Consider the following 144,179-nt stretch of genomic DNA (forward strand, 5'->3'; position numbering starts at 1 on the left):
TATTTCCTCTCCTTACCTTCTCCACCAGTGTTTGCTCCCAAGGGACATATAGACTACAGGGCAATGTGAGAAAAGGAACTGGCGATCACGATGGTGTTACTACAAAGTATAGGAGGGACACGTAAGCCCAACTTGGAGGGGCTCAAAGGTTTCCTGGAGGAAACGGTTGCTGTCTTAAGATACACGTCTCTCTGCGACTACGCGCGTGTTAGCCTACGGTAAGGAACTGGCTCGTGCAGCTGTGGAAGCGGAGCAGTGCCAGGGCCTGAGTCAGCGAGCTGCAGACCTGGGGAGCGGACGCTGTGGGCTCCGGTCCTAGGCCAAAGGCGGGAGAAGGTCAGTACCCAACAGGTAGGCAGAGAGAGCAAACTCTGTCTGGCTGCACCTTTTTTTTAAATAAAAAATCACATTTTTCTCCATTATTTTGTTAACTGGTGATTGTATCAAATGGATTTTGAACCAACTTGTGTCTCTGATATGCAACATGTGTCTTTTTTATTTGTTTGTTTGCTTTTATCAATTGGTGGCGCCATGCGGCCTGTGGGATCTCAGTTCCCCAACCAGGGATTGAACCTGTGCCCCCTGCAGTGCGAGCGCGGAGTCTTAGCCACTGGACCCCGGGGAAGTCCCTGGCGGGGAAGTCCCTGGCTGTACCTTTTTGTTCTATTCAGCTCTTTAATGGGTTGGATGAGGCCCATCCACATTGGGGAGGGCAATCTTCTTTACTCAGTCTACTGATTCAAACGTAATTTCATCTGAAACACCTTCACAAGCACACCCAGAATAATGTTTAACCAAAGATCTTGGCATCCTGTGCTGCAGTCAAGTTGATACATAAAATCAACCACCACAGCCACTGAGGTGTGACCTGAAGTGTCAGTTTGTAAAGCATCATCACTCCGCCTAGTCTGATGAATATAATGTGAAACGTTTTTCAGTCATCAGGAAGAACAAAGCAGGTTCTGACTGGGAACCTCCCTAAGGTATACCAGTGAACAAGGCAATTCTCAGAAAAATTACGTACTGTATCACCTCATTTTTGTAGAAAAGAAAAAGATATATTTGTAAATGTGCATATGTGCATTCAAAGCACAGAAAAGAGAGTAGAAAATGCACAACAATTGACAGTGATAGTTTCTGAGAAGAGGAGGAGGGATGGGTCTGGGGAATGTCCACAGTCTGTATACACCGTCATCATGGGAGTCTTTTATAGAGTGCATCCATGTGAAACTTAAGTGACAAAAAAAGACAAAATCTAAGGAGGTAATGCACAAATAATTATATATAATATCATTAAATGAAAGAAGCAATTGAAAATATGGCTTGAACTATAGCCTGCCATATGCCTACCCCAAGTTAATGAGCATAGAGCTGATTATTACCTGCTGGCATGGAAGGGGTGGGAAAGGAGGAGAAGGAAAGGGAAAGACACAGGAGAAGAAATTTAAAGGGACTGTTTCAAAATATTATCCAGTGTATGTGTATGCATAGAAAAAGGACACGGCAGGCAACTCACAAAAGTAGTGAGAGAAGAGTTTTTGAGTACATGGAATCTTTATGGGAAGCTTTATGTTCTTTTGGCTTCTCTGCATTTTCTTTCTTTCCTAGGATTTTATATTGATAAAGGTTGTATCTACTTTTAAAAGGCAATACAGTACATGGTCTGAAAGTCAAAAAGCTCAAAGACATACCTAGGGAAAAGTCTCTCCCACGTCCACCATCATTTAACTTCCAGCACTTCTCCCAGAAGGCATTGCACTGTTGCCAATGGCCTAATTTGTCCTCCCAGGGATAGTTTAATGATCTTTCTACCCATTCTTTAGTTAGTTTTCTATTTTACCCAAACGATCACATATGATAAACACTTCCCTATCCCATGTTTCTTCCCTCTTAATATATCCTGGAGGTTTTTCCATATCCACACGTAGAATTGCCTTGTTCTTTTAAACAGCTGCATGGTATTCCACTACGTGAGTATGCTGTGACTTCCTTAATCAGTTTCCTACCTGATGGGTTGTTAAATTGTCCCTAATTTTTTGCTTTTGCAGACAATGTTGTAATGACTATCCATATGGGACAGGTCACTCTGCACACATGCAATATGCATCTCTATAAGAGGCTTCCCAGAATTGGAAGTGTTAGGGCAGAGTATATACATGTTTAGTTTTGGAAGACATGACAATTTGTTCACCATAGAGAGTATATCAACATCACTCACAAAGACAATATATGAGGAGGCCTGTTTCCCCTACTCTTGCCAACAAATTGTCGCCAAACTTTTTGATCTTTGCTGCTGTACGTAAAGTGATACCTCACTATTTTAATTTTTCTTATTATGAGTGAAGTTGAGCTTTCTTTCATATGTTTAGAATTCTCTTGCATTTCTTTTCCTATGAACTGTAGTTTCATGTCATTTACCCATTTTTTTCTCTTGAGCCATCAGTCTCTTTATTTTGGCTTATCACATCCAAAGGAAATTAGCATCTTATGGTAGATTTCAAATTTCTCCCTAGCTTGTCTTTTGACTTCATTTGCTGTTTGTCTGTCTACATTAAATTGGTTTTAGGTAATGAGAACGCATTGCCTTTATTTTAAAAGTTGAACTTCATTATGGGGAAGGAAAGGTTCAGCTTATGTCATCTCCACTTCAGTTGCTTCCATGTCACTTGATTTCTCACTTGGGTAGTACTGACTGTTCCCTGTTAGTCCCTCCACTCCTTCCTGAGTCTTGCATCTTTGCACTTTGCACTTACATATCTACACATGTTTCCTTCTACTAGACTGAACATTTTACACGTGCAGAGACTGCTCTCAGGTAGTGTGCATAACTTTTTCATCTTTGCACAGCTAACTGCTGGCACCATGTTGTGCAGATTAAGTCAAGTGAAACATATTTGTCAAATGATGTTTCTTTCTGCGTTCAACTTATCAGAAAAAGGAGTTTTTAACAGCTTTATTGAGATATATTTCATATACCATAAAGTTTAAAGTGTAGAGTTCGTGGCTTTTAGTTTATTCACGGAGCTACGCAGCAATCATTACAATCCATTTTAGACCATTGTCATAACCCTGAAAGAAGCCCCAGACCTTTTAGCGGTCACTTGTCATCCGCCCAACCCCATCCCTCACTCCAGCCCCTGACAACTACTACTCAACTACCTATCTATATTGATTTGCCTATTCTGGATAGTTCATTTAAATGGTGTTAAAGAAAAAAAATATTCAAATGACATTTGTTAAAGCACTGTAAGATGTTACTCAAAGGTGGAGAACTACCAACACAGGTATAGGGACCATTGAGATGGAAATCTGCAGCGAGGGAGAGATTGGGGTCAACTCAGAACGCCGCACAGGCACGTGGGAATGCATAGCCAAGGAGCCGGGTGGGGGCCCACCAGTAGGAAGTGGCTAAGAGGAAGCATCAGGGGTTAGGATTCTCCCTGAAGGCGGGCCAGGGTGATCAGATATCACCTGGGAGACTGTAGTGGATGAGGAAGGTACAGGGTGGGGGATTCTGGCTAAACTGACTTATCAGAATTCTTGCAAAAATTGGACAATGCAGAAGGGAACGTGGAAGTCCAAAAGCCAGGCCTAGCTGAAAAAAGTTCGGGGAGCCTGGGCAGACTTTGGTCAATGAGAGACTCTGTCAACGGAATCATACAACTTGAGGTCCTTTGCGGTTGGCCTCTCTCACTCAGCATAAGGTTCATACATGTGTCAACAGCTCATTCACTGTTGCTGCTGAATAATATTCCACTGTATGGATCCAGGGTTTTAATAGCCCCGCTTTTCCAGTTCTTACTCGTTTTTGATCAGAGGTTCCTCTACCTGAGGTTGAGGAATGAGCCTCTGGGCTTTGCCAAAGGACAATCTGAAAGGGACACTTGGCCATGGCGACCACAGGCAGAACTTCTACATCACGTGCCGGGACGGCGTGTGCGCCCACCGGTCCGCACAACCAGCCTCTGAGGTGGTTACCGCCGTTTTCACACGGGAAACACGAGTCACACTCGGAACCACGGAACCCGCGGGGCCGTAGCTGCCAAACTCCCGACTCCGAACGAGCTACTTAGCGAACCGCGCTCGGACACGTCATTGGCTGCGCGTCCGCGGCGGCCAGAGTCGCAGAGGAAAGGCGTCTGCGGCCGCACGAGAGCCCCGGCCACCCAAGGGCCAGGAGAGAGCCTCGGCTCTAACGGCGCGAAGCCCGTTTCCGTCGCCAGGGGAGACGCGGTGGCGGAGCACTTCCGGGGCGGGGCCGGGCCGGGAGCGGAAGTTTCCGGGCAGCGCGCGCGGTCCGCTGGGGTCGGTCCCGGGCCTGGGGCGCGGGGCGGTGGCGGCGCGGGGGCCGGGTCTGCCCGGCGGGCGGCAGGAGGGCGGGCGCGCGCCGGACCCCGGCCACGCAGCCATGAACCTGGAGCGGCTGCGGAAGCGCGTCCGGCAGTACCTGGACCAGGTGGGCGGCCCGATCCGGGGAGCGCGGGCCGGGGCTCGGGAGGCAGCAGGGGCGGCTGCTGTCGGGGTCTTGGCGGCGCGCGGTCCTAAGGGCCTGGGCTTTGGTTCGGGGTAAAGCCCCCGAAGGGAGGGGTCGAGCCCCCCGCCCTCTGCAGCCGGGAGGCTGAGGAACGCTGAGCGTGAAGCCACTAATGCGCGCGGCGAGCCTTACACGTGTTCAGCCCCGCTCCGCAGCCGGCCCACCCCGGCCACAGAGGTGCTCAGTACATGCTTCGTGCTAAGTGGAAGTTGAAGGATTATCTTAGGAGGAAAGTTGCGGGGTGGCCTTTGAATTTAGCTAGCTGATAGAAAATTTTTGAGAACTTTAGGTGTCATTCTTATTTGGCCGAATTTAACTGAATAAAGATAAAAACAAATCTGTAGTCTCAAAATCAGTACTTTAAAAAGTTCCTGTTAACTACACTTTCATTCCCTGCACTCCTCTTGAATGAACAGCAAACAGTGTTTAAGGGAAAGAAATGTTTCCAGAATCAGCAGCATCAGTTTAATCTGCGATGTCACTTAGTTTTTGTAAAATGTATGCTCTCCCAATAAATTGGAAACCAAGAAGGGGAGAGAAAAGGGTGTTCGCTGTGAACTCTTCGATGTGAAATGTAGCAGCTGAATGTTTGCAGCACGCTGAAGGGCTGTATTTTGGTTTGCCATAAGTCAGCTGACTTGAATAAATGCTTCCTGCGCACTTTTTCTCTGGCTCTGGGGATGCAGTGAGGAAGGAGACAGGCCTGGTTCCACCCTCCAGGCACTAACATTGAGCCGATTTGTAACCGTCCCAGAAGCATTCCTCCTCCCAAATTGACTGGCGACAGAGTTGCTGGTTTGCATCCAGGAGGACTGAGGCAAAGACTGAGAACCTTACTAATGGCTGGATGTTGCAAAATGATCACTTAAGTTATCTACTTCTTTAGATACCTGCTGATATAATTTTGCAATGTATAAGTTTAAAAAAACTACCTTCTTCAACTGTATATACCAAAGGTCTTCCAATAATATTTTTATTGCACCATTGAACTAAAACTCACCTACCTGAGATATAAGATAGAGATATGATTGATAGACCTTTTACTACACGTAAAAAATTATTGTCCTGAGATGTTGATTTATTATATAGCATTCTAATAATATTATCTGTCTGTGTAAAACTATTGAAGTAACAGGGCAATTACCGCTTTTTTTCTGTTTTTGGATACAGCAACAGTATCAGAGTGCTCTGTTTTGGGCGGATAAAGTAGCCTCACTCTCTCATGGTAAGTGACAGGTTCTAATTTTTTTTTCTGATTTCTCTATCCTTAAAAATCTTTCTGCTTTACCTTGCACCTCTGACCATTTATGTAATTTTCCCTCCAGAGGAACCCCAGGACATTTACTGGTTGGCTCAGTGTCTTTACCTGACAGCCCAATATCATAGAGCAGCTCATGCACTTCGGTCACGAAAACTGGACAAAGTAAGTGATTGTATGAACCTTAAAGCTTTTTAAAAATGTTATTAGATTAATATTTTAGGTATATGTTCTTTTTATGTCAAAATATTTTTAAGGATTCAATTTTTCATATTAAATGTAAAGAGAAAATTTCTTGTGTACGCTTTTTTTGTTGTTTGGCTGCACCGCGCGGCATGAGGGATCTTAGTTCCCTGACCAGGGATCGAACCTGCGCCCCTTGCATTAGAAGCGCAGAGTCTTAACCACTGGACCGCCAGGGAAGTCCAAGAGAAAATTTCTTATTCCTAGTCTCGGTCACTTTGTTTTTTCCTCCCCCCACCCCCCTATCTAATCACTAAGTTTTGAAAATTCTGTTTCCTAAATAGCTCTGAAAGTATGGATAGACCTTTCTATCTCATTACCATTCACACACGTCAGGCCTGTAATTTGTCTGTTTTGTTGTTTTAGCCTCTCTCCTTTCTCTTTTCTCCAGTAACATCTTTCCCACACCCCACCTTCCTTGTCTCCAGTTCATCTTTTAAACTGTCAAAGGGTGGTCTTCCTAAAACAGGTCTGATCACATCACTCACAGTGTAACTCAGTGATTTCCTATTGCCTACAGGATAAAGTCAGATGCATTCATAGGCACCCCAGGTGCTTCTTGATTTCTCTCCAGTCTGTGTCTGACCCACCACCACCATCAGTGCATGGAATGTGTATCCAGTCATGCTGACTGCTTGCAGTTCCTTAGATGTGTGACAGTTATTCAGACTCAGTGCTGGAATGCTGACCAACTCCTAAGTTACCCTCTCCCCTGGAGATGTTTTCTTATTCAACTGGTTAGTATTTTTTATGCGATTCTTTCATAGTTTATGAAAGAAACTATGTGCTGTGTTTATGTCTCCCCTGCCACAACCTCCTTGAGGGCAGGTCCCTATTCCTTTTTGAATCCTCGGTGACTGGTAAACAGTAGGTTCATGATGAATATGGGTTAAAAAGACTTTTTTTTCTCTGCGAGAGTAAAAGAGGAATTATGAAAATGGCTTTCTTCACTTCGTGGTTATGGTTTTCTTTTTGATTGAAGATGCATATTATCTTGATCACTTTTTTAATAGATTAATTTCTTTCCTAGTTGTATGAAGCGTGTCGCTACCTTGCAGCTAGATGCCATGTAAGTGTGCCCTCAGTTTGTTTTATTTGATAAAGGTTTAATGAAGTGAATGTTACACATCCCTCCCATGAGTGTGAGAATTCAAAATACTGACTCCATTTACTAAAAGCTCATATGCATGAAGAAAATTCTACTTTAGACATTTTAAATTTAAGTAATGAGTGGGTATAATATTTATTACCCTTTTAAAATCTACTGCGATTGTGTATCTAGCATCAGAAGTCATGGTTGACAAACGCTGTTTCTGTTTTCTACACAGTTTGCTGCAAAAGAACATCAGCAGGCTCTTGATATTCTTGATATGGAGGAGCCGATCAACAAAAGACTGTTTGAGAAATGCTTGAAGGATGAAAGTAGCTTGAAAGACCCCTCCAGTGACTGGGAAATGTCACAGTCCTCAGTAAGTAATACTGCAATAACCATGCTTCCGTAACATCAGTAAGAATTGCCCATATGATAGGGCAAATGTAAGTTGCCTTCTTTTACTTGCGTACAATCATGTTAAAATAGTTTGATTGCCAACTTACTTAATTTTCCCAACCCAAGAAGATTCTGAGACATTTCTGGGCCATCAGTTAGAAGTTGTAATTGTGTCCTCAGATGCTTGAATCTGAAATAGGCAGACTTAAGCTCTTTCTTCTTACATTTGATACCTTAAACTCCTCCCCACAGGTGGAATAATATTTTCCCTTCTTACTGTATTTCAACAGTGTTTTGTACTTACCCCCAAGAAACCTTGATTACCTTAGACTGTTTCTTTCCAGGGGGTGCTGTGGTGTTAAGGTGTATGTTATTCTGTGTATTTCAGTTTGTATACTTCCTACCTGCATAAAATTGCAAACTCCTTGCTGGCAGAGATTACACTGATACAATGTAACATGATCAATAACATCAGCAGATTGCTAATCTGGACTGTTACTCTTTTTTTTTTTTTTTAACAGCTTTCTTGAGATGTAATTCACATAGCATGCAACTCATGCATTTGAAGTGCCTAGTACCTCGGTTTTTAATATATTCGTTGAGCTGTACAACCCTTACCACAGTCAGTTTGAGAACATTTTTTTTTTACTTCAGTGAGAAACCCTGTACCCTATAGCTGTTACCCACCAATCCCCCATTTCCCAGTTGTTCTTTATAACATGTCTATGAAGGAACTTGGTTACACTACTGTTCATCTCAAGAAGGTGGGAATACTATACATTCTTAGGTTTTTTTCTTTTTAAGAAGCACATTTTTTTGTGAAGAAATACGTTTATGAGGGAGTTGAGGATTATCATTATTCTTGGACCTCTTATCCATTAACTGCTAAGAAATGCATGATTTATTTGTAATGCATTATTTATTTTATGAGTTTACTTTTTTTAATAACTCATAGGATACTGCATAGGTCTAAGATTCTCTCATAATGTCCTCTACTATTTTTGAATTGTGATTTTATGATGAATCCCATTACCAATTTTATTTATTTATTTTTTTAGTGGTTTGAGAGACGGCAATTTTTATTTATTTGTTTGTTTGTTTATTTATTTTTGGCTGCATTGGGTCTTCGTTGCTGCACACAGGCTTTCTCTAGTTGCGGCGAGCGGGGGCTACACTTGGTTGCGGTGCGTGGGCTTCTCTTGTTGCGGAGCACGGGCTCTAGGCGCGAGGGCTTCAGTAGTTGTGGCTCTCGGGCTTAGTTTGCTCCGTGGCATGTGGGATCTTCCCGGGCCAGGGCTCGAACCCGTGTCCCCTGCAATGGCAGGCAGATTCTTAACCACTGTGCCACCAGGGAAGTCCCCATTACCAATTTTAGCTGCACCTCTGGACCATCTTTAAGCTCACTTATTTGTTTTTTGAGGTACAGAATCTGGAACATAAATCAGATTTCTACATCCTCCTGTTAATGGTAGTAGTGAAGTGGCTGCTGTGTGAGCAGCTTACCATGTGCTGCCTACAGATGGTACCACCTCTGATCCTTACAGAGCCTGTGAGTTAGATGAGGGGAGGAAACTGAGTCACGAGAGGTTAGAGCATTGTCCAGGGTCACTCGTAAGTGTCACAGCTGGGATTTGAGCTCAGGTCTGTCCAGTTCCCAAAGGCCATGCTCCTAACCCCTGTGCTGCATTGCTGCCGTTTTTCTAATATTTACTAAGGTTCGTTCATTGAGATCTACCTGTCAGACGGTGTTCGTGTTTGATTTAATATACGTGTGCTCTGTATGCTGTCTCTAAATCATTACCCTATTTGAGACAGAACAAGTAATGAACAAAGTAGCAGTAAGGTGTAAGCGAGTTATAAAGGTTTGTTGAAGTGAGGAGAGCCTAAGGAAGATAGATGAGAGAAGTTTTACTTTGCTTTTATGTTCCTATTAATTTATATTGTGTCTGACATTGGATGGAGCACATCCTTTTAGATGTAAAAAAAAAAAAAGAGTCTTAGCCTTCAGACAATATATGATTTTTGATAAGAAATTAATTTCAGTAGTGCTGACTTAGTATGTCACTCATCATTTTTCCAACAGATAAAGAGTTCTATTTGTCTCTTACGAGGAAAAATCTATGATGCTCTAGATAACCGAACCCTCGCTACTTACAGCTATAAAGAAGCTTTGAAGCTTGACGTCTACTGCTTTGAAGCATTTGATCTTTTAACATCACACCACATGTTGACAGCCCAAGAAGGTTTGGAAACCCAGGTGTTTTTATGTTTAGCACAATTAATACTGTTTGGATTTTTTTTTTTTTTCTGAAATCTGTAGAATCAAGTGCAGGCTCTTATGTACAGGTTTAAATAAACCTATTAACTTCCTTCACATCTTCAAACATGAAGCACATGGCAAAGTACAGTATTGTGCAGTGCTTCTTGCAGTCAGAATCTTCAGGGATTGTGATGGGATGAGCGATTTAAAGTTGTAAAGAATTCAGGATCTGATTCAGTGATTTCCAACATGGCTGCACTGTAAACCCCCAGGAGGTTTAAAAACATCATTGTGCCGGTCCTAACTCCAGACCAGTCGAATCAGAATCTGGTGGTGGGGCCCTGGCATCAGATGGTTTACAGCTCCCAGATGATCCTAAGGTCCATCAGGGGCTGAGAACAATTGACCTAGTATGTTGCCAATGGTGTGAGGTGGATAAACAAGAGAAACAGAGACAGTGGAGATGTTGTATTCATGGCATTCAGACATTTTAGCCTAATGCGTGGTTCTCAACCAGGGTGATTTTGCCCCCTAGAGGACATTTGGCGGTATCTGGGGAGAGTTTCATTGTCACAACTTGCCGGTGGGTAGGGCATGGGAGGTTGCTGCTGGCATCTAGTGGGTAGAGGCCAGATGTCCTGCGAACGTCCTGCAGTGCGTAGGACAGCCAGCACGGCAGAGAATTGTCCCCACGGTGTCCGTAGTGCTGAGGCTGGGAAAGTGGCTTGGTGGTTCTCAAGTCTGGTGATGACTAGTATTGCCCGGCAGGTTCATGCAGAGCCCGCAAGGTGATTCTTATTACCTGGGTCTGGAACCACTGTCTTAGTTTTCTCCAGTTCATTCTATCTTGTTATTTTCTCTTTTGAGCTCAATTTACTTAAACCAAGAACTATAGAAGAATATTTTTCATTGCTGATTTTTTTTCCCCATAAATACTGTGAGGACGTTCCTTTTTTCTCAACATTTTTTAGAAAAAGAACTTCTTGAATCACTACCTCTTAGCAAGCTCTGTACTGAAGAACAGGAATTGCTACGTTTTCTATTTGAGAACAAATTGAAAAAGGTAAGTAAAAACACAAAGTTAGTATTTGCTTTGTATAAGCATCTTATTTCATTAAATTGGGCCTCTATTCTTTCACAGGTTAAGAATTTAGAAATTAATTTTTATTAGTTTAGCACATTTGCAAGAACAGATTTAGATTATTTAAAATATATGATGTGATTCCTGAAAAAGCTTCCCAAAATATCTGTCTTCCTCCCGGGAACAACTCATACTTTTAAAAGATTGAACTATCAGATAATCAATGATGTGTGAAAATGAGGATTTTTTCCTCATGCTTCCTGAACTACTATTTTGTAAAATACTTTCTACCATGGAATTCTGTGATAAAATTGAGAAGAGAATTAGACTTGCTGAGAGGAGTACTGATGATGCTTGAAGTTAGAAAAGTTTCGAGCATCTCACAGGTGTCGTTGTGTTAAACCTTGAAACACTCGGGCCAAGTTGAGTCTGCCTTTTGATTCGGTGCTGCACACTGAGTCATGTTTGCATTTCTCTGTTTCAGTATAATAAACCTAGTGAAACTGTCATCCCCGAGTCTGTAGATGGTTTGCAGGAGAATCTGGATGTGGTCGTGTCTTTAGCTGAAAGACATTATTATAACTGTGATTTTAAAATGTGCTACAAGCTGACTTCTGTGTAAGTACATCCACTTATTTTTGTGCAGGAATGTAGAGTTTAGTCCATTTTACATGAGAAATGTGTGGGACCTGCTTTCTGAATAATGTCAAACTGATGGATGATCATTTAAGCTGCCTTTTCCATTTGCAGAGTATGGGGTGGGGGAGGGTGGGTGTCATCTCAAAAGAGCGATTTACTGACACAGGTATATGCACATTTGTTGCTTTATTCTATTAACTCGGGAGTATCCGTGTCCCTCCCAGGAGATAATTTGCAAGTTTGAGAATACTGTCTGGCGCATAGTTTTATAAAGTCCGTTCCTTGTTAAAGCAGAGGCTAATAAAACCCTCTAGGTACTGGGTGTCAGGCTCACTGACTGGCCGCGCCTCCTCCCCCAGCACCGGTCTCTCCACGTGCGTAGTTCACGCTTATCCTTTACATGGACTGTTTTTAATGGATCTTTGGGGTTGCTTAAAATCCTTGAATTCACAAAAATTTTAATTGACAGATAGTTAGGATTCATTTAATATTTCATATTATTTTTGATCCTTCTAAATAATTAGACCACTTATTTTATGTGGTACAGTTCTGTTAGTTTAAAGTAAATGTATGTGGTGATGTTTATTTTTATTGCTTCTGAATAAATCAGGATTCTCCCTTTCATTTAAAACCTAATCATTGCCTTAACTGAACAAGTCTGAAGATAATGGAGTTAAGAAAGTAAAAATGTATTATAGCCCACAGTATTGTATGTAATGTGGTAATGACTGTTTGAATAAGCATAGCTAATTGCAATGAGTGTGGTTACATACTGTTTGTACGTATGTACATAGTGTGTTTCTTTAACTTTCAGAGTAATGGAAAAAGATCCTTTCCATGCAAATTGTTTACCTGTACATATAGGGACACTTGTGGAGCTGAATAAAGCAAATGGTAAGAATTTTTTTTAATTAAAATAATAATTTTTAAGACAAAAAATATTCTGTAACTCTGGAAATTTTGTCTCACAAATCCTGGATAATTCAGATTTCAGGTTAATAACTGGGGGAAGAAATGCTTATCAAAGTAACCAGCAGTCTCTTCTGTTATCTCAGCAGAACACACTGTTTCTATATCCCTAATTCCTGCTTCCTTTTCTCAAATGTAATTTGTGCTCCAAGGTATGTTAGCTTTAGAGCATTGGGTGGCAGTTTTGCCTTTTTTCTTTTTCTTGTAAAATCCGTTAAGAAAGCTGGTATGGCAAGAGTCAGTAACTGTTTAGAAATTGGAAGGGGGCAGATTTTTTACTCACGTTTTCCATATTCTAGAAACATTTAGAGGGTTTGGACTGTATTTGCCCTTAAATCTTCTGAACTGACTCGTCAGCTCAGTCAGGAGGAAAGCTAGCCAGGCAGCCCAGCTCTGGGGCCCCTGCTGCTCCAGGTGTGGTCTGTGGACCAGCGGCATCACGTCTCCTGGAAGTTTGCTGGAGGTGCCGGCTCTCTAGCCGCCCTGGCCTGTTGAGCCCTAGGAGACGTCGTTGTGACATGCCGGGGCTTTGTGTTACTCGGGAGCAAATCATCTTGCTGATTCGATAAACGGGAGACTTTGGTCAACCAGATTGGCTGTGGGTGGTTGACACGGTCTGTAATAGGCCCGTGGAGTAAGAAACCTGGGCTTTAAGACAGGCGAGGCCCTGTGAAATAGCCTCTTCAGCACGTGGGGGGCTTTGTATGTGCCTCCCATCCAGGCCGCTAGTCACTCGACACGCGCTCAGCGCCCACTTAGTGCCTGGAGTGGGGTGAGGGATTGGAGGTGGGGGTACGTGAAACAGCCGTAGTATCTGCTCCGTGGAGTTTCTATATGGCATTAGGCAAATGGATTTTGTATCCAGGAAGAAAGAAAAGTATGAAATCATTGCTGCGAGAACAAGATTTATATGATCGCAAAGAGCTGTAACTGGGGAAACTCGTATCTTAAAGTTCATTTGCTGTGAATAATTTTATTCTTTTTTTTCTTTTTCTCTAATGTAGAACTTTTCTATCTTTCTCATAAATTGGTGGATTTATATCCTAGTAATCCTGTAAGTAAATATAAACTTTTTTTTCCCTTATAGTGTCTTTTTTCTTACCTGAACTTTAAGAAAATACTTAACAGGTGTTTAGACAGAGGCTAAATTTAAATTCAAGCAAATAATGTTTTATTTTAAGGTGTTGGAGCAGAATCTCCTAGTGCGTATGATAATTAGAAGCAACATTCACTTTTTCAATTCTTGAGAGTATATTTTTTTAGTATAAAACTTAATCTTTATTTTTTATGATTACAGAAATTATATATGCTCATTATTTTGAAATAGCTAACATACAGAAAAATTAAATATTGAAAGTGAAAGTCATACTCATACCTCTCATAAGCAATGCTAATAACTGCTTGGTAGCTTTCTCACATTACATGTATGATAACTTACTGAATTATGCACTGAATTGAATCATTGTGTCTTCCAAACTGCCATGGATCAGAATGAAGACCTAGAAATTGAAAATGGAATCAGGAACCATGTCCTTAAAGACAAAAGTCAGGGGTCAGGGTTTAAGTCTCAGACAAGAATCTGCACCCCAGACCAGTGTGAAAACAATTTATAAAGAGGCGAAAGCAGTGCAAGAGAAGTCAGCTAGAGAGGTGGAATCTGTAGAACCAGGGTGGGGTGGGGAAGACACAGTGCAGGTGGGAGGCTGGCCCTCAGGCTGGCGTTGCAATAGGAGGAGATTCAGGTGCTGCAGGGGTGCAGTGGGAAGCACCTGGAGCTGTGGAGGATCTGGTCTCTTTGCACCCAGGGCCCTCAGTAGACAGCCTGTCTCAGAGAAGTTTCTGACTTGAGCTGGAATATATGCTGGGACCTCTGACTCGTTACAGATTCCCGGTTCAAGGTTAAGCGTCTTTGGTCATGGTATGTTTTCAACTTTTTAGGTGTCTTGGTTTGCAGTGGGATGCTATTATCTCATGGTCGGTCATAAAAATGAACATGCCAGAAGATATCTCAGGTATGAACTTATTGTCTTCCTCCCTCTGTAGTGAACCTATAGGAAGTAATGTCTTGGTCATCTGCTTTAATGCAGTAATTAGTAGTACTTTAAAAGCAGTATGAAAGAATAAATGTTTTCTTCAGATTCCATTCAGTTGCATCCATTATTTACCCTGCTCTTTATAAGATGCCATGAGGGGAGATAAAAGTAGTCAGTGGTATAGACCTTGTCCTCAAGGAGCTTATGATGTATTTAAACTTTTATTTATAAATGAGAATAAATATGAAAAAATAGGGAATAATACAAAGTATTTACTATTAACCTCTTACTCTTAGGACTTCTTTTGTTAATAGTTGTGAAATTACATGACACTTTATGTGAGGTTAGGGTCACTAAATGTGACTATAAAACAGAATTCTTGGCATAGTAAACTGGTTTATGTAAGGAACTGCTGTGGTTTTAGCTTGAGGAACTCCATGCAGCCCAATCAAGCTGCTTAACTAGTGTTATTCAATTACACAAGTACAGAAAAATATCTAATGATACCTGTGATTTCCTCCATGTGAACAAAATAGAAAATGGATCTGTGGTGAAGTTCATAAACTTTGGACACAGACTTGAATTCTAATCCAGATTCTGCCACTTATTAGCTATAATTCCTTGGGAGAGTTCATTTCTCCGACCTTCCCTTTCTTCTGTAAAAATGGGAATGATGTAGTTGTATGTCAGGATTGTTAGGAAAATTGATAAGATGACAGGAGAGGATCTTGCACTAGGAAAAAATTAGGGCGAGCTCTCTGATTAGTTGACTGTTGCATTTTAGAAAAGGGATGCTTGTGTTTTTTTCGGGAGCAGGATGATTCACGTTATAATAGCTCCTTTGAACTATGCTTCTTTGACTTAGTGTGCTTATTCAGTGATGAATTCTGCATGAAAGAGGGAACATTTGGGTAAAAGAAAACTTAGAAAATAAAATGCTAAGACGTGGGAATCTCACCTTCTGTATTTTCTATGTTTTGTGATGTGTTCTCTTTATTCCTTATTGTGGGTCACCTAGTTGAAGACTGTTTAAGACTATGTAAATAGTCCAGTCCATGGAACCAGCATGAATCTCTTAATCATCTGTAGGACGTCACTTAATCTTTCCAGCCTCAGTATACTTACCATTAAAATATAAATAGTAATTTATCTTGAAGGTTATGAGAATTAGGTGATGCATATAAGGCACAAAATAGGCCTTCATTAAGTGGTTGCTGCTACCACCGTTTATCTACTAGGTTTTGAAATGAAACTCCTGGATTAAGTAATATTTGTAAATTCTATACAGAAAGCTGATGGGTTCCACTATAGTACCTAAGAAGTTGTGGACCTCTCCTAAAATTACTTAAAAATTTGCTTGTACTATTAAACATTTTATTTCAAGTGAATTAACATAAATGTCACATTAGTGTTTAATATGTTGACAACTCATTCATTAATTCTGATGTCCTTGAAACCGTGAACTTAACATAAAATTAACCTAACAATTTAAGAATGAATATTACACACTCGAATGAAATCTCTTGTTTTAGCAAAGCTACAACGCTGGAGAAGACCTACGGGCCGGCATGGATCGCATACGGGCATTCTTTCGCAGTTGAGAGTGAACATGACCAAGCGATGGCTGCTTACTTCACGGCAGCGCAGCTGATGAAAGGGTGCGCAGAGCGGGTTGATTAAGCAAAGCGAAATTTTATTATTACTATCTCTGCCATTTGGTTGATAAACTGAACAAAAGAATAATGTATCATGTTAGTAGCTTATGATTGTGAAATAACTATGGAAGTGAGAGGGAAAGAAGCTGGTGTAGTGATTTTGCCTAGCAGTTTATCTTAACCAGTACAAAAGGGGACTAGCAAGTTAGGCTAAGGAAACAGAATAGGGTGGAAGCTGTTTTCCACATGCTCATGTAGGAAGGAAAGTATTCGTGAGCAAAGTTATTATTTACATCCTACTTATGTCCAGAAGGTATTTATGTGGCTTAATTCATCATTCAGATTGAGGACTGAGTTTGCCAGTGTTGTAGATTTATATCAGTGTTAAATGTGTTGGTATTAACTGGTGTGCCCTAAGAGCATGTTACTTTGGGGAGCAGAGTATTGCTGTTATTCCTGTTGACTTTTTGGATTTGCCGTCGGTTTTACTTTGCCTCGTTCTCTTGTGCAGGCTGCTTCTGCTGTCTGCCGCCCCACCTCTGTGTGGAGAGGTGGTGGGAGTGCCGGGGTGCACTGGGGTGCAGAGGGCTGGTCTGGAGCCAGACTGCCTGGTGATCTTGGCGAGCTATGTACCTCTTGAAAAATAGGAATAATAGCAACACTTAACACCTAGGCTTACTGTGAGGAATAATTGAGGTAATTCCAGTTAAAGACTTTGATCAGTTTCCGACACATAGAAAGCACTCAGTAAAAGTTAGCTGCCTTAACTTGTTTGCTTGAATTTCGTCTTGTTAGGTTTGGTTTACCTTTCCAGACTATCAGACTCATTTTGGCACCCAGTTCTGCATCTATATTATTTATGGCCCCAGCTTTTTTAGTTGTGTTAAATTTGATATGTATGACTTTGATATCTAACTAGCTGTCCATGAAAATATTGTAAAAGACATAGCTCCCTAACTGCGTTAGTCTGCTCCAGCTGCCATAACAAAACGCCATACCCTGGGTGGTTTAAACAGCAGCCGTTTATTTTCTCCCGGTTCTAAGGCTGGCTGGCCGGCTGGCTGATTGGGTTCCTGGGAGGGGGGTGGGTTCTTCCCGGCTGCCTTCTCACTGTGTCCTCACAGGACAGAGAGCTAGGTCTAGTGTCTCGTATAAGGGCACCAGCCCCGCCGTATTAGGGCCTCACCTTCATGCCCTCACATAACCTTTATTATTTCCTCACAGGCCCTCTCTCCGAATATAGTCACTGGGGGTTAGGGCATAACATACGAATTTGGGGGCAGACACACATTCAGTCCGTAAGTCCATGATACTAACATATTACTAGAGTAATCCTCCAGATTAAAGTTGTTCGGCCAGTGACTGATCCACCTAAATGGTCCTCATACCCCGTCCATCCTATTCACCAAGACATGCGAGACCCTTTCCAGTGCCCTGCTGAAGCTGGGCTCCCGTGTCTGCCCATACCCCTAATCCATCAATCTGCTAAACCGGCAGCAAATAGTAACTTACTGTGGGTTGTTTCTTATGAGGAAATGCTAGAGTCTGCTAATTTTATTTTGCTATTCTGGGTGCTCACAAACCCAGAACAGGTATTACTAGTTATTAGTTAGTTACTAGCTAAGAGTCAAAACCAATGATAATTAATGACATGATTAATACTTTTAATGTTTCCCAGTCTGACACTTTTCTAATTAAATTTTCAAATCAGCTCATCAGGATAGACATTTTTCTCTCAGTTTCACTTTTTCATCAGAACAGCTTTTATCCAATCTAGTTTGGATTAATACTGACTGGGGCACTTTCCAACACTAACAACCAGTTCTCTGCTTCTCCAGACACCAGCTGGGTCCTACAAGTCCATTCAGTTCTGAAACTAACTACCCAGTGTTAGTGCAGACCTCACAGGTTAAGGGCCCAGTCCCACAAGACTGCCCCTCCCCATTCCAGATGCCAATCGCAAGTCCTGGGTCACTTGTACTTCTGACTGTCTGGCCACAAACCAGGGACTCCTGCAACCCCCTCCTAAGGTTTGATCATTTGCCAAAACGACTCACAGAATTCAGGAAAGCATTTTGCTTATTATAAATGATACAACTCAGGAAGAGCCAAATGGAAGAGATACGTAGGGCAGGGTACGTGAGTGGGAGTGCGTGGAGCCTCCATTCCTTCTCTGGGCACCACGCTCCCAGCACCTCAGTATGTTCACCAACCCGGAAGTCTTCTGAAGCTAACTGTTCAAGAGTTCGTATAGAGCTCAGGCTCCAGCCTCCCTCCCAGGAGGTCCGTGCGTGGGCCTGAAAGTTCCGGTGCTCTCATCACTCGCTCTTCCTGGTAACCAGCCCCACTGTGAGTCACGCCAGTGGCATAAATTGGGTGCGATCAGAAGGGGCTCATTAACAAAAGACACTCCTCTCACTCAGGAAATCCCAGGGCTTTTAGGAGCCCTGTGCCAGCAACCAGAGACAAAAACCAAATGTATTTCTTACTTTACGGCACCAACTCAATTTCAATAGAGCAAGTAGAGAAGGGTTGCAGACAAAAATACATTTGTACTGTCTTATCCTAACTTATGTGGTTACTTCGCCTAAACTCTATTTGTTCCTGTGGATTTGAGTTACTATCTTGTGTCCTTTGAGGACTCCTACTAGTATTTCTTGTTGGGTAGGTCTGCTACCAACAAATTCTCTGTTATACGTTGTTATGATTATTTCCGCGTGTAATGTTATTTTTCAAAGAAGCTGTGAGAAGAAAGGTGAGCAGGTGTATATTTATGTCGTTTGTTATGTTGACCTTTTTTACCATTTCAAGTTCTCTTCATTTGTCCTTGTGGATTTGAGATACTGTCTGGTGTCGCTTCCTTACCCCAGTACAACTTTGCTCCTGCCACTTCCTTTGTGCCGTTAGTGGTAAACATTACATTTCTACATACGTTAGGCCTAATCATACTGTTTCATACAATTGCTTTCTAAGTCAGTCAAGAGAAGAAAGATGAAATGTAATCACTTCTACTGGTACTGTGTTTTTCATGTGGATTTGAATTACTGTCTGGGGTCACTTCTTTCACCCTTAAGAACTTCCTTCAGTATTTCTTGTAAGGTGAGTCTGCAACAAAATTTCTCAGTTTTTTTGTCCTTGAGAATGTCTTAATTTCACCTTCATATTCAAGGGATAGTTTTACTGGATATAAAATTCTTGGTTGTCCTTTTTCTTTCAGTACTTTGAGTGTCATCCATTGCCTTCTTGGCCTCCAGGTATTTGGTTAGAAGTCAGGTGATCAGGGATCTCGTGTGTTATATTTTGTTACTGCTTTAAAGATTTTTATTTACATATTTATTTAGTGTTTTTCAGTGGTTTGACTATGGTTTGTCTAGGTGGGGATTATTTGGGAGTTTTTTGAGCTTTGGGGTGTGTTTGGCCTAAATATTCTTTGGTTTCAAATATTTTCTTTACCCCTTACTTTCTCCCTTCGCCTACAGGGCTCTCTTTATGCACACGTTGGGATGCTTGGTGGCGTCTCACAACTCTGTGCAACTGTTGTTTTCCGTCATTCTTTTATCTTTCTGTTCCTCAGACTGGGTAATCTCATTTGACCTTACTCATGTTCGATGGTTTCCTCTGCCTGTTCAAACTGCTGATGAACCCTTCTAGTGAATTTTTTATTTAGTTATTTTGTTTTTCAACTCCAGGTTTTCTGATCGTTTGTTACAATTTTTATCTTTTGTTGTTCTGTTTGGTGAGGCATTGTTCTCATAGTTTTGTAGACATAATTTCCTTTAGTTCTTTGCATATTTAAAATAGCTTATTTAAAGTGTTTTTCTAGTAAACCCAGTGTATGGTCTTCCTCCAGGGTAGTTTCTATTGCCTGCTTTTATCCCCTTATATATTGCCATACTTTCTTGTTTCTTTCCATGTCTCTTTATTTTTTGTTGAAACTGGACATTTATAGTAATATAATGTGGCAATTCTGGAAATCACATTTACCCTACGCCACCCCAGGGTTTGTTGTTGTTGCTATTTGTTGTGGCTGTTTGTTTGGTGACTTTGCTGGGCTTTTAAAAATTTTGTAAAGTCTGTGTCCTTTGTCATCTGAGGCCACTGAAGCCTCTGCTCAGTTAGCTCAGGGCTTCTTTTCATATCTTGAGCTGAGCTTTCCCCCCTTTTCTGAAGCACCCTGTACGTGTATAGGGGCACGTATGTCTGCAGTGTTCCCATGGCTGGCAGTTCGGCCTTAGCCCTCGTCAACTCCTGCTCGCACTGAGCCTCAGAGGCGTCCAGAGATGAGAGGTGAGGGCCTTCTCCAGCCCTTCCTGTGCGTGCATGTGGTCCTGTGTGTGGCCTTCTGGTGTAGCTGCCTCAGGTTAGCGTTAAACAGTTACCACTGATTGTTTTCAACAACTGCCTTGGGGGTAGACATTTCTCTGCGTGAGCTCTGAGCCAGGTCAAATAAGACAGCTGTGAATGGGGCTTTTCCAGGGAGCTGCCAGATGTGTCAAATAGTGACAGGTCTCTGTGGGGTATTTCAGAAGCTCCAAACTAATTTTTGTCCCCTCCAGTGGCTGTCAGACCGCTGATTTTCTAGGCTAATGTGAGCTGGGGAAAGGGAGATGGGAATCAGACAAGTTAAATGTCATAGAGTTTGCTGTTCTTACTGAGACTCAGCTGTTTTTCTAGAATAAATACCACTCAGATTGTTGTAAGCCTTTGGTTAACTTGCAAAGTTCTGGAAAAGTTTATTTTGACAATTTTTGGCAGTGTTCTTGTTGCTTCTATGGAGGAATAGATTTTTGGAGCTCCTTCCTGTGCATTTCTTATTTCCTCCAGGTACATCCATAAAGGTTCTTCATGACCCTTCTGTAGATACTACAGTTGTAACTTCAGTCGTGATTCTAGATTAGAGCCCGGGCACCTCCCAGCCAGGCAGTCAGTATTCACTGACGTTGTCAGATCCATCTTTGGGGAAAGATTATCTTACTGTGATCGCTGGTCTGACAGGATGAAGAGATGGAAATTCAATTAAAACTAGTTACTCTGCCTACAACTGTTTTCAGAGGGTATGAGAGTAGAATACACATGACATAATTCAGAGCTCTGCAGCATAGAACTGATAATAACCGATAGTGGAGACCCACACGAGGGGTGGGGGGTGGTCTAGCTGGAAGTCCGAAGCAACTGCATAGAGGCAAGTGGAACTGAGCACAGTCATGAGAGTCTGTGTTGCTGAGTCAGTGAGGGAGGAAGGCAGTCTTGGCTGGGCCTGGGTGCTGGCACAGTGGGGCCTGCCCTCTGCTTTACAGGGGTTTTGTTTTGTCTCTTTACTGTAGAGTAATGAAAAGTAAGGGTGAATAGGTTGCTGGTAGATTTTAGAAGTGGCAGCTGATTAGTCTAAGAACCTATTAGATATCCATTAAATATTAGTAAATGAAGTGTTAGAAAACAAGTAAGCGCTCTATTTTTGGCTATGTTAAAATTATTTTGCAGACAGGATTTGAAATCTGAACTATAAAGTTTTGAGTGTTGAATATGTGAAATTTTCCAATATTTTTAGGTGTCATTTGCCAATGCTTTATATTGGATTAGAATATGGATTGACCAATAACTCAAAATTGGCTGAAAGATTCTTTGGCCAAGCTCTAAGCATCGCACCAGAAGACCCTTTTGTTATGCATGAGGTTGGCGTGGTCGCATTTCAGAATGGAGAGTAAGTACTGAAAGGCCAGAGGCCCCTCTGTTTCCTTTTTGTACAGAGAGCAAAACCTCAGTCACCAGAGTTTAGCCCATCAGAGTGGCTCTTCATAGACATTTCATTTTAGGAGAAGGAGGCGAACAGGTAAAAAAAGAAAATAGTGAGTGTTATCTTGGAATTCTTTAAAAATACTAAACCTGGGTTTTGGTCCCCTTTGCTGTGAGCTGTCACAAGCTCTTAGGGCCTGGACTGGACAGTTGTTGCCAACTCTGTTAAGTCACTGGACCCCACAGGGTGTTCTGGAGGCACTGCAGATTCCCTAGTCGTCTCTTTGTTGACTAGGAATTGGATTCATACATTTGAGAAAGATTTCTCACAATTTTGGAACAAAAATGTTTCCTTTGCAGATAATCCAAAAATTAAGCCAATTAGAATGGCCCAGTCTCTGAGTTTCCTGGTCAGTAGTTGAGGCTTACCGTAGTCTTGGATATTTATAGAATAGGCAATTCAGTGTCATACTCAAAGAGGGAACTATCTGTAGTCCTTTGCACTGAACTATACTTAAATTTTAAAACAGTAAATTAGTACTACTGTAGTGTTTTTTGTGGCATTTGTGTGTATTCTAAAAATTCGATTAATATTTTAAAAGAGTTTGGAGCCTTTTAAAATAATCTATAGTAATAATTTCATATACAGTCAATTTATTTATAGTCTATTTTATGCCCTTTTCCCTTTTTTGTACCTTATGTTGGTTATTTCACAGTTTAAAATGATCCCCAAGTGGAATGCCAAGTGCTGTCTAGTGTCCTAAGCTCAGGAAGGCTGAGATATGCCTTGGTGAGAATACAGGTGTTAGATAAGCTTTGTTCAGGCATCAGTTACAGTGCTTTTTGGCTGTGAGTTCAGTGTTAACACATCAACAATATACATTAAGTGAGGTGTTGCCAAACAGAAGCACATGTGAAACCAGGTACATTGAACAGTTGGTGAACATGTGAGCAGAGGATTGTAGTTTTTCCACTGGGAGCAATGGTTTGGTGTTGGCTAAAGTAGTGTCAACAGTGCCTTTATAGAACCTAATTACTGAGAATATGCTGTATCTCCTAAAATCTTGAACTCTTATGATGTTAATGTCATAAAAGTAATCATTTATCTCACTTAAATTTGACTTTTAAAAAACTGTTTACAGAAGTTTACCTCATTTCATTTTAATATTACTGGAAAGAGATATTCAAATTTTTCTTAAAATGGTTATACATGCTAATTTTGAATAAACTGCAACTTTTTCCCCCTCTATTTTAGATGGAAAACAGCGGAAAAATGGTTTCTCGATGCTTTGGAAAAAATTAAAGCAATTGGGAATGAGGTATTCTATATAATATCTGTAATACACACACACACTCATAAGTGTGTTTAGTATTGAATGAGGAAGATAATATTAGACCGTCTGTCTTGCCTAGAATATAATAACCTAATATTTATCATAGCAGATGTTTGTTAATGTTTGACTTGTCATGGTATGAAGTGTTTTATTATATGGTACAAAATGAGTCTTTCTAATTGAGAGGGTAGGTGTTGGCTGTTTGCTTCTTAAGAGGCTCCAGTTTTGATCTGTGGGTGTAATCAGAGTATATTCGATGATTATTTGATGTGGGGAATATGTGATTATACATGGAAGCTGGTAGGCACTGTAGCATCTGACTTGTCCTTGTCTAGAACCTCTTTGACCAATGGGTACATGTAGCAGCAGAACCCACTTCTGCAGGAATAGGGCCAAATGTCATTAAAATTAGACCTATCATTGCTCTTCCTTACCTGATACTTAGTATATATTTAGATCTTTAACCAGGTTCTGTCATATGAGAGGTGCATGAATTTGTGCTCATGAATTAACCTTCCAGCTATCATGGATGTGTAAACACTGGTATTATATTAAATGCTAACAGTTTTGGACACTGTAAACTTCTGTAGGTCAGAGATTTGCATGTTGTTGCTCTTTGGTTCCTGATTCTTTTTATTCACGCCTGTGTTGTCTTAACTCTGTTCTGATGATCACTTCCCAGTGTCCTTCTGTTCCTGCCCCCAGGAACACTTGCCCACAGCATACATCTTCCTTGGCTGTAAGTTCCTCTTTACTGAGACAGACACAGCTCCCCTGGGCTCCCTGCCAGGTGGCGGTTTACTTGTCCCTGTAGACACAGCTTTGTTTATTTTGGTCTCCTCTTAATTGTCATATGAACTTAAAAACTATATATCTGTGTGTTTGCACATGTATGTATATAAAGCAGGTCTTCCACAGCTCAGTCTTGGGTGGTCTGGATAATACATGTGTTTCTGTTGATATAGGGTTGCCACTTATCACCTTGCCCATTTTCAAAGAACTGAATACCTTAGGACCTTGCTCCTCGGGCTGGGCCAGCCGCATCAGCGTCACCTGGGAGCTTGTTAGACGTGCAGAACTTCATATCTGCTGCACCAAAATCTGCAGTTTTAGCAAGATCCCCGGGTGATTCTCATGCGCGGAAAAGTTTGAGACGCGCTGTCATAACCCACATGTAAAGTTGGAATTATATACATCTTTGATGATCAGAAGACACTTTGGATTCTTGCAGACATTTAAAGTAATGGTTTAAATACAAAAGCACAATACTATTAAACTTTCAAAATGCTCATTAAAAAGTTATATGAGATGGGGAAGATATTGTGTGATCTAGTTGTAAACTGCAGCAAATGTCAGAGTAGCACAGGAAAGCAGTTGTGCCTAAGAATCGTAGAGGGTTTGTTTCATTCACATGGGCGGTGCCTCCCAGAGCTGGGCTCAGGGGAGTTAGAGGGTGTGACCGGGTCTGTTTATTCCCTTAGTTCTGACTTACTGCTGCGTGTCGACTGTGTCCTAAGCTCTGAGCTAGGGGCTGGGAGGCAACAGAAAACTGGTTTGATGTTGATGCCCTCAGATCAGTGCAGATAAATAAATGGGCAGTAATAATACAGTGCACAGAAAGGGCTGTGATTGAGGAAGTAAAGGACTCCACACAGACTTGATGGTCGGTCAAGAAGGCCTTCTGGGTTCAAGGAAATGCACCTCAGTCCTAGAGGATGGGTGCTAGCCAGGCGAAAGTAAGGAAAAGGGTATTTCAGGTATAGAGAACGGTATGTGCAAAACTGGAGCTAATTCAGTATGGCTTGGATTTTCAGTTCGCAGAGAACGTCAAGAAATGGGGCAGGAGGGGTGAGTGTGGGTCTCCAAGGGCCTTGAAGGTGATGTTAGAGTTTGCACCTTGTCGTGAGGTGGCGGGACAGTAGGAGCTTTAAGACGGGTGACGTGGTCAGACTCCTATGGTGGGGCCCAGACAAGACGTGTTAGTGATGGGGGTGGCGTTCTGGTGAGGAGGCTGATAAGCCATTCTTGGAGGGGTCAGGGGTGACACGGTGCTGTGTGCTGAATGGCGGAGCACCAGAAGGGGTGAGGTCAGGGAGCTGGGATGACAGGGGAGAGGGGATGAGAGGTTAGCATGTGGTGTGTTGGGCTTGAAGTGCTTGTGAGGCTTCTGAGTAGCAACATTATTGGCAGATGGAAAGCTCTGGGCTGGAGGTACAGAATTTGAAGTTCTTTGGCATGGATGGGCTCTGACAAAATAGTGCTAATAAAATAACCCCCAGGAAGTGTCTTCTAGTAGGAAAGCTGGAAAAACAACACTCTTGCCTAGTGCTGTGCAAGCACCAGGAGAGAGCCCCTCTCGCACAGATGAGTGAAGTCATGCAGTGCAAACGGGTCAGGTTGAAAAGTAGCTTGTAATCATGGGTCTGATGTGCTTTGTTTTAGGTAACAGTTGACAAATGGGAACCTTTGTTGAACAACTTGGGCCATGTCTGCAGAAAACTTAAGTAAGTAAAGTAAAGCATTTTCAGAAATATTCTTTGTGACTAAAAGTTTACTTAATTTTGTATAGCTCTTTTCCATATTTTTATTTAGCTTTCTTGTACTTGGCTACTCAGATATAACAAGCACAAAACAAATGTTTTTATTACCTCTCTTGGTATAATTTTATTTTAGAAATATATTGAGAATTATAATAACTTCTATTTTCTAGAATTAAAAAATTTTAGTGTTCAAAATTAATTTAGAAGAATTAGGACAGTAGGAGCTAATTAAAGCCATATCCATATCCTAACTCACTCTTCTCCTGCAGATACCAGTTTTGTGGTGTGATGATTGTTGTGATAATAGATGACAATTGAAAAAGAGATTCTTTGGTTAAATAAGTTTGGGAACCTCGAGGTTACTCAAAATTTAGCAGGTTTTTCAGGATTTCTTGCAGTCTTTACTATGCATTATGAACTGCAGCATTTCCCAAACATTATTAAGCACAAAACCTTTTTTCATAAGAGTTTTTACAGAGCAGGTATTGCAGAGAATTTGGGGAGATGCTGCTCCAAGTAACTCCTGTGGACCTTAAAGCAAAACCATCTGGTTGCTTGTAACCATCCCTGGTGTAGGAGGCTTGTCTTCATGTAAAAGAGGTCTTGCTGTGCGATGGGGCACAGGCCCAAGGGTCAAGGATGGGATTCAGCTGGTAGCCCTGCAGGAGTGCCCACCCTCAGCTGGAAGGCAGGAAGACACACTGAAGATACGCAGTGGATGCGAAGGACCGTTGCCGTCTAGACTGTTTCTCTGATATAGGAAAGTGGTTCTTACGTGGTTACATCAAGGAGTACCCACTGTACCCACTGACAGCTTTCTCTCTTTCTTCCTATTCTCCTCTCCTCCCTTGACTCCCTCGTCTTCTCTCCCAGGAAGTATGCTGAAGCCTTGGACTATCACCGGCAGGCACTGGTGTTGATTCCTCAGAATGCGTCCACCTATTCTGCCATAGGGTATATCCATAGTCTGATGGGCAACTTTGAAAATGCTGTGGACTATTTCCACACAGTACGTCTTTCGTCTTTTGTTTGTACCTAACTTTAAATCTGGTTAACAGTTACCACTTTTTTTTAAAGATCTTTTCTAGGCAATGTTTTGTTACTTTACAGAAGTGCAGTTTAAAATTTACATTTTAAAATTCCTCAGGCAACCTTGTATTTTATTCTTTTCTTTGCAGGGAAAAGTACGTGAATGTTGTGTAGTACTCATCACATTAGAACAGATGTGAGCCTTGTCCTGAGTGTCAGTGAGAAACACAAGTGTCCAGGAGTGTTTGTCAGCGCAGCTGAGCTGGGTGTACATCTAAGGAGCCCTTTGGGAACTCCATTCTTTCTATTTATGACTTAAAAGTAATTCCCTTAGATCGTGTTTATAGATGAACAAAGCTTGTGCATTCATCACTGGGAAAGACTCTCCCCTTAATCCACATGCAGTATTTCATCAGCTCTAAGCCACCGTTAATAAGCAAGATGACCACACACAAAAATACGCTGCCGTTTACACTTTATCATAATTCTTTCCTATCACTTAGTTTTTCTGTACTTAGAAAAAGTGCTCTTTTGGACATATTAGGACATAGATTTTTATCAGGGATCACTTTACTACCTACATAAAAAAGAAGGTATAAGTGAAATAAATAGTTAAGATATTCAGTTCTTCCCATTCAGAGTTTGCTCCTTCTAAATCACTTTTGTACCAGGTGGTCATTCCTGTTTTCCCAAAATTGTGTCCGTGTGCCGGTACACATGCCCCATTTCACTCAGGTTCCTCCCAGCCAGAGACATTGGCTCTGTCAGAAAGTGTCCCCAAAAGGTTGTTAGACAACAACCACAACTCAGATATCTTCTGTAGGTGTTCTTCAGGAGGTTTGTGGTCTAGTCTGTGCTGTTGATGTGGCCGCCAAGCCCACATTGCTGTCACGGACTCCCATATCATGGCTGTGACCGGTGGACAGCAGTAGTAAGAAACCACCTGTTGAAAGACTTCCCAAGTTCAGAAATGCTAGAATTTGAAAAAATGTGGGTCTTAGAATCAATGAAATAACTGTTTTTGGAGAAAAAGATAAAATATGAGAAAATGCAATATTTCAAAGATAAATTTGTGAGTGATAGATTCGTAACTGATTTGCAAAGGTTAGTTAGAGATTTTCAGGTAAGGTGAAGTCGTGAGGTGCCACTGAGATAACCAGAATACTTTCTGAGCAGGCAGAAGTGTTTAGAAGTGTAAATAGTTTTTGTGATCTTTCAAATGTCTGTATTTGAACATTGTGTAATTTACCTCTCTTCTATGATTTAATTAATACAGAAGTCTTCAAAGGCTTTTTGTGGAGATACAGGTTTTTAAATCTTTTTGGAGGAGGGGATTTCAAACATAAACAATAGGATAATGTAATGACCCTCCATGTACCCATCACCCAATTTCAACAGTCATCAACTATTGGCTACTCATGTTAACTGTATCCCCACTAACAGCCTCCCTCCACCTCTACCCTGGGTTCCCTGGAGTATTTAGAAATGAGTCCTGTGGGAATGTTTTACACCAAAGAAAAGGAAACAAATTTTCTTGTAATAACCCTGCTGAATCTTTTCTGGCAGGCCCTTGGTCTTAGGCGAGATGATACATTTTCTGTTACAATGCTTGGTCATTGCATTGAAATGTACATTGGTGATTCTGAAGCTTATATTGGTAAGATTATAATTATTCTTATTGATGTTGTATTCTATTTTTTAGATTGTTATATATCTCTTTTTAGGTTTCTCAGATTCTCATGTAAAGTTCTAAGTTCATGTTTCGAATGATTCTAGCTACATTAATATTAAGAAACTCCATTTATTTCAGTGGAACAACGTGTGGGAATTAATGATTCATTAAGTATCCATTCAGTTTAAAGTTGAGTACTTGCTATATGCAAAATACAGTTATAGAATTTGTGTAAAGCACTGTGACACACAACAATCAATCTAATTGCATAATTGAAAAAAATCTTAAGACAAATTTTTCTAATAAGTAAATGAAAGGGCTCTTGCCTTAATATTTTACAATGCAGAGTATAGCACGTAAATCTTTGCACTTCAGTGGACTGTTAGGTTGGCTTACATTCACATTACAATGCTATGTAATTCTTTAAATTTTTTTTAATGATTAGCAAGTCATAAGGTAAGTTGGTATGGAGTTGCTGTACTTGGGTGCCCACTTAGTTACGAACATTGTAAGGGAAAGAGCATTGCAGTGAGGTTACATCTTGAGATCTGGACTTTGGGGTAGGCAAAGACTTCTTTAACAGGATGTAAAAGCATAAGAGGAAAAAGTGTTAAATTAGGCTTCAATAAAATTAAAAACTTGAGAGCAAACTGGCACATTAGAGACTGAGAGAAGTCCCTCACAATACATAAACTCATCAAAGAACTTGCGTCTAGAATACAAAAAGTCCCATGCATAATCCTACAATAAGTAGAAATTCCATCAAAAATGGACAAAACACTTGAACAGGAATTTCACCGAAGAGGTTATTCAGGAAATTACAAAGCAAATGAAGGTGCTCAGTATCATTACTTATCAGGAAAGTGAAATAAAAACCATAATGAGGGCCTCCCTGGTGGCGCAGTGGTTAAGAGTCTGCCTCCCAGTGCAGGGGACACGGGTTCGAGCCCTGGTCCAGGAAGATCCCACATGCCGCGGAGCACCTAAGCCCGTGCGCCACAACTACTGAGCCTGCGCTCTAGAGCCCGCGAGCCACAACTACTGAGCTCACGTGCTGCAACTACTGAAGCCCACGTGCCTAGAGCTCCTGCTCCACAACAAGAGGAGCCACTGCAGTGAGAAGCCCACGCACTGCAATGAAGAGTAGCCCCCGCTCGCCGCAGCTAGAGAAAGCCTGCACACAGCAACAAAGACCCAACGCAGCCAAAAATAAATAAATTAATTAAATTAAATTAAAACAAAAAAACAAAAAAAACCACACCATAATGAGGCACCACTATAAACCTGCCAGAATGGCTAAAAGTGAAAAATACTGACTGGTAGTAACTAGTGTTGGCAATGGCACGGAGCAGCTGGAACTCTCGTGTATTATTGATTATTGGCGGGGTTATAAACAGGTCAGACCTCTTTGGGAAACTGTTTAACAGCACATCTGCTAAAGTTAAACAGGCCTTTGCTGCCTAACACACCACTCCGGCCAATTTCCCACAGTCCTGCGGGTCAGTTCATGGCTCTCTTGCTGGTCTTCTTCACTTGGAGGGGCTGATGGTCCAAGATGGCCTCACACACAGGGGGACCTCAGTGACGCAGCTGGGCTTCTCCATGGGTCTTTAGCGCTGGCTTCTTTACAGCATGGTCGTCTCAGGGTCCTGAGGGGCAGGAACTAAGCATCAGGACCCCTTGAAAGCTGGAAGTTGCACAAATCACTTCCATCACATTCTGTTCCTCAAAATGAGTCGTGATTAAGTGCAGCGTCAACACAGGAGGGCTTATTCAAGGGCGTGAGTGCTGGGAGGTGTGATTCATTGGGGGCGATTGAGGCAGTGACCTTCCATGCTGATCTTACAGTGTAGCAGCTCTGCTTCCAGGTTTATGCCCAAGAGAAGCAAGTGCCACGGTAAGCCAGAATTCACACGCAGGATTGTTCATAGCGGCTTCTTTCCCGCAGCAGCTCACTGGAAATAACTGAGGTCCACCAATAGGAGAGTGGAGAACACTGCACAGTTAGAAGAACTAACGACTGAATTGTGTTGTAGCATACATGAGTCTCACAAGTTTTGACCAGAAAAGAATATATACTGATTAATTCCATTTATACAAAGATTAGTAATAAGCAGCACTAATCAGTGGTGATAGAAGAATGAGAGCAGTGATTAAAAGGGAAGGTTCCCTAGAGGGAGCCTGAGGTGGTTTTCTAGGAGCTGGAAATGTTCTGTTTTGGTCTGGTGGTGGTGATGTGGTTGTGTACATATGTGAAAATTCATCCAGCTGTGCACACTTCACAATTTGTATGTTATGGCTCAATTTTTAAAACTTAAAAAAAAAAAGACCTTGGGTTGAAATCTCAGCTCTGCCACTCAGTAGCCCTGTGGCTTTGGGACAGGTGTGAGCCTCAGTTTCCACATTTGTCCAAGGAGGAGTTGTGAAGCTTAAATGCAAAAGTCCTATAAGGCTAAGAGAGGTGTGGAGAGACAGTACTGAATAAGACAGACGTTTTGCCTGTCCTCACAAAGGTAATGGTCTTACAAAGGAGATTTCCAAGTGTATTGTTCATTACATATTATTTTATTTTATTGAGGTAAGATTGACATATAATGTTATATTAAATTCAGGTGTACAACATAATTTAATACTCGTAAGCATTGTGAAATGACCACCACAGTAAGTCTAGTTAATATCTGTCATAACACATAGCTAGAAAAAGTTTTTTCTTGCAATGAGAACTTTTAAGGTCTATTCTCTTAGCAACTTTTTTTTTTTTTTTTTTTTATGGCTGTGTTGGGTCTTCGTTTCTGTGCGAGGGCTTTCTCTAGTTGCGGCAAGTGGGGGCCACTCTTCATCACGGTGCGCAGGCCTCTCTTGTTGCGGAGCACAGGCTCCAGACGCGCAGGCTCAGCAATTGTGGCTCACAGGCCTAGTTGCTCCGCGGCATGTGGGGTCTTCCCAGACCAGGGCTCGAACCCGCGTCCCCTGCATTGGCAGGCAGAGTCTCAACCACTGCGCCACCAGGGAAGCCCTCTTAGCAACTTTTGAATATGTAATACAGTATTATTAACTATAATCGCCTTGCTGTACTATTTTTATCTTTAGAAGACTTGGATGTTATTATCTGTTAAAACATCTATTACGGGCTTCCCTGGTGGCGCAGTGGTTGAGAATCCGCCTGCCAATGCAGGGGACACGGGTTCGAGCCCTGGTCTGGGAAGATCCCACATGCCGCGGAGCGGCTGGGCCCGTGAGCCACAATTGCTGAGCCTGCGCGTCTGGAGCCTGTGCTCCGCAATAAGAGAGGCCGCGGTAGCGAGAGGCCCGCGCACCGCGATGAAGAGTGGTCCCCGCTTGCCACAACTGGAGAAAGCCCTCGCACAGAAACGAAGACCCAACACAGCCATAAATAAAAACAAACAAACAAACAAACAAACAAAAAAACAGTGAATTGGCTGCAAACACTTTAAAAAAAAAAAAAACATCTATTACTGAAAGCTATTAGTTTGAACTTTGTAAAATTGTCATTTTGTTTATGTCGGGAATGATTGGACCTAATACATCCATTATTCTCACGATTTTGATCTGTAGAAAATGTATTTCCCTTCACTGTGTTTCTGTATACCTGAGGCTTGTGACGGCACCAGGGCCAAGCGCCAGCCGGCAGCTCTCCGGGTGCAGCTGAGGAAGCACCGCGCACAGGCTCCTGTCGGTGGAGGTGGGGAGGCTGCTGAGCCCACTGGGGCTGAGCCTGCCTGTGCTCCTGGGAGTCTCCCCGCAGTCTCCCTGCGTACCCAGGACCACAGGAGCAGGGGCACGATGGGAACGTTTCTCCTCCTTAGCTATGCGCGTGCTCTTACAAGGACATCTGGCCTAAATGATAGAGCAGTGTTATGTACTGGTGGAAATGACAGGTAAATGGAATTTCTTCTTTTGTTCTTACTGTGGCATTTCTCTCTTTTTAGGAGCGGACATCAAAGACAAATTAAAATGTTACGACTTTGATGTGCATACAATGAAGACATTAAAAAACATTATTTCACCTCCGTGGGATTTCAGGGAATTTGAAGTAGAAAAACAGACAGTGGAAGAAGCAGGGCTTGCACCATTAGAAACCTCAAGGAAAACGCCAGATTCCAGACCTTCCTTGGAAGAAACCTTTGAAATTGAAATGAATGAAAGTGACATGATGTTAGAGACGCCTATGTCAGACCACAGTACATGATTCCAGACGGGTCCCAGTTCCCCTTTGTCCTAGAGTAGGTCAGTGTTCCCTCTCATCCTTGTCTTAAAAATTTCCCATTTCTCAGCACGCATCGAGACCCCACCTCTGCATTTAGGAATGGAGACCTGCCTTAAGGGACTGGACTGCACACCTTTGCAACAGATGTTTTCTGATCCTACAGAACAGTTATACAAAGTGAAATAAAGAAGGTAAACCATGTCTTAAGTCGTTTTTTCTTTTTCAATAGACTTTTATTTGGGGCTAATTTTGAACTTACAGAAAATCTGCAAAGGTAGTACTGAGAGCTTCCATGTACCCTCACCCAGTTTCCCCCATTGTTAACATCTTATGTGACTGTGGGACTTTTATCATAACTAAGAAATCCACGTTGGTTTCTAGTGACCGAACTACAGATTTTTTTGGATTTCACCAGTTTTACCGTGAATGTCCTCTTTCTGCGCCTGCATCCGGGGGCCACACTGCAACTAGCCGTCAGATTTCCTAGGCTCCTCTTGGCGGTGACGGTGTCTCAGACTTTTCTTATCTTTCGTGACCTGGACAGTTTTGAGAGGACTTGTCAGATATTTTGTAGAATGTCCCTCAGTTTGAGTTGTTTCAGGTGTTTCTCATGATTGGACTGGGGTTTTGGGTGTGAAGTACCTTTCTCACCACATTGTGTCAGGGGTACATGTTATCAGCATGACTTACACAGGAGGTGTGGACCTGATCACTTGGTGACAATGGTGTCTGCCAGGTTTCCCCACTGCAAAGTCACTATTTCCCTCTTCCCACACTTTAGAAGCAAATCACTAAGTTCAGCCTACCCTCCGTTTGACAAGGGGTTTAAGTTAAGCTCCATCCCCTGGTGGTTTCATCTGTTCTCTCCCATTTCTTCATTTTATTTATTTATCCCATTTATTTATCAGCATAAACTCATGTATACATATTTTCTATTTTAGGTTATAATTTTATACTAACGTTATTTATTTTGTGGCTTCAATTGTTTCAGCTTTGGCCATTGGAGGTCTTTCAGCTTGGCTCATGTCCTTGTGACATGCCTCCATCCATTTGTTTTTTCTTCTCGTTTTTCCTTTATTTTGGTAAAATGTATGTATATAACATAAACTATGGACTTTAGTTGATAATAATGCATCACTCTTGGTAACACCTGTACCGCATCAATGCAAGATAGGGATATGGGGAGACGGTTAGTATATGGGAACTCTGCTTTCTGTCCCATTTTTCTGTAAATGAAGAAATAAAGTGTGTGCATGTGTGGATAGGTAGCCATTTAAATCATTTTCAAGTGTATAATTCAGTGGCATTTATTTCCAACTTTTTTCTTCACTCCAAACAGAAACTTTGTGCCCACTAAGCAGAAAGTCCCTCAGCTCTGGTAGCCTCTAATCTAATTTCTGTCTCTGAATTTGCCTGTTCTAGATAATTTCATGTAAGTGGTATCACACAATATTTGTCCTTTTGTGTCTGGTTTATTTTACTTAGAATAATATTTTCAGGGTTTATCCACATTGTAGCTTTTATCAGAACTTCGTTCCTTTTTATGGCTGAATACTATTCCAAACTATGTATATTTACCACATTCATCTGTTGACGGACACTTGGGTTGTTTTCACCTTTTGGCTGTTGTGAATAATGTTGCTGTGAACATGGTTGCATGATTATCTGGATCCCTGTTTTCAATCCTTTGGATATATACCTAGGAGTGGAATTGCTGGGTCATATGATGATACTGTGGTTAACTTTTTGAGGAGCCAGCAAACCTTTCTCACAGTGCCTGTACCATTTTACATTTCCATCACCAGTGCACGAGGGTTCCAATTTCTCTGCATCCTCACCAATGCTTTTTACTGTTTTTCTGTTTTGTTTTTTACTGTAACCATTATAGTAGGTGGAAGTGGTATCTCATGTTGGTTGATTTGCCTTTCCCTAATCACTAGTGATGTTGAGCATCTTATCCTGTGCTTATTGGCCATTTGTATATCTTCTTTGGAGAAATGTCTATGCAAATCATTTGCTTACTTTAAAATTGAGTTGTTTATCTTATTGTTGTTGAGTTGTTGGATTTCTTTATAGGTTTTTGATATTAAACCCTTATCAGATACATATTTTGCACACACTTTCTCCCATTCTTTGGGTTGTCCTTTCACTCCCTTGATAGTGTCCTTCAATACGCAAAAGTTCTAATTTAATGAAATCCAATTTATCTATTTTTCTTTTGTTTTTGACTTTTGTAGTCTGCATTTTTGGTGTCATTTAAGAAACTATTGCTAAATCCAAGGTTATGCGGAGTTTCACTTCTGATATTCTGAGATTTTTATCGTTTTAGCTCTTAAATTTAGGTCTTTGATCCATTTTAATTTTTTTAAATGTTGTAAGTTTAGGGTCCAACTTCATTCTTTTGCATGTGGATATTCAGTTTTCCTAGCACCATTTCTTGAAGAAACTGTTCTTTTCCCATTGAATAGTCTTGGCATCCATGTTGAATTGATGATAAATATGAGGGTTTATTTCTGGGCTCTGAGTTCTATTCCATTGGTCCATATGTGTATGCTTATGCTAGTACCACACTGTTTTGTCAACTGTAGCTTTGTAGTGAGTTTTGAAATAGGGATGTGTAAGTCCTCCAACTTTGTTCTTTTTCAGGATTGTTTTGCCTATTATAGTCCCTTGAATTTCCATATGAATTTTAGATTTTTTTTCCGTTTCTGAAAAAAAAGCCACTGGGATTTTGATAGGGATTTAATTGAATATGTATGTCTTCTTAGTATATGTCTAATCCATAAACACACGATGTCTTTTCATTTATTTGTCTTTAATGTGTTTCAGCAATGTTTTCCAGTTTTTGTTGTATAAGTCTTTCACCTCCTTGATTAAATTCATTCCTAAGTGTTTTATTCTTAATGATACTATTGTGAATAGAATTGTTTTCTTAGTTTCCTTTTTGGATTGTCTCATTCCTAGTGTATAGAAATACAACTGATTTTTGTTTGTTGACTTTGTATCCTGAACATGTTCATTAGCTGTAACAATTTGTGGGTGCGTGTTCGTTCTTCAGAATTTTCTGCACAATAGGATCATGTCATCTGCAAGTTGAGATAGTTTTACTTTTTCCTTTCCAATTTAGATTCCTTTTATTTATTTTCCTTACATAACTGCTCTGGTTAGAATTGCAGTATTTTATTGAATAGAAGTGGCAAAAGTAGGCATTCCTGATCTTAAAAGAAAAGCTTTTAGCCTTTCATAGATGTCCTTTTTAGTGTTGGAGAGGTTCTCTTCTACTCCTGGTTTATTGAGTGTTTTGTTTAATCAGGAAAGGGTGCTGATTTTGTCAAATGCTTTTTTTTTGGATCAGTTGAGATGTTCAGGTTTAATGAGTTCTAGGATTTCGGAGCTGTTCAAGGAAAAGACACAACCATAAATGGCAGTCGCATGCTTTATTTGGGGTAGCTTTATCTGAGCCCTGTTTTGACAGGTTGCAAGAGGGGGTAGCCCCTTCCAGAGACAGCAGCATGAGGTCACCACCCAGAAGGGGAAGAGGGCAATGGAACTCCTGGGGCAGAGGGAAGTTCCAGAGGGGCTCACATGTCTCCATGATGGAGTTAGCAGCATGCAGGGGGTCTCTGGGTTACAGAAGTACAAAGTGCAGCAGCACCTTGGGGTCTTTTTTGTCTTATTTACAGCTACCAGACGCTGGGTGTAGTTTTGATGAGTATGCAAAATAGGCTCTAAATGGCTGAAAATATGCTTGTTTGGGCTGTATATAAACAGTTGCATGTGAAAATTTTGATTTGGCTCTGGTGGACTTAAGCTAACTGTCCTAGCCTGCTGTGAAGAAGTAAACAACATCAGGATCAATATGCAGGGGCCATATTTGAGTCATTTGTGTAACATCTTTCCAGTTTTTTCCCCTTCATTCTATTGATTTTCCTATGCTGTACCACCCTTGCAGTCCTGAGATAAGTCTTCAATTTTCTTGAAATGTTTGAGAATAGATGTTAGTTCTTTAAATGTTTGGTAGAATTCTTTAGTGAAGCCCTCTGGTCCTGGGCCTTTCTATGTTGGAGGGTTTTTGATTACTGATTCAATCTCCTTACTTGTTATAGCTGTTTCTTGAGTCAGTTTTCATACTTTTTATGTTTCTAGGAATTTGTTTTATCTGGGTTATTCAGTTTGTTGGTGTACAGTTGTTCATAGTATCCTGTTACAATCCTTTTTATTTTTGTAAAGTCAGTAATAATTTCCTCTCTTCCCTTTTATGATTTAGAAAGTTGAGTCTTCTCTTTTTTTTCTTTGTAAATCTGGTAAAGATTTGCCAATTTTTTATGGCTTTTCAAAAAACTAACTTTTAATTTTGTTTACATTCTCTGTTGTTTTTCTCATGTGTATCTTATTTCCACTCTAATGTATTGTTTCCTTATTTCTGCTAGCTGTGGTTTTAGTTTGCTCTTCTTTTTCTGGTTCCTGAAAGTGTACAGTTGGACCATTGAATTAACACTTTTTTTTTTGAATGTAGGCATTTATAGCTATAAATTTCCTTCTGAGCACCATTTTTGCTGCATGCCATAACTTTTCCTGTTTTTGTTTCTATCTGTCTTAAGGTACTTTCTAGTTTTCCATGTGATTTCTTTTTTGACCCATTGGTTGTTTAAGAATGTGTTTAATTTCCACATGTGTGTGTTTTCCAGTTTCCCTTCTGCTATTGATTTCTAGTTTCATTCCATTGTGCTTAGAAGGATATTTTGTGTGATTTTAGTCTTAAGTGTATTAAGACTCTTCCTGTGGCCTAATTTATGGTCCCTCTGGAGAATGTACCCTGTTCACGAGAGAAGATTGTATGTTCTGCTTTTGTTGGGTGGCATGTTCTGTATATGTATGTTAGGTCTAATTGGTTTATGGTGTTGTTCAAGTCTCCTATTTCCTTGTTGATCTTCTGCCTCGTTGTTCTTTTATTAAAAGTGGGTTGTTGAAGTTTCCAAATATTATTGTAGAACTATTTCTCCCTTCAATTCTGTTCATTTTTGCTTCATATATTTGGTACTCTCTTATCAGATGCATATATATTTATACCTGTTACAGCTTCTGAATTCATGTGAAATAAGCAGGTGATCATTAATATGTCTTTTTAAAATTTTTTTTATAAAAGTATAGTTTATGTACAATATTACATACGTTACAGGTGTACAACATAGTGAGTCATAATTTTTAAAGGTTATATTCCATTTATAGTTAAAATTCTGGCTATAGTCCCTGTGTGCACAATACATCCTTGTAGCTTATTTATTTTGTACATAATAGTTTGTACCTCATAATCCCTTACTCCTATCTTGCACCTCCCCCTTCCCTCTCCCCACTGGTAACCACTAGTTTGTTCTCTATATCTGTGAGTCTGTTTCTTTTTTGTTGCATTCACTATTTGGTTGTATTTTTTAGATTCCACATATAAGTGGTATCATATGGGATTTGTCTTTCTCTGTCTAATTTATTTCACTTAGCCATAATATGCTTGAAGTTTGTCTATGTTGTTGTAAATGGCAAAATTTCATTCTTTTTTATGGCTGAGTAGTATTCCATTGTGTGTGTATCTATCTATATATAAGCATACATACATTATATATATCTATCTCACTTCTTTATCCATTCTTCTATTGACAGACACTCAGGTTGCTCCCATATCTTGACAATTGTAAATAATGCTGCTATGAATGGTGGGGTGTGCGTATCTTTTTGAATTAATGTTGGGGTTTTTTCGTATATATACTCAGGAGTGGGATTGCTGGGTCATATGGTAGTTCTATTTTTAGTTTTTTAAGGAACTTCCATGCTGTTTTCAATAGTGGCTGCATCAATTTACATTCCCATCAACAGTGTACAAGGGTTCCCTTTCCTCCATATCCTCGCCAACATTTGTTATTTGTGTTCTTTTTGATGATAGCCATTCTGACCGGTGTGAGGTGATATCTCATTGTGGTTTTAATTTGCATTTCTCTGATGATTAATAATGTTGAGCATCTTTTCATGTGCCTGTTGACCGTCTGCAGTCTTCTTTGGAAAAATGTCTGTTCAGGTCTTCTATCCATTTTTTACTTGGGTTTGTTTTTTAGATATTAAGTTGTGTGAGTTGTGTATATATTTTGATATTAACCCCTTATCAGTCATATCATTTGCAAGTATTTTCTCCCATTTAGCAGGTTGTCTTTCTATTTTGATGATGGTTTCCTTTGCTGTGCAAAAGCTTTTAAGTTTAATTAGGTCCCATTTGTTTATTTTTGTTTTTATTTCCTTTGCTTTAGGAGACATCCAAAAATATTGCTACGATTTATGTCAAAGAGTGTTCTGTTCTAATTATGTTTTTATCTAGGAATTTTGGGGTTTCTGGTCTTAACATTTAGGTCTTTAATCCATTTTGAGTTTATTTTTTTATATAGTATCAGAGAATGTTCTAATTTTATTGTTTTATATGTGTCTGTCCAGTTTGCCAAGCACCACTTATTGAAGAGATTGTCTTTTTGCCATTGTATATTCTTGCCTCCTTTGTCACAGATCAATTGACCATAAGTGTGTGGGTTTATTTCTGGGCTTTCTATTCTTTTCCATTGATCTATGTGTTTTGTTTTTTTGCCAGTATGATGCTTTTTGATTTCTGTAGCTTTGTAGTATAGTCTGAAGTTAGGGACATGATTCCTCCAGATCTGTTCTTAAAATTGCTTTGTCTATTTGGGGTCTTCTGTGTTTCCATACAAATTTTAGGATTATTTATTTTAGTTCTGTGAAAAATGCCCTTGGTATGTTGATGGGATTGCATTGAATTTGTAGATTGCTTTGGGTAGTATGGTCACTTTATCAATATCAGTTCTTCCATCCATGATCATAGTGTATCTTTCCATTTGTTTCACCTTCAGTTTCCTTCATCAGTATCTTTTAATTTTCCAAGAACAGGTCTTTTACCTCCTTAGGTAGGTTTCTTCCTAGGTATTTTTTTTTAATGTGATGGTAGGTGGGATTAATTTCTTAATTGCTCTTTCTGATAACTTGAAGTTAGTGTATAGAAATGCACAGATTTCTATATATTAATTTTGTATCCTGAAACTTTATTGAATTCATTGATGAGCTCTAGTAGTTTTTTGGTGGCATCTTTAGGATTTTCTATGTATAATGTCATGTCATCTGCAAGCAGTGACAGTTTTACTTCTTCCTTTCCAATTTGGATTCCATGTATTTATTTATTTATTTTCTTGTCTGATTGCTGTGGCTAGGACTTCCAATACTGTGTGGAATAAAAGTGGTGAGAGCGGGCATCCTTGTCCTGTTACTGATCTTAGAAGAAATGCTTTTAGCTTTTCACCATTTTGTATGATGTTAGCTATGGGTTTGTCATATATGGCCTTTATTTATGTTGAGTCTGGAAAACTTTTGTCATAAATGGATGTTGAATTTTGTGAAAAGCTTTTTCTGCATCTATTGAGATGATCATATGATTTCAATTCTTCAGCTTGTTAATGTGGTATATATCACATCGATCAATTTGGGGATACTGAAAAATCCTCGCATCCCTGGGATAAATCCCACTTGATCATGGTATATGATCCTTTTAATGTATTGTTGGATTCAATTTGCTAATATTTTGTTGAGGATTTTTGCATCTATGCTCATCATTGAGCCTATTTTCTTTTTTTGTGACATCTTTGTCTGGTTTGGGTATCAGGGTGATACTGGCCTCATAGAATGAGTTCAGAAGTGTTCCCTCCTCTGCAGTTTTTTGGAATAGTTTGAGAAGAATAGGTGTTAACTCATCTCTAAATGTTTGGTAGAATTCACCTGTGAAGCCATCTGGTTCTGGACTTTTGTTTCTTGAGCGTTTTAAAATTACTGATTCAGTTTCATTGCTGGTAATTGGTCTGTTCATATTTTCTTTTCCTCCTGGTTCAATCTTCGGAGATTGTACATTTCTAAGAATTTGTCCATTTCTTCTAGGTTATCCATTTTATGGGCATTTAGTTGTTTTTAGTAGTCTCTTATGATCTTTTGTATCTCTGTGGTGTTGTAAATTCTCCTTTTTCATTTCTGATTTTATTCATTTGGGCCCTCTTTTTTTTCTTGATGAGTCTGGCTAAAGGTTTATCAATTTTGTTTATCTTTTCAAAGAACTAGCTCTTGCTTTTATTTATCTTTTCTATTTTTTTAAATTCTCTTTCATTTATTTCTGCTCTGATCTTTATGATTTCTTTCCTTCTACTAATTTTGGATATTGTTTGTTCGTTTTTCATTTCCTTTAGGTGTAAGGTTAGGTTACTCATTTGAGATTTTTATTGTTTCCTGAGATAAGTTTGTACTTCTATAAACTTCTCTCTTAGGCCTGTGTTTGCTGTGTCCCCTAGATTTTGGGTGGTTGTGTTTTCATTTTCATTAGTCTTGAAGTATTTTTTTATTTTCTCTTTGATTTCTTCAGTGACCCATTGGTTGTTTAGTAACATGTTGTTTAGCCTCCAAGTGTTTGTGTTATTGCAGTTTTTTTCTTGTAGTTGATTTCTAGTCTCATAGCATTGTGGTCAGAACAGATACTTGGTATGATTTCAATTTTATTAAATTTACCAAGGCTTGTTCTGTGGCCTAGCATATGACTTATCCTGGAGAATGTTCCATGTGTACTTGAAAAGAATGTGTCATTCTGCTGCTTTTTGATGGAATGTTCTTTATATATCTATTAAATCCATTTGGTCTAATGTGTCATTTAAGGCCAGTGTTTCCTTATTGATTTTCTGCTTGGGTGATCTATCCATTGATGTAGGTGGAGTGTTAAAGTCCCTTGCTGTTACTGCGTTACTGTCTTTTTCTCCCTTTATGTCTGTTAGTATTTGCTCTATGTATTTAGGTGCTCCTATGATGGGTGTGTGTATCTACAATTGTTATATATTCTTCTTGGACTGATCCCTTGATCATTATGTAATGTCCTTCTTTGTCTGTTGTAACAGTCTTTATTTTAAAGTCTATTTTTTCTGATATAAGTATTGCTACCCCAGCTGTCTCTTGATTTCCATTTGCATGGAATATCTTTTTCCATCCCCTCACTTTCAGTCTGGGTGTGTCTTTAGATCTGAAGTGAGTCTCTTGTAGGCAGCATATATATGGGTCTTGTTTTCATGTTGATTTCAGCTACTCTGTGTCTTTTGATTGTAGCATTTAGGCCATTTACATTTAAAGTATTTATTGATATTATGTTCTTATTACCATCTTGTTAATTGTTTTGTGTTTGTTTTTGTAGGTCTGTTTCATTCCTTTCTTCTTTTGTTCTCTTCTGCTTTGATTTGATGACTACCTGTAGTGTTATATTTGGATTCCTTTTTCTTTTTTGTGTGTATCTATTACAAATTTTTGGTTTGTGGTTACCATCAGGTTTTTATATAGCAATCTGTATGTATACATGATTGAATTAAGTTGCTGATCTTTTAATTTCAAATGCATTTTAACATCCCTGCTTTGGACTCTCCACCCCTCACGATTACTATGTTTGATATCATATTTTGCATCTGATTGTTTTCTGTATCCCTTAACTGCTTATTGTGGATATAGATTATTTTACCGCTCTTATCGTTTAACCTTCCTACTAGCTTTGTGCTTTAGATGATTTCCTACCTCTACTTTATGTTTGCCTTTACTGATTAGCTTTTTCCTTTCGTAATTTTCATGTTTCTAGTTGTGGCCTTTTCTTTTTCGCTTAGAGAAGCTTTACATTTCTTGTAAAGCTGGTTTGGTGGTGCTGTACACTTTTAGCTTTTTATTGTCTATAAAGCTTTTGATCTCCATCAAATCTAAATAAGAGCCCTGCCAGGGAGAATATTCTTGGTTGTAGGTTTTTCCCTTTCATCACTTTAAATATATCGTGCCACTTCCTTCTGGCTTGTAGGGTTTCTGCCAAAAAGTCAGCTGATAGTCTTATGGGAGTTACCTTGTATGTTATTTGCTGCTTTTAATGTTCTCTCTTTATCTTCAACTTTTGCCATTTTAATTACTGCGTGTCTTGATATGTATCTCTCTCTTTTTTTTAAATGCTATGTATTCCTGTTATTTTGGTAAACTTTTTTTTTTTTAATATTTATTTATTTATTTATTTACTTACTTACTTATGGCTGTGGTGGGTCTTCGTTTCTGTGCGAGGGCTTTCTCTAGTTGTGGCAAGTGGGGGCCACTCTTCATCACGGTGCGCAGGCCTCTCACTATCGCGGCCTCTCTTGTTGCGGAGCACAGGCTCCAGACGCACAGGCTCAGTAATTGTGGCTCATGGGCCTAGTTGCTCCGCAGCATGTGGGATCTTCCCAGACCAGGGCTCGAACCCATGTCCCCTGCATTGGCAGGCAGATTCTCAACCACTGCGCCACCAGGGAAGCCCGGTGTGTATCTCTTTGGGTTCATCCTGTATGGGACTCTGTGCTTCCTGGACTTGGGTGACTGTTTACTTTCCCAGGTTAGGGAAGTTTTTAGCTATTATGTCTTCAAATATGTTCTCAGCCTCTTTCTCTTTCTCTTCTCTTTCTGGGACCCTTATAATGTGAATATCAGTGCACTTGATGTGGTCTCAGAGGTCTCTTAAATGGTCTTCATTTCTTTTCATTCTTTTTTCTTTTATTCGGCATCAGTGATTTCCACTACTCTGTTTTCCAGTTCACTGATGTGTTCCTCTATATCATTTAGTGCATGGTTGATTCCTTCCAGTGTATTTTTCATTTCAGTTATTGTATTCTTCATCTCTGTTTTGTTGTTCTTTATATTTTCTAGTTCTTTGTTAAATACTTCTAATTTCCTGCTCTGTGCATCCATTCTTCTCCTGAGTTCCGGGGTCATCTTTATAATCACTACTCTGAACTCTTTCTTGGGTAGGTAGCCTATCTCCACTTCACTTAGCTCTTCTGGGGTTTTATTTTGTTCCTTCGTCTGGAACACGTTCCTCTGTTGCCTCATTTCACTTAAGTTGCTGTTTGTAATTTTATGTATCTGGTAGGTTGGTTATGTTTCACAACATAAGAAAAGTGGCCTTCTGTAGGAGACGTCCTATGCAGCAGTGCACTCCCCTCTTGTCTCCCAAGCTGTATGCTCTAGGTGTTCCCCCTGTGAGGACTGCGTGGGTCCTTCTGTTTTGGCAAGCTGACTATGTGGGCAGTCTGGTAGGCTTGGTTGGCACCTGGTTTGGTTGGTTGCCAAGCTCTGCCTTGTGTGGAGGCTGCTAGCTCCTGGTTGGTGGGGCCTGGTCAGCAGGCAGCTGACTGCAGAATCCCCAGGGGCTCCAGGGCTAGTGCTGGCTCACTGGTGGGCGGAGTCACGGTCCAGAAGAGTTTGGGGTTGTTGCCTGCCCACCGGTGGGTGAACCCAGGTCTTGGGGTTAGTGCCAGCCTACTGGTGGGCAGAGCCAGGTCCTGGGGTCTGGTTGCAGGGCCCAGGGGTCCCAGAGCTGGTGTTGGATCTCTGGTTGGTGGGGCTAGTTCTGACACAGTTGGGTACAGGGTCCAGGGTGTCCTGAAGTTTGTGTTGGCCTTCTAGTGGCCAGGGCTGGGGCCCAGCTGGTCCCAGGGTAGGGTCTGGCTGGCTGTGGGCAGGCTGGGTTTGCAGGCTGTGGAGCTGTGGTTTTCTTGCGTCTAGTGTTTGCCCCCTGGTGGATGAGGCTGGTCTGGATGCTAGAGCCGGCTTCCTGAAGGGCAGGGTTGAGGCCCAGGGGATTCTGGGGCTGGTGCCTGCCGACTGGTGGGTGAGCTGGTTCCTGGGCCCTCTGGTGGGTAGGGCCTTGTCCAGGGGTGGCTGTGGGCTCGGGGGGTCTCAAGGCAGCCTGTCTGCTGATGGGTGGGCCTGTGTCCCCGCTTAGTTGCTTGAGGCATCTCAGCAGTGGTGCCTACAAGCTATTGGGCCAGGGCAGGGCTGTGTCCTGGGGCTAATAAGCTAGAGGGAGGGTTCCACAGTGGCCCTTCTCAGCACCAGTGTCCATGTGGTAGAAGGAGCGAGCTTCCAAGAATGGCTGCCGCCAGTGCCTGTGTCCCCAGGATGAGCTGCAGTAGCTTCTTGCCTCTCCAAGATCAGCAGGCCAGTCTAACCCCAGCTCCTGTCAAATTACTTCCCCTACCCTGGGTCCTGGAGTGTGTAAGATTCTGTGTGTGCTCTTTAAGCATGAAGTCTATTTCCCTCAACCCTCTGGCTCCCCCAAAAGTAAGTCCTTGTGGCCTTCCAAGCCAAATGCTCTGGGGGCTTGTCTTCCCAGTTCAGGACCCCTGGGCTGGGGAGCCTGACATGGGGCTCAAACCCCTCTCTCCTTTGAGAGAACCTCTGCAATGTAATTATTCTCAAGTTTTTGGGTCCTGGGGGTATGGGACTTGACTATATCGCAAGTCCGTCCCTCCTACCTATCTCGTGGTTCCTTCTTTGTCTTCAATTGTGGAAGATCTTTTCTGGAAGGTTCCAGTCTTTTTCACTGATGGTTGTTCTGCCAGTAGTTGTGATTTTGGTGTGCTTGTAAGAGGAGGTGAGCTCAGGTGCTTTCTACTCTGCCATCTTGGCCAATCCAGGAATTTTGTAATGCTGAGCCAGCATCTTTCCAGAGCCATTTCCCAGGCAGTTAAATACAGCCACGCACAGTCCTCTGGGCCAGAGCCTGAGCTAATTAGGGAGTCTTAGTTTTAGAGCTGCTTTTCTCCTGTAATATATCATTTTTAATATGTCACAGCTTAGATAACTGTCTTGTCCAAGCATCTGGATCAGTTGTGGCAGAACTGATTGAAATGATGTAGCACATTTGTTGGTGGCAAGAAAGAAAATTTCTCATAGTTTCACACATTGGCAGGTGATTTATTCCATGAAAGACATGTTAAAATTGTCTTTAAAAAGTTTATACAGGGCTTCCCTGGTGGCGCAGTGGTTAAGAATCTGCCTGCCAACACAAGGAACATGGGTTTGATCCCTGGTCCGGGAAGATCCCACGTGCCGTGGAGCAGCTAAGCTCATGCGCCACAACTACTGAGCCTGCGCTCTAGAGCCCGCGAGCCACCACTACTGAGCCTGTGAGCCACAACTACTGAAGCCTGCATGCCTAGAGCCCATACTCTGCAACAAGAGAAGCCATCGCAATGAGTAGCCCCGCTCTCCGCAACTAGAGAAAGCTAGCGCAGCAGCAAAGACCCAATGCAGCCAAAAATAAATAAATTAATTTATAATAAAACAGAACAACTCTTAGTCATTCTAATAAAGAGATGGGATTAGGTCCTTCATTTGTTCAAATCTTTTCTTTCAAGCTCTTATCCTGATATTAGACACATTATCCTATTTTTTCATAGAAAAATGTTTTATTCCAAGACGTTTATTTACAGCATCATTAACAAATAAGGTATTGTATAGAAATGAATTTTCCAAGCACCTAATATTCTCCCTTAAACACTAAAACTTTTTATCTTAACCTAAAATGTATCTTATATATTTCTACCTTTTTGAGGGTTAGAAATATAATAGCTAAGGCAGAAAAATATAGATAATTTATAAGGTAGAAGAATAATAGCTCTCATTTCTTGAGGTTCCCATGTGCTAATAACTCCCGTAAGTCTTTGGAGTAAGACCTTGTACAGATGAGGAATCTGAGCACAACTAGCGAAGCATCCAAGGCAGCATACAGGCCCCATTTCCCGTCTCAGCCCCTCACGCTACACATGAGCTGCGTGCAGTGATGCACTTAGAGCCCCTGAGTTGCCTACTGCTATTTAGACTCAAATAGTGTGTTCCTGAGTTTTCATTCTTCTTTTTAAACGGCTTCTCTATCTCTCCTCTGTCAGGCAAATGGCTTTTCTGTCTCTTCTCTGTCAAGCATCACATGTGCCTATTTTTATGCTTCCCCTCTCTTTAGCTGGGCTAGAAAATCAAATGATGGAACTTAAAATAATCACTTTTAAAAAAATAAAAATGAAGGTATTAATACTCTTGCACACTTATTTTACCCACCAGACAATAACATTGCTTCATTTAGCTTTTTCATGGATCACGTGGTGTGATTTTTTTAATGTTCTGGAAAAGTGAACGCCTGATAATTAACCCATGACCTTGTTGACAGTGCTTTAAGACATAAAAGAACAAGAGCTCCAAGACATTTGACTACGCTGTTTTTCACATCAACAACAGTTTAATATCAATGTTTAGTCTTCAGAAAGTGTCAAAAAAAAGGGGGGGGTAATGTGTAATTGTACTGCCAAGTATTTTTCTGACACGACTCTAGTATCTCATAATAATGCCTAGTTTCCTAAAAAGTCAGCCTTCTTGCCACCTTTAAAGTGACTGTGCTGTCATCTTTAAAGAAAAATAGAGTGTAACGGTCACCAGTTGCTTTAAGTCATGGTCATCCATCAATTAGACCCGTGCTCTGGAGCAAAATGTAACCCTTCCTATGACCAGGACCACGCTCATGGGTGGAGTGTTCAGTAAGGGTTAGGTTCACTGACATTTGGAGATTAGTTAATACTGCTTTGTTTTGGATGTAATTCTATGTGTATTTTAAACAAAACATGCTGGGTAATGTGTAGGAAGATAGATATTCTTTGTGCTGTAGTTTTCTTTCATATAAAATCATAAGCGATTTTACAAGTGTATGTCATTCACTGCCTTGAAATTTGTATTATAAAATTGTATTTAAAGAATAATTCCATCCAACGTGAATTCTAAAGTTCTGCCATTTCTCACCATCAGCCCCTTCTGCCCCTACCTCCCACCCTCGGGATATAATAAACCATCTTCTCCGACAACCACATTTTCCTTTTCTTTGTCACAATAAGAGCTTTTGATCAGCAGAACTAGGCTTTCAATACCGAGTTGACTGGAGACAGAAAAGGAAACTGTGGATCTAGTGTGTGCAACTTCATCATACTTTGTTCCTATAGGATTCCTTTAGACTTTATTTGAAATAATGAAAACTGCTCCTGGCCTCCTTTCTGGGGTTTTAGAGAACTCAGTTTTGGAATTGCTTTTTTGAGTCTTTCAGCCCATTTAAAATAACACATTTCAATTGTGTTCATAGGTAGTGAGTGGTTCAGGGATAAAGGACTGGATTGGGTTAAACCTGGATTTACTCCGAGTGGCTGCCAGCGATTCCCTTAATCTCTTAATTAATGCCTCGATTACTCTATTCTCCAGTTTCTATGTTTGTTGGTACTTAAAGTTCTGGGAAGAAAGGTGCTACGAATGAAAAACATAGCCAACACGAATAAGTTGAAAATATGAAAAAACGTGGCATTTAAAAATTAACCTCTATATGAATTATTCTAACCAAAAGTGTTTCTGCCTGAATGTTTGTAAAAGAAAAACATGGCTGCTGTCCCATTGAGCGCCTCAAAAATTTGAGCGAAAATTATATTGGAAAACATTAAGGCCCTGTTTTGAGTGCCGTGAGTCTGAGCTACTCCATTTCTTGACACCTGAATCCTAAGGACCGTCGAAGTGAGCCTTCTTTCTCTGCGGCCAGTTTCTTCTCTCAACTCTGGGGCATTTATTCTACTCCGTAGAGGAAAGCCATGTACTGATTTGTGCTGTTTTGTCAATCGCTTGCGTCTTCTTGAATGTAATTGCTACTCTCTGATGAAACGTTCAGATTTCCTTGGAAAAGAATAAATAGCTGTAAACATTTTATTAAGCACGTGTATGTCATTCTTTGGGATGTTTAGCCAAACGGCCAGCTCTTCTCGGTGGGAAAGAGATCCAGTCCTGCACAGCCCAATTCAAGGCTCCCGCTTGAGCCAAGTCCTCAGGTCCCGAACTTCCCGCTGACCCGCTCCTGGGCGAGGCCGCCAAGCCCCCGTCCACCCCCAGACCCTTCTAAGTCGGGCTGCACGGAGACCGGGGCATCGACCCCGAGCTGACCGCCGCTCTCGCGGCCGCCCCCGCAGGGCCAGGGCCCGCCCTCGGCAGCCCAGCTCCAGCTCCAGGTCCTGGCCCCGCACACGCCCCCCCCCTCCGCCCCCAAGTCCAGGAGCCGAACGTCCCTCCCCACGCGCGTCCCCGGGCCCCGGACGGGCGCGGCAACGGAGTCGGGGGACGGGAAGGGGATGCGGACGTGCAGTCAGGGACGGGGGAGGGGGCGTGCGGCCTCTGAACAGTGGGGACTGGGCGGGGCGGCCCAGTCCTCGCGAGATTTCGGCCCTGACGAGAGACTGCGGCGGCTCAGCGGCGGGTGTGGGATGCGCTCGGAGAAGGAGGGAGAGGGGGGCCCAGGGGTGGCCGTTACTACGCGGGGTCCGAGCGGGAAGGAGAAGCCGTCGCCCACAGAAAGCCACTTCCGCCAGGAGTCTCAGCGGCGGGAGCCTGAAGCGCCGGTAGCCTCCTCCTCCGGCTGTGGGGGCGGTGCAGTCAAACCTCGCGAGGAAAAGAGGACGGTCCTCAGCAAGGTGGGGGCGGGGCGGTGTGAGGGGCGGGGCGACGTGAGGGGCGGGGCCGAAGGAGCCGTAACCGTGCGCTCCGGGGCGGAGCCGCGGGTGCTTCAGCACCGCGGACAGCGGCCGGGCTGCGCTGCCCCAGCGGCGTCTGGGCTGCTAGGGCGCCCTTGACGCGATCTTTTCTGGCTTTGGAGGAAGAAAAGTCACTTCAGCCTGTGGGTGTTTCCCGTCGAGGCTGGGACGCTGGGCTTACCAGTGCCGGGCAGTAGCCTTCCACGTTGCCGAGGGTCCGGCCCGGTCCAGGGGAGACGGCGCAGCCGGGAGAGCAGAGCCCGTGGCGCTGGAGTGGACGCGGGTGGACCCTGCGGGCGGGAGGCGGAAGGTGTCTACCCCGTGCTTTGCTGCTGTGGATGTTGCCCTGCATATACCTTACCTCCTGGTAGGGAGCGCGGAGGCGGGCACATACCAACAGTTATCTGGTTTTAATGAAAAGATTTCATGGAAAACGGCTGCTACGCCCAGTCTTTTCTGACCTCACCGATCCCTTTTACTTTATTCAGCCCTCGTTATTCTTTTGACAGCCATGTTCTCCATGCATATGTTCCTTAATCTTTACTAAAATGCGTGTTTCTGCTGGACTCCTGGGTTAGATTTTACTCTGAGCATAAACACAGGTGACCAAGCTTTCAGGCAAGCTTAATACAGTGCTAGTGAAAGGAAACCCAGCCAGCGTTTCTCCCCAGGTGGTCATCCGGCGGCTTCCTCCCAGCCTCACCAAGGACCAGCTGGAAGAGCAGCTTCACCCGCTGCCCGCACATGACTACTTCGGGCTCTTTACTGCTGATCTCAGGTGAGAAGATTTTACCAACGTTCCGAGGCTGAGAGGGAGTTCCCTGGTGGCCTAATGGTTAGGACTCGGAGCCCGGATTCAACCGCTGGTCGGGGAACTGAGATCCCACCAGCTGTGCGGCATGGCCAAAAAGAAAAAGGCGATAGGTTTTGTCAGTTGATGGTAAAGTAATATAGATAATAGAAGCCATCTCTGTTTCCATCTTCTTTCCCACATATACGCGAAATCAGTGCAGGCCTTTATTTCTGCAAGTTATTTCTAAGTAGGCAGATAATTAAATTTCCCTAAAACAGATTTGAAGATCTCCATAGCACCACCATAGCCTAAAATGAAAAGCAGTCTAACAACGTATTACTTAATTTTTTTATTTTGGATATCAGTAAACCTTATTTCATATAACCTTTTAAAGTAAATTGTATTAAGATATAAGAAAGAAAAGTGAATAAATAATAGATGTATAACCCTAATGAATTTTTACAAGTGAACACACCCATGTAACTAAGACCAGATAAAGAAACAGAATATTCCAGACCCCAGAAGCCCCTAGTGTTCCCTTCTATCACTGACATCCCCACCCTCATCCCACCCCCGCTAAGTTATATCTTTTTCAGTTCCCTTTTACAGCTTGGTAGGAAGATGTTTCTGACAATAATTTAGCACTTCAAAATATTCTTTTTATTAAAAAAGAGAGCAGACCTCAAGTTAGCCCAATAGATGACAGTTCAGCTAGAATTTGGTGATTTTCACTGTGTGATTTCTTATTATCTTTATTATTCTTTTTCTCTTTCATATCATGAGTTCTCATTTATGGTAGCCATTATAAACTTTCCTTTTGAATAAATACATTTAAGTAAAAAATGTCAGTTCAGTCAAAGAAAACTATCACAGGTAAATGTAGATTTGGTTAAAAAAAACCCAACATAAACATGATTTTTTGAAATGACTAAAGTTTATGAAAACTAGTACAGTTACAGGATGTCAGGCACTGGACTCAGAGTGACTCAGATTGGAATCCCAGTCCCACCATTTTACTAACTCCTCCCTCTGTGAGCACCTAATTTCTCTGAGCCTCAGTGTTCTCATCTGTGAAACGGGGTTGAAAGTTCCCACCTATGAAGGACATGGGTAGCTGTGAGCTAGAGGGGAAAGGCTTAGTTCTTCTGTAGATCCTATGCCATGTGCTACAATAAATACCCTTTTAAGATACCTAAATGTGTTCTCTAAATCAGTAAAGGAGCTCTTTTACAATACAACATTTCCTTCTCTGAATGAATTGTGATTAGGTTGTATTGCAGTCATGATACATGATTAGGAATGACCTTTGAATAACCTTGCCTTTGATTTTCTACCTCTGAGGACCAGTATTTTAACCCTGGCTCTGTGCAGTAGAAAAACCAATCTAAATTGTCTCTCCCAAATCATTAAAAAGATCTCGGTTAATATTTTGTTTGTTTTTTGTTTATTTGCTAAAGAATATCCAGATTGTTGTAATTAACTGAGAAATGGTTCTTTGGCATAAAGGTTTTATCTGAAGTAGTTTGTTGTATCCAGGAAAAAAAAAAAAAAGACAATATTAAAAGAAGTCTTAAGTTTTTTTACTATTTTCATTGTTATCTCTTCTTTCAGTCTTCATCCTCATCTCTATTCAAGAGCATACATTAATTTTAGAAATCCTGATGACATCCTGCTTTTTAGAGATCGTTTTGATGGATATATCTTCATTGACAGTAAAGGTTGGGTCATTGGCTTTTTAAACTCTTTATTATAATTTCTAAGTACATTAATTAAGTTTTGCTGGATGTTTGTGAATTTTAATTAAGAGTCTTTAGATGCTAATGTAAAATAAATTCATAAATTTTGAGTATGTTATTGTGATTATGGGCTTATGTTAAAAATTAAAATTACATATAAACCAAAGAATTATAGCAATTTTGTGTAGTAGTGACAACCTATTTAGGTATTATCATCAGAGAGCGAAGTTTTTCACATAAATGAGTTTTCTGGATAAGTGAACTTTACTCTTTTACGTTCCCAAACTAAATTATTTTATTCTGGTACTATGTACTAGGCATCATGGATGCAGCATTGAAAATGAAGCAGACATTGTCCCTGTCTGTCTGAAGCCCTGCTCTCCTCCTGGTTCTTGACTTTATTCTGAGTAGTTGAGAATAAAATAAATACTCAAAAGTGTCTTCCAGATACATGAGAGTTAAAGTATCATAGTCCTCTGGCAAATGTGAAAGCGATCACTCAGCGGGTTTGGTAGCAGGGTAGAAGTGTTCCGTCTCTTGGTGAGGCAGATGCTCTCCGTGAGCGTTTCTGTGTGTCTGTTCCCCGCCACCCCTACATAACAACAGAGCCAGCTTCTAGTGACTTTCATTCTAGATTTTTCTATTTGAAGCAAATCTTACCTGGATATCATGAACACCCTTTGAAACCCTCTCTTTTAGCTGAGTGTCTCTTGTAAACAGTCATTTCCTTGAACTCATATACCAGATTGATAATTGAATTAACCTTTTAAAATGAAAAAATGTAAGATGTGACTAGGACACCTACTGAAAGGTATTCCAAAATAAACTCTTTGGTGGGAGAGCGATAAGGTTTATTGAGGTAGAAATTACATATGGTAAAAAAAACCACTTTAAGGTATACAGTTTAATGAATTTTGAATGTATTCAGTCATGTAACCACAACTACAATATGAGGAATTGTGTTATTTAGTAAATAAGTGCTCATCCTTTGTTTAAATCTGGAGTTTGATGTGCTAAGATTACTGTTACTTGAAAGTATAATTAAATTATATTTTAAACAGTAGTATTATCAATGCTATGCTCAGTGCTTAAGTAAGCTAGACTATTGTTTTAAAATGAATACAGTAGAATTTCAGAATGGCTTTTGTAATTTGTTTCCTGTTAAAGGCCTAGAATATCCTGCAGTGGTAGAATTTGCTCCATTCCAGAAGACAGCCAAAAAGAAGCTAAAGAAAAAAGACGCCCAAGCCGGAAGCATTGAAGATGGTGAGTCCTTTTTCAAATGCTGGATTGTGAAACTGCATTAAACACATTGGTCAAATTAAACACATTGGTCAAATATAATTTCTCTCCCTATATGGGGAAGAATATATTTATTTTCTTTCTATCTTAATTTATAGATCCAGAATATAAGAAGTTTTTAGAAACTTACTGTGTGGAGGAGGAGAAAACTAGTGCCAATCCTGAAACTCTTCTGGGAGACATAGAGGCAAAGACAAGAGAACTTATTGGTCTGTTTTGCTCATTTTTTTCCTCTTTACTTTATTGAGATATGTATTTATAGAGTATATATTTGGTTTTCCTTTTTCATGATTATTATAGAAAATTGACACATGTGACAGGCTTGGCAGAAATACAGAGTATTTCCCAGTTTTGACAAAAGGAAAAGGGTGGCAGGATGGTAACTTGGGAAAATATTTCTGAGCATCTGTTGATGGAGGGAGAGCACCTGAGTTTTCAGTTACAGTCATTTTGTTTCAAAGTTATGACGCTTCTGAATGAGCTGTAGAGAAGACATTTGAGTGCTGTGTGCCGGGCTGCATCAGGTAAGCTTATGTCTCAAAGTTGAAGTCAGTCATCTTTGCAAAGAGCAGGAGATGCTTTGCTTAAGTATGAGGTCATCTTGCTGTTGTTCAAAAAACTATCAAGGCCCCTGAGTGAGTGAGGCAGATGAGTGGGTAAGCCCAGCCAGAGCACAGAATCTGGTTTGAATCAGGCCTTCAACCCTCTACCCCTGAGTGGAATATTTTGGAAATGGCTCTCTCCTAGTAGCATTCCCCCAGAACTCAAGAGTAGACTTGAAACTCCTTTCTCTATCAGGCAACCTGCTTGTCTCTCCCAAACATGCTTGGAGTGTCTCCCTTCCTGCCTCTGCTGGGGTGGGGCCTCACCTTGCAGCCCAGCGCTCCTCCCACCTGTTCTGCCCTCCCTTCCCCATGCCTACCTCCTGCTCACCCACTAAGACTTACAGGACAGAATGGTTACACTGTTTATAATGTATCTTCTTATTTGTCTGTCTCCCTCTGCATTAACTCTCCTCTCACTTTGTCTCTCCACCCCCCCAGGAGAAATGTATTTTTGTCTTTGTAGTCTTAGCATGTAACACATTGCTTGAACAAGTTTAGATATTTGGTAAATATGTGTTGAGTAAATTAATAAAAAAGGTTAACATTATTGAAGCATTCTTCATTAGTCTAATAATGAAGTTTTATATTTTATAAGAGGTGATTTAATGTGTGGCTCAAAGGATCTTTATTCACTAAAGAATTTATGGAAATGTGCTTAGCACATGTTGACTGGGTACCGACTCTGAGCCTGGGCACGGGGACAGCACCGGAACAGGATACACAGGCTTCTGCCCTCATGCAGCTGCCCTCCTACTGGGGTGACTGTAGCAAACACATGCAGAAATGCTCAAGCCAGAGCATTTCCACCTGTGATAAGTGCCACAGACGTAATGGAATAGAAGAATGGGATAGAGAGAGAGGCCCCTCTGAGACCGTATTTGAGCCGAGACCAGCTGGGCCAAGAGACGGAAGAAGAGGGAACTCCAAACACAAGGGCTGGAGGCTGGAGGTCTGGGCCTGCAGGAGCGGGGCGCACGCCTGTGTGGTTGGCACATGGTGGGCAAGGAGCAGAGTAGCTGGAGAGGTGGGACCACAGCATGATGGGCTGGATTTTATTTGAGGGACAGCTGGGGACCGAGGGAGTGATGTGGTCTGATTGATTTTTTTCCCCGTCACTCTGGTTGCTCCATAAGATGGAGAAGCTGGGCTCTGGTTAGGAGGCTCTTGCTGTCAGCAGGGAAGGCTGCTTGGACGAGGGCGGCAGAGTCAGCATGTGTTCTGGAGGTTGAACTGACCAGACTGGCTGAGGATTGGGTGGGAGGGTAAGAAAGCAGAAAGGATCAAGGCCTCCAGAAGCCTGACTTGAGCAGGTCAGTGGGTTATGGCACCCGGACTGACATGGGGAAGAAACAGTATTGAGGGCAAATCGCGATTTCACTGTAGAACATGGTAAATTTAAGAAGAGTTACACGAAGCAGCAAATTAGAAATTATTTACAGAACTCACCCTCCTCAACCTGTTTCTTTCCTGCTTCTTCTTAAATGCCCTTGTACAGGGCCGCTGCAGGGAAGTAGCAAGATCTTTCACTTCTGGGCAGTTGTTAGATATCCACTTGCTGATCACACACACATCCCCCCCACAGAGTCCAGCCACCCTCCTGCAGAGGAGGGACGTGCCTGTCCTCTCCTGTTCCCAGCGCCTCGCCCAGCGCTCGGTGCACAGTCGGTGCTCCGTAATTATTTACTGAATGAACAAATGTGACTTAGAATCCACTAGCCCAGGACGAGGCTATAGAACTTTGTGATTCCTCTTTCTGCCTATTTAAATCTAGTCTTAATCCGGCAATTCATGGCAAACGCCTTTTTCTTTTCTTAGATTTTGACCTTTAGTGGATTCTTGTGGTCAGGGCTGAGCGGTGTGGGTTGAATGCAGATGTTCGTTCACTGTGAAGTTGCAGGTTAGTGCGGGCACATCAGGGTCTTTAGAGCAGACAGGCCTGGGCTCAGGTCCCAGCTCCGAGACTCAGCAACCGTGGGACCGGCTTCCTCGTAGGTGGTTGTCGCCAAGCCTAGGAAGCGAGAACGGTTCTGCTGTTGGTTAAATCAGTGTGGTACTGCGTGGTTGCGCATCTTCTGTTTAGTAAATGATACACTTTTATGGTTTGTAAAGCACTTTCTTATACAGGGTCCCATTTACCCACCACATCAGTCCTTTGGGGGAGCAAGGCAGGTGTTTGTAAGAAAGGAGGGAAGGCAGGTGGGGCCTCAGCATCAGCTCCCCAGCCCCACCCAGGTGGGTCTCAGCTCTGCCCTAGTTGACAAGCCCAGAACCACCACAGTGCAGGGCAGAGTCCTCACTCCTCTCCAGCCCCGCCCTGGCCCCATGGGTACCAACATCTGTGGGTGCTTATGTCCCCTCTATAAAATGGCATTATATTTGCATGCAGCTTACCCACATCCTGCTGTATACTGTAAGTCATGTCCAGATTAGTTGTAATACCTGGTACACTGTGAATGCTATGGAAATAGTTGCCACTGAGTTGCAAAGTCAAAGTTTTGCTTTTTAGAACTTTCTGGAATTTATTTTCCCATATATTTTTGATCCACAGTTGGTTGAATCTGCGGATGTGGAACCAGTGGGTACGGAGGGCCGTCTGTATATAAATATGTTATAAAGTTTGGGAAGTTTAATGTATTGTTTTCATTTTGCTTTTTTGCTTTATACCATTTTTGTGAGTAATGTATGAGACTCGCTTAAGAATCAGGAATTAAATGCCTAGTGTGTATAAGACTGTCAGTACCTCCAAATTACTTGACTTTATAGTGATAGAGTAGGAGCTCCCCCAAATACAGTGTAGGCTCATGTAAGTTTTAAAATGATATAATCTTCCCTTAATTATTTTAAAGATTAAATTGAAAGCAATTATTTAAAGAAATCTTATTTTAGAGTTAAATACTACATTGCAATTTTTGTATTTTAGCTAGAAGAACCACACCTCTTTTGGAATATATTAAAAATAGAAAATTAGAAAAGCAGGTAGGTCTGGCCTTTTACCCAATGAATAGCCTTTTTGTTCCCATCATGTCCGTGCAGACAATTTATACACATACTTTCCACATCTTTAGAGAATTCGAGAAGAAAAGCGAGAAGAACGGAGGAGGAGGGAGTTGGAAAGGAAACACTTACGGGAAGAAGAGATAAGAAGGAGAAGGGAAGAAGAGATAAGAAGGAGATGGGAAGAGGAGAAATGTAAGAGGAAAGCAGCAGAAAAACAGAAGAAAACTGCTGAGAAAGAAGTAAGGATGAAGGTAATTTTGAGGAGATGTTTTATTTCTTTTTTCCAAAAATAGTTCAACCTTTTAGGTATTTTAGCTCTTCAGAACTTTCAGAACATTTTCATTAGTGTAGTCTTTCACTATTATTGTTCTTTTTCTCTGTTCTATGGCAGTAGTTCTCAGATGGTGTTCCCTGAGCCCCAGGGGTTTCTTGAGCATGCTGTGTTTGGGCTACCACATGGGTGGAAGAGTGGGCGAGGACCAGGTTCCTGGGTGTGACAGAAGCACTTCACCCAGAGGAGCCCACATTTAAATGTCATAGGCTGGGCTTCTGCTTATATTTGCCTTTCAAGAAAGATTTCCTGACTAAAAAACTACACATTTGAAACCCACTGGCTTTGGGTCTACTGGCCTTTCTTTATGCCGACTGACTCATAGAACTGGGTTGTATCATTTCTTTTGTGGTAGCAGCAATGGTTTCTACATCTCTTGCACAATTTTTCCTTTGACTGATGCATTCATTTAGGAGGGTGGTTTAATTCCCATAGAGGAAATTATTCTCTATGTAAAATTTATTGCCCAAATTGGGGTCAGCCCCTACCTTCTTAGTATTCTGCTCAGATGACTTTAAGCCTAGATTTCAACCTCATGTGAATCTTAGCTCTTCCACAAAGGGTTTAAGGTGCCTTTTAGGGATTCACTAAAATTGTATAATATAAAGGAAAAAAATGAAAGGTCAGGACTTGCGGGAACAGAGGTAGAAAGGAAAGGATAGGGAAGAGATCACAGTTGCCATAGTTGAGCCATAGATTAGTTTCTGATATGCTCGGCAGTCAAAAACAGAAAAGTTGATCAGAAACGTAGTTTTCTTTATCCATGAGGAGAAAACATGCCATTTCTTCAAGGATAGCAAAGCTTTTTCTAGGCCTTTGCTTCTAAAACAATGTCTCCCATAGGTGGTCATATGGGGTTCACTAGCAATGGAGGGAATTTCTTAACCATATCCCTATGAAACACACAGCCGTTTATATCGATCAGGACTGACTAGGTTATGCTGCAGTAAAAATAGTCTCAAGATCTCATTGGTTTCATGCAGCTCAAGTTCTCCTCTTGTTCACGTTACGTGTCCATTGTGCATTGCTCATCATAGCCGTTCAGTGAGCCAAGCTGATGAGGCTCCATCTTGCACTTGCTTCCACAATCGTTATGAAGGGGAAGGGGGTGTGTAACACAGCAGATTGCACACTGGTTCTTAAACCTTCGACACGGAAGTGACAGGTCCCATCTGCCCACATTTCACTGGCCAAAACACGGTGCACGTCTCCACCTAATCTCAAGCTGAGGGACATTGCAAGTGCTAGGAGGAAAACCTGAACTATCTGATGAACAGCACTAATGAATAACATAATCTCTGAAGACTGTTTCTTGAAATGTCTCTTTTTAAGTTTAAGGATTTGCTGAAAAACTCAACCTGATGGAAGGTGTGGGCCAGGTCACGTTGCTGCAGCACATTTACTGCAAAGATAAAACCTCAGTGGGCAAGATGAGTAGGTAGCCGTTTGACCCACAAGAAATCAGCCAGAGTGGTTTCTTTCATTTTGGCTTTGATGACAATTGTTACAGATCTATGTAGTTTTAAAATCTCATAATCTGATAATAACATTGATGAAATTGAGGAGCCCAGCCAAGATTATTAAATGAAGATCGTCCATCCCACCTCTGCCAGGACATGGACCTAATAATGGGCATAGCCAGGGTGTCCCTCTGGAAATAACTCTGAGAGTGTCTTCTGTTTGTCCATGTGGTTTAAGTATGAACACAATTCTTCATAACAAAAGTGCAGCAGATATACTTCCTATAACAATCGTATGTAGTCTCAACAGTATAAATTAACAGCCCTTGAAGGATAATAAAATGAAACCTTAATATTACGGGAAGGCCTTTGTCATCTTAGAAAGTCAGCTCTGTCATGACCAGGGGCGAAGTAGGTATACATCTACAGGCATGCAAATATTGTCTAACCTTTTCCTTTACCTTTCTCAGCAAAGAATAATAGCACCTAATGCTTTATATTCTGAAAAGCATTTTTGTCAACAGCTTTGAGAGTTTTTCAGGAAGAATCATTAAAACGTGTAGCCTACAATTTTGACTATAATTTCAAGTAAGACTTACAGTATTTGGAATATAGCATTTTATTTTTACATGTTTGAATATGGAATTAGAATCTGAAATAAACCAAAGAAATAAAAACAAATTATGTCAGTAAAAGTAACTGTAGGACTCTTCATATAGTAAAAAAGAAACCAAAACATAGGCACAGCAAGAGAAAGGCTTAGTCTTATTGAATCTGGTAAAACAGAATCCTGGTGGCAGATTAGACCCCAGTGACATGAGACGCCTACAGCTCTGTCCTTCGAGTGTCTGGTGTTCTGACCTGACAGTACATATTTGACTCCAAGCGTAGCCTTTAATGAGCGTCTGTGCTCAATTTGGGGATCTCTGACCTAAGATTCATCTAGAGAATTCAAATTAAAAAAAAAAAAAAAAAGAAAACCTAAAAAATAAAATCTGTAAAGAAAGCCCGAAAGAATTTGTATTAATACCCTAAAAGTAAAGAGGCAGAGAGAGGTCCTCATGGCTGTTTTAAACAGTAAAGAAGAATATGATTCAAGGAGAGCCACCCAGTGGTTTATTTTCCTCTGAGACTTGAAAACTAAGCAGTGAGCTCAAGTTGAAGTAGGAAGCCAGGTTACCAAAGTCACAAGTAAAATTCCCAAATACTGTATATAAATTGTGGGCTATAAATACTGTTATCTGAAAGAGTTGTGCGAACTTTTCCACGAAGCTCTTTAAAAACAGATGTGTGATTTCTGTGCATTAATTTTGTATCCTGCTACTTTACCAAATTCATTGATTAGCTCTAGTAGTTTTCTGGTGGCATCTTTAGGATTCTCTATGTATAGTATGGATTCCTTTTATTTCTTTTTCTTCTCTGATCGCTGTGGCTAAAACTTCCAAAACTATGTTGAATAATAGTGGTGAGAGTGGGCAACCTTGTCTTGTTCCTGATCTTAGTGGAAATGGTTTCAGTTTTTCACCATTGAGGACCATGTTGGCTGTGGGTTTGTCATATATGGCCTTTATTATGTTGAGGAAAGTTCCCTCTATGCCTACTTTCTGCAGGGCTTTTATCATAAATGGGTGTTGAATTTTGTCAAAAGCTTTCTCTGCATCTATTGAGATGATCATATGGTTTTTCTCCTTCAATTTGTTAATATGGTGTATCACATTGATTGATTTGCGTATATTGAAGAATCCTTGCATTCCTGGAATAAACCCCACCTGATCATGGTGTATGATCCTTTTAATGTGCTGTTGGATTCTGTTTGCTAGTATTTTGTTGAGGATTTTTGCATCTATGTTCGTCAGTGATATTCGCCTGTAGTTTTCTTTCTTTGTGATATCTTTGTCTGGTTTTGGTATCAGGGTGATGGTGGCCTCGTAGAATGAGTTTGGGAGTGTTCCTCCCTCTGCTATATTTTGGAAGAGTTTGAGAAGGATAGGTGTTAGCTCTTCTCTAAATGTTTGATAGAATTTGCCTGTGAAGCCATCTGGTCCTGGGCTTTTGTTTGTTGGAAGATTTTTAATCACAGTTTCAATTTCAGTGCTTGTGATTGGTCTGTTCATATTTTCTATTTCTTCCTGGTTCAGTCTCGGCAGCTTGTGCATTTCTAAGAATTTGTCCATTTCTTCCAGGTTGTCCATTTTATTGGCATAGAGTTGCTTGTAGTAATCTCTCATGATCGTTTGTATTTCTGCAGTGTCAGTTGTTACTTCTCCTTTTTCTTTTCTAATTCTATTGATTTGAGTCTTCTCCTTTTTTTTCTTGATGAGTCTGGCTAATGGTTTATCAATTTTGTTTATCTTCTCAAAGAACCAGCTTTTAGTTTTATTGATCTTTGCTATCGTTTCCTTCATTTCTTTTTCATTTATTTCTGATCTGATCTTTATGATTTCTTTCCTTCTGCTAACATTCATATACACTAATGATGAAAAATCTGAAAGTGAAATAAAGAAAACACTCCCCTTTACCATTGCAACAAAAAGAATAAAATATCTAGGAATAAACCTACCTAAGGAGACAAAAGACCTGTATGCAGAAAATTATAAGACACTGATGAAAGAAATTAAAGATGATACAAATAAATGGAGAGATATACCATGTTCTTGGATTGGAAGAATCAACATTGTGAAAATGACTCTACTACCCAAAGCAATCTACAGATTTAATGCAATCCCTATCAAACTACCGCTGGCATTTTTCACAGAACTAGAACAAAAAATTTCACAATTTGTATGGAAATGCAAAAGACCCCGAATAGCCAAAGCAATCTTGAGAACGAAAAATGGAGCTGGAGGAATCAGGCTCCCTGGCTTCAGACTATACTACAAAGCTACAGTAATCAAGACAGTATGGTACTGGCACAAAAACAGAAATATAGATCAATGGAACAGGATAGAAAGCCCAGAGATAAACCCACGCACATATGGTCACCTTATCTTTGATACAGTAGGCAAGAATATACTGTGGAGAAAAGACAACCTCTTCAATAAGTGGTGCTGGGAAAACTGGACAGGTACATGAAAAAGTATCAAATTAGAACACTCCCTAACACCATACACAAATATAAACTCAAAATGGATTAAAGACCTAAATGTAAGGCCAGACACTATCAAACTCTTAGAGGAATACATAGGCAGAACACTCTATGACATAAATCACAGAAAGATCCTTTTTGACTCACCTCCTAGAGAAATGGAAATAAAAACAAAAATAAACAAATGGGACCTAATGAAACTTAAAAGCTTTTGCACAGCAAAGGAAACCACAAACAAGACCAAAAGACAACCCTCAGAATGGGAGAAAATATTTGCAAATGAAGCAACTGGCAAAGGATTAATCTCCAAAATTTACAAGCAGCTCATGGAGCTCAATATCAAAAAAACAAACAACCCAATCCAAAAATGGGCAGAAGACCTAAATAGACATTTCTCCAAAGAAGACATACAGATTGTCAGCAAACACATGAAAGAATGCTCAACATCATTAATCATTAGAGAAATGCAAATCAAAACTACAATGAGATACCATCTCACACCGGTCAGAATGGCCATCATCAAAAAATCTAGAAACAATAAATGCTGGAGAGGGTGTGGAGAAAAGGGAACCCTCTTGCACTGTTGGTGGGAATGTAAATTGATACAGCTACTATGGAGAACAGTATGGAGGTTCCTTAAAAAACTAAAAATAGAACTACCATACGACCCAGCAATCCCACTACTGGGCATATACCCTGAGAAAACCATAATTCAAAAAGAGTCATGTACCAAAATGTTCATTGCAGCTCTATTTACAATAACCAGGACATGGAAGCAACCTAAGTGTCCATCACCAGATGAATGGATAAAGAAGATGTGGCACATATATACAATGGAATGTTACTCAGCCATAAAAAGAAACGAAATTGAGTTATTTGTAGTGAGGTGGATGGACCTAGAGTCTGTCATACAGAGTGAAGTAAGTCAGAAAGAGAAAAACAAATACCGTATGCTAACACATATATATGGAATCTAAGAAAAAAAAAAAAAAAAGGTCATGAAGAACCTAGGAGCAAGACGGGAATAAAGACACAGACCTACTAGAGAATGGACTTGAGGATATGGGGAGGGGGAAGGGTAAGCTGTGACAAAGTGAGAGAGTGGCATGGACATATATACACTACCAAACGTAAAATAGATAGCTAGTGGGAAGCAGCCACATAGCACAGGGAGATCAGCTCAGTGCTTTGTGACCACCTAGAGGGGTGGGATAGGGAGGGTGGGAGGGAGGGAGATGCAAGAGGGAAGAGATATGGGAACATATGTATATGTATAACTGATTCACTTTGTTATAAAGCAGAAACTAACACACCATAAAAAAAAAAAAACAGATGTGTGTGTGAGATCAGGTTACACGCATGTAGAACAAGCACAGATGTGGGCTGCCCAGGGACACTTGGCCTGACCCCTGCTGCCTTCCCCGCTCCCTCCCGCCCCCACCTCTCCCCTCGCAGGGAGCTTCCCCCCACCAGACTCACGGCCTCTCATGAGTGGCCCACCTCACTGTCTGGTCCCTGCCTTCCCTGACCCCCTTGAGAAACCATTCCTCCTCCTCCCCTGCCCCACACCTCATTGTCCTTTTAGTCTGTTTATCATGTGTTTGTAGCGTTTCATACCACCTGAGATTATCTGGTTCACAGTTTTCTATTTTTGTCACTGTGTATACCGTTCTCCCACCCCCATGGCCACCACTGCCTTGGCAAGACTATCAAGTGTGAGTCCTTAATTGTGGGCACTTGTCTCTTACCCACAACTGCATTCCTAGCACTGAGCCCAGGGTCTTTACCTCAGTTCATGGCACACAGCTGCTAAAACCCTTGTAATCTCTGGAGTGACAGGAGTGTCCTCTGTATGCTAATGAGCTGACAGGTGGCTGGGACCCTGGATAGCTTCAGGATGGGAGCTGCTCATCAGAAAGACCAGGTGTGATTAGAGCATTGGAACCTCCAGCCCCATCCCCACCTCTAAAGAGGGAAAGCGTTGGAGATTGAGTTCAGTCACAAACGGTCAGAGGTTTAATCAATGATGCCTGTGTAACGGCGTCGCCATAAAAGTCCCCGAAGCGTGGGGTTTGAAGAGCATCCAAGCTGGTGAACACACATATCCCGCTGCCAAGGGGGTGGAGCCCGAGGGAGCCCTGTGCATCTCTCCCATCTGGCTGTGCCTGAGTTGTATCCTTTATAATAAACCAGTAATAGTAAGTAAAGCACTTCCCTGAGTTCCGTGAGTCAGTCTCATTCAAGAACCCCCTGAATTTATAGCCGGCCAGTCAGAAGTACTGGTGACAACCTGGGACTTGGAACAGGCCTCTGAAGTGGGGACAGTCCTGTGGGATCTGACATTGATTCCAGGTGGATAGTGTCAGAACTGGGTTGAGTCATAGGACACCCAGCCTGTGCTGGACAGCTGGGGAGGTGGTGTTGGAAAAAGCTTTGGTTTTAGAAATATTGTAAAAACAGTTCATAGGTGCACAAAATTATTTGTTGGATGGATGGAGACTTAAACTGTTGCACTCCCCTGTGGTTTGCATATATTACTTTTTTAATTAAAAAAAAGATACACTGTTGTCTGAAAGGATCCCCCATAGGCAGGTAACATAGTCCACACCTCTGATGAGAAGCAGCTTGCAGCATTTGCCTGACAGTCTATGTTTCATCCTTAAATGAACTCATTTAGTCTAAGTGTATCTGTGTATAGTTTTTCTCTACTGCAACTTACATAAGTTCACTTTTATAAGTGAGAACAAAATTCTCACAAGTAGACTTCGGTTCATGTTCTACAAACTGACTCTACCTGTGGTACTTAAAGTTCGAAGAGCAAGAACAGGGAGGAAGGCCCAATTTCATACCAAAATGAATGTATCATAGGAACCTTCTAAATCTGTTTCAAGAAAGAGAGTAATAGGTGTTTTTAAAACGATTCTCAAAGTCATTAATATAAAGCCATCCTTTAAAAAATTTTTTTTCCTTATTACCAAAGTAATACTTGTTCATTTTAGAAAAACTGGAACCTGTAGATGAAAGGAAAGAAAATAATTTCATTTCTGCCAACTAAAAATAATAACTCTTAACACAGTGTTGCAAGCCTTTTAGACGTTTTTCTATGTGTGTGAATCAACATGCAAATAGAAATTGGATCATTCCACTTTGTAACATTCTTTTCTTCGTTAATATAATATCTTTTTATCACATTATCCTAAATTGTTTTTCACAACTAGAAAGTATTTCATTGAAAGAATGTTCCCCTGTGTATTTAACCAAAAACCTGTTCATTGGACCTTTAGCTTATGTTTTTTTGCTATTCAAACATTTGGGCTCAATATTGGTGTATATTTTAAATTATTTATTAAATACCTTCTTTTATAATATATTCCTAAAGTGATATTTTACTAGCATTATAATTTCTCAGCTTCTCAAGAAATCAGAAAAGGGAGAGGAGTCAAGCACTGAGAAACCAAAAGAAAGAGGAGAGGAAATTGACACCAGAGATGGGAAACAGGAACCCGGTGCCAGCTGTGTAGTCATGAAGCCCAAGCCCTTGGAGAGCTCGCTGGAGGAACTCAGGGAAAAGTGAGCCGTGCTTTTGTTTCTCTGACCATGTTAAGCACCCAAGATTGTCATCGAGTTGTGGTTGTATATCCTTTGTCAGTATGAGTGCTTATATTTCATAATCTACTTGGAATTCAAGAGTTTGCTGGGATGCGCTTGCGCACATCTTTGTCTCCTTGGCCAGCAGTCACGCTGATGGTGAACTGTTCAGTCTGCCTCCTCAAGGCTGTCTTCAAACAGGGAAGTGTCCTGGTATTGTTTCCTCCACTCTCTCCTCTCCTGGTTATTCTCTTGGGTTCCTGTCTTTGCACTTCCCATCTTCAAGATCTTCTTCCCACTCTCTTTACTGGGTGATTTTTATCAGTTTGTAATTTTCCTCTGTGTTTGGAGATATCTTGCCCATTTGATCTTCCAGACCACATTCAGTGTATCTGCAGAATTGTAAATTGGAGAGCCCAGACTTTTAGGCGCTGGAGATCTTCTGTGATACAGAAATGGAGTCTCAAGTGCTGTCCTTCCTCTGTTGGAGTGGTCAGCCCTCCGGTCCCGCCAGGATCTGCCCGGCGGCTCTGGATGCTGGTGTTCACCGGCCCTGCCTCTGTGCGGCGGGGGTGTCCTCCGCCTGCTCACGCACAAGCGGCCCGTGAGAGGAGTTTGAGCAGTGCTCTGGGGACAGGACGCACGGCAGCCTCTGAGCAGGGAGCCCCTCCCTCCTGGGTCCACAGTCCGGGGGCCACGTGCAGCTGGGATTCTTGTTCCCCTGGCCCAGGGCTCCTCCCCATGTCCTGCATGTGGACGCCTGCAGAGCTTCCTGGAGCCCAGGACCACTCTGCTGAGAGGGGTGGCTGGAAGTAGATTTGAGTTTGGAGGGGAGATGGCAAGGTCATGGGATTAGGCTGCTTTTTGCCCAGAATCACAGTACTCGGAATGACTTCTTACCACCTTTCTTGCACAGAGTTGTGATAAAGGTTTTCTTTCTTCTTTATAGGAGTTCTGGTTAATTGGTTTGTTTATAAGATTAATTTGTACATGACTATCAAATCTATGATCACTCTGGTTTATGTTACAGGCATATCTCTTATTATTGCTTATGATACAGCAGTGCCTTTGTCATGTTTCTGGCACAGATTTGTGCTTGTAGCTCTTTTTGTTCCCATCAGCCCTGCGGCCACTGCGTGCGGGGAGCCACAGACGGTACGTGAGGCTCGTGGAGAGAAAGACTTTAAGAACCAGATGAGCTAAGCAGCCGCTTATTTACTTACTGTTCATTTAACAGTTTGATATATGCGTGCATTAATTTTTTTAGTTAATTTTAGCTCTGCTTGGAACAGAAACTCAGCTGTAAATACCAGCTCTGTGTCACGATGGATGTGCATCTGGGCTACTAAGAAAGTCCCTTGAGTACTTTTAGTCTCATTTACTTTATCTGTAAAAAAAGGGAGGATTATATTTACTAAGAACCGTAAAAATATGTGCATATGGTACCTTAGCATAGTGCCTGCTACATATGTGTCACTCAAGTGTAACAGTAAGTATTGTTATTACTATTGTTTATTCATGTTTTCAAAAGTTTCTTGTTGAATGCCTGTCGTGTGCCCATCGTGTGCAAACTTGGCACTGCAGTGGTGAGCAGACTTATATATCCCCTGCCTGTTTTTGAACTTGTTGTCTGGAAGGGAAGACAGGTAACTGACAAGCAGTTTATGTAAGATTATTGATAATTTGTGTTGAATCACAGGTCACAAAATGACAGTGATAAAGAGCAAAGGGACATGGAGAGAAGATTCCGAGAAAAAGAACTTGAAGCACAAAGATACCACTTGGATGACAGCAGAAAGCATAGAGCTCACTATGAGTTGGATAAGTTTTCAGGAAGAAGCACAGAAGAGCTGAAAAGGGGGAAAGGATTCACCCCAGACCGAGGGAAGAAGGGGAGCCAGGATGGGGGCGGCCCTGTGGGGGCAGCAGAGACACCAGGAAAGGAGAAGAGTGAAGGTGGGCTGGCAGCCGAGAAGGAGCGCACGGGAAGCAAGGTTCTTTTATTCACTGGGGATAGTCTTTCACTTCATTTTCGTCTGCTCAGAGTCAGCTGTAATCCTGCAGGCTTACAACTGCTTTTCCAAGCAGAAATGTTTTATCTAACCAAGAGTCTTGAGGTGTCTTGAGGTGCAGGATCGTAGGTTCTGACAGCGTCCTAGGGAGCTCACTGCCCTGAGAGTCTGTATTTGCAGAGCAGTTATTCTTGTCCAGTGAGAGGGCACCAAGTCCTGAAATGAAACCAGCATCATCTTTTCTCAGAGAATCAATTTTTTTTTTAACCAGGAAAGAAAAAGAACCTTTTATTTAGTATAAAACTGGCACATTCACACTATTTGCTTGAGAATAAGTAATGGAAAGATTATACATTTTACCCCTAAGACAGTAAGGAAAATATTAATGACATGTCATGGTGCTTTCTTTTACATCATTAACAGAGTTATGATTTTTTTAAATTGAAGTTTAGTTGATTTACAATATTGTGTTAGTTTCAGGTGTACAGCAAACTGATTCAGACATTTTTTCCAGATTATATCCCAATATAGGTTATTACAAGATATTGAATATAATTCCCTGTGCTATACAGTAAATCCTTGTTGCTTATCTATTTTTATGTAGAGTAGTTTGTATCTGTTAATCCCATACTGCTAATTTGTCCCTCCCTCCTTCCCTCTCTCCTTTGATAATCATAAGTTTGTTTTATATGTCTGTGAGCCTGTTTCTGTTTTGTATATAGATTCATTTGTATTATTTTTAGATTCTGTATATAAGTGATATCATATAGTATTTGTTTTTCTCTGTCCAATGTAACTTCACCTAGTATGACAATCTCTAGGTTGATCCATGTTGCTGCAAATGGCAGAATTTCCTTCTTTTTTATGACTGAGTAATATTCCATTGTATATATACCACATCTTCTTTATCCATTCATCTGTTGATGAGCATTTAGGTTGCTTCCATATCTTGACTACAGCAAGTCCGCTACATATGAATGAGTTCCATTCTTAGAGCATGTTCATAAGTCCAATTTGTTTGTAAGTCCAACAAAGTTAGCCTAGGTACCCAACTAACACAATCGGCTATATAGTACTGTACTGTAATAGGTGTATAATACTTTTCACACAAATAATATATAAAAAAACAAAAAATAAAGAAAACATTTTTAATCTTACAATACAGTACCTTGAGAAGTACAGTAGTCCAGTACAACAGCTGGCATACAGGGGCTGGCATCAAGTGAACAGGCAAGAAGAGTTACTGACTGGAGGAGGAAGAGGAGGTGGGAGATGGTAGAGTTGAAGGGTCGTCAGCAATAGGAGATGGAGGGCAAGCTGCAATTTCACTCACACCTGACGTTGATGGAACACACGTTTGCATCTTTGAAAGTTCGCAACTTGAAGGTTCATATGTAGGGGACTTATGTATTGTAAATAGTGCTGCTGTGTACATTGGGTGCATGTATCTTTTCGAATTAGAGTTTTTGTGTTTTCCAGATATATACCCAGGAGTGGTATTGCTGAATAATATGTTATCTCTATTTTTAGTTTTTTAGGGAACTTCCATACTGTTTTCCATAGTGGCTGCACCAATTTACATTCCCACCAACAGTGAACGAAGGTTCCCTTTTCTCCACATCCTCTCCAGCATTTACTGTTTGTATACTTTATAATGATGGCCATTTTGCCCAGTGTGAGGTGATACCTCATTGTGGTTTTGATTTGCATTTCTCTAATAATTCGTGACGTTGAGCATCTTTTCATGTGCCTGTTGGCCATCTGTATGTCTTCTTTGGAAAAGTGTCTATTTAGGTCTTCTGGCCATTTTTTTGGATTGGGTTGTTTGTTTTTTTGATATTGAGTTTTATGAGTTGTTTATGTATTTTGGATATTAACCCCTTGTTTGTCGCATCATTTACAAATATTTTCTCCCCTTCTGTAGGTTGTCTTTTCGTTTTGTTGATAGTTTCCTTTGCTGTGCAAAAGCTTTTAAGTTTAATTAGGTCTCATTTGTTTATTTTTGCTTTTATTTCTTTTGCCTTGGGAGACTGACCTAAGAAAATATTGCTATGATTTCTGTCAGAGAATGCTTTGCCTGTGTCCTCTTCTAGGAGTTTTATGGTGTCATGTCTTATATTTAGGTCTTTAAACAATTTTGAGTTTATTTTTGTATATGGTGTGAGGGAGAGTTCTAATTTCATTGATTTACATGTAGCTGTCCAGCTCTCCCAACACCCCTTGCTGAAGAGACTGTCTTTTCTCCATTGTATATCCTTGCCTCCTTTGTCATAGATTAATTAACCATAGGTGTGTGGGTTTATTTCTGGGCTCTCTATTCTGTTCCATTGATACATATGTCAGTTTTTGGTACCATGATGTTTTGATTACTGTGGCTTTGTAGTATAATCTGACATCTGAAAGGGTTATGCCTTCAGCTTTGTTCTTTTACCTCAGGATTGCTTTGGAACTTCTGGGCCTTTTGTGGGTCTATATATATTTTAGGATTATTTGTTCTAGTTCTGTGAAAAATGTCATGGGTATTTTGATAGGGATTGCATAAAATCTGTAGATTGCTTTGGGTAGTATGGCCACTTTAACAGTATGAATTATTCTGATCCAAGAACATGGGAAATCTTTCTATTTCTTTGTATCATCTTCAATTTCCTTTATCAATGTTTTATAGTTTTCAGCATATAGATCTTTCACCTCCTTGGTTAAATTTATTCCTGGGTATTTTATTTCTTGACATGATTTTAAATGCGATTGTTTCTTTAATTTCTCTTTCTGATATTTCATTATTGGTGTAAAGAGACGCAACAGATTTCTGTATATTAATTTTGTATCCTGCTACCTTGCTGAATTCATTTATTAGTTCTAATAGTTATGTGTGGAGACTTTAGGTTTCTCTATAGAAAGTGTCATGCCATCTGCAAATAATGACAGTGTACCTCTTCCCTTCCAATTTGGATACATTTTATTTCTTTTTCCTGTCTGATTGCTGTGGCTAGGACTTCCAATACTATGTTGAATAGAAGTGGTGAGAGTGGGCATCCTTGTCTTGTTCCTGAATTTAGCAAGAAGGCTTTTAGGTTTTCATCATTGAGTATTATGTTGGCTGTGGGTTTGCCATAAATTGCTTTTATTATGTTGAGATATGTTCCCTCTATACCCACTTTGGTGAGAGTTTTTATCATGAATGGATGTTGAATTTTGTCAGATGCTTTTTGTGCATCTACTGAGATAATCATGTGGTTTTTCTCTTTCTTTTTGTTAATGTGGTGTATCACATTGATGGATTTGTATATGTTGGACCATCCCTGCAAGCCTGGAATGAATCCAACTTGATCATGGTGTAATGATCCTTTTTATGTGTTATTAGATTTGATTTGCTAATATTTTGTTGAGGATTTTAACATCTATTATATTCATCAAAGATATTGGCCTATAATTTTCTTTTTTTGTAGAGTCTCTGTATGGTTTTGGTATCAAGGTGAAGGTGGCTGCATAGAATGAATTTGGGAGTGTTCCCTCCTCTTCAATTTTTTGGAATAGTTTGAAAAGGATAGGCATAAGTTCTTGTATGTGAGGTAGAATTCCCCACTGAAGCTGTCTGGTCCTGGACTTCTGTTTGTTGGGAGTTATTTTTTATTACAGATTCTTTTTCACATCCAGTGATTCGTCTGTTCAAATTATATGTTTCTTCTTGACTCAGTTTTGTTAGGCTGTATATTTCTGGAAATTTGTCCATTTCTTCTAGGTTGTCCAATTTGTTGGCATATAACTGTTCATAGTGTTCTCTTATGACTTGTTGTATTTCTGTGGTATTATTATTATTATGTGGTTGTTATTTTCATGTCTTTCATTTCTTATTTTATTTATTTGGGTCCTCTCTCTTTTCTTGGTGAGCCTGGCTAGAGGCTTGTCAATTTTATTGATCTTTTAAAAAAACTAGTTCTTGGTTTTATTGATCTTTTCTGTTGTTTTTTTAATCTCTATTTCATTTATTTCCTCTCTGATCTTTATTATTTCCTTCCTTCTGCTAGCTTTGGGTTTTGTTTGTTCTTGTTTTTCTAATTCTTTTAGGTGGTAGCTTAGGTTGTTTATTTGAAATTTTTCTTGTTTCTTGAAGAAGGCCTGTATCGCTATGAACTTGCCTCTTAGAACTGCTTTTGCTGCATCCCATAGATTTTTGTAAGGTTGTGTCTTCATTTTTTTTTTGTCTCAAGGTATTTTCTGATATCTTCTTTGATTTTATCGTTGACCCATTGGTTTTTTAGTAGCATGTTGTTTAGTCTCCATGGGTTCATTCTTTTCCCATTTTCCTTTCTGTGGTTGACTTCTAGTTTCATACCATTGTGGTCACAAAAGATGCTTGAAGTAATTTCCGTCCTCTTAAATTTGTTGAGGCTTGTTTTGTCACCTAATACATGGTTTGTCCTAGAGAACGTAACATGTGCACTTGAAAAGATGTGTATTCTGGGTTTTTTTGGATGCAGTGTCCTGTAGATATCAGTTAAGTCCAACTAGTCTATTGTGTCATTTAGGATTTCTGTTGCCTTCTTGATTTTCTGTCTGGATGATTGGTCCAGGGATCTGATGTCAGTGGGGTGTTAAAGTCTCCTGCTATTATTATATTATTGTCAATTTCACACTTTATGTCTGTTAGTATTTGTTTTACATATTGAGGTGCTCCTATATTGGGTACATATATGTTAACAAGTATAATATCCTCCTCTTGTATTGATCCCTTTATCATTATATAATACCCTTCATTGTCTTTCTTTATGGCCTTTGTTTTAAAGTCTAATTTGTCTGATCTGAGTATTGCTACTCCCACTTTCTTGTCATTTCCATTTGCATGAAATATCTTTTCCCACCCCCTCACTTTGTCTGTGTGTGTCTTTCACCCTGAAGTGAGCCTCTTGTAGGCAGCATATTGTAGGTTCTTGTTTTGTTATCCAATCTACCACTCTTTTTTTTTTTTATTTATTGTATTTTTAGCTGTGTTGGGTCTTCGTTTCTGTGCGAGGGCTTTCTCTAGTTGCGGCGAGCAGGGACCACTCTTCATTGCAGTGCGCGGGCCTCTCACTATCGCGGCCTCTCTTGTTGCGGAGCACAGGCTCCAGACGCGCAGGCTCAGTAGTTGTGGCTCACGGACCCAGTTGCTCCGCGGCATGTGGGATCTTCCCAGACCAGGGCTCGAACCCGTGTTCCCTGCATTGCCAGGCAGATTCTCAACCACTGTGCCACCAGGGAAGCCCTACCACTCTTTTGATTGGAGCATTTAGACCATTGACATTTAAAGTAATTATCAATAAATATGTACTTACTGACATTTTAATCCTTGTTTTCCAGTTGTTTTTTGTAGTTCTTTGTTCATTTCTTCTTTTTTTTTTCTTTTTGTGGCTTGATGATTTTCTTTCGTGGTATGCTTGAGTTTCTTTCTTTTTGGTTTTTGTGAATCTACTGTATATTTTTTATTTGTGGTTACCATGGAATTTGAGTATGTTAACCCATCACTATATCTACTTTCTTTACACTGATAGTAATTCAAGTTCAAAAACATTCCAAAATACTTACATTTTAAAACTCCCCTCCCCAACATGTCCTGTTTTACATGTTCATGCTTATCCTTTTACTGTTAATTGTAGTTATAATTACTTTTACAATTTTTTTTATTGTTTTTTGACCTATGTACTGGCTTATTGAAGTGATCTTCAATCATTTTATATACTTGCCTTTCCTATAGATCCTTGCTTCCTTTCTATTTAGAGAAGACCCTTCAATATTTCTTTTAGGGTAGGTTTAGTATTGCTGAATTCTTTTAGTTTTTGCTTGTCTGAGAAATTCTTTATCTCTTCTTCTATTCTAAATGATAATCTTGCTGTGTATCCTAGTTGCAGGTTTTTCCCTTTCAGGACTTTGAGTATATCATGCCACTCCCTTCTGGCCTGAAAGTTGCTGCAGAGAAATCAGCTAATAGCCTTCTGGGGGTTCCCTTGTAACTAACTCTTTGTTTTTCTCTTGCTACCTTTAGAATCCTCTCTTTATCTTTCACTTTTGTCATCTTAATTATGTGTCTTGGTGTGGGTCTGTTTGGATTCATCTTGTTTGGGACCCTCTGTGCTTTCTATACCTGGATATCTGTGTCCTTCTTTAGGTTTGGGAAGTATTCAGCCATAATTTCTTCAAATACATTTTCAATCCCCTTCTTTCTCTCTTCTCCTTCTGGAATCCCTATTATGTGTAGGTTGGCACATTTTATATTATCCTATGGATCTCGTATGTTGTTTTCATTTTTTTTTAAATTTGTCTTTCTGTCTGCTTCTCTGATTGGGTGATTTCCATTATTCCATCTTCCAGATCACTTATACATTCTTCTGCGTCACTTAGTCTGCTGTTCATTGCTTGATTGCTTTTTCTCTCAGCAATTGTCTGTTTCTGGTTGGTTCATCTTTATAGTTTCTAGTTCCTTATTACAGTGATCTACATTTCTATCAATAATCTTTCTTAATTCAGGTAGCACTTTTACTACCTCCTTTTTGAACTTGGGGTCTAGTAGACTGATGAGCTGTTTCATTATTTGTTCTTTCAGGGGATTTCTCTTGTTCTTTTAATTGGGAGTTCCTCTGCCTTTTCATTCTACTTAATTTTCTCTGTCTCTAAGAATTTAGGAGAAACAGTTATCTACTGTGGTCTTGAAAGTGTGTTTTTATGTGGGAATGTCCCTGTGCAGACTGTGTGTATTCAGTGTTTTCGGTGCAAGGGCTGGTTTTGGTATGCCCACCAGCCACGTCATTCCTCAGGGTGTGCTGTCCGTAAGCCCCTTGATAGGGGTGTGGTCAGTGTTGTACTGTCCAGAGCCTGGGCTGGGTGTGAGGTGGGGCCTCCTCTCTGCTCCGTGGCTGTCGCTGCCCTGTCGGGGGCGGGGGCTCTGCTCCCCAGTTGTTGGAGTAGAAGCTCTGAGGGTTGAGTTCGATCAGGCTCTGTTGCTCTTGAGTGTCTGCCCCAAAGGAGGTGAGTGCTGAAGCAGGTGAGGCCACGGGGGACCTAGGCATCACCTGTGTAGGTGTCCACAGTTCTGCTCGGAAGCAGCCCGGGGTCGCATCCCTTTCTCTGGTGTGTTCATCCCAGATCTCACGCGAGGCTGTGGTGTGAAGTAGGCTGGGGCTGGGGGTTGGGACGTTGCAGGTACAGGAACTGAGGTGGCTGCGCTGCTGTGGGAGACCTCTCTGCCCCACATCCGGCGCTAAGCTGCCGGGAGGGCTGGGCGGAGCCAGGGGCTCCCACTGACAATGGCTGTTGCCGCCCCATCTGGACCCCACCCCAGACACAGGTCTGTCTCTGCACTGCTAGACCGAGTCTCTGCCCAGATCTCACGCCAGGCTGTGGTGTGCAGTGAGCCCTGCCAGGGTGTTCACCCCTTCAGATCTGGAGTGCAGAGAGGTGGCAGCTGCGACTGCAAAGCTCTCGCCACCCTGATTGTCAGCACGCTGCACACAGGCACTCCTTGTGAGTAGAGTCACAGCTTCTCCAGTGCCTCTGTCTGTCTCAGCGGATTTCCCAGCAGGCAGGGGGGCCGTCTCCTCCGTGCGGGACCCCAGGACTGGGATGTCCAGGTTGTTGCTCAGCCTGCCTGCTCCCCAGGGCGAGGGTCCACCCACGAGGACTTTCTCCTCCTTACAGATCTCGCCGGGGCACAGGTCCTGACCCGATGCCTTTTCTTCTGTCCAGCCCGGTTACATGGAGCTCTTTCTTGCAGCTTTGGCTGTGTAGGGGGTCTTCTGCCAGTTTCTGTGAGAACCGTTCCACAGGTAGATGTATTTTTGATGTGTTTGTGGGGGCGAGGTGAGCTCCATGTCCTGCTCCATCTTGATCCCCCCAAGACTGTTCTGATTATTAGTGGATAATGAGGTGGCCATAAACGCCCAGGTCAGCTCTGCACAACCGGCATGGGATTGGGATCACATCGTTGCAGAGAAGCACTGTAATGGGGTCATCTCCCTGCCAGGCCCGGCCCCATGGTGCTGGTCAGCCCTCACAGCCTGGCGTCCAGGTGAGCCGAGGGGACGGAGGCCTGGGCTGCAGGCCGTATCCACCTCCCCCACCATCCCTGACCCTGGCAGCCTCCCTCTGTCCTGTGTCTGATTCTATCATTTCAGGAAGCTGTAGAAATGGGAACACAGCATGTAACCTTTTGAGGCTGGCTTTTTCACTCAGCATAACCCCCACAGATCCATCCAGGGGATGGTGGGTATCAGCAATGTTGATTTTTATTTATTTATTTATTTATATTTTTTATAAATCTATTTATTTATTTTTGGCTGCGTTGGGTCTTCGTTGCTGTGCGCGGGCTTTCTGTAGTTGCGGTGAGCAGGGGCTACTCTGTTGCGGTGTGCGGGCTTCTCCTTGCTGTGGCTTCTCGTTGCGGAATGTGGGCTCTAGGCGTGCGGGCTCAGTAGTTGTGGCTCACGGGCTCTAGAGCACAGGCTCAGTAGTTGTGGCGCACAGGCTTATTTGCTGCACGGCATGTGGGATCTTCCCGGACCAGGGCTCGAACCCGTGTCCCCTGCATTGGCAGGCGGATTCTTAACCACTGCACCACCAGGGAAGTCCCGCTATGTTGATTTTTAAAGTGTATGCAGTGAAGGCAAGACCAGCCCCAGCCAGAGGGAGTCTACTCATCTTCACCCTTGACCGGCCCCGTCCATACACTCAGAGGTTTCTGCAGTTACTGTAACCTCAGGGCTTTCTGCTGGGTTCATTCACATGAGCACTGGTTTTTCACCTGCCTCTGCATTTAGCAGCAGCGAGTGACTTGGCTATTGGCACAGCTTGGGGAGTGGGAACCTGAGGTGACTCTTCGGCTCAGTTAAAGCTGTGGTGCTGTAGTGGTAATAAGGTGCTATGTGTCATAGCTCCTTTCTCACGAGGTGAGTTGTGATGTCCTTCTAGAATCCGTCTGTACACACAGACGTTACCCTGCGAAAGCAGAGCCATGCTTTTGGCCCCAGGCAGAGGTGGTGTGTGAAGCCTGCCTCTCTGTCTACACGGGATTCGGGTCTGTACGGCCTGCCAAGCCCTTTCCCACCCTTCTCATTGGCCAGGCTGATATTAAGGAAAAGAACATTCTGGTAAACCCCATGGTGGTGACTGTGGGGCCTCCACACACAGCCCAGGAGTGGGCAAAGGTGAGTGGTGAGCCCTGGAGAAACAGCATAGGACGTGCCCACCTGAGTCACACTGCCCTGTCTCCCAGGTGGCCGTGGAAGGCTAAGGCCGCTGCGCCGCCCACGTAAGCAGACGGCCCCCTCAGGGGTGGGTCCGCGGCAGAGAGCTGGCTGGCTTCCCCAAGGCTGGTCCTGGCCTGTGGAATCGCTTTGTCCTTCCCTGGCTTTGCTTTCCTCATGCCCTGAAGCAGTTTCATTTCATTTCATTTCATGTACTTTATCCAGGAATGTTTTTATCCCACCACCTCTAAGAGATTAGTATGATGGCTGGTTAGCATTTTCCATAAAGGGGACAGTTGAGGAATAAGCTACACAGAAATTGCTAATTACAAATGTGTGTGACTGTTCAGTTCATAGCTCTAAAAAGCCATCTCTCTAGAGACCATGCCTCATGTCATGTTGTTCCAGACTTTGCATCCACCCTGTGTGGCGAGTTTGAGGGGCTGAGATGAGGGCATTTGAGTTTTCAGCTCTCAGAATAGGAGGGAATTGCCGTGATTGTATTAATTCCACAGAGTTCTGGCTTTGAGCGGTAACACTTACCCAGACGCTAACTTTACTCCCAAGTTATTATTAACTGTCTTTCTTTTTCATGGCTCTTTTTTTTTTTTTAATCTCAAAATGCCTGATTTCTGAGCTAGTGCTGTGAAAAAGGCTGATTTTTAGCTGCAAGACTGATTTTCTTTAGATAATTAGGATTATCAGGCCCTAGAAATAGGTAGAGCTGTTGCCTCCTCCTGTATTTCTGGCCCTTGGAAGAGTAACACGCCCTTTGTCCTGGCAGGACCGACCAGGCTTGCAGCTGTACCAGCCCAGAGGTGGCATCCGATCCGTGAATGTGATGGAAGACCCCCTGAGGAGGGCCGTGACAGGAGGAGGGGTGAGGTGGAAGATTCAACAGGGGCTGGAGCTGAGAAGAGCAAAGAGGCAGAGTGAGTCAATGTGCATGTTGGTGACGTGGGTGGTCTCCCACCCACACTCTGTGGATTAGAGAGGGCATTCCTTCCGGAAGCGCGTAAATTAGCCTGGAATAAAACCGACAAGGTGAATTTACTCCTTATAGAGAAACTAGAACTATAAAGGTGGCGTAGAAATACCTAGAAACCATTCTCAAGCGATCTTTTAAAACTTTGAACAGAGTTATAGATTTTGCCATTTCTGATATAAACTAGTATATATAATTTAGCCAAAGCAGAAGAAAAATAATCTCCTTCAGAAAGCAGAAAAGTATGACCAAAACCAGAAGAAAGCTAGTATTGTATCAGTGTGAATTCTGAAGCACTTTAAACATGTTGTAGGAATAACTTGGACTTTCAGTTTTACACATTTTTAAGTCAGTTATCTGTATATCATTGTGCTTTTTGTTGGTTTTCTGTGAGCTGTAGTTTCTGGAAAGTGAGCAGCTCTCATGTCTTATAACCATTGTAATTCAGTCATTCATGCACCTTCTGTCATAAGGATTAGCTGAAGTCTGTTGTGCTGTATTCCCTCTGATAGGAACTTTAACACTGTATAAAGCCCAACAGCTTTAATTGTTGCCCTTTTAACAATATGGCCACTGAATTAACAAAAATAGTTCCAGTCTTTTGATGGCGTGCTCGTGGTTTATAACATAAATGGCATTATTTTAGAGAGGAATAATTAGGTATTGCATCTGGAGTTTTTCTTTTTGCAGTCTGAGGCAGTTTTATGATAACTTAATGTAGCTTTCTGCAGCTGTGCATTCTACAGTATTTTTTCCTTTCAGTGAAATTTTTAAATGTTAATGCTTTTGGCACTGTGCTTTGAACCATTTATTAAATAAAAATTTTGGTTGCTATGAATTTGAACTCCAGTTATGGTACTTTTCCTATATAGAATTATATGTAACAAAATACTGCTTTTTAAAATGTAGCTTTAATCATCTGAATATTTTGCTTATTATATCTATTCTTTATAAAATATAAAATGTTTTTAAAAAACTGAGACTTATTTATTATTAAAAAAAACCTCTGACTGTTAGACATACAGTCAGTTTCAAGCATTGCTGTGCTCTTGTTCTTGACTTATGAGCTCCAGAAGGTGGGGGAGGGGAGAGAAGAACTTGCTGTGGATTCAGTGAGTTCCAGGTGATCCAGCAGCATCAACTCTGGCTGAAAAGGGCTAGATAGTAACCACTTTAGACTTTATAGGCTATACGGTCTCTGTCACAACGATTAAACTCTGCCATCATAGTGAGCCTTAAAATACATTTACAATAGAAAATGAATGGGCAGGGCTGTGTTCCTATAAAACTTAATATATAAAAACAGGCAGCACACCATATTTGGCCTGTGGGCCACAGTTGGTTAGTGTTCAAGATTCATGGTTTAAAACAATGGTTGTTATACTTTTTGGTCTCAGGAACACTTTACGTTCTTAAGAATTATTAACAACCCCAAAGGACTTTTGTTTATTAGCTAGATTATATCTATTGATGTTTACTGTATTCAAAATTAAAGCAAAAATGTTTAAGCACAAGAATACATAAACACATGTTCCTTTTATAGCTGTCAGAGTAATAACATCAACACACATCATTCTAGCCTCTGGAAAACTCCACTATACACCCGTGAGAAGATCACAGTAAAAAGGCGAGTAATGTCTTTTAGTCTCAATGCGTAATTATACCCAAGGGAGGGACCAAGATGGTGACATCAGAGGCTCCTGAACGTCCCTTCTCCCACAGACACACCAAATGTACAGCTACACACAGAGAAGTTCCCTCAGAGAAAAATCCAGAAACTAGCCAAGCGACTCCTACACACCAGACAAATGAGACAATACCCACATCGAAACAGGTGGGAAAGTCTGAGACAACCTCTCACCATAAGCCCAAACCCCAGCACAGCACCATACAATCGGAAGGGAACCCCCAGTTCCCAACTTCTTCCTGAAGAAAAGCTAGGGCTGCCACATCTAGCACCCCAACTTTTAAGGCTCCCCATCTGAGGGATGGGCCTTTAAATCACCTAGTTCTGAAAGCCAATGGGGCTTCTGTCCATGAGACCCACAAGACAGGTGTGCACGAGAGCCCTCTCTGCAGCTATCCCCCCAGGTCTCCGCACAGAAGGAGCAGGCAAAAACACTCATCTACCAGATTCTCCCTGGAAGGGTTTGACTGTGTACTCTCCTGGTTGCTACTTGAGGGCCCAGATTCTAATCAGCCTGCACGTGCATGGAAGTGGACTGAGACATCGATGGGTCTTGGCACACCTTCCACTACTGGAAGCCACTAAGAACAAAAAGACAGGAGCATGGACAATCGTAAAGGTTTGAGAGGCAACCACATACTCAGGCCAAGCTGATTGACAAGGTTTATCTCCTACATGAGACTAGTCTGTCAAGACTGGGAGAGGTGGCTGTTTTATCTAATGCACAGAAACCAACACAGAGACTCAAGGAAAATAAGAAATAGGGGAATATGTTTGAAACAAAAGAACAAGGTAAATATCTCAAAACTGATCTTAATGGAGGTATGTGATTTACCCAATAGAGTTCAAAATAATGGTCACAAAGGTACTCACTGAGGTCAGGAGAGCAATGCATGAACACTGTATGAATTTCAACAAAGATATAGAAAATATTAAAAAGTACCAAACAGAAATCATAGAGCTGAATCTTACAATAATTAAACTGAAAATTTCAATAGAGGGGTTCAACAGCAGACTAAATTGAGTGGAGGGAAGGATCAGTAAACTCAAAGGTAGGGCAGTAGAATTCATCCAGTCAGAGGGGCAAAAAGAAAAAAATAATAAAAAAGAGTAAAGATAGCTTAAGGGACTTATAGGATACCACAAGAAGACCAATATGTGCATTATAGGGGGTCCCAGAAGGAGAATAGGGAGGGAAAGGGGTAGAAACATTATTTAAAAAATAATAATAATGGCTGAAAACGTCCATAACCTGTGGAAAGAAACACCCAGATACAGGAAGCCGAAAGAATACCAAATAAGATGGATCCAAAGTGACCCACACTGAGACATATTATTATATTGTCAAAAGTTAAGACAGAATCTTAAAAACAGCAAGAGAAAAGCAACTTGTTATGCACAAGGGAACCCTCACAAGACTGTCAGTGGATTTTTCAGCAGACACTTTGAAAGTCAGAAGGGTGTGGGATGTTATATTCAACATACTGGAGGGGAGGGTGGGGAAACACCAACCAAGAATACCCGGCAAAGTTGTCCTTCAGAATTGAAGGAGAATAAGTTTTCCAGACAAAGCTGAAGGAGTTCATCACCACTAGACTAGCCTTACAAGAAATGTTAATAGGAGTTCTTCAAGCTGAAACAAAAGGCCACTGATTACCAACAGGAAAACATATGAAAGTATACAACTCACTGGTGCAAAGGTAAATATATAGTTAAATTCAAAATGTTCTAATATTGTCACGGTAGTGGGTAAATCACTTATAACTAGTATAAAGGTTAAAAGGCAAAAGTTTTAAAATAACTATAACTACAATAATTTGGTAATGGCTACACAATATAAATAGATGCAAATTGTGACATCAAGAAAAAAATGTGGGGTGGGAAAGTAAAAATGTAGAGCTTTTGTATGCATTCGAAGTTAAGTTGTTATCAGCTAAAAGTGAACTGTTTTAATATGTTTTATGTAAGCCTCCTGGTAACCACTAAGCAAAAACCTGTTGTAGATACACAAGGCATAAAGAGAAAGGAATCAAAACATACCTTTAAAGAAAATCATCAAATCAGAAAGCATGAGAGCAAAAGAGGAAGAAAGGAACTTCAAAACAGCCAGAAAACAATTAACAAAATGGCAATTGTAAGTTCATATCAATAATTATTTTAAATGTAAATGAACTAAATTCTCCAATCTAAAGACAGAGTGGTTCTTTTAGTCAATGTAGTATTGGAGGTCCTAGCCACAGCAATCAGACAAGAAAAAGAAATAAAAGGAACCCAAATTGGAAAGGAAGAAGTAAAACTGTCACTGTTTGCAGATGACATGATACTATATATAGAAAACCCTAAAGATGACACTAGAAAACTACTAGAGTTCATCAATGAATTCAGTAAAGTTGCAGGATACAAATTAATACACAGAAATCTGTGCATTTCTAAACAGTAACAACAAGTTATCAGAAAGAGAAATTAAGGAAACAATCCCACTTAACCATGACATCAAAAAGAATAAAATACCTAGGAATAAACCTATATAAGGAGGTAAAAGACTTGTACTTGGAAAACTATAAGACACATAAAAGAAATTGAAGATGACACAAACAGATGGAAAGATATACTGTGTTCATGGATTGGAAGAATTAATATTAAAATGATTATATAACCCAAGGCAATCTACAGGTTCAGTACAATCCCTATCAAAATACCAACAGCATTTTTCACAGAACTAAAACAATTTTAAAATTTGTGTGGAAACACAGAAGACCCCAAATAACCAAAACAATCTTAAGAACGGAGCTGGATGTATCATGCTTCCTGACTTCAGACTATACTACAAAGCTACAGTAATTAAAACAGTATGGTACCAGCACAAAAACCAGACACACAGATCCATGGACCAGAATAGACAGCCCAGAAATAAACCCATGCACTTATGGTCAATTAATCTACGAAAAAGGAGGCAAGATTATACAATGGCAAAAAGACAGTCTCTGCAATAAGTGGTGCTGGCAAAATCAGATACATGTAAAGCAGTAAAATTAGGACATTCTCTAACACCATATACAAAAATAAACTCAAAATGGATTAAAGACCTAAATGTAAGCCCAGAAACCATAAAACTCCTAGAAGAAAACATAGGCAGAACACTCTTTGACATAAATTGTAGCAATCTTTTTGTGGCTCTGTCTCCTAAAGCAAGGAGCAATAAAAGCAAAAATAAACAAATAGGACCTAATTACACTTAAAAGCTTTTGCACAGCAAAGGAAACCATCAACAAAATGAAAAGACAATCTACTGAATGGGAGAAAATATTTGCAAATGATATGACCAATGAGGGGTTAATATCCAACATATATAAACATCTCATACAACTCAACATCAAGAAAACAACCCAATTAAAAAATGGGCAGAAGAACTGAATAGACATCTTTCCAAAGAGGAAATGCAGATGGCCAACAGGAACATGAAAAAAACCCTTCCCCAGGGTTTGCCGTGTTTATTATTTATGTACTTATTTGTTTTACTGTTGTAGGCTGTCTCTGTGCCAAGGATCAGCCTGAAGTGCAAATAATGTCTTTTTTTATGTCTCTTCTGAGCCTTCCCTTGGTCAGGCACAGTCACTTTCTAATTTTCCCTGTATATGCAGTAGTATTTAACGTCTGGCTCCCAAAAGGAGAAAAGCAAAAAATGAAGTGTGTCAGGGGCAGGAGGTGGGGGTGGGGGTGGGAGAGGGTGCTGGCCCTTTAAATCACCTGTAAGTCACTTCAGCTAGAGGTGGAGGTATTTACAAAAGGAATGGCTGCCTGCCTCTTTGTCTGCACCTCTGTGATCAAAAGCAGCATCTAGAAATCAAAGCACAGATGCTCGGTATTTGCAAGACAGGGCCCTTTTTACCCACACTAGCACCTGCAAGTTGTGTGCAAGATGCTTGCATGGCTGTGGGTAGGGAACAAGTAGCTGCTACTCTGTGAAAAGTAGAAAAAGCCAAAATTGACCAAAATTAACCACAATTTTCTGTCCAGTTCTTCCCCTGGAAGTTGGAAGCCTTCAACAGACTCCGGAGTTCCAAAATAGTTATATCAGATGAATTCTGCCAGTGCAGTTCCTGTCTAGGTGGGGAGACAGATTCCTGGGGCTTCCTACTCCACCATCTTCCCAGAATCCTCTCTGCCCGATTGCTTTGGATTTACATGTTTCCTAGGTTGAGGCAAATTTAGAGGCTTCCTACTGGCCTTTCCCACAATAATAGCCCTCACCTCACAGGTCAGGGAACCAACGTGGGGATACTGCTAGTTCCTGAGTATGTCTACTGTAATTATGCATCCTAGAACTGGAGAAGTGACCACAGGATGGTTTGGGGATACTGGACCCACTGTGAGATGAACCTGAGCTGAAACTCCATTGATTATCTGACCTCCATAAGCCCCTACTCTGACTGGAGGGCCACAGTTATGCTTGGTGTCTCCTGGAATCAGTGTCAGTTCAGAACCAGTGTCCAGGCATTCCTGAAGGGTCTGATTAGTTCCTTTTCCCCAGTGCAGCCACCCTGGTAAATGGCCATCTGTACCTTTGGGGAAGGCTGGGAAAAAGGTTAACAGTATAAATTTTTGGCAGTGTACTGGGATTCTTGCTCAAGGGGACCCAGCCTCCCCTTCATTCAAGGTCTGTAAACTGGCTCAAGTCTGGGAAATGACTGAGGGGCCATGACTGTTTTTATGATTCAAGTTAGAATTTTGTTCACTTGACCTAGAACTCTTCCATTTATACAAATCTAGTAAAAATTTAGTAGGCTTCCCATCGACTTCATCTAATCCTCCTTGTGGCCCACGGCAAACATTTACAGGAGATCGGTGGGTGTTTGTTAGAAGCAAAGTTAATTGAAAGTATGCTCAATCCAACTAAACTGGTAGTTGATCAGGATCAAAGGGGTTGAAATGTCGTATTTTATTCCAACAGCATTTTCAGTTTTAGGGTTGAATGTAGCATCCAGTGTGGGGTATTTGTAACAACAAATAGCATTCCCGTGTTGCATTAACGCTAAATTAGGTCCAAATCAGTCCTATAGGTTTTCCTCAATTCATAAAATGAAAAAAGTAGTCTTGCAATAGTAGACTTGGAAGGTGGAGAGAACCGTGCCAGGCTTAGTAAGGGTAGGACTTTAATAGGAAAGACTGACCAAGTATTATGAGGTGGGGTGAGAAGGTTATTGAGTAAGGTGTGGTTTGCCAATGGAAGGCCTTAAGTAACTGTACCTTAAGGGGTAATTTTGTATAAAGAATGCAACACACAATCAGTATTGTGGAGACCTTATTTTGGTGTGTAAAGGGTGGGCTGGGGTTGATACTGGAGGCCCCAGACTATGGAGCAGTCTACTGCACCAACGATGAGGGCCTAGACCTGTGAGGCAGTAGCAACAGACATGTTGCCAAAGAAACCCAACCTGGCTTGCTATAGGCTAAGCAGAGGAATCAAAACCCCAATTTTCAAGCTCAGGTGTGGAAGGCAGAATGGCCCCCAAAGTACAAGATTGCCAGAATCTGTGAGTGTGGTAGTTTTTATGTCAGAGATTTAAGGTTGCTAATTAGCTGACTTTAAAATACAGATCATCCTAGATTATCTAGGGGCCCAATGTAATCACAAGGGTCCTTAAGTGTATGAGGGAAAGAGTCAGAGAAACATGTGATAACAGAAGCAGGGTCAGAGATGCTATGTGCTAGCTCACAGATGCAGGAAGGGAACCATGAGGAGAGTGCAGCTGGCCTCTAGAAGCTGGAAAAGGGAAGGGAATGAATTTCCTTTTAGAGCCCCCAGGAAAGAACGCAGCCCTGCTCTCACCTTGACTTCCGCCCAGTGAACTTCGTTAACTGTAAGAAAACAGATCTGCATTGTTTCAAGCCACAAAATTTCATGCAATGTATAGCAGCAATAAGAAATGAATGATCAAAATTACATGTGAACAGAAATAGCTAGATTGAGAAAGGAGACAATTTCCGGGTGTTTTTTTTTTTTAATCTAAGGGTGTAATTCATCTTAAAGAGGCACCCTTCTTCATTTTGTGATGCTTGCAGATCAGATTTGATTAAGCATCAGTCTGTCTTCATGCAAGACAAAGCTATGGAATCTACACCAATATTAAAAACAAAAGCAGCATCTGCTACAGACACATTACAATTCATGTACTCAGAGTCAAATTAATGAAAACTAAATTGGCTACCTAAAATATAATGGCATCAAGACCATGAATGCTGTGTAAAAATGGTACAGTAACTTTTATTCCCTTTCATGTTACGTAAAATCACTGGAGGGTTCATTAGAAAGTTGTAATTTCATAGGTAAATAAGAAAATGAAAAGATACAGAGTGGGTCATATTGATTAGTGAGGGTTGCTATTGTATAGAAGGCAAAGTTACCAACGATTAAAAAGAACGTAAACAGGTTCTAAAGTAAGGGCACAGCTAACCCTTGACCTTGGAGGTAAAAGGAGAAAAAAGTGGGAAACCACAACTGGGGTGAGCCAAGAACATCGTGGTTTGGTCAACTAAAATTAAGGTCTTTTAATGCCAAAACTACACAGGCATCACCACTGCTTACCCTAGTGTAATATCCTCTTATAAAAATATTATTAAAAAACCAACATGAGACGGCAAGTCGTAGGATCTAGTTAGCTCCCCCTTGAGCAAAGATATAGGAAGGACTCTGAGAAGTCTGCACCAAAAAGTGTGAAGTCCTAAGAATCTGTTGCATTTTGTTACATGCTCAAACATGGCTGATTTGATCGCAGGCTTCAAAAGGGTTTCTGGGCACTGGAGGCCCGTTTTTCTACCCATAATTTTAATCAAGTCAGTATACAAGACAGATATAGCCAAGATATCTTACCTCTCCTACTTGTTGGCATCATGCCTAGAAGCAAACTCCAGAACTGGAAGCTTCTTGTCAAGGTGCCCAGTATAAGCCAACAATCCCATCAACCAGTACCTTCCCTGCCAGACTGTGCTCTCCAAAGAAGTGACAGGTCTGAAGCTTGTAAGATCTTCCCAGTATTATCTAAACATTGTATTCCCAACTGGCACATTCATTTGGATGCCATGAATAAAGCGCTCCTTGTTCAAGTGTCTGGGAACACCTTGATAAAAGCCAGTATCTCAACCCTGGCTATGTATCAGAGTCCTTATGGCACTAAATGCTTCCCATTGTTTAAATGAAGCACTCAGGATTGACCACCACTGAGATTAAATGACCTTTAACAGGCTAATGTGGATTAATGAGAATTTTCATACAGAGAGCCTAATGTAGCCAGGCCTCTGTATCCTTGGTTTCCACATTCGTGGATTCAACCAATCACAGATCAGAAATATTAGAAAAAAATTTCCAGAAAGTTCCAAAAAGCAAAACTTGAACTTGCCACTTGTTGGCAACTATTTACATAGCATTTACATTGTATTAGGCACTATGAGTAATCTGGAGATGATTTAAAGCATATGGGAGGACATGTGTAGGTTGTATGCAAATACTACATGCTTTTATGTAAGGGACTTGGGCATCCCTGGATTTTGGTATCTGCAGGGGGTCCTGGAACTGATTCCCTGTGGACACCAAGGGATGACTGTACAGTGTTTCCCTAAACCTACCTGACCACAGAACTCTGAGAAAACCGAGCTTAGAAAATGCTGCTCCAGGTATGAAAATTAGTATGCTAAAAACAAGTGGAAATAGGAAAGAATAATGGAATTTGGTATCATACAATGAAAGTTACACAAAAGAAAACACACATGAATATGTTGCTAACATGAAAGCCTTTGTTTTTAATTTGATTGATACACAGTTGACAAAATATTTTAGAATAAAATAATCCATTAACAGGCACAAGGTATTTACAGTAACAACTGTGAAAAACATAAAACTGATGTACTCTTAAACAGTAATGTCTATTTATAAAATTTTTTGTTGTGAATCCGGAAGACTTTCAGTTCTGCTCATTACCCTGGTCTGAAGCCCCGACAGATGGTGCATAAGGCCCAGGAGTAGGAGGTGCAACTCTAAAACATTTGGCAAATAAGGATCATCTGTTGGTTTGAGCTCACAGGGAAGTGAAGGGCCAGATCTTGGGGTAAGGTCCAGAATGGAAGACTCCAAAGGAAACAACTAAAGACAAGACCTAAAATCACACTCATGTTTCTCAGTTTCCTACAGGAGGAGGCTGCAAACTATTTTTTAAGTGGACTCAATTTCCCCACTTTTAGCAGAAAATCAGCAACCCTGAGACTCCAATCTTCCATAATATAAAAGTTAATAAACACCTAGAAGTGGTTCAAGATTTATAAATAAATTAATTTTATATGACCAAATAGAAACTTTAAAATAATTTTTATGATGTGAAAATACTTGAGAACAACATTTCTCAAAAATTTCATGCCTAGTTCTTAAACATTCTAACGAATAATTTCCAATGTCTGAAATTAGTTGCACAAAAAAAGATACACTTTAACTAGATGTTTTAAATTGAGTACAACTTGCTCTTGTTAAATGGAATGCCTACCTCTTCATATTGTTCAAATATATTGAAATTAATTTTACCCATCTGGAATATACAATATGAATTTATTGACTTACACGACAACCACATAAACAGAGATTGAGAAAAAAATAACCAAACGCTTATGCTTTGTAACACTACTGAGACACAGTACACCATACACGTCAACATCTACTGATCCAACTAGGCTATTTAACTATACTTTCAACAAATCGGTTCAATAAACAACTCTGTAGAGCATATAGCCACACTGTATTTAAAAATCAAATTTGCTGCTCCTCCAGTGGAGGTTCCAGAGCTTCCATTAGCTTTTTATTTGCCTCTTCATTATGCCGGCTTTGACAATGAGTTAAATGTTTCTTAAAGCCTCTTGGAAAATTTGACTCAAAATTACAACGTGGACATTTAAGTAAACTTTGCCCATGAGCTGCTACATGATTTTTAAGGAGAGATTCCAAAAGAAAAGCCTTTCCACAAATTGTACACTTGTAAGGACTGTGGACATTATGCTTGTTAACCAAATGATGCAAAACAGCACCTTTTTTCATAGCACGACAGCAACAAATTTTGCAATAATACTTTCCTTTTCCACGCTTCATGTATTTTGCAATCTCTTCTTCAGAGATAAAAGCCTCTTTTTCTTCAGTAAACTGCAGCACATTTTTGGACTGCTCTGGACTAGTCATGTCTATTTTGTTCTCTTTACTAAAATCAATAGATTCCACATCAACCTGCTCTTGATCACTGCTCGATTCTTGGCCCTTACTATCTATCGCATCCAAATCTGTTTTTATATACTCACTGCTACTAAGCTCAGCATCCGAGTTCTCTTGGTTGTCTTTCTTGAGCTTCTTTGAGGAAGGAAATAAAGTGTCTTCTAAGAGTTTCTTAGGTGTAGCTAGTAGTTCTTCCTGAACCAAAACATCACACTTTTGATCATCTATGGCATCTGCCTGTAGTTCATCACCAAGCTCAACTGCCTTCTGAGATTCTGAGAAGACAGCAGCTTTGGGAAGTTCGGGGAAAAGGGCATGTTTCCGGGGCTCTGGAAAAAGAGCACGTTTTCGTGGTTCAGGAGAAGCAGGAGGGGCTGTTTTGGTAGGCTCAGAAAACACGGCAGGTTTTCTAGGCTCAGTATCAATAGAGAGAACAGGCTTCCAGATATCAGAGGAAGCTTTAGGGGACTCAGATGGCCCAGAAGGACCTGGTTTCCGGGTCTCAGGGAAGACAGGTTTCTGAGGTTCAATAAAAAAGGAAGACTTCCAGAGATCAGGGGAACCACCACGGGAACTTTTCTGGGACTCAGAAAAATCAAGTGAAGCAGGAGAAGTTTTCCGCTGATCAGGGGAAAGCTTCCAAAGCTCTGGAGACCCTGAGGGTTTTCTGAGCTCTGGAGATCCCGCTGGACTACGGATCTCTGGGGACAGTGGTGGGCCTGGTTTGCGAAGCTCAGGCGACACTGGAGGAACTGTCTTCCAATGTTCAGGTGACAAGGTGGGAGCTGTCTTTCGGAGTTCTGGTGGGCCAGACTTCCACGACTCAGGAGATGCGGGGGGAGACTTCCAGGAACCAGGTGACACTGATGAAGACTTCCAGGACGCAGGTGACATGGATGGAGTTGGTTTCCAAGATCCAGGTGATATAGAAGGAATTGGTTTCCAAGGTCCAGGAGACACAGATGGAGCAGGTTTAGCTGGCTTCCAAGGTCCTGATGATGCTGACGGACTGGATTTCCAAGACCTGGGGGACCCAGGTGGCCCTGGCTTCCAAGAACCTGGTGACACAGCTGGGGCTGGTCTCCGAGGCTCTGGGGACACAGCAGGGAATGGCTTCCAAGGTTCAGGAGACTCCGATGGGGACAGCTTCCTTGGCTCAGGGGAGACAGTCCGGACTGGCTTCCGAGACTCTGGAGACGCAGTTGGGGATGGTCCCCAAGGTTCAGGGGAGGCAGCTAGAACTGGTGACTCTGGAGATGAGGCTGAAGGTGGCCCCAATGTTTCTGGGAAATGGGAGTGCTTCTGGGGTTTGGGATTAGTAAGAGTTGCCTTTACTGGCTCAGGAGATACAGGAGCAAGTTTCTGTGGTTCTGGAGAAGGAACAGGGACTGGTTTCTGAGATTCAGAAACAAGAGGGACTGGTTTTGGAAGTTCAGGAGAAGAAACAGGGGCAGGTTTTGGAGGCTCGGGAGAAGGAAGAGAAGGTGTCTGTGGCTCAGGAGAAACAACAGGGCCAGGTTTCTGAGAGTCCAGGGAAGTAAGAGGAGTAGGTTTTGGTGATTCTGGAGACATAACTGGGCCAAATTTCTGTGTTTCTATGGAAAGGGCAGGTATAGGTTTCAGTAGTTCTGCTGAATTAGAGGCCATTTTCTGGTGTTCAGGAACAGAAGGGCTGTTCATAGGATCTGCTTCTTTGTTTAACTGATTTTTTGGTTTCTCATTCCATTTCTCTGGGGCTGAATGTTTGGATGTGATGTGATAGTATACATTAGAGTACATCTTGCTGGTGAAAAAGCATTTATGGCAGTGAAATAGCTTTGCACTTTTCTGGTAAAATATCATTTTACCTAACCCACCGGCATCCATTTCATCACAAAATTCTGGATGGATGGTACCCATGTGGATTTGTACATTTTCATAATCCGTGCCTCTGAAATTGCAGTGGTCACACTCCAAACGTGCCGATGGCTTACGAAGTTCCTGGAATACTTCCATTTTTCTAACATACACGATTATATTCTTTAAAAACAGTGCTGCAATAAAGTGGAGATAAATGATTTTCAGAGAACATAATTTTGAATAAAATGCTGTTTCTAGTCCATTCTATACTTGCATAGTAAGTCTAGAATGGCACATGCACTTATTAGATAATATCTCTATAAAGATTTTGAAGAGATGGGAAAAATATAATTAATTTTAAAGTGAGTCCCAAGAACTCTGCTATTTTTACATACATCATCTCATTTAACACTCCTAACAATATGACTCAAATATCACTTTCATTTACAGATGAAGAAAATAATGTTCAAAGAAATGACTTACCCAGGTTATAGGACTATCAGGGACCCAAGCTTCACTCCAGAATTATGTATTGCATGTGCCTTACACTTTGACTCTAAAACCGCGAATCAACAAGCTGTCAGTAGGCAAAGCTGAGTAAATATCAAAGCTAAAGCTAGGCTATTAAGGCAGAGCAAGAAACTTTAGGTCCATTTCAGAAAGCACTTGTTAAACTAAATCTAACATGAAAAGACAGCTTTAAAAAAAAGTCAACATATCTTGTAATGTTTTATCCATCCTAATATACTTTTACCCATTCATTTAATAAATTAATTATTTTGTGCCCCATGCTTTTCTAGGTGCTTGGGTTTAAAGGGGTATCTTGCAATATGGTGCTCATATCAGTTGGGAAGATAAGAATGTGGAGGGCAACACAGAGAAGGCACTCAAGCAGAGATCTTGAATGATGTGATGGAGTTTGCCAAAAACGGCAATTCAGATGGAGGACACCCTTGAGGCAACTTGCTTGCCAGAAAACAAGACTTTTAAACTTTTAAGCTAGCCTTGTTAAGGTGGTAAAAGTAACAGAAGCTCACAGTTAAAAACATACTCATTCACGCAGTACAAGGTACTCACACAGTATCACTCCCCAGGGGTAGCCACTGTACTTATGTGTCACCGAAGAGAAGGTCTATGTTTACACATTCTACACAAATGAGATATTAAGCATATTTTTCTGCAACGAGCTTTCATTTAAGGAAGAGAAGGTGTCTGTGGCTCAGGAGAAACAACAGGGCCCGACTCCAGGGAAGTGAGAAGTACATGTTTTGGTGATTCTGGAAACAACTGGGCCAGGTTTCTGTGTTTCTATAGTAAGGGCAGATACAGGTTTCAGGAGTTCTGTTGAATTAGAAGGCATTTTCTAGGATATTTTTACATACAGAGTAAGCACTGAATTTCCTTTGAATGGGAGAGTATTTCTGAAAGGGAAATTCCTAGAAATGGATTACCTGGTTCAAAGGCTATCTGCAATTGAAACTGACATTTTACCAAACTCTCAAAAAGTTGTGGTACTATTTCACACCAACCAAGAGTGTCGACGTGAAAACTAACTCCCCAGCTCCCTCGGCATCACAGTATCGTTAAACTTCTAATCCTTTCTACTTCTTAGGTGAAAACTGATATCTCACTAGTGTTTTAATGTAGTTTAATGACAAAGACTGAATATTTCCCCTTGTTTATTAGCCATGTGTATTTCTTTTTCTAGGCTGTGCTTTGCCCATTTTTCTTAATTATTTGTAAACAGTCTTTGTATGTGAAAGAAGTCAGTCCTTTTATGGAAACTATCTTCTCACTTTATTATTTGTCTCGACTTTATGATTTTTTTTCTTTACTACATACAATTGGTTTACATAAAAATTAAAAACTTAAAAGTGCTTCCCTTATGACTGTGTTTTAAGTTATGCCTTCCATTCCATTATTTTTTTAATCACTCAATATTTTCCCTATGATAATGATAACTTCATTCTTTTCTTACATTTGTATCTTTAATCCTCTGGGATCCAGCCTATTTTTGACCCCAAATGGATAGTTCAGTCGTCTCAACATTGATTACACATGTAACCAATGACACGTAATGTTCTATTTAGCAATTACTAAGTTTTGTGTACGATGCTACTCTGGGCTCTATTCTATTCCCCACCAGCTCCATCTGGTATGCTCTTCTTAGCATGGGTATCCAACAACTGCTGAAACAGACTCTGTAACTAACATATTCATGCATCATCATATATATGGGTGTGTATGCTTTTACATTTTTCCCTCAAGAACTCCAAGCACTTTTTAAAAACGTACTCATCATAAAATATTCTCTTAAACGTTAGAAAGAAATGTTAAAAGCACACAAAAATACGTGCAGAGCAATGCTGGTACAATACCGTTATTAAATATTGTATATTTAATTTACAATATAAATCCAGGACAAGTACTTTTAGAATGGGGAAGAAATATAGACCAACATGCTTTTTCCCTAGTAGACTTACCAGCTGTCTTACTAGAAGTCTTAAAAGCGGTCTTCAAAGGGCAGGCAAGTCTACATGGCTTTTCGACTAAACCACAGAAGACAGTGTGTAGTACGTGAAGAAGGACAAAGATGAGCAGTTGAACCTGAAAAAAACAAAGGAAAGGTAATCAAAATGACTTCTCTGTGAAAAGTTGTGTCCTCTGTAATAGAATTCTGCCAATTTCCCTCACTATCCTGCCCCTTCCAACAGCAAGAGGGGTCCAATCCAAAGCCTGGACACTAACTTTAATGAAACGACACCAAAGACTACAGCAGATACTATCCACGACACCATCCTTGTTGAATTTTATTTTAATGATCCACTATGGAATTAATGCGTGACCCTAACCCAGCCAAACCCTTCTCAAACCCACCATCTAACTTCAGCTAACGTGACAAGCACGCAGAAGACTCCTGCCGTGACTACAGGCTATTTTGTCAATTAAAACTTCTTACAGTTGAGGAAACTCAAACCTAGACATTAATAACTTGCTCAAGGTTAGGCAGTCCGCGTCTGATGAAGGACCATACTAACGTTCCGCTATCTATCCAGGTTCTTTGCCATATATCTTGACCAAGCTAATACAGTGGAATTTAGTAAGATCCTGTAAAGCCAGTAAATGGGCCCAAATCAGACAGATGAAATTTATCAAACATTTAGAATCCAAATATCAATTACAAAACATAGGAGTATAGTGAACTGCACTGGGCAGAGTATCCCAGTGGATCACTGTCTCCAGCTCTGAGCAGGAAGGACACTTTAAGATCTTGAGTCCAAACACTGGGAATACACAAAAGAAAGCAAAGAGAATGGTAGGAAGTCCTTAAAAACACGTCATTTGTGAGCACAGACACTTAACTTCAAAAGAGGAAGAATTAAGGATAATATGCAAGCTGTCCAAAAACAAGTGGAAGCCAGCAGGAAAAGAGATTTCAGCTCAACATAAAGTTTTACAAAGTACTCAATCACGGACTAGAATGAGCTGCTCTGTCAGGCAGGAGCCCTCCGTAACCGGGGGCCAATGATTAGTACAGGACCAGAAGGATCCTCAGCGGACTTAAGTCCAACCGTATCATTTTATAATTGAGAAAAGTGATGCTGAGGGAGAGAAGTGACTTGTCAAAGATCACAACAATTAGGTCAAAGAAAACAACAGAAGACCCTGATTTCCTGACTCTGGATCTCTGCTGTAACAATAATGATGTCTTCCCCATGGGGATGTTGCAGAATTGAGTTCAGAATTCAGCTGCTGGGTAGAGGCTAGAAACTGAGATTACTTCCAGCTTCCAGATTATAGCAATTTTCCCCCTAAGTTTCAGAGTTCCTTAGCCTAACTATGAAAGTAACTCTACATTGTGCAGGTTAATAAAAATTTCTCATCCTACATTTCACCTCTACAGACCACATATTGTGTCTAAAAAACATAAGTTTTAATCACGAGTGTTTTGCCAGTCCATCATCCTGTATTTTTCAGTGAAGTTCTACCACATGGTATCACACCTATTTCCATTTTCCATCCAATTTCTTTCTTAACATCTAGCACCATTGGTCTTTTAAAACATTTTGATGCACAGCTCTCCCATGTAAACTCAATATGTAGAGCATGTCTAAAGCTAATTTGCTCTATTAATATATACACAGTAGCACGGCTCTTCACCCTTGCTGATTTTTAAAAAGTTATTAAACTTTAGAGATGTTTTAGGTTTAAAGAAAAACTGAACAGAAAGTTCTCTGTTCTCATATACCTCCTTTCCTCCCCTGCACATCCTTTCTCCTATTATTAACACCCTGTATAGTGCGGTAGATTTGTTACAACCGATAAACGAATAACATGTTACTGTTAAAGCAGAAACTCTATACCCGTTCAACAATACCCTCTGAGTCGAATCATACAACACTTGCTCTTTTGTGTCTGACGTATTTCACTTAGCACGTCTAAACTGAAGCATGTATCATAATTTTATTCTTTTTTAAGGATAAACAGCATTCCAACTTTTTTCCCGTTCACCTGCTGATGATCATTTAGTGTCACCGCCTTTTGGCTGCTTCGAAGAAGGCTGCTCTGAACACTGGTGTCCAAGTACCTGGGTCCCTGCTTTCAATTCTCTGGAGTTCACACCTAGGAGGAGAAGTGCTGGATCATGTGACAACTGCATGTTGACACTTTTGAGGAACCACTGAACCACTTTCCACAGCTGATAGCCACTCCACTTTAAGTCCCAGCCACCAGTGCAGGAGTGTTCTAGTTTCTCCACGTCCGAACACACACTCTGGCTGTGAAGCGGCACCTCGTTCTGGATCCCCTCCGGAACTCTGCCGGCTAAGAGCACCCTCTGACGTGCTGCCTGGCGATCTGCACATCTTCCCGGGAGAGACCCCCACTCAAGCCCTCTGCCCACTTTTACACAGCTTTTCGTTGCTGGGTTATCAGATGCACACCACATTTCTCCCCCTCCGTGGGTTGCCCCGCCGACTTCTGAACAGCACTGATGACAAAGCCCATGCAGCCGCGGGCGGCAGAGAAAACTGCCTCCAGGACCGGACCCGCGGGGCCGGGTCCCGCCTTCCCAGCGCGGTTTTAAACAAAACGTTTCGTGCCTCCACGGGATGACGCAGGGCCTCCCGCCCCTAGTGCCGGCGGCCCCACCCCGCCCGCGGCTCTGGGGGGAGGGGTCCTTCCGCCGGCGCCAGCGACCGGGCCCCTCCTCGGCGGCCGCCCCAGGCTTCCTCGGGACTGCGGCCCGGACGACGCCCCTCCCTGCCCGCCCCGCTTCTCACCGGTGGGCCGCGGGCGGCGTCCAGGCGGGGAAGGACTGCGGGAGGCCGGGCTCGCGGTCCCAGACGGCTCCGCGAGGCCCTGCGGCGCAGCGGCCTCCCGAATGGCGACGAGGCGCAGGCGCGAGCTCCGGGCGCGCGAACGTGCGCGCGGCCACAGAATGGGCCGGAGGGGGCTGACGGGAAGCGAGTTTGGCGCCGCGCGCCCTCCCGCGAAGACCAATCAGATCGCTGGTCGCGGAGCGCCGCTGTGTGGAGAGAGCGCTGGTCTGTCGAGCGGCCCGACCCGCCCCCGGAAGTGACGCGTGCTCCCACTCCGCCCCCGGACGCGCCCGCCCCGGCTCCGCCCCAGAAGTTCCAGCGAGCCGGCGGGCCTCAGGGAGTGGCTCCGCTGCCCTGGACGGCGAGCGGTGGGAGGACGGCCGCACTTGTCCCTCCCGCCGGGTCGCGGGTCCGATCCGCGGCCTGGGACCACCCGGCCGCTATGAGTTTTGGATTTGTTTCTGTCTTTGGCCGGGTTCTTTAAAGTTAACAGCTCCGTAGCGCTTAAGTGCCCCGCCGAGACGGTGCTGCGTAGGGAGGGAAACGGCTGGCCGCCAGGTTCCCTGCGGGAGCCAAGGGCATCCACTACCTCAGTTGCAGGCATCTCTGGTCTATGCCTGTGTTTTTTGTTTTATGCTCACTTTCACGCCAAATTTAAAACCTTGCATTCTTTTAACTTCTGAAAATAGTCTAACTTTAAATAGTAACTGGGGTGCTTTCTAGGAAATTTTCGGATTTTTGTTTTTGTAGCAAAATGATCTATACTTTTGACCGGTTTTAATAGCTTTATTTAGTTATTTATTTTTGGCTGCGTTGGGTCTTTGTTGCTGCGTGCGGGCTTTCTCTAGTTGCGGCGAGCGGGCTTCTCATTGCGGTGGCTTCTCTTGTGGAGCATGGGCTCTAAGGTGCAGGCTCAGTAGTTGTGGACACGGGCTCAGTAGTTGTGGCTCGCGGGCTCTAGAGTGCAGGCTCAGTCGTTGCGGCGCACGGGCTTAGTTGCTCCGCGGCATGTGGGATCTTCCACGATCAGGGCTCGAACCCGTGTCCCCTGCACTGGCAGGCGGATTCTTAACCACTGCACCGCCAGAGAAGCCCTAGATGTAATAGCTTTAAAGGAAGACCTTCCACGTAATTAAAGGCTTTACAATTCTCAGTTATCTTTTACCTGAGCTGCGTGGACTCCTGGATGGAGGCACCGCCTGGGCTGAAGAGTACCTGCCCAGGTGCCCTGTAAACTCACTGGTGGGAGGGGAGAGGGAGGGGGAATGAGTGACGGGACCACAAGTAAATGAACACCATTCGTCTTTACCTAGACAAACGCTTCCCATCCTCCAACGCCCAACCCTGGAATGAACTTTTGTCTCCTAACTTATGAAAAAGTTCTGTGTCAAAAAAAATAGTTGAAACCCCACTAGAAATACAGGCAAAGGACACAGATTATTTAGAAAAGAAGAACATAAATGTCCAATAAACAGAAAAAATCTTCAGCTTTAATAATAAAAATGCAAATAAAAACACGTTTAAAGCTGTAAATTTTAAATGTAGAAATGAGATCTTTTCTTTGAAGATCAAGTTTTATATTTTAAGAACTTTTGAGATTGTTATCTTGAATATGAAGCTATGTTGTGAAATTCAGCTTGGGAATAGATAGAGTGCTGTTTTTCTTATTTTAAGTCTGTATTTTAAAAGTCTTTGATAATTTTATTGTAAGTGTTGCTGTTATGTCAGCGTTACCAAAATAACTTGCGACCCTGTATTGTTGTTGCAGCCTTTTATTGTTGTTACTTGTGAGGCCACCTCCTGAAAGGTAGTTTAATTTGTCATCCATATCACACAATTTCCAGTTAAAGAACTGGTTAGAGCCCAGAGACTGTTAGCAAGATATCAGTTTATTATTTCTGCCATTGGTGAAGATCAGTTGGAGTGACGTGTCAGTGAAATATCAATGTGTAGATGTGTACCTGTTCCTTTAGTTCATCTGCAGAAAGGAGTCCCTTCCATCTAGAGGCAGCTGTGGGGTGTGGGGATACTGCTGGAGTGCCGGAGTTCTTTATTCCTTTCCTTTAAGAAGCCTCTGGGGCCTTTTTACCTTCTGTTATGAAATTCACCTTTAGAAACAAGGCTCATTGTGGCTGCAGGCTGTAGTTTGAACAAGTTCTTTACTTTGTTTTCTTCTCCTGTGTTAGAATGAGTTGATTATTCCAACTGAACTCTGAACAAGCCTCTAGCATAGGGCAACTTCTGGAAACCAATATCTAGATTGTGATGGGGCAGTAACTCTGGGTCTTTTTCATTGATGTTTTCTTTATGAATAGACAACAACAACAAAAAATAACAAAACACCAAAAAACTTTCTGCCATTTTTTTGAATTGAAATTATGTAAACAAAGCTATTGTAGCTCTAAAATGTGTAAATACTTCAAGATGAATAACACAAACGAACTCCCAATTATTGAAATTTTGGTATTTTAAAGCTTCTTAGAATAGTGCCCTAAACTTGAAAGTATGCAAAGAAAGCAGAAGTAACTCTTACACAACCCACTAAAATGAGGACTTACAGGCTTTCAAACAAAATCTAGTTTAAGCCTCCTACTTAACACACACTTTTTAGTAACTAATCTGGGTGTTTTCTCAACTTACACTAGATTCCAGGTGCCAAACTTGAAGAAGGGAATGAATGGGTGGAGGCAGGTGAACTAAAATTGCAGCAAGAAGTGACAACCTTAACAGCCTCTGGGGATGAGGACCCCAAAACACAACCAAAATGGCATTGGGCTTTGTCATTTGTCATATGTGCATAAAGGATAATGACATTGAGCCTCTGCACATACTCAAAACCTACACAGAATCACGATTGCAAACCCAGTGCACATTGTCAAATGAAGTGGTCAAAATCAGACTGACTTTTCTGTCAGAAAAAAAGACAAATTTTCAATTCAAACTAGTGCATTAATATACATCTGACGAATTATAAAAATGACTGAGACATAAATTAAGGAATGCTTCCTGTAAGAGAAATAATAAAAGCAGCCCAGATTATAATATAGATCTAATACAATTAACTTATCCACTTTAAGAGTAATAAAAACGAGACAGATAACTCTCTCTACTTAATTTATAATAATGCAAAATAATGTTAACTAAAATGATGTTAGGATTTTAATGAGGAGTACAACTTTGGTGAATGTCAATATACTTTCAAAGGTTAAAAACATGACTCTCACACAAATATAAAGTGAACACATATCAGAGATTTATTAACTCAAGGGAATAAGAGAAGAATAAAGCTCATTCAAAGAGAATTCATAAGACTGAGAATATATAGCCATAGAAGGAAGAATGCTAGTTAGATACAAAAGTGGTTAATGTCCCACAGGGCAATAAACCTATAACCTTTGAGTTTGTCTTTCCTGTCGGACAGAAATCATTCACATCTCTACTGTACAAAAATCTACATGTTAGCCTACAACTTCATGTGTGTGGGTCCAAATCAAAAAGAGATACTAGATCAAACACTCAATAATCCTTACCCAGTCAGAGATGACATAGAAAGCTGTGAAATCACTCTTTTGCCTTAGTTCCAAGTTTTGGACAATTTTTTAAACAGCACAAATTAAGAATCAATATAAACATGAGAATCAAGTGCATTCATAGTTTTGATATGGTTATCGGGCTTTTCCCAATATAAAGATTGGAAATAAGGATGTATGATGCCTGTTCTTGGAAGGCTTTCATGTGCCCTGTGTGCCCATTTGTAACAAGACTTTAACCAATGCTATTAACACTCTTCATGAAAATAACCCTCAGATATTATCTCAGGGTAGAAGGTGAGAAAAATGTTCAAGGAAACACAAATACTTAGTGCTGGAGTCATGAGCAGAACCCAAGATCTTTGTTTCCTAATTCCACCTACTGACCTGTACTCATAGAATTCAGAGGTTAAATTTACATGCTTTTTTCCTCGGTATAGCTATTTGACTGCTCCCATTAGAAGCTTAACACAACAAAATATGATTAGCATCCTCCAAATTCGTTTTGAGGACAAAGGAACCTCTTGCCTATTTACCACTTTCCTAGACTCAGCAAACAAAATGGAGAAAGCCTATTTACATGTGAAAAATCTACTCTCTGCTGATGTGCTCTTGGTTGATGGGTGCCCCTGGAACTCTGAGGTTGCTTGCTCCCAGTGTGAGTGAGCTTGGCCTTGGAAGGCTGGGGCCTGCGTGGCTAATGCCACAGATGGAAGCCAGCAGTGGCTCGAAGCAAATGGAAGGACATCGACTCGCATCCCCGAGGTGGTGGCCAAATCTGAGTTGCACCCCATAGGTTGGTCTGAGACAACTTGGGCCTCCAGGGACTGATGCTGTAGTAGGGTGTGAATTCTGGCGATGGGGGTCCTTCAGGAGGGGGCTGTTAAGGTAGGGCTCAGGCTATACTTGGGCACAGAGCAGGGTCCAGCCCCCTCTGGGTTCAGTCTGGGAGGGATTTAGTCTGGGACATTACATGTGAATAAAAGTTCTAACACAGGCTTAATAAAAGGTTTAACATAACAGTTACACACGTTTATGTCCCTAATGACATTGTCAAAATATATGAAGTGAAAACTGACTGAATGAAGAGAGAAATAGTTTTACAATTATAGTTGGAAATTTCAATACCCCAGGCACAATGATCGGTCAAACAACCAGACAGAAGAAGAGCAAGGGAATAGAGGACTTAATAAACCAACTAGCGCCCACAGACAGACACAGAGCCCTCCGCCCCAAAACAGCAGGACATACACTCTCCTCAAGTGCACAGGGGACATTTTCCAGGATAGATCATATGTGAGCCCACAAATTATGTTTCAGTAGATTTAAAAAGTGTCTTCTCTGACCACAAAGGGATGAAGTTTATAGTTATAAATGTTTGTAGTTAAACAAAAAACCAAGAAAGATCTCAAATCAACAGCCTAACTTTACAATTTATGGAACTGGCAAAGGAAAACAAGCTAAACACAAAGCCAGCAGAAGGAAGGAAATAATAAAGATTAAAGCAGAGATAAATGAAATAGAGAATAGAAAAACAATAGGAAAAAAACAATGAAACCAAAAGTTGGTTTTTCAAAAAGATCAACAAAATTGACAAAGCTATAGCTCGATGGGACTAAGAAATAAAAGAGAACACCAAGTTACTAAAATCAGAAATGAAAGTGGAGACATTACTATTGGTTCTACAGAAATAAAGATTGTAAGAGAACACTATGAACAATTGTACACCAATAGATTGGATAACCTAGAAGAAATGAACAAGTTCCTAGAAACACAAAACCTGCCAAGACTAAATCACAAAGAAATAGAAAATCTGAATAGACCCATAAGTAGTAAGGAGATTGAACTAGTAATAAAAAAATCTCTACACACAAAAAAAGCGACGGCTTCACTGATGAATTCTACCAAACATTTAAAGAAAAACTAATACTAATTCTTGTCATGTTTTTCCTAAAAATTGAAGAGGGAACACTTTCTAACTCATTCTTTTAGACCAGCATAACCTTGTTACCAAAGCCAGAAAAAGATACTACGAAAAAAAGAAAACTACTAACTAATATCCCTCATGGGTATTGATGCAAAAATACTCAAAATAGTTTTCACAGTGGTTGGTCCTGCATAGAGGGGACAATAAAAATTTAATGAATTTGAACCTGCCCATACGTTTGATGAAGGAATAGGTAGCATCTTATAGAGAGCTAAAAGAAGTTTTAAGGTTACCTTTACTGGATGAACACTGAACAGTGTTTTGTATGGTGGAGTGAAATTTTGGTATTTGGCCCAGTGTTCTCCCGTCTCCTCACTTGCCTGCCTCATGAATAAACCCTTTCTCTGCTACAAACCTCAGCGTCTTGGGGTTTGGCTTGCTACCACTGGGCAGCAGCCTTAATCAGTAAAGGCAAGTTACACGCAGAGGAGCTTCTAACAAGCTGTTCCCTTATCTGCTGCTCTGTGAGACACACTCAAGGATTTCTGTTACAGTGCCAGCTTCTGTTAATGCTACTGGGCATGGTTTCACTAACTCAAAGATGAACATGCAGGATATTTACCAGGCAGAGGTCTTGTATCAACACCTGTGGAAGGGAAGGGATAAGAGGAGGCAAGGTTGGGCAGAGGGAGAAATTGCGCTGTGATACGGGACCCACAGAGGCCTCAGCCGACCTCATGGGGGCCCCTGAAGCTGGAGTGACTCCTAGGATGTATTTAGCTGAAAGGTTTTAATATGAAATAAACCTTGCTGCTCTAAACAAGTTTGAATTTTTGTTTTTTAAATTTATTTGTATGTGTCGGGTCTTAGTTGCAGCACATGGGATGTTTTGTTGCAGCGCATGGCCTCTTTGTTGTGGTTCATAGGCTTCTCTCTAGTTATGGTGTGCGGGCTCTAGAGCACGTGGGCTTAGGTGCCCCGCGGCATGTGGGATCTTAGTTCCCCAACCAGGGATTGAACCTGCATCCCCTGCATTGGAAGGCGGATTCTTAACCACTGGACCACCAGGGAAGTCCCCTGAAATCTTCTTTATAGTGCTGACTAGACAACTTAAAATCAGGTCTTGATTACAGCTTGGGCATTCTATTCTACATAGCCTGAACATGCCTGTAATATTTGAATTCATCCAAGTCAGAGATAATTTCTCTTGAAAAGTATCAGAAATATTAAGGCTTGCATCAGTCCCCTTGAAGCATCAAGATGACGTGAATGCGGACAAACCCAGGAGACCTAGCACCTGATTGTCCAGGGGCAACCCATTCCCACCTGCCTCTCCCTACTTCACTTATTTGTCTGTTTTGAAGTCCTCAATCAACACATATATTCTCACTATAAAAATTCAAACAGTGCAAACATGTACAGAGCAAAATGTGGAATCCCTCTTTCACTATGGATGATTTTAAAAATCTATGCTTTAGGTTTGGGTGGATCAAATAGAGACAGCACTGCACAAGAGAAATAAAGAAAAGCAATCTTTGGCAATAGTAATATGCTGACATAGTTGGAGAGATGGCATTTTGTCATGGTGAGCACAAGACAGCAGGAGGACTGGGACCTGGTTGCCTCAACACACTCGGCTTTAATGGAGAAAATAAAAGTGGAGAAAACTTTAATGTGTCTGCCATCCCTCCCAGGATCACCATGCGGATTCTTTAAGAGGATGAAGGAGATTTGTGGTCTCCATCCACAAGGAGGTTTGGCTGGAGGGAGAAACACTGAAGGCACTGATTTGGGAAGGTTTTGATGGGCTTCCACTCCAAAGTGCTACAACTTATAGTAGCCTAATTTATACAATTGAATGTAAAATGATCAGCCACTTTTTTGGGTCAACTCTTCCTTGCTTTTCTGGCAGAAACTGGTAGGTGATAGCTACTGAATGGCATGTTCCCATCTTTGGCAAAAGTGGAAGGATTTGCATACAGGAAGTGACAGGAGGGACCCTGGGAACCCCTGGGCTCCCCTCCTCCTGCCGTGACCCAGGCCCTGGCACCTCTGCTTCCCCCTCTCTCTCCATCTCCCCTTCCTGTGCCCGAGGCCCAGCCCTGAGCCGTCTCCTCCTGCACATCCTGCATTTCCACTTCATCCAGTCTCAGCTCAGGCATGACACATGGATCCCACTCCTCAAGTGGTGATTAAGTTGGTCACTACTGAGGGGGCTTATCGTGACATGGCTTCCAAGTTTTAAAAAATTAATATTGGTACAAATTGGAGAAGAAGAAGTAAAACTCACTGTTTGCAGATGACATGATACTATACATAGAGAATCCTAAAACTGCCACCAGAAAACTACTAGAGCTAATCAATGAATTTGGTAAAGTTGCAGGATACAAAATTAATGCACAGAAATCTCTTGCATTCCTATACACTAATGATGAAAAATCTGAAAGAGAAATTATGGAAACACTCCCATTTACCATTGCAACAAAAAGAATAAAATACCTAGGAATAAACCTACCTAGGGAGACAAAAGACCTGTATGCAGAAAACTATAAGACACTGATGAAAGAAATTAAAGATGATACCAACAGATGGAGAGATATACCATGTTCTTGGATTGGAAGAATCAACATTGTGAAAATGACTATACTACCCAAAGCAATCTACAGATTCAATGCAATCCCTATCAAATTACCAATGACATTTTTTACGGAACTAGAACAAATCATCTTAGAATTTGTATGGAGACACAAAAGACCCCGAATAGCCAAAGCAGTCTTGAGGGAAAAAAACGGAGCTGGAGGAATCAGACTCCCTGACTTCAGACTCTACTACAAAGCTACAGTAATCAAGACAATATGGTACTGGCACAAAAACAGAAACATAGATCAATGGAACAAGATAGAAAGCCCAGAGATAAACCCACGCACCTATGGTCAACTAATCTATGAGAAAAGAGGCAAAGATATACGATGGAGAAAAGACAGTCTCTTCAATAAGTGGTGCTGGGAAAACTGGACAGCTACATGTAAAAGAATGAAATTAGAATACTCCCTAACACCATACACAAAAATAAACTCAAAATGGATTAGAGACCTAAATGTAAGACCGGACGCTATAAAACTCTTAGAGGAAAACATAGGAAGAACATTCTTTGACATAACTCACAGCAAGATCTTTTTTGATCCACCTCCTAGAGTAATGGAAGTAAAAACAAAAATAAACAAATGGGACCTAATGAAACTTCAAAGCTTTTGCACAGCAAAGGAAACCATAAACAAGACCAAAAGACAACCCTCAGAATGGGAGAAAATATTTGCAAACGAATCAATGGACAAAGGATTAATCTCCAAAATATATAAACAGCTCATTCAGCTCAATATTAAAGAAAGAAACAACGCAATCCAAAAATGGGCAGAAGACCTAAATAGACATTTCTCCAAAGAAGATGGCCAAGAAGCACATGAAAAGATGCTCAACATCACTAATTATTAGAGAAATGCAAATCAAAACTACAATGAGGTATCACCTCACACCAGTTAGAATGGGCATCATCAGAAAATCTACAAACAACAAATGCTGGAGAGGGTGTGGAGAAAAGGGAACCCTCTTGCACTGTTGGTGGGAATGTAAATTGATACAGCCACTATGGAGAACAATATGGAGGTTCCTTAAAAAACTAAAAATAGAATTACCATATGATCCAGCAATCCCACTACTGGGCATATACCCAGAGAAAACCGTAATTCAAAAAGACACATGCACCCCAATGTTCATTGCAGCACTATTTACAATAGCCAGGTCATGGAAGCAACCTAAATGCCCATCGACAGACGAATGGATAAAGAAGGTGTGGTACATATATACAATGGAATATTACTCAGCCATAAAAAGGAACGAAATTGAGTCATTTGTTGAGACGTGGATGGATCTAGAGACTGTCATACAGAGTGAAGTAAGTCAGAAAGAGAAAAACAAAAAACAAATATCGTATATTAACGCATGTATGTGGAACCTAGAAAAATGGTACAGATGAACCGGTTTGCAGGGCAGAAGTTGAGACACAGATGTAGAGAACAAACGTATGGACACCAAGGGGAGAAAACCACGGTGGGGTGAGGATGGTGGTGTGCTGAATTGGGCGATTGGGATTGACATGTATACACTGATGTGTATAAAATTGATGACTGATTAAAAAAAAAATTAATATTGGAAAAAGAAAATCCAGACAGTTAATGGTCTAAATGAGCATGAGGGTGAGAGCAGTTCCCTCTGGTTCCTGTTGATGATGGAGCCCTAGTCCTGGAGGGACGGAGAAGGTGAACTTGGTGGACACGTGGCCCGTGTTTAGTCCTTTCATCTATTTGGTGTTTTATCCTCATCACATTTTTCTGAGTCCCTTCCTGCATCAGGCCCAGTCCGCTTACAGAGCTCACAGGCTGGAGAGGTAATCAGAGTGTGATCATAGCCTTGGGGGTCCCAGGTGAGGGCAGAGGGGGCTGTAGGAGAGGGTGAGGATCATGAAGGGCTTCATGGAGGAGGTGACCTCTGAGCTGGGTCTCCAAGGACAAGTCATCATCTAGCCAGGAATTTTCAAAATGGAGAGCGTTCCATAGGATGTTTGTCTTAGGGTGAGAATCTTAAAAAAAATCCTTGCAAATATTGTCTCATTATGTATTTGGCCAGGACAACCAGTAAATTCTTCTGGCAGTATTGAACTTTTATTTCCTTCCAGGAGGTCTCCAAAGGTATACCTATTCCATATGTGGCTCAAAACCAGTAAGCCGGGCTTCCCTGGTGGCGCAGTGGTTGAGAGTCTGCCTGCCAATGCAGGGGACACGGGTTCGAGCCCTGGTCTGGGAAGATCCCACATGCCGCGGAGCAGCTGGGCCCGTGAGCCACAATTGCTGAGCCTGCGCGTCTGGAGCCTGTGCTCCGCGGCAAGAGAGGCCGCGATAGTGACAGGCCCGCGCACCGCGATGAAGAGTGGCCCCCACTCGCCGCAACTAGGGAAGGCCCTCGCACAGAAATGAAGACCCAACACAGCCATAAATAAATAAATAAATAAAAATTAAAAAAAAAAACAGAAAAAACCAGTAAGCCTTTTTATAGCTTAACCATGGACAAAGAGATGTCAGTAAAGAAGGTGAAAAGAGAGCAGCCCCCATGATCCAGAGTCACTCCCAAAGACAGCCAGAAGAAAGAAAGAGTGGATGAACAGAGGAAAGGGTTATTTCTAGGCACACAGGAACCAATCAGAAAAGTAACTAACATGTTAAGGATGAAAGTTAAAGGATTATAAACCTCACTTAATAGGGGAAAGGGTGAGGGGAGAATTGGCTTCTATGGGAAGAACAGATGGGTTTCTTCAGGAAAGACGACAGGTTCTTTGGAAAACAATGGGATATGAGAAAGTTTGTGATCATGTTTGTCTGTAAAGGGATGAGTGATCTTTGCATCTTCTTCAGGGTCATAAAACACCCCACAGAAGGGATAGTAGGATTACTCTTGGTCTCTCTCCTGGGAATAGAAGCCACTCTGGAGAGGAAATTTATGGCCATGGTCATTTCTCAGAAGCTTCTGCTTTTATTCACATGAGGGGAGCTCCAAGAAGGCATTTTTTCTGCATCTGTTGAATCTCATCTCCAGCTTAAGTTGTATAGGAATTCAGTGGAGTTTACACTGTGTGGAGACCAGAATCCTCAGGAAAATTAGAAAGAACAAATCAAACCCTCAAAAGAAACTTAGCCAAACTATGTCAAGAGACTCATCAACCCTGGATCTCCCTTCTCCCTCTAGTACTTCTGAGAATGTGAATAGCCCCTAAAGGAAAGCTCAGGTTGAGTTCATAAGAGCTCGTGTACAGGGGACCCATTCCTGAAGGACCTGGCTACAAGGCCAAGCTTAGGGATATGGACCGACTGAAGTATACCTTACAGAGAGGCAAAATAATCAAAGCTTTACATGCCTACAGGAATCTGGAACTGCCTTCTTCTGACATCACTTTACATCCTTTCTCCCCTGGGGATTGGGTTTATTTGACAACCGGAAAGGCTGGAAATCCACAAGACCAGTTAGACCCCAAGTGGACAGGACCCTACCTAGTAATTTTGACCACCCATTCTGCCTGACAGTTATAGGGAATAGCTCTGTGGGCCCACCACAGCAGAGTGAGGACAGCAGCTACGCCTGAGGAAGAAGTTACTGAGCTACCCACTCCATACACCTGTGAACCTGTCACAGACCTTAAGTTACTTTGCAAAAGGACGAACTTACTGATAGATCAGTAATGTGGTGGACGGGCTTAGTGCTTGGCCTTGTCATTGCTCTTGGCTTACTTGGCTGCTGCTGTTCTGCCAAACCCCCTCCCTGTGGAAAACATTTCATCTGACTATGCTGGATATCAGGAATATTAATATTGGAAGCGGGATGAGTGGCCATTATTGTCTATTGTTTCTTCTCTGTTCTCTTATAACTGTCCACGCAAATGGGAATTCAGTGCAGTGGTAAATTTCTCGAGGATTATAGCCCATGGACAAAATCTACCCCAGTGCTTGTCTGTCATCTCCACCCACAAAGGGATGCCTATGGATTAAAGGTGTTACATTTTACTCCTAAGAATGACAACCTCACTCTCAACGTAGCTAACAGTTCTGCTAAAGCTATCCCGGTTGAAGTTTATATCTTGTCCCTAAGGCAGATTCCCTGCTTGGACCGGGCCCCTCTCATTAACATCTCTAATGAATACAGAGCACTGAGTCTAACGTGCTGTCACTCTAACCAGTCTTGCTGCCACAGCCCCTGAACTTGCAATAACACCCTGGACTGCTCTGGACTCTGATGGATGCTTCTTCCTTTGCCCCAAGATTTTAGCGCCCCGGGATTGACTCCTAAAGAAATCTCACCTGTTGGTGCCCTGTGCACTGACTCAATGAATACACACAGGGACCAGACGGGAGATGTAATTATTGGAGAGGGAAGATGCTGGTTGTCTGGTGTTTAGTATGTGGCCCCCCTGAGGATTGGGGAAAAGCCACTAGTCAAGAACCCCCCAGTGACCCCTGCTATGCAGATGGGCCTCTCTCCCCGCACTGCAAAGGCACCCCCTCTTGGGCTAGCCACTTAGGGAGGTGGTTCAATTCCTCAGAAATGCGCTAGGTGTGCACTCCCCCTGGGTACCTGTTCCTTTGTGGCCCAGGGATAAACTCATTGTCTCATCAGGACAACCCCAACTCCTCCTTCCCTTCCGTTGCTTAGATAATGCCCAATCTGTGCACAATGCACACTAGGCCAGCTAAGTTCTAGGAACCTGGGTATAAGCATTCATAATATCACCCAGCCCTGAGATCAAAGGGCAATGGGACTCATTCCGGCAGGAGTAGCGATCGGTCTCGGACTAGAGGCCCCCTGGGGAGATGTTGCATACCATGAAATCGCTCTACGGAATTTCACACCAGCCCTTGAGGAGTTATCTAAAAACATGGGGGGTGCCTTACAAGGACCCCATACTTCTCTGGACTCATTAGCAAATGTTGTTCTCGACAACAGGCTAGCCCTTGACTAAGTTTTGGCTGAGCAAGGGGGAGTCTGCACAGTTATTAAAAAGACTTGCTGCACGTATGTCAGTAACTGGCCAGATTGAGGGCAACATAAAAGAGATATATGAACAAGCTCAATGGTTACATAGATGTAACACACAAGGTCCGGATCCAAGCTCCATCTAGGATATGGTCAAACAGAGCCTTCCCAGCTTCACCTGGTTCCTTCCATTTCTTGGCCCACTAATATCCTCCTGCTCATCTTCAGGCCTTGCCTCCTTAACTGCCTTGTCAACTTCGTTAGTAAACGGCTTGAAGCCATCAAACTTCAGATGGTGCTAACACAAGGGTACAAGCAACTGGGACTGCATCCTGGTGACAGATGCAGACTTATTTAAGGCTAGTCAGGGAACAGTTCTGCTCCTCTAATCCAGGGAAAAATCTATGCCCGTGTTCAGCATGAAGCAGCTTCAGTAGGTAGACCTTTGCCCTTCAGCTCCCCTCAAGAATGAGGAGCAGTAACAAGGGAAGAGGAGAGTTTGTTACCAGAGCTGTGACAGGTCCTTGCTCAAAGCCTGCCACCCCACCCCCTTACAGAGGAATTAACATATATCTTTAAGTTCCAGGGTCCAGAGACAGAAAGGTAATACAAAGAGACAAAACAAAACAAAACAAAAAAAAAAAAAAACCAGATAGAACCAGCTGGAACCAAGGTGGCTATGAATCTGACCTCCAACAGATCCTCAGTCTCATTATACCCTGATTTTACTACGTTAGCTACTGGATCATACACCTAGTGATGGCTGTGACCAGAAGACGCAGACCATAAAAGGATAAAAAGGAGGTGGGTTAGGGTTAGGGTTAGGCCAGGGATCAAACCCAGGCCCCCTGTATTGGAAGCACGGAGCCTTACCCACTGGACCACCAGGGAAGTCCCCAATAAGGCTTTTCATAGCTTAACCATGGACAAGATGTCACTAAAGAGGGTGAGAAAAGAGCAGCCCCCATGATCCAGAGTCACTGCCAAAGAAATGAAGAGTAGATGAACAGAGGAAAGGGTTATTTCTACAGCCAAGAGCCAACCAAAAAAGTAACTGACATGTTAAATGGTGAAGGTTAAAAGCTTATAAACCTAACTTAGTAGCAGAAAGGGAGAGGGGAGAATTGGCTTCTATGGGAAGAACAGAGAGGTTTCTTCAGGAAAGACTAATGAGTTCTTTGGAAAACAACGGGTTATAAGAAAGTTTGTGATCATGTTTGTCTGTCTATGCATGAGTGTTCTTTGCATCTTCTTCAGGGTCATAAAACACCTCATAGAAGGGATTTATGGTAAGTTTATTTTGGTCTCTCTCTTGGGAATAGAAGCCACCCTGAAGAAGGAATTTATGGCCGTGGTCATTTCTCAAAAGTTTCTGCTTTTATTCAGATAAGGGGAACTCCAAGAAGGCTTTTTTTCTGTATCTGTTGAATGTCAAGTATATTCAGGATCAATTGTCTTTATACCAATCGTGGGGTTCCGCCTGACTCTCCATACCTCCAACTTTTTCTTCTTTTTCAAGATTCCTTGATCTGTTTTGAGCCCCTTGCATTTTTCACATGAATTTTAGATTGGTTGTCAATTTCTGCAAAACACAACCTGGGATTTTGGTAGCGATTCTTCGAGTCTTTAGATCTATTCATGGAGTAGTTCCACCTTAACAGAATTAAGCCTTCTGACCCATGACTATGGGATTATTTTCCAGAAATTTAGAATTTTTTCTTAATTTCTTTAACAAGCTATTGTTGTTTTCAGTGTACAAGTCTTTTTGCGTTTTCTCAATGTCATCAGATCAGTGTACAAGTCTTATCCACCTTTTTCCTCACTTCTACTGGATGCTGATTCAGAACATACACAACCTTCTGGAGAAACTTGCCCCAACCCTGCCATGTACTGCCACCTAGCTGGCCTGGAACTGAGTCACCAAAAGCCTTTGTTATTTACTTAATTCTTAATTCCTTTAGAATTCATTATTGTCATAAATATTTATTGTCCTTGTAATAAATCTTTTAATTTATTTTTTAAATATTTATTTATTTTTGGCTGTGTTGGGTCTTCGTTTCTGTGCTAGGGCTTTCTCTAGTTGTGGCAAGCGGGGGCCACTCTTTATCGCGGTGTGTGGGCCTCTCACTATCGCGGCCTCTCTTGTTGCGGAGCACAGGCTCCAGACACGCAGGCTCAGTAGTTGTGGCTCACGGGCCTAGTTGCTCCGTGGCATGTGGGATCTTCCTAGACCAGGGCTCGAATCCGTGTCCCCTGCATTGGCAGGCAGATTCTCAACCACTGTGCCACCAGGTAAGCCCTAAATCTTTTAAAAATAAAAAAGAAATAATGTACTTTAGTTACTCCATAGATGAATACAAATGGATCACACTTGACATATGATTTTAATCTTTGTAGAATTATTAAAGTAATATACACATTATAAAAATTGAAATATCACCTAAGGGAGAAGAGAAGACCTTTGCAAATCCCACCCCCAGAGGTGACTGTCATGGATGGCTTGGTGCATCTCTCTCAGGCTCTGTCTCTCTCCTTCTGTCTCTATCTCTGTCTCTCTCTCTCTCACACACACAGGCAGATTCATTTACACCTATGTTGATTTCACATATATGCAGTCTTACAGATGGGATCCTGGGTGCAGACGGTTGGTTTACGTGCATCCCACGTATAAACCCTGAAGTCTCCCCTGTCATCAGGCAGAGACCCTGCAACCACTTTCCCAGCTGCACAGCATCCATTCCTCCAGGTGGACCAGGACTGATGGACCCCACTCCCTCTCCATGAACATTGGTGTTGTTTCCAATCACTTTCTGTTTCAGCCAGTGCTGTGATGAGTATCCTTGAAGTGACATCTTTGAAAGATGGTGCAGGAATTGTAGTGGGATCAACTCTAAGAATCAGCACTGCGAGTAAAGGGACGCACCTGTGGGACTTCGATGGGTCCTGCACACTGTTCTCCCAGAGAGGAGCGTCTGGTCACTCTTCCCTCTAGGGGATCTGCTGGGGCCTCTTCTTCCTCACTTTGTCCCCTGGGCTGGTGGTCACCAGACTAGAAACCTGCCAGTGTGATGGTGACCAAAGCTGTCTCCATAGTGTTTATGTTTGCATGTGTCCTCATCTGAGAGGTTGAGTATCTCTCACATACACTGGTCATATGCATGGCCTCTCATTGGAATTGCATGTGTTTGCTCTCTTTTTAGAACATTGATTTTCAAGAGGTTTTTGGACCACAGGTATTCTCTGACCTTGGTTACGAGGAATGCTTTTCCAGTTTGTGTGTGTTGGCTCCTGCAAATCAATTTATTCTGGGAACCTTCTGTCGTGACTACTGTGGTGCCAATTAGCTTTGCGATGACAAAGCCAAGTCCTCTCTCTGCCTGTTTATGAGAAAAGGCCTGAGTCTGAGCCACTATAGATTCTCTAGATATCTTGGCACATGGACTGAGCCCCACCCTCCCATCCTGCCAGACCCCTTGTACAAACACCTCCATTTGAAGAGTTCTTTCGCTTCATCCAGAAAATAAACAGCACACCCCCTCCCTCCCAATACCCAACAAACAAGCAAACAGATATCCAGCTGGCCTCCTTCTACCTCAACCTCTCCAGAGAGTCACTCTCTTAGAAATACCTTAAGCTCAATGACATACCGCTGTCTCCCTTTCTCTGGCACCATGCCAACCCTGGGTGAGCCTCCCCACATAGTGTAGTTCCTTTTCCACAATCGCCTCTCTTTGTTCAACCCAACAGAAAAGAATTTAGGTTTTGCCACTTCTCTGGGTCTTTATTCATTTCCTTAGGAGAGCGCCCTGGGTCATGTAAAACTTGTGGGAAATAAATGTGTATGGTTCCCTCCTGTGAGTCTGTTTCATGTCCATTTAATTCTCAGGACCAGCCTTCAGCTCTAAGAGGGTGGAGGTCTGGTTTTGTCTCAGCCACATCTTCCTCGCCGGCATCTTTGAATTCTACGTCCTTCCTTGGCTTGATTCCTCAGCATGCTGACATGCTCTCAGCGACCATCTTCAGAAACTCTGTGAACGTGGGCTGTGTCTTTCAAAATGAAATGCATTCTTACTATATGATCCAGCCCTCAAACTCCTTGGTACTGATGGACCTAAATGAATCGAATGCTTCCATCTACACAGAAACTTGCATCTGGACGTTTACGGTAGCTTTATTCATAACTGTCAGAACTTGGAAGCAACAAAGATGTCCTTCAGGGGGTGAATGGACAGATAGACTGGGCTCCATCCATGCAGCAGAATGTTCTTCGGCACGGAAAAGAAAAATGAGAGAGAGAGGGAGCCACGGGGTGACAGGTGGGGCACCTTAACTGCATGTCACTCACTGAAAGAAGCCAATCTGGAAAGGTGCCATATCTTAGGGTACCAACTACCTATGACATTTGGGAAAAGGCACACCACAGAAAGGGTGGGTTGCTAGGGGTTTGTGGCGGGGTTGAGGGGTGGGGTATGATAAATAGGTCAAGCACAGAGGACTTTTAAGGCAGTGAAACTATTGATTGTGATACATTCATGGTGAGATACATTTGTCAAAACCCATAGAATGTACAACACCAGGAGTGAACCCTAGTGTAAACTCTGGACTCAGATGATCATGATGTGTCCATGTAGACTCAGCGATAGTGACCAACACCCAGAATGTTGATCGGATAGTTGGGGAGAGGGAAGGTCTGAGCACCTGTGTGAGTGGGGAGGAGGGGGCGGATGGAGAGAGCAGTAACAGCAGAGCAGGGGGCATGTGGCACCTCTCTGTACTCTGCCCAATTTTGCTGTGAATTCAAAACTTCTTAAAAAAACAAACAAACCCAATTTAAACAAAGAAACAAATGAACATTCCAGTAGCATCACATGACTCCTCCTCTTCAAGCCCTCAATTTGTCTGGGCCACTTGAGAGTCAAACTTCAGTCGACACTTGGCCTTTCAATCAGCATCCTTTGAAAGTTTCATCTGCCACCTGCTCTTTATCTCACTACACTCTTTTTTTACACATTTTTAATTAAAAAAAAATTATTTTTTGGCTGCAGCGTGCAGCTTGCCAGATGTTAGTTCCCTGACCAGGGATTGAACCTGCGCCCTCAGCAGTGAAAGCACAGAGTCCTAACCACTGGACCACCAGGGAATTCCCCAACACTTTTTAAAAAATATATTTATTTATTTATTTGGCTGCACCGGGTCTTAGTTGCGGCATGTGGGATCTTTTAGTTACTGCATGTGGGCTCTAGTTCCCTGACCAGGGATCGAACCCAGACCCCCTGCATTGGGAGCATGGAGTCTTAAACACTGGACCACCAGAGAAGTCCCTCTTTTTTTTAAAAAAATATTTACTTATATATTTGGTTGCATCGGGTCTTAGTTGCAGCAGGCGGGCTCCTTAGTTGCAGCACGTGGGCTCCTTAGTTGCAGCAGGTGGGCTACTTAGTTGCAGCAGGTGGGCTTCTAAGTTGTGGCATGAGAACTCTTAGTTGTGGCCTGCATGTGGGTTCTAGTTCCCTGACCAGGGATCAAACCCCGGCCCCCTGCATTGGGAGCGCAGAGTCTTATCCACTGCGCCACCAGGGAAGATCCCCCTCCTCTTTTTAAGATAGTATTTTTTCTTCTTTCTTAAAATTGGTGTATACTTGACAGGGAATATTATATATTAGTTTTCTGGAACACAACATAGTGACTTGATATTTTTATACTCTACAAAATGATCACCAAGATAAGTCTAGTTACAATTTGTCACCATACAATGTTATTACAGTATTATAGACTCTATTCTCTATGCTGTAAATCACACCCCAGGACATTTGTTTTATAACTGGAATTTGGAACTTCTCAATCTTTTTCAACTATTGCACTCATCCCTCCACTCCCTCCCATCTGGCAACCACCAGCATGTTCTTGGCATCTATGAGTCCATTTCTGTTTTGTTGTGTTTGTTCATTTGTTTTGTTTTGTAGATTCTACATATAAGTGATGGGCTCGTAAGGTAATTGTCTTTCTCTGTCTGCTATATCTCACTTAGCATAATGCCCTGTAGGTCCATTCATGTTGTCATATGATTTCATTCTTTTTTATGGCTGAGTAATATTCCAGTGTGTGTGTGTGTGTGTGTGTGTGTGTGTGTGTGTGTGTGTGCGCGCGCGCCCAGTTTTCATACATATATATGAAAACTTTATCCAATTGTCTATTGATGGACATTTTGGTGGCTTCCATATCTTGACTATTGCCAATAAAGCTGCCACGAACATAAGGGTGCATATATCTTTCTGAATTTGTGTTTTGTTTTCCTTCAGAAAGATACCCCAAAGTGTAATTCCTGCATCATATGGTAGGTCTATTTTTAATTTCTTGAGGAACCTCCATACTGTTTTCCATAGTGGTTGTACCAATGAACATTCCCAACAAAAGTGCATGAGGGTTCCATTTTCTCTGCATTCTGAGCAATACTTGTTATTTGTTGTCTTTTAGATGATAGCCATTCTTTCAGGTGTGAGGTGATAATCTCATTGTGGCTTGGATGTGCATTTCCCTGATGATGAGTTATGTTGACCATCTTTTCATGTGTCTTTTGGTCAACTGTATATATTCTTTGGAAACATATTTGGTCTTCTGCCAATTATTTATTTGGGTTTTTGTTTTTTTGGAGGCTGACTTGTGTGAGTGAGTTCTTGGTCTAGTTTGTGTATGAACCACTTACCAGATATATTGTTTGTAAATATTTCTCACATTCAGTAGGCTGCCTTTTTGTTTTGTGGATGGTTTCCTTTGCCATTGAAAAACTTTTCAGTTGGATGGAGTCCCATTGCTTTATTTTGCCTTTGTTTCCCTTGCTTGAGGAGACAGGTCCAAAAAATATTGCTAAGACTGATGTCAAAGAGTGTACTGCCTATGTTTTCTTCTAGGAGTTTTATGGCTTCATATCTTTGTTCTAGTTCTAAAAATTCCATTGGTATTTTGCTAGAAATGGCATTGAATCTCTAGATAGCCTTGGGGTGTGGAATCATTTTAATAATACGAATTCTTCTAATCCATGAGCATGGTATGTCTTTCCATTTGTTTGTGTCGTTTTCAATTTCTTTCATCAATGTCTTCCAGTTTTCTGAGTACAGGTCTTTTACCTCCTCGGTTAGATGTATTCCTAGGTATTTTATCTTTGTTAATGTCATTGTCCATGGGGTTGTTTTCTTAATTTCTCATTCTGACATTTTGTTGTGAGTGTATAGAAAGGCAACCGATTTCTGTAGATTAATTTTGTATGCTACAACTTTACTGTGTTTTCTGATGAGTTCTATTTGGATTTAGGTGTCATCTTCAAGATTTTCTGTATAGAGTACCATGTCATCTACGAACAGTGACAGTTTTACTTTTGCTTCTGCCATGAGATTCCTTTTATTTTTATTTTTTAAAATCTAATTACTATGACTAGGACTTTTTAGACCATGTCAAAGGAAAGTGGCCAGAATGGTCAGGGTTAGAGTTAGGTTTAAGCATAACTGGTCCTCTTCCCCTTCCTCTCTCTCCATGTCTCTGAGACCTCCATGAAGGACAGGACTAGTCCACAGTCACAAATGGCTCAGGGAGTTGAGCTGGACCATTGTTTTTCTGCCCCCTAGTCCTGGGCATAGTTTTGTGTACTGTCTGTGTATCTTCTTTGGCCAGGTGTCCATTCAGATCTTTCCCTATTTTAATTGGGTTGTTTGTGTTAGAGTTATTTGTATGTTTTGAGACAAAACTTTTATTAGTTATGTGTTTGCAAATATTTTTCTCCTAGTTTGTGACTTGTCTTTTGATTTTGTGAGTAAGGTCATTCACAGAGTACAAATCTTTAATTTTATTAAGTCCATGCTATTTCTTGTTTTCATTTTTAGATTGCCTTTTTGTGTTGTGTGTTACAACTCCAAAGCTCATGATTTACATGGGCACACGCAAGCTCATGTCAATTTTCTTCTATAATTTTGAATAGTTTTGTATTTAAAATTTGTCTGTGGGGACTTCCCTGGTGGCGCAGTGGTTAAGAGTCCGCCTGCCAATTCAGGGGACACTGGCTCGAGCCCTGGTCCAGGAAGATCCCACATGCCACAGAGCAACTAAGCCTGTGTGGCACAACTACTGAAGCCTGTGCGTCTAGAGCCTGTGCTCCCCAACAAGAGAAGCCACCGCAATGAGAAGTCCGTGCACTGCAACGAAGAGTAGCCCCGCTCGACGCAACTAGAGAAAGCCCACATGCAGCAATGAAGACCCAGTGCAGCCAAAAATAAATTATAAAATAAAATAAAATTTGCCTCTGAATAACTTTGAGTGAATTTGGTATAAGTTGTAAAGTTTGCATCTACATTCATTTCATTCCAAATGGTTTCCAATTAATTGTTCCTTAGCTAATTTTAGAAAACTTTTGGGATAGAGACTCTATTTCAGTTTGAATTTCCAGTTTAATGGATTCAGCAGTCCTGTCAGTAGGGCACGCTGCCTCCAGTGACCTGTGAGGGAGGCGCGGCCTGCACTTCCTTCACTGACCACAGGGTGGCGCCGTGTTCGCCTCTCTGACCCACAGCGCATGCTCGTTCCCTGCGAACTCGATTCGGAGCGCAGCTGAGAGGAGTTGAGCCGCCTCAGGCTCGGGGGCGGAGCCTTCGGGTAGGACACCCGGCTCGGTGTCTCTGCCGAGAGGAGCTCGGTCTCTGTCTCCTTAGGACTCGCTGGGGTTTCAGCTTCAGGACAAAGTGGGGCTGCGTCCACGCTGACTAGGGAACTAGGTTTCCTGAGGACCCAGGTGATGCCTGAGGAAAAGGTGAAGAGACGGTGAGGAAAAGTGGGGAGAAGCTTCCTGTGGGCGACTGACCGTTGAGGGGGTCCGTCTTCGTGTGAGCGAGGGAGGGCTTGGCGTGGAAAGCTGGGTGTTTGGTCAGGTTTGTGTGCAGGGTAGCCAGCGTGAGTTATGGGGCGTCCAGTTTTCCCAGCACCATTTATCGTGGGGCGTGTCGTGCTCCTTGGTGTGTCCTTGGTCCCTGTGTCATAAATTCACCGACCCCGTCCGTGTGGGTTGAATTCTGGTCTCTCTGTCCTGTTCCTCTGGTCCCTGTGCCCGTTTTGAGCCAGTTCCACACTGTTCTGGTGACTGTCGCTTCTCAGCAGAGTGTGACGTCAGGGAGGGAGATGCCTCCAGCCCGTTCTCTTTTTTCAGGGTTTCTTTGGCTATTTGGGGTCCTTTGTGGTTCCCCACAGATATTAGGAGGATTTGCTCTATTTTGGGGGAAAATACCATGGAATTTTGGGAGGGATTGCATTCACTGTGTACATTGCTTTGGGTAGAATGGATATTTTAACAATATTAATTGTTGCATTCCATGAGAACAGGATATCTTTCCATTTATTGGTGTTTTTTTCAATTTCTTCATCAATGTCTTAAAGTTTTCAGTGTGCAGGTCTTTCACCTCCTTGGTTGACTTTATTCGCAGGTATTTTGTTCTTTTTGATGCAATTGTAAATAGGGTTGCTTTCTTTCTCTTTCTGATGGTTCATTATTAGTGTTTAGAAATGCAACTGATTTCTGTGTATTGATTTTGCAACTTTACTGAATTCATTTATTCGTTCTAATAGTTTTTTTGTGGAATGAAGTGGAAAACTGGAATTCAAAAATCCCACTGTTTCTACCATATCCAGGTCGTCCACAACACGGAGGACAGCGGCTCCTAATATAACCTTCCCACAGTGCCTCTAAATGACATGTGGACTTTGGGTGAACTGGATCTGGGTAAAGCTTGGCTTCTATATGGAAGTTTGATGTTTTTTCTGCTTTTTTGGCATGGTATTGACATACATGATGTTTTGAAAAGTAATTTACTTTCCAGTAATTTCAAACATACAACTTTACATACATAAAAAGAAGTCTTGTACCTTGATTAAATATCCTCCTAAATATTGATGTTGACATTATTTAAAATGGAATTGTTTTCATAAATTCTTTTTCAGATTATTTTTTGCTACTGTATACATGCAAGATAGATTTTCATGAATTGATATTTTGTTCTATAACTTTGCTTAGTTGATTAGCTCAAATAATTTCTCTGCTGATTATAGGTAGTTTTGTATATAAGATGATGTGACCTATGTTCTGTGAAGAGACACAGTTTTAATTTTTCCATTCACCCACGGATGCCTTTTCTTTCTTTCCTCAAGATTCTGGGTAGAACTTCCAGTACACTATTGAGTAACGGTGATGAAGGCCAGCTTCCTGGCCTTGTTCCTGATTTCAGGAGTAAATCTTTCAGTCTTTAACATTGAGCATGATGTTTGCTGTGGCTTTTTGTACTACTCTTTTCCATATTGAACAAATTTCCTTTTATTCCTGCTTTCTTGAGTGTTTATCATGAAATAACACTGGATTTTCATTGTAGAGTTTTTGCATTAATGGATATGATTATGTGTTTTTACTTCACACCATTATTGTGGTTTAATACATTGCTTACTTTTAATATGTTGAGCAACCTGAAATTTCAGGTGAAGAGATACTTGCTTATGGCATTATCCATTTAAAGTTCTGTTGGTTTCATGTTGCTATTATTTTGTGATAGATTTTTACATTCATATTTATAAAGTAAGTACCCTTTTCAGGACTCCTAGGCCCCTTGGGTGTGCATCATTTTCCCTCCAAGATCAGAGAGTACCTCCAGACCCCTGTGGGCCTGCTGAGCAACATCGAGGCCCAAAGGTCGGTCCCTCGGAGGCCGTCTGTGTATGCCGAGTGATGGGCAACACCCTGCTCGTTCCTTAAGGAGAGCTACGTTTCCAGAGCATTGGAGCAGCCTCAGGACCACATTTTTAGCCAGTGCGACGTGCCATGGAAGTGTTCGTCATGGCCCCCATCTGAGCTGCCATGAGAAAACACTCCGCTTAGGATTCTTCGAGGACCTCGTACCTGAAGTCACTCTGCTCGAGGAGAAAGTCAGCATCCTACCATGCTGTGTCGCTAACGGGACACTCAGCGTGAGCAGTTGTCTCGAGGTAAGGCCCTGAATTGCCATGCAGAAGCGGAGGCATGCAGCATTTTCCATGAGGCCGTAGCCGCTGCTCTGCATTGTTTTAACGTCAGTACGCTTTGCAGGGCATCTAGGAACCAACCCCGCGTGGGCACCCTATTCCCTGCAAGAACACTGAGTACCCTCAGGCCCCCTGGGCCTGCTAAGCCACATCCAGGCCCGTAGCCCTTCGGAGCCACTCTGTGTATGCCGAGTGTAGGGCAACAGACTGCACTCTTTCTTGGGACAGCTTGATTTCCTCAACACTGCCGCAGGTCGACGAACACCTTTCTAGCAGGTCCAACATACCGTGCAAGTCTGACTCATTGCCCTAGTCTGAGCTGCACTGAGAATAACCCTCGGCTTCGCATTCTATCTGGGACCCCCTGTCTGAAGTCACCCTGCCTCCAGGAGAATGTTGGCTTGCGTTCCGACTGCAACGAAAGCCCAGTTTCTCGTGTAACACTGCAGGCTTTTGAATAGCCACGGGCCCGGAGGCCTAGCTGGGGCTTTCCTTGGTTGAGGCAGTTCTCTTGATGCAGTACCCCCTGCTTCAAGGAGTTGATTCAGTGAAGGAACCCCTGGGTAACCTGTGTCTCTTTGGACTTGTTAGAAAGCAGAGGGATGTATGCTGCGTGTGCCCATGGAAATGGGGGCCTGATGGAAGTAGCCTTGCTTTCCCACTTTGAAAGCTCCATTCATGCTGCCTTGAAGCTACTTGAAATTGACTGCTGTTGACAGGCCACTAGCCACTGTAGGCATGGCTCTGGGAAGAAAATTCGTTTTCTCTAGCTCAACTGGGTGCTTCCATGGCCGGGGTAGAGCTCATTGTGCCACGCTCTAGAGCTCAAGGGAAACTCAACGTGAGTACTGGCCTCGAGGTAATGCCCTGAGTAGCCGCGCAGAAAGGGAGTCGTGCAGCTGCTTCCATGATGTCTTCGTCACTCTTCTGCTTTATTTTAGAGGAAGTACCCTTTTCAGGACTCCTAAGCCCCCCGGTTGGCACCCTTTTCCCTACAGATCCCTGAGTACCCCCAGACCCCTCTATGTTTGCTGAGCAACAGCCAGGTCAGTTGGCCCTTCAGATGCCCTCTGTGTATGCCGAGCAAAGGGCCACATGCTACACTCTTCCTTGAGAGAACTAGATTTCCTCAGCACTCCAACAGCTTTAGGAAAACGTTTCTACCCCGTCTAACATGCCATGGAATTGTGCCTCATTGCCCTATTGTGAGCTGCAGTGAAAAAGCACTCTGCTAAGCATTCCTTCTAGGACTTCCTACCTGAAGTCACCCTGCCTGCAGGAGAAAGTCGGCTTGCGTTCCAACTGCAAGTAAAGCACAGTTCTTCGTGTAACACTGCAGGCTTTTGGAGCAAGCACAGGCCCAGAGGCCTAACTCAGGCATCCCTTAGTTGAGGCAGTTCGCTACACACAGAACACCCCGTGTAGAAACGCTGATTCAGGGACGTGTCCAGTGTGTAGCTCGTGTCTCTTTTCACTTGTTAGAAAGCACGTGTAAGTGTGCTGCGTGTCCGCCGGGAAATGGGGGCCTGACGGCAGAAGCCATCTCATCAGAGGTGTTGGGAGTGTGTAGAGGCCTTATATTCCTGTTGTGTGTCCTGCAGGCATCCCATGAAAGACCAGAATCTAGGTCAACTTGGGCAAGCCACTTAACTGGGCCTCAGCTTTCTTTATTTGTAAGGTGGGCACCACAGTGCTTCCCTCCCGTATTCATGGCGATAACCTGGCAACAAACATACACCATGTGGCCCCACTTTGAAATCTTTAAAGAGGTCTGCCAATAGAAGTGTCTGTAGGTTGTACCTTCCCTGCAATGCGACACCTGGTCCAAGGTGGAGAGGTTCAGGGGTGAGCAGTTTGCCCTTCACATGAACGGACAGAGCTCAGCCAGCGGCGTCCCTTCACTGAGATCCTGGCTGCCGAGGTCCACACTGTCCATGTATCCAGGCTAGTTTCAGATGGAGACTGAGAGGGAAAATAGGCAGGTGTAAGGATGCAATCCTCAAATCTTTGGCTTCAAATAATCCATCCCAAACTGCTACCCGAGCCCCCCAGTATCAAAAAGGAAACATGTTATAGACCCAGAAAAATGTGTTTCCCAAAAGGCCTAGGTTTGCCCTCATAGTCATCAGTATCTAAAATAGAAGTAGCAGTACACTTAAAATCTTAAACTTCTATGTATTTAGGGACCAAAGGCATTTTCATCAGAAAGAAAAGGGATTTAATAATGAAACCACAGAGAGATAAATTATTTTCAAGCCCCTGATAAGACAGGGGAGAAATGTCAACCTCATGGGAGTTGCAGAATCAGCAGTTAGGATTTTTGGATGCCAACTCTGGTGGAGAAGAGACTCCAGCCTGTACCCTCCCCGCCCCCCCTCCGCGGTATGCCTGGTTAGGAGGCGAGTCCTGCAGGCGTGGTGGGCCCTGGGCTGGCCGGAGCGGCAGGATGAGTGCAGGGGTCCCTGAACGGAACAGTTTACCCTCCCTCCCCAGAGACACCTGGCAACGTCTGGAGGGTGGGCTAGCGGCAGGTGGCCAGGGACGCTGCTAAACACACTGCAATGCCCAGGACAAAGCCCACCGCAGGGAGCGATTCAGCCCAGAATGTCAGCAGTGCTGAGGGTGAGAAACCTATGCATGTGGCAATGCCGTCCTCCAGGAGAAGCTCAGGAGACAGCCCCACCCCTTTCCTGCCCACAAGGGGGCGATGGTCCTCTCCTGTAGCTTGCTCCAATTTAAGGGCCTTTTGCTGTCCGCTGCTGGTGAGTGACCCGGTGCCCTGGCTTTAGGAGTCGGGGCCTGAGGGCCTCGTTAGCTCCCCGAATTCTGTGCACTCAGAGTACGCTTCACCCCCGCGCTCCCCGCTGTTGTAGAGCAGGGTCTGCAAAGCCAGGAGGGGGGATTGCTGGATTTGGCGCTAGCAGGCGTGGTCTTGGCGTCACTGGTAATGCGCAGGGTGGTATTTGGGATAGAAAGAGACGAATCAGGCCGATTAGCAGCGAGGTGGCGGCTGCGGTGCGGAGCGCCCCTGAGTCGCGAGGCTCCGGGACCCACTGGTCAACAGCAGAGGTGTGACGACGACACAGTCTCGCACCGTGCCCCGTGGCCTGGGCCTTTCGGAGCTGCCCTCTTCAGAGGGCTCTCCCAGGCGCAGACCACCCCATCCCCAAGCCCCAGCACGCTGGCCACTCCGCACTGGACATCGAGGGGTAGTGCGGGGTGTGGTGTCCACGCCAGACTGACGTCCAGGTCAGAGGGGCTCAGCCTGAGGCTGAAAGGAGATGGGTGGATCAGTAGGTTAGTGGCGGTATCTCTTGGGAGGGAATCACAGGGAATTTTTACTTCTCAGTTATCTTCTGCATTTTAAAAACTTCTGCCATGAGTATGCATTTCTGTAACCAAAACCTTATTAGAGTGGAAGCTTAGTGAGGCAGCTTTGCAAAAGGACCCTGCCTGCCTCTTGACCCGCCTGTGTGCCTAAATGTGCATGCAGCTGGGGGCTTGGTCAGCAGTGGTGACTTCCTGAAGCTATTTACAACCTGTAAGCAGTGTGTGCTCCTCCACGGGATACCCCAGTTCTCTGACTCTCAGGTTCTTCTTCTGTGGAGAAAAAGGGCAGATATGTTCTACAGATGTCCACAGTTCCCCGTGGAGAATGTACCTCTGGGCATGAACATGTGCTGGAGTGGCATGATGCTGGGGTCTGCCCCTCGCAGCTCAATCTCAAAGACTCCAAGCAGAGCCGCCTACTTTATATTTTTGTTCCCTTCTGAAGACATTGGCTGGCACTTGGCCTTGGTCCAGGGTGTACGCCTTCTTCAACCTGTTGACTGCAGAGTCCTCACATTGCTTTGGGCTTGGTCCAAGTCTGTGCTTGAGTGGAGGACGGGGCTTTGAGAGGGTCCACACGCCCCTCCTTCCCAGCCACGCACCTTCTTTTCCTTGCCAAGGTCTCCCTTCTCCTACTGTGACAACGAAGCAGCTGCTTCAACCTCTTCTGTAACCTGGGCTCTCCCATCTGTCTTCAGTTTTTCCCGTGCTCATAGCTGGTTAGAAACCTGCCGGGGGGTGTTTTTCAGACGAACTTGAGTAACTTGCCCTCGTAGATTAGTTAAGAGCCTGTAGGTCTCGAAGGGATTTGTGGAAAAGACCCAGCAGAGTCTGCGAGAACCTGAGGCGGCTGTGGCTGGAGCCAGGTGAGCCACAGGTTAGGGGTGTCTGGGCCTCATCCTGTGTGAGGGTGGATGCGCTACTGCTGTCCTCTGCCTTGGGCCCTCATCTGTGAAATGGGGGAACAGTGAGGACTGCCCTCCCGAGGTCATCATGAGGCTTAATGTGTGAATGCACTGACCACTCAGAGCAGCCCTCACCGCAGGGAGCAGTGTGTGTGTGTGTGTGTGTGTGTGTGTGTGTGATTGCAGCCACCGGGCTTCGCTTTTCTCCACCAGCTCCTTCTTCACGGGGAAGCAAGGAGAGGCATGGGAGGGAGGGAGGGAGAAGACTAGAAAAAGGAGGCAGAGGGAGGTCCCTGGGGGAGGGTTTCTGCCACTCATGCATGGGTGGCCTGGGGTCCAAACTTGGGGTTTTACACCAGGGCGTGTGAGCAAGGGGCTGCGGCCAGGGGCAGAGCATTTGCAGACCGCACGTAGGTCTGGACAGCGCAGGAAGACGCCAAGGCTCTGCTTCCTCCCAGCTGTCAAGGCCCGAGGCAACAGGTCACCCCTTCTGAGTCCCTGAGAAATTGGGAGGTGCTAGTGCAAGGGCACAAAGTTTCAGTTATGCCATATGAAAACAAGTTCTGGAGTTCTGCTGTATAATATGGCGCCTGTAGTTAACAATACTGTATTGTGTGCTTAAAATTTACTGAGGATGGCTCCTATCTTAAGCGTTCTTACCATACACACAAAGAATGATGATAATAGGAATAATAATAAATAAAGGAATGAATAGGTCGGGAGGACACCTTTGGAGTGACACATATGTTTACGGTGTAGATTGTGGTGATGGTTTCATGGGTGTAATCTGTCTCCATACTCACAAAGTTGCATGTATTAATCATGTACAGCTTTCTGTATGTCAATGATACCTTCATAAAGTGGTTTAAAACAATAAAATGGGGGGGAATATAGTCACTCCAAGTACTGAGCACGTTGCCTGTCACAGTAAATAAGTAAATAAATGTAATTATGGTTTAAGCTTAGCTCAGGACTGAGAGTGGGTCCCACAGGTACTTGGCAGGTGGTGTCTGTGGCCAGCTCCTCCGCCCTGGCTCAGCACTGCTTCTGTGAAGCACAAGGGCTCCCCAAACACAGAGACCAGCTCCAGGTGCACACTCCTGACAGAGAAGGTGGGCTGGTCGCAGACACCTTGTTTTGGTTACTTGCTATTCCTTCCCCCACACACCCTTTCATTGTCCTGGTCCTTAACCTTTAACTCCTGTAAGAAGCTGGGTTTGCAGATTTCTGAAGACATTTTGCAGTGTGCAGACCTGTTTCACCTTTGTTCCCCATCCTTGGGTCTGGAGATAAAGGCGGGAAGACAGTACTCCATGAAAGCAACAATCACAAACCTCAGGTATGCTCACCCTCAGGTGCCTCAGACTTCAAAGAAATGGCAAACTAGGCATCTCATTTTATACAAGGCCCTCTTTAAGTACACTTGTATGTACATAAAATGAAATTGTACTGAAGTAAATCTTATTGCTGAACGTTTGCTTTCCGGAAGACATTTTGGTGTAAAAGTTCCTAAGAAAATTTGTTTTCTTAAAGGACCAAAAGTGGGGTGAACGTTTCATGGGTAAAGACCTTTTTCATAACGAGTGAAGGTGAAATGAGCAGACTGTGTGACTCAGATTCCAGCTGCGTCCCCATCACTGCCCTCGGGAGTGTGCCGGAAGGACCCCAGAGAGCTGGCCCGCTGGGATGAGCTTATAGCCTTGAGGCCCCAAACTGGAAGGATGGTCAGCATTCCTGGTGCTCTGGGTTCAGCAAGACCTGACTGAGGTGGGTGGGAGGCGGGTGGGAACACAGTTTTGCCCAGAGCTATCTCCTTGGCCTGTGTTAGAGGGGGAACAGAAGGTCAGAGCAAGACTGGGTGAACCCAAGGTGCTGGCTGAATGTCTTTTTTTTCCTTTTTTTTAATAAAGGGACTCTCTTTTCTGGTTGTTGGCTGAGTATGTAATGTCCACTCTGGGTCATCTAAGGGCCGAGACCAAGTACTCTGTTCCTGCTGTGACCCGTGCTTCTGCTACCACATGCTGCACAAGGTAGGTACCTCAAAGTCCTAGCTGAATAGCTCATAGAGAGACAGGTCTCACCCTTGCTTCTCCACCTGCATCTTACAGAGGTGGAAAGTAGGAACTGCAGCCCGGCAAGCCATGGACCCAGGTAATCCTAAAACTGCAAAGTCACCTGTGTTGATTCCAGCCAGCTTTTAGTAAGTAAATCCGTGACTCTTGTAAGAAGAGATTTCAGAAGATGTGTACCTTCTACAGAATTCACATTTAGTGAGGGGCGTGTGAAAATGTATACACAATTTTAATCTTTTTATTTTACTAATAGCGTATCTTAATGATTGAAAAATAGAAATTCCTGTAAATAAAAAGAAAACCAGAAAGTACTCATACTTTACACACCTAGTGTTCACGATCTAATGGGCCTGCTTCGCCTTCCCCTCTCTCGTCTATCTGAGCCTCCACGATGGACGGGACTCACCTGGCACAAGTGACGCGGGGTCGAGCTGGACTGTTGGTTTTCTGCTCCGCCTCTGCTTCCTCTCCACATCCTGGACTCTAAAGAAGATGAATGAAATGTCTGCTCTGGTTGCTGGCTGTTTCATTTCCAAGTTAACCTCAGTCTGTGGTTGTGGAGGGCCTCAGAAGTCAGGAAGGTCCCCCGCCGCCAACATGGGGAGGGTGGGGCCGGACCCAGGTTCCAGCCCAGCCCTGACACGCAGTGCGCTCAGTGGGACATGTTGGCATGCATGCAAGGCTGTAGCGCTGCCAGCCCCCATATGCTGCCTTCTTGAGGGCTGGCGGTGCCCTTCAGGACTGGCTGCATCCTTCGTCCCATTTGAGTGGGCAGTAGTAGATAATAAAATCTCAGTATATCCCTTGACCCCTGACCATCCAGGCAGGCATCTGTGGTCCTCCAGCTCAGGCCTGCCTGGGCCCTGTCAAGCCCCTGTGGCCAATCGCTGAGTTGACGTTGCTGCTGGGCAATTGAACAGCTACCTGGGCAGCGTAGACGGCCCCTTGGGATGTTTCAGTTCCCTACATCCATGTGATTGAGAAAAGGGCCTCCTCCCTCATAGCCTCTCAGCCTTCCGAGAGGAAATAACCCTGCAGACATTGAGTGTGGCCCTGGCCACAAACAGCATACAGCAGACCGTGGCCCTGCAATCCTTTGGCCTTTGGGTTGTTGCAAACCTTTGACATTCATACTCATTAAAAATCAAAGGTAGGGGAGCAAGTGGCTTCCCAGCTGGTGTTTTCACTCTGAGGCCACGTGGTCTCCAGGATCCACATGCATCCGGGACCCAGTCCCTGCAGCCTCTGGAAAGCCAGCCAACTGTGGATTCCACGGTATAGAATCATCCTTGAGACACTGCTCCGTTGAGTAACAGCTTCCTTACCACCTACCATTTGGTTTCTGTTCTCTGTAAAGGAGGGAGCAGAGACTGGAAAATGAGCAAATGTGTTCTGTGGAGATGGGTGATTAATATAGTCAGAGGGATAAGAACCAAGATGGCGGAGTAGAAGGACGTGCTCTCACTCCCTCTTGCGAGAGCACCAGAATCACAACTGGCTGCTGGACAATCTTTGACAGGAAGACCCTGGACTTCACCAAGGAGGATACCCCACGTCCAAGGACAGAGGAGAAGCCACAGTGAGATGGTAGGTGGGGTGCAATCAGAGTAAAATCTAATCCCATAACTGCTGGGTGGGTGACTCACAGACTGGCGAACACTTATACCACAGAAGTCCACCCAATGGAGTGAAGGTTCTGAGCCCCACGTCAGGCTTCCCAACCTGGGGGTCTGGCAACGGGAGGAGGAATTCCTAGAGAATCAGACTTTGAAGCCTAGTGGGAATTGATTGCAGGACTTCGACAGGACTGGGGGAAACAGAGACCCCACTCTTGGAAGGCACACACAAAGTAGTGTGCGCATCGGGACCCAGGGGAAGGAGCAGTGACCCTGGGGCAGACTGAACCAGACCTACCTGCTGGTGTTGGGGGGGCTCCTGCAGAGGCGGGGGGTGGCTCTGTTTCACTGTGGGGACAAGGACTCTGGCAGCGGAGGTTCTGGGAAGTGCTCCTTGGCGTGAGCCCTCCCAGAGTCTGCCATTAACCCCACCAAAGAGCCCAGGTAGGCTCCAGTGTTGGGTTGCCTCAGGCAAAACCACCAACAGGGAGGGAACCCAGCCCCACCCATCAACAGTCAAGTGGATTAAAGTTTTACTGAGCTCTGACCGCCACAGCAACAGTCAGCTCTACCCTCCACCAGAGCCTCCCATCAAGCCTCTTAAATAGCCTCAACCACCAGAGGGCAGACAGCAGAAGCAAGAAAAACTACAATCCTGCAGCCTGTGGACCAAAAACCACAGTTACAGAAAGATAGACAAGATGAAAAGGCAGAGGGCTATGTACCAGATGAAGGAACAAGAAAAAACCCCAGAAAAACAACTAAATGAAGTGGAGATAGGCAACCTTCTAGAAAAAGAATTCAGAATAATGATAGTGAAGATGATCCAGGACCTCGGAATAAGAATGGAGGCAAAGACTGAGAAGATGCAAGGAATGATTAACAAAGACCTAGAAGAATTAAAGAACAAACAAACAGAGATGACCAATACAATAACTGAAATGAAAACTACACTAGAAGGAATCAATAGCAGAATAACTGAGGTAGAAGAATGGATAAGTGACCTGGAAGACAAAATGGTGGAATTCACTGCTGCGGAACAGACTAAAGAAAAAAGAATGAAAAGAAATGAAGACAGCCTAAGAGACCTCTGGGACAACATTAAACGCAACAACATTCGCATTATAGGGGTCCCAGAAGGTAAAGAGAGAGAGAAAGGACCAGAGAAAATATTTGAAGAGATTATAGTCGAAAACTTGCCTAACATGGGAAAGGAAATAGCCACCCAAGTCCAGGAAGCGCAGAGAGCCCCATACAGGATAAACCCAAGGAGAAACACGCCGAGACACATAGTAATCAAAGTGGCAAAAATTAAAGACAAAGAAAAATTATTGAAAGCAGCAAGGGAAAAACGACAAATAACATACAAGGGAATTCCCAAAAGGTTAACAGCTGATTTCTCAGCAGAAACTCTGCAAGCCAGAAGGGAGTGGCATGATATACCTAAAGTGATGAAAGGGAAGAACTTACAACCAAGATTACTCTACCCGGCAAGGATCTCATTTAGATTTGATGGAGAAATCAAAAGCTTTACAGGCAAGCAAAAGCTAAGAGAATTCAGCACCACCAAACCAGCTCTACAACAAATGCTAAAGGAACTTCTCTAAGTGGGAAACACAAGAGAAGAAAAGGACCTACAAAAACAAACCCAAAACAATTAAGAAAATGGTTATAGGAACATACATATCGATAATTACCTTAAACGTGAATGGATTAAATGCCCCAACCAAAAGACATAGACTGGCTGAATGGATACAAAAACAAGACCCATATATATGCTGTCTACAAGAGACCCACTTTAGACCTAGGGACACATACAGATTGAAAGTGAGGGGATGGAAAAAGATATTCCATGCAAATGGAAATCAAAAGAAAGCTGGAGTAGCTATACTCATATCAGATAAAATAGACTTTAAAATAAAGAATGTTAAAAGAGACAAGGAAGGACACTACATAATGATCCAGGGATCAATCCAAGAAGAAGATATAACAATTATAAATATATATGCACCCAACATAGGAGCACCTCAATACCTAAGGCAACTGCTAACAGCTATAAAAGAGGAAATCGACAGTAACACAATCATAGTGGGGGACTTTAACACCTCACTTACACCAATGGACAGATCATCCAAAATGAAAATAAATAAGGAAACAGAAGCTTTAAATGACACAATAGACCAGATAGATTTAATTGATATATATAGGACATTCCATCCAAAAACAGCAGATTACACGTTCTTCTCAAGTGCACATGGAACATTCTCCAGGATACATCACATCTTGGGTCAGAAATCAAGCCTCAGTAAATTTAAGAAAATTGAAATCATATCAAGCATCTTTTCTGACCACAATGCTATGAGATTAGAAATGAATTACAGGGAAAAAAACGTAAAAAAGACAAACACATGGAGGCTAAACAATACGTTACTAAATAACCAAGAGATCACTGAAGAAATCAAAGAGGAAATAAAAAAATACCTAGAGACAAATGACAATGAAAACACGACGACCCAAAACCTATGGGATGCAGCAAAAGCAGTTCTAAGAGGGAAGTTTATAGCTATACAAGCCTACCTCAAGAAACAAGAAAAATCTCAAGTAAACAATCTAACCTTACACCTAAAGAAACTAGAGAAAGAAGAACAAACAAAACCCAAAGTTAGCAGAAGGAAAGAAATCGTAAAGATCAGAGCAGAAATAAATGAAATAGAAACAAAGAAAACAATAGCAAAGATCAATAAAACTAAACGCTGGTTCTTTGAGAAGATAAACAAAATTGATAAGCCATTAGCCAGACTCATCAAGAAAAAGAGGGAGAGGACTCAAATCAATAAAATCAGAAATGAAAAAGGGGAAGTTACAACAGACACCGCAGAAATACAAAGCATCCTAAGAGATTACTACAAGCAACTTTATGCCAATAAAATGGACAACCTGGAAGAAATGGACAAATTTTTAGAAAGGTATAACCTTCCAAGACTGAACCAGGAAGAAACAGAAAATATGAACAGACCAATCACAAGTAATGAAATTGAAACTGTGATTAAAAATCTTCCAACAAACAAAAGTCCAGGACCAGATGGCTTCACAGGTGAATTCTATCAAACATTTAGAGAAGAGCTAACACCTATCCTTCTCAAACTCTTCCAAAAAATTGCAGAGGAAGGAACACTCCCAAACTCATTCTATGAGGCCACCATCACCCTGATACCAAAACCAGACAAAGACACTACAAAAAAAGAAAATTACAGACCAATATCACTGATGAATATAGATGCAAAAATCCTCAACAAAATACTAGCAAACAGAATCCAACAACACATTAAAAGGATCATACACCACGATCAAGTGGGATTTATCCCAGGGATGCAAGGATTCTTCAATATATGCAAATCAATCAATGTGATACACCATATTAACAAATTGAAGAATAAAAACCATATGATCATCTCAATAGATGCAGAAAAAGCTTTTGACAAAATTCAACACCCATTTCTGATAAAAACTCTCCAGAAAGTGGGCATAGAGGGAACCTACCTCAACATAATAAAGGCCATATATGACAAACCCACAGCAGACATCATTCTCAATGGTGAAAAACTGAAAGCATTTCCTCTAAGATCAGGAACGAGACAAGGATGTCCACTCTCACCACTATTATTCAACATAGTTCTGGAAGTCCTAGCCACGGCTGTGGTGGCCCCCAAGCTGTAAGCTTATTCAGCTTTCTGCTTTCCGGAGAACTGCTTGTCTCTTTCTTGGTATGCACTCCTGATGCTGTGGTATTGAGCGTAAAAAAGGAAAATGGCTTGCGGCCAGTTTCGTTCCAGGTGCCTGCTCTGGATCTAAGAGCCCCTGGTTGTTCCGCAGAAGAAGGACGTGCTGCCCTGAGGGGGAAGTCTGTATCTCCAAAGAACGGCCCATAAGCCATGCTGACGCATAGATAGTGGCGCATAGATAGTGGTGCATAGATAGTGGTGCATAGATAGTGGTGCATAGATAGTGGTGCATAGATAATGGCGCATAGATAGTGGCGACAGAATTATGTGGAAATACAAGGTTTACTGATTTGTTGCCTAGTGTTCGTTCCGTGCTGAACCTATATATACATTCATGCTCTTTGAATAAACTTGCCTTGCAACCATCAGTTGTCTTGGCCCTTGTGACCCCATACTGGTGCTTTTCAGTTCCTTACCTCTCACTGCCAGGAACTTCTAGCTTTCTGCAGCCGGTCTGCGGCAAGTGGCGCCCGCACAGGGACCTGAGTGCGTGAGGCATTTCGGAAGATTTCAGGTAAGTAGAACTCTCGAGTGAGATAGTGTGGCCACAAGAAATAATTACGTTTTTAGGACGGTAACTCGAGAAAGAGTCAGAAGTAAAATAATATGGGACAAAAGGGCTCTAAGGAGCGTGATTTATTTGCTCAGGTTTTGCTTTCAATGTTAAAAGCCCGTGGAACTAAGGTAACTACCTCACAACTTCTGGAATTTTTGCAATTAGTATATGATGCTTGTCCTTGGTTCCCTGAAGGAGGATCAGTGGACTTAGCAATTTGGACTCGTGTAGGAGATGAGTTATCTAAATATCATGAAGCTCATGGACCATCTTCTGTTTCAGTTTCCATTTTTAGCTTGTGGAATTTAATAAGAGATTGTTTTAATCCAATTTATGATTCAGTTCCAAAATTAACAGCTAAATCTGTAGAACATGTTGCTGCAGTAGCTACTGCTCCTCCGTTGCCACCGAGGATAAAGAGTGTTAATTCACTTGATGATGATGACTTTTCTTTTGATTTAGCGGGTGAAGAAGCCAAATATGAGGCTGAAAAATATCCTGGTGAAAATATTCTTCCGCGGTTACAGCAATTACATGTCTCTGTCCCTATCCCTCCTAAGCTTAGTCCTTTACAACAAGCAGTACGGGGAGCTCTTAATAGAGGGGAGGATCCTTTATTCTGCTGTCCGGTGGTGGAACGACCCAATCCTCAAAATCCACAACAAAATAATTGGGAATATCAGCCTCTCTCCTTTAAGGTTTTGAAAGATTTAAAAGCAGCCTGTGCACAATATGGGCCTATAGCCCCTTTCACTATTACTATGTTGGATACTATTGCAACAGAAGCATTGCCTCCAGCAGACTGGAAATCTATTGCTCGTGCTTGTCTCACTGGTGGCGACTATTTACTTTAGAAATCAGAATATTATGAAAAGGCTGCTGAACAAGCTGAAAGAAATACTGCACATAATGTGCTAGTAAATTATGAGATGTTGATTGGGGAAGGACAACATCAGTTATTACAGGATCAATTAGCTTTCCCTTTTGTGGCTTATGCTCAGATCAATCATATAGCTGTACATGCATGGAAACATTTACCTGCCTCCACTAGGACTGAAGACCTTGCTAAAATAAGGCAAGGGGCAGATGAACCTTATGCTGATTTTGTGGCTAGATTATTACAGGCTGTTAATAGAATTATTTCTGATGGTCCTTTTGGAGCAATTATCGTCAAACAATTGGCTTTCGAAAATGCTAATAATATTTGTCAAGCAGCTATACGTCCATGGAAAAGGAAAGGAAATTTAGAGGATTATATTCGAGTTTGTTCTGATATTGGATCATCTTACTTACAGGGAGCAGCTATAGCTGCAGCCCTAACTAAGGCAGGATTTGGGCCAAATGCTAAAAGTAAAAACTGTTTTAAATGTGGGAAGCCAGGTCATTTTGCAAAAAATTGTACTGTTGATACTCCTAATATGCCTATCGTAAATTCTGTGCCTCAAGGTAAATCTCCTCCTCCCACAATTTGTCCCCGATGCCAAAGAGGACGGCATTGGGCTAAAGAATGTCGATCAGTGACTCATAAAGATGGAACTCCCTTGTCGGGAAACTTCCGGAGGGGCCTGCTCTGGCCCCATCCAACAATTGGAGCAATGTCAATAATCCCCCCACAACCTGCTCCACCGCCTCCAGCTCAGAGCTTTGTTCCTCAGGGAATGGAATCTCCTCCCTTCAAAGGGCCACGCCAAATAGTGCAGGACTGGACCTCTGTGCCTCCACCCAATTCTTATTAACCTCGGATATGGGACCCCAAGCCCTTCCTACGGGAACTTTTGGGCCTTTACCCCAGGGAACGGTTGGTATAATCCTTGGAAGAAGTAGTATGTCTATGAAAGGCTTAACTATTATTCCTGGGGTGATTGATGCTGATTATGAAGGGGAATTAAAGGTTATGGTTCAAACATCAAAAGGATCTTTTCTTATCACGCCCGGTATGCGAATAGCTCAGCTTCTATTAATTCCATATATACCAGAAGGAAAAATTTTACAACATAACAAAAGAGGAACTGGGGCTTTCGGTTCCTCTGATGCAGTTTATTGGATTCAACAAATTGGTAGGGAAAGACCACAATTGGTATTAAAAATAAATGGAAGGCCTTTTTCTGGGTTATTAGATACTGGTGCTGGTGTTTCTGTTATTTCGTTTATACATTGGCCAAAAAATTGGCCCGTGCACCAAACCATTACACAGTTGCAAGGTATTGGCCAATCTAATTCTCCACAACAAAGTTCGCAATACCTACATTGGCAGGATGCTGAAGGTAATCAAGGAATATTCAAACCCTACGTATTGCCCGGATTGCCAGTTAACCTTTGGGGAAGAGATATATTACAACAAATGGGAATCCTATTGCTTAGTCCCAACTCTACTGTAACTAATATATTGTTAAATCAAGGGTATGATCCTAGGAATGGTTTGGGAAAAAATCAACAGGGAAATAAATTACCCTTACAGACTGATAATAAACGGGATAAAACAGGCTTGGGTTTTTTCTAGGGGCCTTGGATTCTCCTCCACCACATGCTGACCCTATAACTTGGATTTCTGATAATCCTGTCTGGGTGGACCAATGGCCCCTTTCTAAGGAGAAATTTATGGCGGCCCATAATATAATTAATGAACAGCTTGCTTTGGGCAGACTAGAAAAGTCTAATAGCCCTTGGAATACTCCTATATTTGTTATAAAGAAAAAATCGGGAAAATATCGTTTATTGCAAGATTTACGTGCTGTTAATCAAACTATGGTAATTATGGGAGCTCTGCAACCAGGTTTGCCTTCTCCTGCAGCCATACCTAAAAATTATATGATTATTATTATTGATCTTAAGGATTGCTTTTTTACTATTCCTCTATTTCCGGCTGATAAGTTGCGATTTGCTTTTAGCTTACCCTCTTTAAATTTTATAGAACCTATGCAACGTTATCAATGGAAAATGCTGCCTCAGGGTATGGCTAATAGTCCTACTTTATGTCAACAGTTTGTAGCTCAAGTTATTGCCCCTGTTCGTAAACAGTTCCCTCAGATATATTTTATTCATTATATGGATGACTTATTACTTGCTTATTCTGATAAATATATTTTACTTAAGGCTTATAATTCCCTTCAAAGTCATTTGTCACGATCAGGACTAGTCATTGCTGCTGACAAAGTACAGATGAACCCACCTTTCTCATATCTTGGTAAGTATATCACAAATTATAATATTACACCTCAGAAGATAGAGATACGGACTGACGTTCTTAAAACTTTAAATGATTTTCAAAAGTTATTAGGAGATATTAATTGGCTGCGACCTTCTTTAAAATTAACTACGGGTCAGTTACAGCCTCTTTTTAATATCCTAAAGGGAAGTCCTGATCCTTCTTCCCCTCGTATTTTAACTTCTGAAGCTCAACAAGCACTCAAGCTTGTAAACAAAGCAATACAATCTGCTCAGCTAACTAGAATTGAGCCTTCTTTACCTATACTATTAATAATCTGTGCTACGTCACATACCCCTACCGCCTTATTATGGCAAGAAACAGGAATTCTTGAATGGATTCATATGAAAAATACGCCTAATAAAGTCATTACACCTTATTATGAGTTAATAGCAACCCTTGTTCAATTGGGTTGTAGAAGAAATATTCAGTTGGTAGGATATGAACCAAATTCTATTATTATACCTTATACTACTTATCAATATTCTTGGCTATTATTTGTCTCTGATTCTTGGGCTCTTGCTTTTGCTGGATATTCAGGAATTATTGATAATCATTATCCTTCTAATAAGCTCCTTCATTTTGCTACTCAACATCTATTTATTTTTCCTAAAACTATCTGTTCAACTCCTATTCTCAATGCCCCAAATGTTTTTACTGATGGTTCTGCCAATGGCATCGCTGTGGTTATTTCTGATGACTTACTTCATAAAGAACAAACAGATCATACCTCTGCCCAACGAGTTGAATTACATGCGATTTCCTTGGCTTTTCAAATCTTTTCACATTGTTCTTTTAATCTCTATACGGATAGCCATTATTTGGTTACTATTTTGCGTAACATAGAAACTGCTATAATTGGCAATACTGTTGATTCTCAATTGTTTCAGACTTTCTTTCAACTACAAAAGATTATTCGTCAGCATGACTTTCCTGTAGCCATATTACATATTCGAGCCCATTCAGGTCTCCCTGGCCCATTGTCTTTGGGAAATCAATTGGCTGACGAAAATACAAAGATTATAGGCTTAAGTTTATCTCAACCTCAGGATCTTGCTACTCAATCACATAATTTACATCATCAATCTGCTGCTATGCTTCAAAAACAATTCTCTATTTCTAGAGAAACAGCCCGATACATTGTTAAGTCCTGCTCTAAATGTTTACCTCACCTTCCTGTTCCACAATTTGGAGTCAATCCTCGGGGTTTACTCCCTCATCATCTTTGGCAAATGGATGTTACTCATATTCCCTTTTTTGGTAAATTACAATTTGTTCATGTAACTGTTGATACTTACTCTAATTTTATATGTGCTACGCCTTTGGCTGGGGAATCTACTAAATATGTAATTACTCATTTATTTCATTGTTTTGCATCTGTGGGAATTCCTAAAGCTTTAAAAACAGATAATGCTCCAGGATATACGAGTAAAGCTTTTGCCAATTTTTGTGCAACTTTCCATATTTCACATAAAACAGGCATTCCCTACAATCCTCAGGGTCAAGGTATTGTAGAACGTGCCAACCAACAATTAAAAATTACATTACAAAAAATAAAAAAGGGGGAATATGATAGATCTCCTCAGATTATGCTTAATCATGCTTTATTTATTTTAAATTTTTTAACTTTAGATGCATTTAGTCACACGCCTTATGAACGATTGTTTACAGGTCTTTCTGGAACCCCTCCTGAAAAAGCGCTTGTTAAATGGAAAGATCCTATGACTAACCTTTGGCATGGACCAGACCCTGTTTTAGTATGGGGCCGAGGCCATGTTTGTGTTTTCCCTAGGGAGGCAGACTCTCCTCGGTGGCTCCCGGAGCGCTTGGTTCGACATTATCATGCCATCACCAATAAACACCCTGACTCGAAGAATGCGTCGCCTGAGGCTCTCGCAATCGACCACAGCACACCCCAACCGGTTCCCCCGGCGGACGAGAAGAATGCGGCGACGGAGTAGGAGACAACTTGTCAGGGAGGCGAGGGGACATCGAAATCAAATTACTTGGTATCAATTGCAATGTTTAGTATTTCAAGCACGTAGGATTATGGAGGAGAGTGCTCATCCTCGCTCTCCTCTTACCTTTTTTTTAGCCATGATAGCTGTATTGGCAGCCCCACCTATAGAGGCTAAATCTTATTGGGCTTATGTACCCGATCCTCCTTTATTACAACCTGTTACATGGTCTGAAGCTGACCTTCTAATTTTCTATAATGATTCTACTTTTGGAAGAGTGCTAGGAAATTTGCCTATTACTAATACTTCTGTTAATTACTCTAATTGGTTTAATACTCCCCCTGTTTGTTTAAGTCCTATGAGTACCAATTCGGGTTGTGTTAAGGCTGTTGCTTTAGAACATGCTATTTCTTACCAAACCACTGTAAATTCTCAATTTTTTACTCATTTACGTAAAAATTATAAAGCTGTGGGATCTAATATTTGTCTTCCTTGCAAACAGACTGTTCCTAGACGAGAAGATTTATCCACCTTTGTATTTTGGTATAAGGATAACGTTCCCATTCACATGAATGCTAGAGTAACTAAGCTTGCTTCTAATACTTCGTTGGATCATTCTCTATGCATATATCGCTTGAGGACTGAAGATACTGGACACTATTTGTGTATTGAAACTACCATAGGTAATCATGGGACGTTATTAGCTGGACATCAAATTACGGTCGTAAAGACTGTCACAGGACTACAATTTCCTGCTTTTATGGCTTCTGAATTCCCGCAGTCTGATTTTCCTGTTTGTAATAATACATGGACTAAAGCCTCTGTCTGGTGTACTTTAGATTATGATAATGGCACCATACTAGTTTCTTCTGTCCCCGTTAATAATAACAGCCTTGTTTTTTACAAGCAATGGGAATTCTGGAAACTTGCCTTATCCTTTTCTTATAGACCGGTGATTACTTGCGTCGCTCCTCCTTATGCTTTATTGATTGGAGATTTAATTGTAGAAAACACTATGAATCCTATAGGTTATAATATTACTTGTGTTAATTGTATCTTTAGTAGTTGTGTTTTGCCCGTTAAAGGATCTACATCTGTTATGATTATGAAGCAACCTTCTTATATAATGTTACCTGTTAATTTGTCTGAACCATGGTATCATAACACTGGCATGCAAGCCTGGCTGGAATTGACTGAAGCATTAAAACGACCAAAGAGATTTATAGGTGTTCTAATATGTGCAATCCTAGCCTTAGCAGCTTTAACTGCTACTGCGGCCACTGCTGGGATTGCTCTTTCACAAACTATTCACCAGGCTCATTATGTTAATCAGTTATCTAAAAATACTAGTGTAGCATTAGCCCTACAAAGTCATATTGATACCCAACTAAAAACGAAAGTAAATGAATTAAAAAATGTTCTAATAGGAATAGGGGATCAAGTTATGGCTTTAAAATTAAAAATGCGTTTGATTTGTCATGCCAAATATACCTGGATTTGTGTAACTCAACATTTATATAATGATTCACAATGGGATTGGGAAAAAGTAAAAATGCATATATTAAGTGTATGGACTGATGGACACATTAGCCTTGATATTCAAAAGTTAAATGCCGAAATACAAGCTATTCAAGAGGCCCAGCTGGACGAAGATGGACCCCAGAATTTGATTCAAGGATTATTAGATCAACTACAAGGGCTAAATCCGATACAATGGATTCATGGAGGGCTCTCAGGCCTGATATCAATTGGTGTACTACTTTTATTGGTGATCGGTTTATTACCTTGTGTTGTTAGATTTGTAATGGGGCGCTTCGCTGTCTTGCGTCAGGATGTTCATGGCTTAAAACTACATTATCAAGCTTTAAAAAATAATAAAAAAGGGGGAAATGTGGTGGCCCCCAAGCTGTAAGCTTATTCAGCTTTCTGCTTTCCGGAGAACTGCTTGTCTCTTTCTTGGTATGCACTCCTGACGCTGCGGTATTGAGCGTAAAAAAGGAAAATGGCTTGCGGCCAGTTTCGTTCCAGGTGCCTGCTCTGGATCTAATAGCCCCTGGTTGTTCCCCAGAAGAAGGACGTGCTGCCCTGAGGGGGAAGTCTGTATCTCCAAAGAACGGCCCATAAGGCATGCTGACGCATAGATAGTGGCGCATAGATAGTGGTGCATAGATAGTGGTGCATAGATAGTGGTGCATAGATAATGGCGCATAGATAGTGGCGACAGAATTATGTGGAAATACAAGGTTTACTGATTTGTTGCCTAGTGTTCGTTCCGTGCTGAACCTATATATACATTCATGCTCTTTGAATAAACTTGCCTTGCAACCATCAGTTGTCTTGGCCCTTCTGACCCCATACTGGTGCTTTTCAGTTCCTTACTCCTCACCGCCAGGAACTTCTAGCTTTCTGCAGCCGGTCTGCGGCACACGGCAATCAGAGAAGAAAAAGAAATAAAAGGAATACAAATTGGAAAAGAAGAAGTAAAACTGTCACTGTTTGCAGATGACATGATACTATACATAGAGAATCCTAAAACTGCCACCAGAAAACTGCTAGAGCTAATTAATGAATATGGTAAAGTTGCAGGATACAAAATTAATGCACAGAAATCTCTTGCATTCCTATACACTAATGATGAAAAATCTGAAAGAGAAATTATGGAAACACTCCCATTTACCATTGCAACAAAAAGAATAAAATACCTAGGAATAAACCTACCTAGGGAGACAAAAGACCTGTATGCAGAAAACTATAAGACACTGATGAAAGAAATTAAAGATGATACCAACAGATGGAGAGATATACCATGTTCTTGGATTGGAAGAATCAACATTGTGAAAATGACTATACTACCCAAAGCAATCTACAGATTCAATGCAATCCCTATCAAATTACCAATGGCATTTTTTACGGAGCTAGAACAAATCATCTTAAAATTTGTATGGAGACACAAAAGACCCCGAATAGCCAAAGCAGTCTTGAGGGAAAAAAACGGAGCTGGAGGAATCAGACTCCCTGACTTCAGACTCTACTACAAAGCTACAGTAATCAAGACAATATGGTACTGGCACAAAAACAGAAACATTGATCAATGGAACAAGATAGAAAGCCCAGAGATTAACCCACGCACCTATGGTCAACTAATCTATGACAAAGGAGGCAAAGATATACAATGGAGAAAAGACAGTCTCTTCAATAAGTGGTGCTGGGAAAACTGGACAGCTACATGTAAAAGAATGAAATTAGAATACTCCCTAACACCATACACAAAAATAAACTCAAAGTGGATTAGAGACCTAAATGTAAGACCGGACACTATAAAACTCTTAGAGGAAAACATAGGAAGAACACTCTTTGACATAACTCACAGCAAGATCTTTTTTGATCCACCTCCTAGAGTAATGGAAGTAAAAACAAAAATAAACAAATGGGACCTAATGAAACTTCAAAGCTTTTGCACAGCAAAGGAAACCATAAACAAGACGAAAAGACAACCCTCAGAATGGGAGAAAATATTTGCAAACGAATCAACGGACAAAGGATTAATCTCCAAAATATATAAACAGCTCATTCAGCTCAATATTAAAGAAACAAACACCCCAATCCAAAAATGGGCAGATGACCTAAATAGACATTTCTCCAAAGAAGACATACAGACGGCCACGAAGCACATGAAAAGATGCTCAACATCACTAATTATTAGAGAGATGCAAATCAAAACTACAATGAGGTATCATCTCACTCCTGTTAGAATGGGCATCATCAGAAAATCTACAAACAACAAATGCTGGAGAGGGTGTGGAGAAAAGGGAACCCTCTTGCACTGTTGGTGGGAATGTAAATTGATACAGCCACTATGGAGAACAATATGGAGGTTCCTTAAAAAACTAAAAATAGAATTAGCATATGACCCAGCAGTCCCACTACTGGGCATATACCCAGAGAAAACCGTAATTCAAAAAGACACATGCACCCCAATGTTCATTGCAGCACTATTTACAATAGCCAGGTCATGGAAGCAACCTAAATGCCCATCGACAGACGAATGGATAAAGAAGGTGTGGTACATATATACAATGGAATATTACTCAGCCATAAAAAGGAACGAAATTGAGTCATTTGTTGAGACGTGGATGGATCTAGAGACTGTCATACAGAGTGAAGTAAGTCAGAAAGAGAAAAACAAATATCGTATATTAATGCATGTATGTGGAACCTAGAAAAATGGTACAGATGAGCCGGTTTGCAGGGCAGAAGTTGAGACACAGATGTAGAGAATGGACATATGGACACCAAGGGGGGAAAACTGCGGTGGGGTGGGGATGGTGGTGTGCTGAATTGGGCGATTAGGATTAACATGTATACACTGATGTGTATAAAATTGATGCCTAATAAGAACCTGCAGTATAAAAAAACAAACAAAACAACTAATACTAAACTTTCATTGGATTATTTGTATGGAAATATGTTAATGTAAATGTTTCAGACATTACATGAAATTTCTAAAAATGTTATATTTGTATTTGTATGGAAATATGTATGGAAATATGTTAATATAAATGTTTCAGACATTATATGAAATTTCTAAAAATCTTATATTTGTATTTGTATGGAAATGTGTATGGAAATATGTTAATATAAATGTTTCAGACATTACGTGAAATTTCTAAAAATCTTATATGTTGTGGTACAATGTTATAAGTAATAATCCTAGTTATTACTTTAAAATGTATATCTCAGAAATAACTAATTTTCTTGTCAACTGCATTATTATGAACTTTCATCAAATCTTTAACAGTGGTCAGTTTTAAGTCTTTTGTCATTTACAGACAGTTCTGGGTGTACTCTGATGCTTTTGCAAATATGTTCCTATAAAAGGCTTTCATCTTCAAGAAATTCATGGAAAAGAGTCTGACAAGTACAGGTTTCTGGTAACTGACTGTACTGCTGAACTGAATGAATAAGCATTTTCAGAACTCTAATGAAAAACTGATGAACTCATAAAAGTGCTAACAAAAGATCAAGATGAAAAAAAAAATTAATTACATGGGACTGAGTGAACTGATGAGGATGAGTATAATTTTTGTGCCTTTCTGTCTGAATTAAAAAAAAAAAAAATCCCACAAGGACTCAGAGGCAAAGAGTATACAAATCAATTTTCACTGCAAAGTAAAGGAGCTGTTACAGTGGAGGATTACTGGACTCAATGTCAATATTATGACATAGTATGAGTGTGTTTCATGTTTGGTAATTGCAATCATTGTTGCTTTTGTTGTGGTCATCCATGTAAAAATAAATAAATAAATAAAAAATAAAATAAAATAAAATAAAAAGCTTTGCCTAAATAAAGGTCACAAAGCTTTTCTTCTAATAAAAAAATATATATATATATAGTCAGAGGGCAGGTGTTACTCCTGGGCTCCCACCTCCCAGAGACACGAATGAAGTCTGTGTGCCTTTTGAGGTACACTGGCAATCAGGGCCAGCCTCTGATGTGAGGCCCCGATGCCCAAAGCAAGAGTCTTGAGTTTACCACCAACAGCAAAGTTGCTATTTTAGCTAGTGGAAGAGCTTCCTGCCATCAAGGGAGGACAGCAAGAGCCCTGGATGGGTGACCACAGCCCCTGACCTTAACTGAACCTCTTCTTTTCTGTTAAAATGGACATTGAGTGGGTGTCGCCTGGAGTTTCTGGAAGCTCTGGATGCAGTGAGAGAGAGTGTTCCTGTGCATGGGGCCACCCAAAGGCATTTAGCAGGACAAAGGATTGGAGGGAGACCAGATCACACCGCAAGAGAGTGAGCCACCAGAACTGCCAGGTCCAAATCCACTCTTAAACCTGTCTCTTGCAGTTATTAATTTATTTCTATCGTTTAAAAATAATGTTTTATTTTACTTTCGTAAGTGTGTCCAGTCCATTGGAATCAAAAAAGTCATAGCTGATACATCAGAACGAATAATCCCTGAGACTCCCTTGGGTGCCCTACTGGATGGGGCATGGCTGGGAGAGATGAAGACACTGAGCATGGTCCGAACTTAGGGGAACTGCCAGACTGCTGTGTCTCTGTTCCTTCCCTGTCCCAGGAGAGCGAAATCCCGGAACAATGAAAGGACAAGCAAAATGGGGAAGAGGTCTTTTGGTGGCTTAACTGTTCTGTTTGTATTTTCCTTTGTTATGTTCCATTTTGTTAATGTGTGTTTTTACTAGGAAGTTACCCATTTCCTCTAGATTTCTAGTGTTATGTAATAGGTTTCTCATTCTAGTTTTCAACCAAATTGTCACTTATTAACTGACATCCAAATTTCATTTGGGTTTTTTTCATTCTAAGTTTTTCTCTTCCAGGATGCCATCCAGTGTATCACTTGACATTTAGTCATCATGTCTGTTCAGGCTCTTCTGGGCTTTCAGAGTTTCTCAGACTGTCCTTGTTTCTGTGACCTTGACATTGGTGAGGAGTACTGGTCAGATATTTTGTTGACTGTCCTGCATTGGAATTTACTTGGTGTTTTTCTCAGGATTGGGCTTGAGTTATGGGTTTTGAGTAAGCAGATCACAGAGGTAAAGTGCTTTGTCATCACTTTGTATCAAGGGAACAGGCTCTCAAGGAAACTTATCACTGTTACTATTAACTTTGGTCACCTGGCTGACCAAATAAGTTTGTCAGATTTACCCACAAGGAAGTTAAGTTTTTCCCATTTCCCTGCTGTGTGTCTTCTTTAGGAGGAAGATACTTTGGGAACCAGCACTTATGGAGACAGGAGTTATCTCCACCTCCACAATCCATGGATGGCTGAGTGTCCACATGAATTATTTGGACTTCCACATAGGAGATTTCTAGTCAACCTTATTGATTAAAACAAACAAACAAACAAAACCCTGTGCAGTTACTTATTTTTACCAGCATGGACACCTGTGGACAGTTTTTTTGTTTGTGTGTTTTCTTTGTTTTTTTAACTTTTTCTAATAATCCAGCAGTCCAGATTTTGTTGCTAAGTTCATTCCTACTTTGGCTATTGATAGCTCTTTCCATTGGCTCCTGTTTTCCTTTGACATCATTCCACTCTGTGGATTTTTTTTCTTGATACTTCCTTCTTTTCTGATATAAGATTCAAGATTGTCCTGGCTCATATATTTACTGTGTCAGTCCTAGTGTCAGCCATAATTTCAAAGAGCTCTGGTTCCTTTTACTAGAGAATGTTATGAAAAAGTTACATATAGGAGGTAAAGGTGCTCAGCTGATAATGCAAGGAAATATATGCATGTATTCCCACCTCTGTGTATTGTTAGGTCTCAGGGAGGGCTGCTCCACAATGGCATATCAATTATTTTGAAT

The 144,179-nt window shown here is 41.9% G+C and overlaps 3 protein-coding genes across 8 annotated transcripts; 2 read left to right on the forward strand and 1 right to left on the reverse strand.

The window, feature by feature from the left end:
* Positions 1–4,306: 4,306 nt before the first annotated feature.
* On the forward strand, positions 4,307–32,898 carry CDC16 (cell division cycle 16). Of its 3 annotated transcripts, XM_059903100.1 has the most exons (18): positions 4,311–4,456; positions 5,705–5,759; positions 5,860–5,957; positions 7,066–7,104; positions 7,364–7,504; positions 9,608–9,767; positions 10,756–10,847; positions 11,350–11,483; positions 12,319–12,398; positions 13,478–13,527; positions 14,412–14,485; positions 16,039–16,164; positions 21,710–21,862; positions 23,150–23,213; positions 25,671–25,732; positions 26,642–26,777; positions 28,364–28,454; positions 32,420–32,898. In XM_059903100.1, the coding sequence occupies exons 1-18, from the start codon at positions 4,409–4,411 to the stop codon at positions 32,677–32,679; spliced, it is 1,863 nt and encodes a 620-aa protein (XP_059759083.1). In that variant the 5' UTR covers positions 4,311–4,408; the 3' UTR covers positions 32,680–32,898. The 3 variants fall into 3 exon arrangements, with proteins under 3 accessions (XP_059759085.1, XP_059759083.1, XP_059759084.1); XM_059903101.1 differs by lacking the exons at positions 4,311–4,456; positions 5,705–5,759 and adding an exon at positions 6,556–6,772 and having other exon boundaries at positions 5,869–5,957; XM_059903102.1 differs by lacking the exons at positions 26,642–26,777; positions 28,364–28,454 and having other exon boundaries at positions 4,307–4,456; positions 32,420–32,548.
* Positions 32,899–48,854: 15,956 nt separating this feature from the next.
* On the forward strand, positions 48,855–78,081 carry UPF3A (UPF3A regulator of nonsense mediated mRNA decay). The gene is given in 11 exon segments (XM_059902579.1): positions 48,855–49,091; positions 49,823–49,929; positions 51,556–51,662; positions 52,848–52,946; positions 53,081–53,191; positions 56,508–56,563; positions 56,653–56,835; positions 64,870–65,030; positions 66,748–67,042; positions 77,057–77,099; positions 77,102–78,081. Coding segments are annotated over 11 exon segments (1,476 nt in total). The 5' UTR covers positions 48,855–48,884; the 3' UTR covers positions 77,209–78,081.
* An 8,640-nt stretch (positions 78,082–86,721) lies between these two features.
* CHAMP1 (chromosome alignment maintaining phosphoprotein 1) lies at positions 86,722–95,581 on the reverse strand. Of its 4 annotated transcripts, none has more exons than XM_059902956.1 (4): positions 95,310–95,581; positions 94,540–94,650; positions 92,511–92,634; positions 86,722–90,221 (listed from the first exon to the last, which is right to left on the reverse strand). In XM_059902956.1, exon 4 carries the CDS (start codon positions 90,181–90,183, stop codon positions 87,736–87,738), a length of 2,448 nt encoding a protein of 815 aa, XP_059758939.1. In that variant the 5' UTR covers positions 90,184–90,221; positions 92,511–92,634; positions 94,540–94,650; positions 95,310–95,581; the 3' UTR covers positions 86,722–87,735. The 4 variants fall into 4 exon arrangements, 3 of the variants coding, with proteins under 3 accessions (XP_059758939.1, XP_059758940.1, XP_059758938.1); XR_009498726.1 differs by lacking the exon at positions 86,722–90,221 and adding an exon at positions 90,521–90,583; XM_059902957.1 differs by lacking the exon at positions 94,540–94,650.
* Positions 95,582–144,179: the final 48,598 nt, after the last annotated feature.

The sequence above is a fragment of the Balaenoptera ricei genome, chromosome 18 (genome assembly GCF_028023285.1).
Source record: "Balaenoptera ricei isolate mBalRic1 chromosome 18, mBalRic1.hap2, whole genome shotgun sequence".
Lineage (NCBI taxonomy): Eukaryota > Metazoa > Chordata > Mammalia > Artiodactyla > Balaenopteridae > Balaenoptera > Balaenoptera ricei.

Coding starts and splice junctions, on each gene's coding strand:
- CDC16 (XM_059903100.1), top strand. CDS start 4,409: ATGAACCTGGAGCGGCTGCGGAAGCGCGTCCGGCAGTACCTGGACCAG. Junction 26,778..28,363: donor CTGTGGACTATTTCCACACA/GTACGTCTTTCG, acceptor CTTTTCTGGCAG/GCCCTTGGTCTTAGGCGAGA. Junction 28,455..32,419: donor TGATTCTGAAGCTTATATTG/GTAAGATTATAA, acceptor CTCTCTTTTTAG/GAGCGGACATCAAAGACAAA.
- CHAMP1 (XM_059902955.1), bottom strand. CDS start 94,975: ATGTGGTGTGCATCTGATAACCCAGCAACGAAAAGCTGTGTAAAAGTG. Junction 92,635..94,615: donor AATTGAAAGCAGGGACCCAG/GTACTTGGACAC, acceptor TGTTTTTTTCAG/GTTCAACTGCTCATCTTTGT. Junction 90,222..92,510: donor GACTTCTAGTAAGACAGCTG/GTAAGTCTACTA, acceptor ACTTTATTGCAG/CACTGTTTTTAAAGAATATA.